This window comes from Nelumbo nucifera, chromosome 4, assembly GCF_055504915.1.
Source record: "Nelumbo nucifera cultivar China Antique chromosome 4, China Antique-T2T, whole genome shotgun sequence".
NCBI lineage: Eukaryota > Viridiplantae > Streptophyta > Magnoliopsida > Proteales > Nelumbonaceae > Nelumbo > Nelumbo nucifera.
The window spans coordinates 3,563,529-3,681,446 of NC_142652.1; the positions used below are offsets into that span (position 1 = coordinate 3,563,529).

Sequence of the window (117,918 nt, forward strand, 5' to 3'; positions counted from 1 at the left end):
AAAACCAGATGGCGCAAAGTTTACATACCTTGTTCCTGGGGGGTAGAGAGTCTTTTATAACCACTTCACGCACTCACTCCTAAGCTTCTGTCAGGTTGGGTATGATTACTTCTGTGCTTCTGCCAGTTCGGGTGTCATCACCTCTGCTGGGGTAGAACCGCCACTGCTCTCTTTGTCGGAACGGTCTCTGTAACTGGAGATGGCGGTGGCAGGTGGCAGCGGCAGGTGGCCATTGAAGTGCGGCTATCAAGCGTCAGATCCCAAGTCAGTCAGGTGTGCCGCCTCTGGATATGGACTCCTTCGGTGTCAGGTACGGTATGGTTTGTTTAGTTCGGCATCCTGGAGGCGAAGTGCGGGTGTGGTGTGCGAGGTTAAATCTCGAGTTCGGATAGAGGTGTGGCCCGAACTGCCATGGGGCAGGCCAGTTCGGTTTGTTGCCCTTTGTGTTCGTAAGGCTCGGGGCCTAAGGGAGAGCTCGGGCTCTTTACGGGGAGTTCGGGCTCCTTGCAGGGAGTTCAGACCGCCGGTTCCTCCTTCCGGAGCTCGCGCCTTGGCGTGCTGTTGTGCCGAGCTGTTGCCTTTGTCACGTGTTGAGTGGTTACGAAGTCAGGCCAAATCTTCCTTCATAAATTGCGCCCCACTCCTCGTGCTAAGGGTCTTGCCCTGGCACGGGGAGTTTGCGAGGTGGCGGGTGGATTTGTCCTGTACTTCGAATTGGTTGACTGATAGCGCGAGGTGCGTGTCATCAGGATTTTTTCAGGTTTTCTCGAGCGCCAAAAAGACGGGAAACGTGCCAATCTGCCTATAAATGCTGACAGTCGTGACTGCGCGCGCCTTATTTCAAAATTCAAAAAGCGCGCCGCTGGGAGACGTGACAGCGGGCATCTTTTCAAATTTAAAAATGTGTCGCTGCCGCCTTTAATGTGAGGAGACGTGCACTGGCGCTCTTTTCAGTTTCGAGAGACGTGTGACCAGTCACGTCTCGGTCTCAGGAGACGTGCGGTCAGCGCGACTGCGGGCTATTGGATTGGCATTGATCTGAGCCGTTGATTCTCGGTTACTGTGGGTATAAATAGTGGGGGACCCCAGTCGCTGTCATTATCTTGCGTTTTTCTTCTTGAGCTCGCGTTCACATTCCCGTAGTCCATTTGCTTTTTCCCGGGTGAGTACTTTCTTGGAATCCTTCTCCTTCCGATGTCTAGCTCGGATAGCTCAAACAGTTCTTCAAGGGGGTCGGACGCAAGTTCTACGAACCGAGTTGCATCCCCCGACAGTCCTAGTGAACTTGAGGTAGAACTCGAGGACGAGTTCGAACCCGTAGGCCGAGTTGCCTCGGGTAGTTTGGCGTCCTCCTCTCATCGAGGTCGGACGTTAGACAAGTTTGGGCCCTCGACCATGACGCCTGAGGGGCTTCACTCCCTTATTACCCAGTTCAACTTGCCTAGGGAGTACGCCTACTTCATACCCTCGGGCAGTTTCCCTTGGGAACACGGTCCTTATGAGATCGTGATATTCCGGGAGCAGCTCGTTGCGGGGTTATGCCTGCCCTTCCACCATCTCATTGTCGAGGTTATGAACCACTTCGGCGTTACTGTCGGCCAGCTTCACCCGAACTCCATTCGTAACTTGGTGGGGACAATCTCCATATTTTTCGAACAGGGCTTGCCTTTAGACCTAGAGATCTTCTCTTCCATTTTAATGCTTAAGAAGCAAGCGGGTCCCCTTCCTAGGCGTAGGCGGGCGTATTACCTGTCTCCTCGCCCGGGTTTTAAGCTTTTACACGAACTTCCCAACAAGGTCCCGGCGTAGAAGCGAGACTACTTCGGGGTGCGAAGTGAATTGGGGTGGCCGTTCCAAACTGGGTGGGGGATGGCCGCCCCTGACGCCGGTGTTACGCTTGATAAGGAGACGGCGAAGGGCCTCCGGCAATGGGCACGACTTGGGCTAAAATGCCATCATTATCTGTCGGAGGCCAAGTTCATTGTGGCTGGTTTGAGTTCGGGTAGGTTCCTTACTCAGAGGTTTGTTTTTTGTTTTGCTCTGTTCTTTCGTTTTTTTCTGATGCCGAGCTCATTTTGCAGGTGTGATGGACTTAGAGAGGACTCGTGGTGGGCACCTGTTTCACGGCATAAAAAGGAGGAAGCGAGTTGTCAAACGAACTCGTGCCGAGCTGCCTTGAGATGCGGAGCCCGAGGTACCAGACTACCCGTCAGTGGATCTGCCCAGGGAGCCCGAGATGGCCCCTCCAGTACATGAAGCAGCAGGGGCCCCTTATGCCGAGGCTACTTACATGGGGGCTCCTACTTACTCTGAGTCTGCTTATACGCGAGCTAGGCCCTCAGGCTCGGGAGCCCAAGGCGAGTTCAGGAGCGTGTTGTCGCCGAACCACGCTCTTCAGAAGAGTAGGGAGGCCATCTATCCTGAGGAGGTCGTGGCATGGACCGAGCTTCCTTTGAACTAGGTAGCTTGTCGTGCTGCCACTCATGCCATGGTGATAAGTCAGATTTCTTGTCGGGCTCTTTGCTTTTATCCTTCTTGTTGTCGTTCTTTTGATAATTTGTTCTTTCCTTTTGGTAGGTGAATTCTTCCATCCATGCCTTGGCGGCCCAAGTGGAAAGGAGCTCGAGGCAGGCGCGAGCTGCCGAAGAGGCATTCCGTGCTGCCGAGGCGACTTCCTGAGCTGCTGAGGCGGCTGCTCGCGCTGCGCAGACGAGGTCTCAGAGAGATGCCGAGGCCATGGGAGTTGTGGTGAAGCATATGGCGGACCTGAGGCTGGATTTGCAACATCAGGTTGAATACCTTCAAGAGGATATTAGGGAGAGGACACAGATCTTTTCTCAAGGCATTGAGGATGCCAAGAAGAAGGTCATCGATGAATACATCGCCTCGCCGTGCTTTGATGACCTGATGGTGGACTCATACAGAAAGGGCTTTAAACTAAGCCGGTGGATGATCCGGAATATGTACCCCGAGCTCGATATTAGTGCGATATCCACTTCGCGCATTACTCAGGAGATGGCCGACGCCGCTGATGGTGAGCCAGATTCTAAGGACGAGGCAGGACCTTCGGGTATCGTTGAAGTGCCTTCTGATGGTGAAGAAGTACCTCCGGGCCTGTGAGCTCGACATGTATTATTATTTTTTTATTTTTTATTTTTTGAAAATGTACACTCCCTTATCTTGGAATGAATGACTTTCTTTTGGTTAAGTGTTGGTTGTTCTTTCTCCCGAACTGACCGTATTTTCCGAACTGACCATATGCCCGATCAGTTTTTTGCCCGAGTTACTGCATTCGCGCAGCCTGTTTTGGTGTTAATACTTAGCCTCTGAGATGCTGATGCCCCTATTAGTTCGTTGTCAACACTTCTCCCGAGCCTTTGGTTGGCACTTTTTTCCTTTGCTTGCCTATGCCGAGGTTTCTTCATTAGCTCGGCATCCTAGCCCTTAGGCTCTGGTAGCGACTTTGTCCACTTCGCTTGGTGGTCAATAGGTAGTATCGCCTTAAGTTGACGATGTTCCACGCTCGGGGTACTTGTTTGCCCTCTAAGGTTTCGAGCTCATATGCCCCCCCGAGCGCTCTCTTTACTTTGTAGGGCCCTTCCCAATTTGGTCCAAGTTTGCCCACGCCGGGTTCGGGTGCCATGATCTTACGGAGAACCAAGTTGCCGACGCGGAAGCTCCGCTTCTTTACTCTGGCGTTGTAGTACCGAGCTACCTTTTGCTGGTAAGCTGCGGTCCGGATGTACGCGAGGTCTCTTACCTCGTCCAGTAGGTCGAGGTTGGTACGTAACTCACCTTCGTTTGTTTGATTGTCGTATGCTTCTAGTCGTAGTGTAGGTATTTCGATCTCCACCGGGATTACCGCTTTGGTGCCGTAGGTGAGGTTAAAGGGGGTCTCTCCCGTGGCAATTTTTTCCGTAGTTCAGTGAGCCCACAGAACACTTGGTAGCTCATCCGCCCACAACCCTTTAGCTCGGTCTAGTCGCGCTTTCAGTCCGCGGAGGATGACTCTGTTCATTACTTCTGTCTGACCGTTTGCTTGCGGGTGTGCGTCCGATGTGAAGTTCTGACGAATTCCCATATCTTGGCACCATTTCTGGAACTTGATATCCTCGAACTGCTTGCCGTTGTCGGAGATCAGTACCCGAGGTAACCCGAAGCGACATACTATGTTCTTCCAAAAGAAGTTCTGTATGTTTCAGGTTGTAACTGTTGCGAGAGGTTCAACTTCTATTCACTTTGTAAAGTAATCTACCGCCACCACTAGGAACTTCCTCCCACCTATTGTTGGTGGGAATGGCCCCAGGAGGTCGATGCCCCATTGCGCAAAGGGCCATGGACTGGTGAGGTACTTGAGGTCAGCGGGAGGCTGATGGTGGATATTGGCATGCTTCTGACACTTGTCACATTTTCTGACGAGCTCAACGGCCTCTGCCTTCATCGTTGGCCAGTAGTACCCTTGTCGAAGTGCCTTTTGAGCGAGGGCCCTGCCTCCCAAGTGTCCGCCGCACAGACCTTCATGAGTGTCACGGAGTACGAGTTCGGCTTCGGTAGGTCGCAAACAATGCAGGTAGGGCAGTGTGTAGGACCGTCGGTACAGCCGTTCGTCTATTATGACGTATTTGGCTGCCTGGCGCTGCACCCTCTTGGCTGCATTGCAGTCCGCAGGGAGGGTTCCATCTAGAAAGAAGCTCGCGAGTGGGTCGATCCAGCTCGACTCTGCTTCAAGGACAAGAGTGACCTCCTCTGCCCTACCGAGAATGCTAGGCCGAGGTATGTTCTCTATGTACACGGTTCTCATGGTGTTGTAACTCGTGCTGGCTAACCGGGACAGGACATCGACCTCAGTGTTCTCTGACATCGGTATTTGCCTGATGAAGTGTGACTGGAAGTTGAGCAGAGCCTCCTTTACTTTTGCCAAGTAGGCGATCATAGTCAGCTCGCGTGCTACGTATTCGCCTGTAACCTGGTTGACCACAAGTTGGGAATCGCTGCAGATAACTATGTGTTTTGCTCTTACTTTTTGCGCTAGGTTCAGTCCGACAATCAGTGCCTCATACTCCGCCTCGTTGTTGGGTGTCGCAAACTCAAAGCGTAGTGCGTATTCCAATTTCGTGTCACCTGGGCCGCGTAGCACTATTCCAGCCCCACTGCCCTGCTGGTTCGAGGAGCCATCTACGTGAAGAATCCAGGGCTCCTCATCCCAATTCGCGTTTGTCCTAACCAGGAGAGATGCCACACTGGTTGCTACTTCACGGGGTTCAGACTCTATCAGCTTGGGAGCTCCGTCCTCACCCGAACTAGGGATCTCGGGCTCAACCGGCCTAGGAACTTCGAGGTTGAACATGCACTCGGCGATAAAATTTGCTAAGGCTTGGGCCTTGTTAGTAGTTCGTGGCTTATACTGGAGGTCGTACTCGCTGAGCTCGATGGCCCACTTCGTCAGCCAACCGGAAACCTCGGGCTTGAGTAAGACTTGCCTGAGAGGTTTGTCAGTCAAGACGATGACAGTGTGAGCCTGGAAATATGGGCGGAGTTTCCGAGCTGCAACTACCAGTGCGTATGCTAGCTTTTCTATTTGTGGGTACCTCGTCTTTGCTCCCTGCAAAATTTTACTAACATAATAGATGGGTCGTTGGACCCAATCTACTTCTTTTATTAGTACCGAACTGACCACCTCGTCGCTTGCCGAGAGGTACAGTTCCAAGACCTCGCCCTCCTCGGGCCGGGTTAAGATCGGCACACTACCGAGGTAGTTTTTTAGCTTGTCGAACGCGAGCTGCCAGTCTCGGGTCCATTCGAACCCTTTGCCTTTGATTGCTTTAAAGAAAGGCAGGCAGCGATCGACCGATTTGGACATGAAGCGGCTCAGAGCGGCTATGCGGCCGTTTAGCCTCTGAACCTCTTTTACTTTTCGAGGTGGTCTCATATCCAGGATGTCCTTTATCTTGTCCGGGTTGGCCTTAATACCTCGTCGGTTGACGATGAACCCTAGGAACTTACCCGAGGTGACACCGAAGACACACTTGTTTGGGTTCAGTTTCATGCTAAATTGACGCAGAATTTGGAAGACAGAATCTAAGTCTTGTATTAATTCCTGTGAAAACTGCGTCTTGACGACCATGTCGTCTACATAATATTCTATTTTCGTGCCAATTAAGGGCCGAAACAGCTTATTCACAAGTCTTTGGAAGGTCGCCCCAGCATTCTTCAATCCGAAGGGCATGACCTTGTAGCAGTATAGGCCGAACTCTGTTATGAAGCTGGTTTTTTCCTCATCGGACTAATCCATCCTGATTTGGTTGTAGCCTGAGTAGGCGTCCAAGAAGCTTAGCAACTCATGTCCCAAGGTTGCGTCCACTAGGCGGTCAATTCTGGGGAGGGGGAAGCAATCTTTCGGGCAAGCTCGGTTCCGGTCGGTGTAGTTGACGCACATGCGCCACTTGCCGTTTGCCTTTTTCACCAGCACTGGGTTGGCTACCTAGCTCGGGTAATGAACTTCCCTTATGAAGTCTGCTACGAGGAGCTTTTCGACCTCCTCGTCGACCGCCCTCCAGCGCTCTAGGGCTAAGTTGCGTTTCTTCTGTCTAATGGGTCTGACTATTGGGTCAGTATTAAGTTTGTGAGTTATAAGGTTGGGGTCAATACTGGGCATATCGGCCAGGACCATGCAAAAATATCTAAATTTTGAAGCAAAAAACTCACCAGTTTGGTTCGTAGAGGTTCCTTGACGGAAGCACCGATCTGTAGCGTGCGAGCCAGGTCCGTAGCCGAAGTCGGGATTGCGACCGTTTCCTTTGTGGGCGAAGCTCGTTCCTCGCCTTGCTTCGTAGGCCGCTCCAGTTCAAGGTCGTCGGCCGCCTTGGTTTTTCCCTTCAAGGCGGCAACATAACACTTGCGGGACTCAAGCTGGTCACCCCGCGCTACTACCCCCACACCGAAGTTTGTAGGGAACTTCATTGCCAAATTGTAGGTGGAGACCACTGCCCGCAAGATATGTGTAATTGGCCACCCTATTATGGCATTGTATGGGGAAGGGGTCGCGACCACCAGGAAATCGTGGTTGAGTCTGACCGCACAAGGCCATGTGTCGACTTCCACAGGTACTGTTATTTTCCCGAGGGGTCTGACTTCCTCTCCGCTAAAGCCCACCAGAGGAGAGTTCGCGGGTTTCAGCTCACTTCTCTGCAACTGTAGCTGGTCAAATGCCGACTTGAAGAGGATGTCTTCCAAACTGCCCGAATCCACAAGTACGCGCCTGACCTCGAAGTCGCTGATCCTTAGTTTTATGACAAGTGTGTCATCGGGGGGGTAGTGGACCCCTTGCGCATCGTCTTTCGTGAAGAAGACTGGTTCTTCCATCTTTGGTCTCTTTGGAGGGTTCTGTTCTTCTCGGGCTGCTTCGCGAACTGACGTTCGGGCCGCTGCCGAGGTACAACCTGCTACCACCGAACCTCCCACTATCACATGGATGGTTCCCCTAACTGGCCTCTCTTCCGGAGGCTGTCGTTGCAACGGTTCGGCTAGCCTGCTGCTGGATTCGGGGGCATCCCTTCCGTGCTCCCCTTGCCAACCTGCCCTATTGTTATTATTATTGTTATGCTGTACAAAATTTCTCAAGTATCCGCGATGGATGAGTTCCTCTATCTCATCCGGGAGATTATTACATTGTTCGGTACTATGACCGTGATCTCTATGGAAACTATAGTACAAGTTTTTATTTCTCCCGTCTGGGTTCCCCTTTAGGCGAGGTGGCCACTTTACGTATGGGGCGTCTTTGATCGTCATCAAGATCTTGGTCCGCCTCGTGTTTAACGGTGTGTAATCCTTCCGAACTGCTAAGGGAGCTCAGAATGGTTGGCTCGGCTTCGGCTCCCGGGCTGGGTTTTTTTTGTCGACTGGGTTGGAGGGCTCACCTTCCCTCTTCCTTTTCTCGATCCCGCTTTTAGTCCTTTGGTTGATCTCTTCCTTTGTTCTCATGAACTTATCTGCGAGCTTGAGGAATTCGGCCACGGTCGCGGGCTGGTTAGCTACCATGTGCCATTTGAACTCCTTGTGTGTTACTCCTCTCTTGGCCTCCGCGAGCTGCACCGCGGGGTCTAATCGTGGTATCTGCAAGCACGCGTCATTGAACCGCTTGATGTAGCCCTGGATGGACTCTCCTTCCCTCTGGACTACTCCGAAGATGCTTTCCTCGGTTCTAGGGCACCGCTTGTTGGTGACAAAGTGTGCGGTGAAGACCTGCACGAACTGGGCCAGGTTTCTGTACCAAGTGCGGGCTACCCCCCTGAAGGTGGTGGTGAAGGCCACGCACATGCACAATTCACTGGCCCTAGCTAGGTGCATTTGGGACTGGAAAGCATCGGCGTGGTCATTGGGGTCGAAGGACCCATCATACTTGTCCAAAGGTGGGAGCTTGAAGTCCCTGAGCATGGGGACTGCCAGGAGTTCCGATGCGAGAGGGGAAGGAACTGAGAGAATCGGGGCAGCTTTTACCTCTTTCGAGCTTGTCTCTTCTTTACCTCTGAGCTCAGGCAGGACACGGGTGGCAGTTCGACAACTTCGTCGGCGCCTTCGTTGCTGAGTGGGCCTGGTGCTAGCGCTGTTGGCCTCTGTGTTGTCGAGCTCGATGGGCCCGGGCTGTTGGTAGTCTGCCGCTAGGATGCTGAATCGATTCTCTGTTAGTGGGAGCTCAGACTTGGAGTGCCGAGATACTGACTTGGTGGGCGAGGTGCCTGACCCGCCGGCGAGCTGCGAGGCGGGGGTGATTTTTCTTTCCCCTCGGCCTGGGGATGAGGCCTGGCTCTTGTGGGGGTTCTGAGGTTGGGAGGCCTCTCCTCGGTGACGACGTCCACCCTGAGGGGAGGGCTTAACTGGCTTTGGAGCAGGGTGCTGAGGTGGGAGCAGTGGTTGGTTCAGAGGCAGTTGGGGGAACTGCTACTGATAGTGATACTGAGAGATATGGTGCAGTACTTGGTGCTGCTGGAGCTGATGTTGCTGGAATTGTTGCATTTGGGCTTGCATTGCCCGCATGCATTGCATCAGGTCGTCCAACTGGTTCTGGCTGGTCGCCAGGGGGACAACAGTTGGTTCAGTAAAGGTTGTTTTGACAGGGAGAGGAAAGGGGACGTTCATGGCAGGAAGGTTTACGGGCGCCACTGTTTGTGGTGCATTCAGGCTGGGGATCCCATCCACCGGAAGGGGGATGGTGAACTGTCCTATGCACACCATGGGGACTTGAAGTTGTTCCCCGGTGGTGTTCATCTCCGTGCCACATCCGGCATTGCTGGAAGAAGCCATGAGTGTTGGGGTTTTTGGAAAAAAAAAGGTTATGAGAATTTTAGAGGGAGGCTTTTAGAAGTGTTCCCACAGACGACGCCAATTGATGGTGCGCAATCCGGTCAGTCCTAGCTATCAACGACCTTGCCTTTGACTGGAGCAACAGGGGGCCTGAAACGGAGAAGAAAGTGGGGAATCTCCGGGGAGGAACCCGGTGAGATTGCTCCGAAACTCAAGTTAGTACTCTCTCAAAGGCAAGATAAAACCAGATGGCACAAAGTTTACATACCTTGTTCTTGGGGGGTAGAGAGCCTTTTATAACCACTTCGCGCACTCAATCCTAAGCTTCTGTCAGGTCGGGTATGATTACTTCTGTGCTTCTGCCAGTTCGGGTGTCATCACCTCTACTGGGGCAGAACCACCACTGCTCTCTTTGTCGGAGCCGTCTTTGTAACTGGAGATGGCGGAAGCAGGTGGCGGCAGCAGGTGACCGTTGAAGTGCAGTTGTCAAGCGTCAGATCCCAAGTCAATCAGGTGCGCCGCCTCTGGATACGGACTCCTTTGGTGTCAGGTACAGTATGGTTTGTTTACTTCGGCGTCCTGGAGGCGAAGTGCTGGAGTGGTGTGCGAGGTTAAGTCTCGAGTTCGGATAGAGGTGTGGCCCGAACTGCCATGGGGCAAGCCAGTTCGGTTTGTTTCCCTTTGTGTTCGTAAGGCTCGGGGCCTAAGGGAGAGCTCGGGCTCTTTACGGGGAGTTCGGGCTCCTTGTAGGGAGTTCAGACCGCTGGTTCCTCCTTCCGGAGCTCGCGCCTTGGCGTGCTGTTGTGCCGAGCTGTTGCCTTTGCCACGTGTTGAGTGGTTACGAGGTCGGGCCAAATCTTCCTTCATCAAAACTGTGAGATGGATATGGGGTGCACTCTGAAAGGAGCAAATCCTGATTCAACCTTTTGTATCTTTTTGTACACTTGTTGCAATCATGTTTTTATCTCAATCAAGAACCTTCATGTTATGAATTAGGGTGGTGTCTAGTAAATGTTTTGCGATGGGTGTTCGGGTCATGGCTGAGTTGACCTTAAGAGATACGTGGCCGCCTAATCATTGCCTGGTCATCTTGGCCCCGGTCAATTCCGGAGTATACATCGACTCTGTGGCCCCAACCGTGCTACATTATTATTGTAGCTTTCATCTTATCTTCTCAGTCATATCAACTATACGTCATGCGGATAAGCACAACTACGGATAGGAGGAGGGAGGAGGACAACTCCACTGGGGAATAGGACTCTATCCTAAGGACCTCGGTGATTAACCTCATCCCGGCAACTCTGGAAGCCCAATCTGACTAATACACGGGCATTCGGCTATAAAAAGGTATTCCCCGCTCAAGGTAAGGGATTTCATGCTCTATCACCCATACTGTTACTCTGTTCGGACCAGCACCCTCATTGCTCGGCCCGACCATCCACTACCTTCTACTAACTTGAGCGTCAGAGTGTCTACTCAAGGATAATTCCTTGGGCCTCTGACTTTCCTCTCTTGATCACAGGTCTTGAAGCGCGGCCTCGCCCTTCCACCTCGACACCACCCCGTTGGCAAAGACTATCTATTTGCTCTCCTCAATTCATGCACCACCTCGAATTGAGCAACATTATATGGACATTCTTAAAAAAATACATTGGATATTTTGTATAAATGATGAGGGATCTCTTTTTGAAAACATTTGACTATCTAAATTCAAGAAAAAAACAAATTTTCAAAGAAATTTCAGTAGATGAGGCAATTATTTAATAAAAAAAGCGGATAAACATTTCTTCTTTCCGAACATCACCTAAATGCATAACAGAGAAGCACTTCGTGTCTTTTGTAGCTTCTATAGTTCCTCACTTCCTCCTCTTAATTTTATCAATAAAATAAAATAAAATAAAGGAAAGGAAATAATAGAATTGGGAAAACATAACATCCAGTTGCACATAGAACATCTCTTGTATATAGCAATTATCAAGTATTTTTATGGTAATCACAGCTCACAGAAAGGTACTCTCTTAAGAAGCCAAACAGGGTACTGCGGGCCCTCTGTATCCCGATATATACTTTTTGTATTTTTATTTGGATCAACAATTCAATGGAAATTAATAAAATGGCTATAGAAGGAATTCATGCATGGTTTGATCTAAATGAAATCAAACACGTGCTCTAGCTCTCCAGTGCTAGAGCAACTAAAGTCTGCTATTAATTTTTTATGACCGATACCAACTAAAGTCTGCTTTTACCTTTATTTTGTTATACAAATTTGATATTCATGACTTCCAATCCATGTCACTGTTTGTGAATTTGTGAGGTAGCAATAAGCACTAACCAATAATATTAGTGCCCGTTTGGCAGGGCTCTCACATAGACTAATAGCATAGCCAGGTAGATCCATATGGAAAATCTGTCAAGCTGTGTTTGGTGAAAAAACTGAGAAGCCCAAAAACGCTATATAGTTGATAGTTCTGTTAAATGTTGCATGATGTGAACTTTTAATTTTGAAGGAGTAAAGTTTAAGAATCTGTCGGCGGCCTTTTATCTTCTCTCAATTGGAGCATTTTCTTCTTTTTGGTTTTTGCATGCTTGAACTCTCAAACCTAAAAGCTTAAAGTTGTGAGGTGATGTCTCTGCTTAGGTTTTTATTCTCTAACTTGCCTCTCACCTCTCTCACGCAAAAACTCAATTAGGTTGAAGCATAAATAAAAACAAACCTATTCATCCATACCTTGTGTTGAAATTTAATTAATTATAATAGCAATGACAAGTATCAAATATTAAACTAATGAACTGTTTAACCTAAAAATTTAAGCTGTTAAGTGAGATTCATAAATAGGTTTTTCTCTAACATAAACAACAATACAATAGAAAAGAAGTCAATTTAGAATTTAGGTAGTGTTCAAAATTGTATTCATTTCATAGATGGATCATTTCAATCCTATCAACAAGATGAAATTGTGTTTGGTTGGCCGTGAATGGTTCCAATCCACAATATCTCATAGACCAGGACCATCCATGCTCTAATTTATTGTCTGACTTTTCTCGTGGATGGTCCCCATCCACAATTTTTCATACCCAAAATACGATCCAATATGTGATTACTGTGTTATTACTCCTTTTTTCGTATATTTTACTAACTTTTAATGCTTCTTTATTAACTTTGTATTATTGTTAATTTTTATGACCCTTGTATTGAATTTTAGTATCTTTTTATGATGTTTTTTAAATATTGTACATTTTTCATTAATTTTATCACCACTTTCTTTTGTAAATTATTTTTAAAATAATAAATTTTCATTTTTATCATAAATATTAATAATTTTCATGCCTTTTTATTAACTTTTAATCGGATTTTAATAATTTTTAATATTCCAAGATAATATTATGATGATTTTTTTAAACATAGAACTATTTCCACTAATTTTTTTGTTAATAAAAATGATTTTTGTTATTTGATATGTTTTATCCTCTAAAAGTTTTAGTAATTGCAAATTGGTGTTTTATTTTAGTCATTGTTATTTTGTATTATTTTTTTGCCTATTTATCTTATGTATAAAATATAAGAATTTTTATTCAAAATCTACTGCCTAGATCATCTCACAAGTTTTATGTGGAATATATAGAATAAATACAAAGGGTGTGGACAAGGTTCAAAGTATCAATACGATACGATATCGGTCATATCGTATCGGTACTTAGAAACGACCGAAACTTTATTTTTTTTTCACATTTTGTTTTTTGGGAAGCTTTTAGCATGTTTTTTATTATTAAAAAAAAATTGGGGGTCCGAAACACCTGGAAACAGGCATTTTGGACCATATCTTTTTCAAAAGATACGATACGATACACTCCGTATCGGGCATATCGTATCGATACTTCGAACCATGGGTGTGGACTAGTCTACACCACATTGTACAAAACTCGCATTTGGGTGTGAACCATTTCAGTCCATACGTTTTGTACATAGTATAAGGCATTTGTAGACAATGGTGTGGTGTGGATTGATCCACACCATACAATTTCTTATCTACGTTAGAGAACACCCCCTTAATTTTCATTATGTAAAAACTTCTGTTTTCTTTTGTCTTAAGCTTTCCTCCACCTTACTATTTTTTCCTACAAAGATCTCTGTGCCAAACATTTCCCATTAGATAACTAACTTTATTTGAAAGATTACAATAATGGCCTTTTATTCAATTCTATCCCGTGAATCAAAATTTCAAAAATAGGTCCATCGGTTCAATGAAATTGATCGATGAGCATATGGATCCATTGGTGGGTTCTTTGAGGAATTAACATGAAATAGGGAAGAGAAGACTTGATGCAAGTTATAACCATCCATCTTCTAAGCCTTGTTCCAACTATATGGGGTTGGCTAGGGGTGTCAATTGGACTGGATTTGGTCTAATCCGATCCAATCCAATGTGAGTCCATTATAAATGGACCAGGTCCAATCTAATCCATGAATGTTTTGGACTAATTTGGACCAGTCCAATTCAATGTCTGGACCGTCCAATCTATTCAAATTCATTTTGATTTGGACTGGTTTCAACCCAAACCCGGTCCATTGACACATATATTCTTATCTTATATCAATGGACCAGATATTAACTTAATCCAATCCAATCCAATATAAATTTGTTATGGACAGACCAGACCCAATCTAATCTAATAAATATTTTGGACCAGATTGGTCCAATCTAATATGTCTTGTAGGTCCATCAAATCCGTCCAAATTGATTTTAAACTGGACGAGGTCCAATGTTAAATTATGGATACTTAAATGGTTTCTTATTACTTTTATCCAAATCTTTTTTGGAGTTATAAATAAAATGAAGTCTTTTGAGGTGTTGAAAAGTCGATGTAAGTTTAAGAGAATGTAAAAGTGATGAGAATTCCAAAAAAACAAAAAGATTGTGGAAGCCATCCACCTGATAGCTCTCCCTTATTGTGATAATTAAATCTCCTAACCATCTTCCTCCCACGGCCCAGACCAGTTTTTCACAGTGTTCCCTTTAGTATTAAATGCACATATAGATGAAGATAAGTAATTCTTCATATATTTTGATGGAGGGGATTGATAAATCCATTGTTTAACTTTATAGCAGTTTCCTACTTTCTTACACTGTCATCATAAGTTGCAATATTATATAGCAGTTGACAAACTTTAGAGCAGTTGTTTCCTTTTTCTTCTTTAACCCAAATGCAAATTTTAATAAATAGAGATAAGGCTTCTCGATGCAAAGGTACTATTTTTTTATTAAGCAATCAACTAGCCATATTTGTATTTTATATATTTTGCTTTGGTGGCTTATCCTCCAGAATCCATTGAACCTATTGACTTTAATTTCCTTGGCTAATAATCTAATGTGCAACCCATGTGCCTTGGACCAGTAAATAAGTAATTGCTCGTATACAGCTGATTGTTTGATTCAGTGGGCGTATCAATCAACTTGCTTTTGCTTATCTAAATCAACAAATTTATAATAAGAACCCCAAAGTTATTCTCATCGTTATCAAGAGCTTACGTACTGACGTGCAGTATAATCCATGTGCGTTGGGCTAGTAAATACTAGGGGTGAGTAAAATAATCGAAAAACCATTTCGATTGAAAAAATCGCACGAAATCGAACTAAAAATTTGGTTAATTAAATCAGTTGGTTTAGTTTTGATTCAGTTTCGGTTAATCAAAATAGAAAACTGATGATTAATCGAATCGATCGGTATATACATATATATTTATATTTTCTATACATTATAAATTAATAAATATATATTTATGATATATAATACATTATTTATTATTTAAAATATAATATTATATATATTTCTAGTATTTTATTATATTTTTTATAATACATATTATAAATAATAAAAAACTAAAAAATCGATGATTAATCAAACTGGTCAATCTGTCAATTGATTGGCTTCGGTTTAATTTTGGTTATCCGTTTTTCAAAAACTGATAACCCTAATTTAATTTCAAAAATTAACCAATTTTTCAATTAATTGAACCATGAATGCCCCTAGTAAATACGTAATTGCTCGTATACAGCTGATTGTCTGAGTCAATGGGCGTATCAACCTACTTGATTTTGGTTATTTAGCTAAATCAAACTTATAGAAAGAACCCCAAGGTGCTCATCGTTATCAAGAGCTTACTGATGTGTGCAATATAATCTATGTGCCTTGGCCATGTAAATAAGTAATTGCTCGTATACAGCTGATTGGTTGATTCAATGGGCGCATCGTTTGCTTGCTTATCTAAAATGAAAAACTTGTAATAACAACCCCAACCCAAGATAATCATCGATCGTTATCAAGAGATTACTAGTTTACTACTCCTTATATAAAGAAAAAAGAAATTAAAAGATGTATTTTATTGTTCCAACTAGTATTCCTTAAAAGCTACAAGGCACCGTCAATGACGCTTGGAGCCGGTGAATTGTGTAGTGGAGGGATAATTAAGCATGTGTTTGATATCATTGCCGTTGCTCCGGAAAATCGCGTTATATCTAGGGCTGTTCATAAGAATGCTCAATCCGATTAATCTGAACCGATTCAATCCGAGTCAACCGGGTTTTCATCAGTACCGGTCGGTTCGGATTGGACAAAATCATAAACCGACCCGAACCAAACCGAATCAATTAGTTTTCTAGTTCGGTAGTTCCTAGTTTCTTACTTAACTAGTTTTCTACTAGAATTAGAACAATCCTATCTTCTAGTTCTTATTTAACTAAATTGTATATATCCTAATTTCTATAGTCTTTTACACTAAATAGGCAACCCATTAGGCAATTACAATTAGAATTAGGTGTCCTTCTAGTTCTAGGCTTTCTATCATTTTTGTACAGGAGCAAAACCGAAACCGACCCAAACCGACCAGGTCGACTTTGCCTATCAGTGGGTCGGTTTCGGTTTCCACCTCATGTAACCCGACCAGGTCGGGTCGGTTGGGAAAACCCCTGTAAACCGACCCAACCCGACCCGTGAACAACCCTATATCAACGTCACGTCGGAAAAAATGGTGCTCTAGGAAATGGGTGTTTGTTTGAAACCGTTTTTTCATAAAAATAGTATTCTAAGCCATGCCTTAGGAATCAAGAAGGCATAACTTGGAGCAATATCGAATTTGGAATTTCTTGGAGATGAAATTCGTTGTTGTCAACAAAAATGTGAGGTGGTAATCATGTAGCACTGGATAATGGATATCGGTATTGAAAATGTTTTCTGGAGCATTAGTACCTGTTCGGGCCATGGCTGAGTTGGCCTTGCGAGATACGTGGCTGCCTAACTATCGCCCTGCCACGTCGGCCTAACCCAGCCACAACGGGTTAGCTCGGCCAAGCTACGCTATTACTGTGGCCCCCATCTTATCCTTCCAGCCACGTCAACTATACGTCATATGGATGAGCACAACTACGGATAAAGAGGAAGCAGGAAGACGACTCCGCGGGGGAATGAGACTCTATCCCGAATACCTCGGCGGGTAACCTCATCCCGACAACCCCGGAAGCCCAATCCGACCAGGACACGAATCTTCGGCTATAAAAAGGTACTCCATGCTTGAGGTAAGGAATCCAACTTCTGAGACCTATACCGCTACTTAGCTCGAACCGGCATCCTTATATTTCGGCCCAACCATCCTACCACCTCCTACTGATTTGAGCGTCAGAATTCTTACCCGGGGATAATTCCACGGGCCTCTAACTTCTGTTTCCTTGATTACGAGTCTTGAAGCGCGGCCTCGTCCTTGTAGCTCGGCCCTGCCCTATCAGGAAAGACTATCTAGTTGCTCTCTTCAATTCATACACCACATCGGATTGAACAACATAAGTACCATAAAAAAATTATTATTATTCCAAGAAACATCAATAACAACAATTCAAAGAAAAAAGACATTATATTTTAAAAAAATGATACTTCCAATTTACACATCAGCAGCATCCTCGTGTGGGGGGTCATTGGATTTGCTCCGATGCGGCCTAAACATATATACATATATATTAATAGTTAATTAAGGTAGACGATATTGGGCCTTTAGTTTTACTAATATCTTGGAAGTTGGAATGCTGGACATGACGAATTGACGATAGAGGAGTGAAGTGACGTCCAGTTACATACGGCCTCCAATTGGGGAAAAAGTAATGCAATTATTAGGGAGCTAAATCATTTTAATATTAGCATAAGTACGATTTCCACGTCAATTACCATTAGATTAGAAATAAAGAAAGCCCTCCTTTGGCTATTTGTAGCTTTATTTTACATGTACCTCGCTCCAACGCCCACTCAACCACTTTTTCTATACTAATTATTTTATATTCAAGTAACAATAAATTATAAATTATAATATTACTATAACCGGTAAGGCAGCAACTCCAGCGATCAACAACTGCATCTATCAGTCTATCTCTTTAATGTGTAAGGAGGGAAGCAACAACGTGTCTGTTAAGAAGACTACCCGACTAGCCGACTAGGGCAGTGAATGGCATGGCAGCAATTATTAAAATTAAAAGGCGTTTTTTCCTTTTAAAAAAATATATATCGCAATAAATACGAAAAGTGCTTCTTTTTTTTTTTTGTCTCATGCGTAGGATTCCTCCCATTATTTCCTGTAGCTAGCTAGGGATCGGGATTATATTATACGCAATTATATATGCATTTTATACAACCGTCAATCGTCATCAACAGCACCTCTGCAGTTCTGGTTACCAATGAATGAAGGGACAAGTCTAATTTTCATCCGAATTAATTCATGGGGTTTTAATTGGGTTGTCGAACCCGGAACTTTTGTTTTTGGCAAATGCTAATACCAAATTGTGAAAAAACAGAACAGAACGCTGTGGCCTGTGGTTTGATTTGGTCAAACCGGGATACACGGGCCCCGTGAACTCGTTGAGAGTCGGCGATTCCCTAACATCATTGAAATTGAATGGGTCCCATTCCATCCCATCCGGCATCCCCAATAAAAAGTCGGCACTTAATACGCTATCACCTATCAGTGGACGGTGAAGTAGAAGGAGAAGGAGTTGAGAAAAGGCCCCTTTGGGCAATGGCATTCATTAATAGGTCGCAGTTTTCAGTTTGGTGAGTGCCATTGATACAGTGCCAACTGCCAAGTGGGGATTGGATGTTTAATCATGATGACTACGTTACTATCATTATATCATCATATATTATTCTTCTCCATTCTCATCAATCTAGATTGAGACATCGACACCTCATACTTTTTCTTTACAGTCAATGAAGGGTAACAACTTCTTGTTGTCTGAATTTACCATTCAGTACCCTACTATACTGTATTGAGTCGTTTATTGGCAAAAAAAGAAAGAAAATATCAAAATATCTCTCCACACTGCACTCTGTAGATGATACCTACGTGTCCATTCCAATCCATCACTTGTCACTCATGAGAGAGAGATCCATCCCAAAAATGAACTCATACGGTAAACAGTACAGGAACGAATACAGCTCTTTTTTGTAAATTTTGGAGACCATTTCAATAGTCAAGACGACGTTTTTGGTTGCGGGAAGTGCGAAGAGACTTCAGATCACCTGTTCACAACAATTCTGTCCACGTTTATTTACATCATACCCCCGTCAATTAGGAATATCTCTTCCTAATATGATTTAGGAGGATGAGATATTCTTTACACGTAGCTGCCATGTTATGTGAGTAGACGTGGACAGAGTTTGTGGGCAGGAGATGCAGAATCGTGGGAAGATGCATTCCAATTTCGTGCCAGTTCAGCAAAAAGTGTCAGTCCGATATTTTTCACACATGGGTCCCACCTGCCTTCCCATCTCATCTCTTCTCTCTGACCAAACCTGCAGACTTTGGTTTGGAGTGCAGACGCCAGACGGACGGCAGACCGCATCTCTCTCTCTCTCTCCCCTTTCCCATGCTTCCCATGTGCTTAGACACTTCACATTTTATTATTATATTATTAATAATATAATAATAGAAGGAATTCTAAGTAAAAAGTGCCCGTATGTCCTCCTCCACCTCCTCCATCCACTCTGCTAACAGAAGGAATTCTCTGTGATACTCTGTTTAGGGGTTTCGCTTGCTCTTCCCTCTTTCTCTCGGCTCTTGCTCTTCAGGCTCAGTGAGCAAAGATTGCTTGCTACTTCTGTGACTACCCTGCTACTGCTAAGGTCTTGTTGCTATTTTTTGGCCATGTATATATGATTTCTGTATTTAGATAGATATAGGATTTACACGTATTCTCAATTTCTGTCTTCTGATTCTTTCAATCCTTTTTTTTTTTTCCTTTCCTTCTACTTGATTCGTTGAGTTTGTCTCAACTCTCTAATATGGAGAAGAACCCTAGATTAACAAATAGTGAGGGCATTCCTTGCGATTTCTGCAACGAACAGATCGCTGTTCTCTACTGCAGAGCTGATTCTGCTAAGCTCTGTTTATTCTGTGACCATCATGTCCACTCTGCCAACGCCTTATCCCGTAAACACCTGCGTTCTCAGATCTGCGACAATTGCAGCTCCGAACCGGCCCCTATCCGCTGTTCCACCGATAATCTCGTGCTATGCCAAGAGTGCGACTGGGACGCACACGGGAACTGCTCTATTTCCGCCTCTCACGAGCGCAATCCGCTTGAGAGCTTCTCCGGTTGCCCTTCGGCGACTGAACTCGCTTCAGTTTGGGGCTTCGATCTTGGAGATAAGAAATCTCTGATGCCTCTCCCGCCATCCCAGCTCTCGCAGGATAATCACATGTTCCCAAGTTGGTCTGCCCTGGATTCCGTTGTCTCTGTCGATTCTTGGGTCTACAAGTATGCTCCTGTGACTTTGCATGATCTGATGTCGCCCAATGAGAATGGCCCTCCCTTGTACCCCAGTGTTCCGAGTGCCGAGATTCCAGCACTGTCCAAACGGCAGAATTCCAACTGTGGGAAGCAAACTCAAGTTATATTCAAGCAGTTAGTGGAACTGCTTAAGCGGGATCTGGTCAGCGGTGATGGAGTTGTGGACGAGCTGGGTCCTGGGACACCCGGTAGGACTACGCAACCAGGCAATATCGAAGCTCTTGATTTGCCTGATGGAGGTGATGTGGTCGCAGACACCAATCAATTGTTGCAGCAGCAAACACCATTTACGTCGTTGCTTATGTTGCCTGCTCGTCTGGATCCAAGAGAGAGCAATCGTCTCATTGAAGACAATATTATGTGGGACTGTAATCCCACCGACCAGGCCGCTCAGGTCTTGCTTCACTCTTCCTAACTCCTCATCTTTTTCCTTTTTATGACTTTTGTTGGTACATCGCTTTCAATTTTTTTTTCTGCTTTGCTTGCTATACTTGTTCGCCTTGTTTGGCTTAACTGCTTTGCTTATTCTAATATTAGTGGCCGTTTCTTCTCCCGTTTTCCCTTCGATGGAGTTGGAAACTCCAAACAAGCATCCCTAGAAAGATAATCCCATTTTCAATGTACCGTCTGTTTAAGGAATATGGTCACAGTTTGCTCTGGCTCTTGATTCATAAATGACTGCGATGTTTATGACGAAACCAAATTTACTTCAGCCATCTATTTTAAAGCCTTCTGTTTCTTGATGTCTGCAAACATGTTTACATGGTTAAAGGGTTCTTGCGTTTTGATTTCACCTTGGAGTGATTATATCCATGTGGCAGTAAGGCCAACATATCCAATTCTCCCTTATCACCCTTAACTGGTTCAAATGTTTGCCTTAGGGAACTTTGCTGCCAACGGTAAGTACTTTTGAGTAGAGTGCTCCCTTGTCACCGTTAGATGCATGCTTAGTCCTACCTCCAAGTGATTGTCTAAGGATTCTTTCTTTATCTGTGACATGGTAGTTATTTCATATGATAATATGAGAACTGTTGACATAGTTGAGACTCCTGTGCATGTTTCATTTCAAAGGACCTATTAGAAAGAAAACATTTTCAAGAAGTAATAACTGGTAAAGGGGAAGAAAAATACCATTCTAAGTGATGTATAGGCAAAGAGCATAATCTTTCTGTCTGACTTGTGGAAGTTTTAGAGTCTACTAATACAAGAGAAGAATTATCTGTTGGTTCATCATTTGAGGAGTTCTGGAGTAACTTGACAATCATTCAGGGTTATTATTGAGAGTATTCAACTAATCCATGACATTTAGTTTTGCCATCACAGTATTTAGAACAAATATTAATATTTTATTGATAAGGTTTCCTTCAGTGCCCACTCTCCCATTCTTGTTTGTTGAGAAAATTTTGTATTACTTTGTAACTAGGACTTTCCATTTCCTTGATTTATTTAGCAACAAAATTCTATGGTTTATTCCCTTTCTAAACAAATTATGTTCAGTTGCTGAAGAGTGCTCTTTTGTCTTTTCTTTCTGCTGATCAACAGTTATCTGTCCTCTTGTAGATTTGGGATTTTAATTTAGGTAAATCGAGGAATCATGAGGAGGCTGGTCCATTAGAAGTCAGATATGGTTCAAGCAATGCCGGTTTTATCATCAAGAGTTATAATGACCTTATCAAGGGAACTAGCTTAACAGCTAAGAAAGTGGTGGATGACATATATGAGATGAACTGGTTTATGACACATGATGATATTTCATCACAAAATGTAAGCCATTCTAACTGCATATTTACTTAACTAGTCTTCATTCAATACCTGTTGATAACAAGGCAGAAGAAATTGGTTGTAAATGAATAGGAGTTTTGCAGGTGTAGCATTTCTAATTTGTATAAGAAGTTAATTTTTTAATATATGTTTTATATAGAAGGGCTGGTCTAGAGATTATGTACTTGTGAAGTTGTCATCTATACAACCTATCTAGGTGCTTTCGTGGAAGAAATTTTGCATGAAACTCCATCACTTTGTTTTCAGTAGTTTCAGTGCTTGACTTCCAGAACAGGTTTAATTTCATTGAAGGGCCTAAAGCCATTAGGTATTTAGAAAAAGTAGGAAAAAGGTTTTCGTGGTCTGGTAGTGAGTGTGCTAATTAATATGTTTTTTTATCAGTATGTGTTAATTAATATTATCTTTCAAGTTTCTTTCTAAAATCTAATGAACTCAAAGATTAAGTACAGTAATTAGCCTGGCATTTGAGGGTAACCCAGGAAAACGTTGATTCTTATCATTGGGGCTGCAATTCAAGGATATTGTTTTATAAAAGCACCATTGTTGCTTACACTTAGCCTCGGAGGCCTGCTAGGTTCAGTTTGACCTGATTTGACTTAAACTTGTGAACATATTTCATCCTTGATACTGATCTATTTGTGCAAAATGTGGGTTGTAAGGATTATTACTTTCCTCTTCAGGTAGGGGTGGACTGATCTCAATTCATGTTGTAACAGTCCTTACCCCTCCTGGTGCTTGTTTTTATATTTCTTTTTAAAATCAGTTTGGCTAAACATTTTAGCTTGCATTTTGCAGAACAACTCAAACAACCTAGCTGCAAGCCAGGGGCCAACGACCTCTGAAAGTAATAATATACCAGTATTGAGGGCATCTTCGAGTTCAACTTTAGCTAAACCTAAAGCCTGTGGCAACAGCAAAGATGCCCATTTCCTCAAACAATCTCTCTTGGTTAGCAGCGAAACTGCAAGAGCAGCAACCAAGGCTGACATGGAGATGGTAGCACAGAACAGAGGAAATGCCATGCTACGTTACAAGGAGAAAAAGAAATCTCGAAGGTAAGATCTTCTGTCATTTCCTTTTCTTTCTTTCTCTATAACGTTTAATTACAACTTAGCATTCTTACATGAATGTACGTTTAGGCGTTTAGCATTGTTTCTTTTGTATGTTTTGAACTCAAATACTGTTCTAAATAATGGCATTAAACCATGAATAGATATGATAAGCACATCCGGTATGAATCAAGGAAGGCAAGGGCTGATGCCCGAAAGCGTGTGAAGGGCCGGTTTGTGAAGGCTAGTGAAGCTCTCAATGCTGAAAGAAACAGCTGAACAGTTTTGAGGATGAGCTATGCTTCGGTCTGTAGATATTTATTGCTCCTAAGGTGGTGACTGGAAAAAAAAAATCAAGCATTATCTATTCCTTTGGCCACTCCAATTTGATGTAGAATCCGTGTGAAAAGTTATGGGCCATAATGAAAGGGGGCATATGTTTGAAGTTTGATGGAAATGAGGCCTAACTAAGGGTTCACAAAATGATCTGCCCTGGTCCTGCCCATGCCCATGTCGGCCTACTTGAAGCTTTTCATGATAGGCCCACTGAGTAATGCAAATTCAGGCCTGGGCCTAGCCCCGCTGGATGGTAGTAAGTAGGTGGGCAAGATTACGGAGCCTATCCATTATATCTGGTAACTTTGTACTCCTAAATAAGTCAAGTACCCTGCCAAGTGCCAATCAAATTTGGATATTTATCTGAAAGCTTGACAAGCATCTCTCTATATTTTTTGAATCTATTAGTAATTTCTCTATTCATTGTATCTCTTAATCTCCTTGTACTACCAAGCCATTCATGGTGGAGTTAAGGGCCACCTGGACCTGGATGTTCTCCAACACATGGTTTCTTGGTTCTGCAGTACGAATCGATTCACTTTGAATTGATTCTTTATTCAGAATCTAATCCCGGTTTCAAGTGAATCACATTACTACATACTAATCTACTTGGAACCATCTCCACATTACTACATAATAATTGGAGGAATTATTTTTTAATCGAGGTTTGGTACTTTGAAGTTTGAACTCACTAGTAAAGTGGCAAATCATAAATTGACTGTTAATCAAACATGTATGAGAAAATTTGAAGTTATGAATTCTTAAGGCTCAGTTTGGAAGGAGTACAAATAGAAATATGTAGAGTGCAAAACTTTGTATTTTGTGTTATTTTATATATATTTGTACTGTACATATTTGTATTTGTATTCCTTTCCAAACTGAGCCTAAAGTATACTATTAATATTCAATTCGAAAAGAGAAAAAAAAAATTAAAGGAAGAAAGAAATGTTAGTTATCATCTGCCCTTTGAAGTTTGAATTGAAGGTCAGTGTTTTGGGATGGTTGTAGACTTGTAGTTACCAAACATGTTATATCGGTCCACTCCTAGAGATTTCGAAGAGAAACCTGTGTCCTTGAACCAGAAGCTTAAATGGAACTACCTGGGCAGGATGACATCTTAGCGCTAGGCTAGATATGCGTAGGAATTTGGATGTCCTGCACTTCTCTCCTGAATTTTGATTCGGTCTGTGACAGGTTTCCCATTTACACTAATTGATCCGATTTAGCGCATCGGCTAAAGGCTTGTACAATGTCTTCATTTCACTCTTTGACTAAAGGCTTGAATGCTTTCTACCATTTGCACTTGTTTAGAATTCACATCGGGTGTTGCATTTTTATTCTTCGACTAATGCTTTCTACCATTTGTTTAGAATTCACATCAGGCTTTAAGGCTTACTACCATTTCACTCTTCGACTAAAGGCTTTAATGCTTTCTACCATTTGCACTTGTTTAGGAAATTGAGAGAGGGGTTCGGAGACCTCCCAAGTCCCAATAAAATGTAAACACGCCAATGTTTGGCAGAAAAAAAATAAAACATCCAACTCATGTTTTGTCCTGGTCAGATATAATTGGAAATGGTCCGTCTCCGAAGCTATGATTGGAGGAAGTCTCCAAGTAAAGCCAATGATAACACTCCGCGCCAGTCATAAAATACATGAGCCTATAACTATTCAACTTCTCACTGTGGATCCCATGATCATGAATTTTATTACTGGTGTGGGCCTGTGGGGGCGTTGTCACTGGTTCCACATCCTTTTACACAACTATCACGTTTAAGATTAGCTAATCTTTACCTTAGCATATTTATGGCTTGGCGTGGGGCATCCATTAATCCATAGCATCCAGCTAAGCTAAATTGTCTTCTCAAACCATTAAGGAATCTTCAAGGATAAAAACAAAAGACCAAATTGGAAAAGAATCACCTACGCAACAATATCTTTAAATTCTGCTTATCTTAATCTTATTAATGGAATATGGTTTCTAAGCTGTTATATTTCAATAAACTAACATCGAATAGACACATCCACGCAGCCAACCTTTTCTATTCTTCTCCAGCTCTCCTCCTAATCTTCTTCTTCACATCTGTAACTTAACGTCATCATACTTGAATTTGCCGCGACTCATTTGCAGATAACACAGTGAGTATTAAGTAGATAAAGAAAGCCAAATAAGAGAAGATGATAGAATCAGAGGCTCTGTGACAGAATTTGTCTACTTGGTCACAGATCGACATCCAACCGGTATGAGTATTTCCATAAGCACCAACATAACCAATAGCTGATGCGGCCACAGATGCCGCCATCACCAATGCCATAATAATCTGCAAAGGAATACGTGGACAACAAATTTTTAAACTCCATCATCCAATCCACAAATTCTAGTTTAAAATGTTTATTTGATTTGTCTCAGTAAAAAAAAAAAAACTAATAAAGAAGAAAGAAATTAGAAGAACTATGAAGACCCACTGCTTACCAGATCATGCAGAAATACATAGAAATAGTTACTCGGGTTTGATCCTTTACGGTACAAGACGTAAACAGTCAACAAGGAAACCAGAGAGGAGACACATGCAATGCCGTTTGCATACACAAAGAATCTGCCGGAGATAAAAAGGAAAAGAGCAGAACAAATTGGTCATGTTTGCTCTGAATTTAAAAGGAAAAAGAACCAAAGAATTAAGTATTAATATGGAAATCTGTTTGATTTTATTTTCTAATGCTCCACTTACTTGAAATCCGGCGAATCACTATATACGGCTCTAATCTGAATGCCGAAGAATTCCGTGGATTGCTTGCTCGTGGCCATCAACCATGTCGCAACCATTGCGGCTGCAACAGCCAAGCTTCTGAACAAAACTTGCCCTGAGATGAAGCATTTTTGTCTTCCATGAATAGGGTCTTGTAGGCGAGCTTTGGTTTCGTAGATGATCTCCATGGAAAAATATTTCTACAGGGTAGGGAGAACTACCGAGTGATGACAGAGAAAATTGAAGGCAACCCAAAGCCAAAGGCTACAAGCGTATGTAGGAAGGGGATCCCTTGATGGTTTTTATATATGGGCTTCAACTTGGGACAGACCAATCCCAACCCAACTTGGATTGGCTTGAACCGTTGAAGATTGTGTTAGGGCTAGGGTTAAAAATGCCATTACGATACAGAGTATATCTCGGGTAACCCGACCCAATCCAAGTATGGTAGTTGGTGTTTTGTAATTGTAGGTTTTATAGGTAAGGTTCCAATTGAACCCAACCCCTCCAACTTGAATTATGATTGGGTTGGGTGACAGGGTGAGGATTGATATATCAGGTTGGACTAGGTTTGACCCCCACCCGAGCCAATCCACCCCAAATTTTGGGCTCAACCCGAGCCAATCCACCTCAAATTTTGGCCTCAAAGCAAGGCAATCCAACTCGATTTGTAATTTTGTATCCCATTTCATAGAAAAGAGATGATTTTTTTTTTTTTTGTCGGTAAACATGGAAAAGAGATGACTTAATGGATGATAGATAGGCTGAGATATTATTTTCATTCATAATTCAAATCCGAAGAGAAAAAGGTTAGTTTGTTTTTAAGGCTCAGTTTGGAAAGTATACAAATATAAGCATGTACAATGCTGATAGCCTGATACACGATTTAAAAATATGAAATACAAGATTTTGGAAAGAATAATATCTATTTATCTATCTATCTATCTCTCTCTTTCTATATATATATACAAAATACAAGGTTTTGCACTTTGTTTATATTTATACTCATTCTAAACTGAGCCTAAGAAACCGTTTGGAAGGACTTAGACAAGGTGTAGCGATACATTCACTCTTATGATTGAGCACCAGAAGTTACTTGGAGCAACTTCCTATTTCAGCTGCGTTTCTAGTGTATGGAACATAGTGATCGTCTTTCTGGATTTCATCAAAAAGTTTGTGGGCATGGGTGGAGCTACATGTTGACCCACTGAAGTTCAGAAAAGGCATGTAACTATATTTATTATTTCAGACTATTTTTTCCATGTTGACCTTGGTAAGATTAAAAGAAAATATAAAAGGGTGGGGTCAATTTAATTTTATTTGGATTATTAGATTAATTGACTTTTTAGGCTAATTGAGTTATGAATTGGGCGGTTGAATACTTTTCAACATTTTGAAATGCCAAAGGAATGAAAGGAATAAAGGTCACTTTCGCCATTACATAGCAACTAAAAGAGAAAAGGAAGAAGGAGAAAAACCCAAAAATGTGCTTTTACTCTCTAAGTAGTGTCATTTTTTTAAGTTATTTTATGACCCAACTAGAAAAAAATTCCATACTACACTACTACTTGTAGAGCCCAGTTCAGAATGTCAAAAGCCATGTCCTGAAAACCCTCCCAAATGGACACTAAGGGTCATAGTTGCCCTTTGAGGCTCGCCTCCCTTAATCGTTAAGTAGTTTTATACTATGCATTATAAAATACTTTTTTATTCTTTATTTTTTGACATTATATTTATAAAATAGGCATTATTAAGTTAAAATATTCATTTTGTGTATTTATATACTAATTTCTTTTTATTATTTTCTTATTTGTTAGGATTTAATTAATACGAACATTGCTAAATACTGCATTGAACCTTCAAAGACTTTAAAGCCTGAATCAATAAATAAGGAAGAATTTAAAATTTTGTCTAATCAACACATTTTCTACTACTATTACTTTTTCTTTTTTTCTTTTCTTATAACAAAAATAAGGATTCAGCCCTTTTTTTAATTTTCTTTTCATTAATATGTTGATTTTCTATACTTTAACATGAACTCTATACTTTTTTTCTTATGAAAATTATGAATAACTATGAAGGAAATATGGTTATGGTACCTAGAGAACTACCCTAAAATCTATGTTTTCTACATAATAAATTCCATTGACTAAGCAACGCCTAGGTGACTAGGCGCCCCTTATTGCCTAACCTTGCCTTGGCGCCTTGAAAACTATGCTAAGGGTCATTTAATAACAGCTGAAACTACTCAACTAAATCACTTATTGCTTTATACTTTTGCAAATAAAATTAATTTAAGAATAAAATATTTGATAACTGCAATCAGTCAACTTTCCAGCAACTTACAACCTCTTCAATAACTTACTAAATTAATAGAAGATGAACCAATATGACTATAACGAGCCTAGATTTCTTGCCCACGACAAGTCTACATACACCTACCCACATAACATGCGGGGTCGACTATAACACCCCACCAGCTACATTGCCGGAACCTTTGCTGTTTTAGATGATAGTAAGGTTGTAACAGAGAAAAATCCCGTCCTAAGTTCCAACCGTGATTGCTGCGCTGTTGTTTCATTGATCAAACTCCCATGTTTAATCAGCCCAAGCCAATTACCATAGCCGTGTTTGGTATCGTTGTTGTTTTCACCTATAAGAGTTAAGTGGAACAATAAATGATGTATGTATTGTAAGAGTCACTAATCACATTACATGTAAGAGTCACTCTACTTAAAAGAATTAGACACAGCCTCTCTTACATACAAAATATGCTTGTTTTAACCATAAATACTAACGGTTATATGCCAATTTGTATTAATCAACCTAAAACGTTTCAACGAGAAACAGCAAGCAATGGGACCAAGTATAATCCATACCTAGCAGTGAAAATTTTCATTTTGTAGCAGGGGTGAATAATGAGAATAACAGAAGTCAATCCACCATTTGTGATATAAAACGCAAAAAAACAAAAAGTAGTAAAGAGATTGACTCATAGTGTTTCCTTTTTTTTTTTCAAAGCAAAAAACCAAAGTAGAAATTATTAATTATTGTCATAAATCATGTTGATGCATTAAGTTCATTAATGCATCAATGATCATTGGAGTAGGTTTTTATTTCAAATCCTTTCTCACAATTCACAAATATGTCATTTTGGTCCTTGAATTTTAAAATAGACAACTTAATACTCAAACTTTCGAAATATATCAATTTAATACATACCGCTAACCAGCCCATTAACTAACTCAGATAATATTATGCCGGCAGAGGCAAAGATTTGTGACTTTTTATTTTATTTTTTTCAATATTTGAATGGTTAATAAAGAGGATTAGATAATACTCATGTTATTTTAAATCCACTTAATGGCTGATTAATGATGGATTGGGACGTATAGGAAGTTTGGATACTGAATTGTAAAATTTTAAAATTCGGCGAATTTTCCTTTTTTTTTTTCACGGAAGGAGCTCTTCTTCTCCATTTTCAGCATAAAGAATCTATCTGTATACATCTCTGCTTTTGTTGCGTTGATGGTCTTGAAGCTCTCAACGGTTAATTTTGGTTTGACCCTGAAGCATAAACTCAATATTTGGCTGCCATTCATTCCGTTCCAAAAGCAGTTATCCACGTACCCTGAGCACCAAAAGTTGATTTCTCTTCTGAAATGCTACAACCGAACCTTGGAAATCTCTCAGATCCATGCCAGCATGATCAAGGTCGGACTAGACCTCATACCTTTTCCTGTAAGCAAGCTTCTTGCCTCTTGCATATTCAACATAGATTATGCTGCGTCCATCTTCAACCAAATCCGCAACCCAAATCCGTTTATGTTTAATACTATGCTAAGAGCTTATTCCATCAGTGAAGATCCAAAGCGTGCCCTTTTGCTCTTCAATTCCATCCGGGCTCAGGCGATCTTGCTCGATCAGTTCTCCTTCATCTCCGCACTGAAAGCATGTGCACGTGGATTAGCCATTCGGACCGGCCAAGGGATTCATGCACTTGTGGTCAGGTGTGGATACGGGTTTCTAATCAATGTAAGAAATACACTCCTGCACCTATATTGTGTCTGTGGGCGGATTGAAGATGCGCACCAGTTGTTTGATGAGTTTCCTGAACAAAGAGATTTGGTTTCTTGGAATGCTTTGATGGGTTACTATCTCCATACATCTCAACCGTCTGTTGTGAGGGACTTGTTCATACAAGTGCATAAGGGTGGCTTCGTTGTCAGCACCACCACAATTGTGTGTGCTTTATCAGCTTGTAGTGATTTGAGAAATTTCTACGGAGCAGAATCTCTCCATGGTCATTGCATCAAGAGAGGCTTTTGTTCGGATCTGAATGTGGCTACCGCTATCATTTCCATGTATGCCAAAACTGGGCACATGGATTCGGGACGGCTCATCTTTGATGAACTCCCTAAGAAAGATGTCGTTGCATGGAACTGCATTATTGACGGGTATGCTAAAAGTGGCCGTTTGGAAGAATCATTGACTCTTCTACGGTTGATGAAAGTTGAGGGAATAGTACCCAACTCAGCTACATTGGCAGGATTGCTCGTCGCTTGTGCCTCCAGGGGATCTCTTGCCATAGGAGAATGCATCTATGAGTACATAACAGAGGAGAAACTAGAGTTGGATGCTGTTCTGGGAACGGCTCTTATAGACATGTTCTCAAAGTGTGGATTCCTACAAATGGCAATTAATATTTTTCACAGGATGGAAACTAAAGATGTGAAAACTTGGACAACTCTTATCGCTGGTTATGGTGTTCATGGGCAAGGAAGAAATGCTGTTCAGCTTTTAAACGAGATGGAGGCGAAGGGGGTAATGCCTAATGAAGTCACCTTCTTGGCAGTGCTAAATGCTTGCAGCCATGGAGGTTTGGTGGTGGAGGGTAAGAAGTGCTTTGAAAGGATGGTTCAAAAATATGGCTTTTCACCCTCTATCGAACACTATGGATGTATGATTGACCTCTTGGGTCGTGCAGGGTTACTAGATGAAGCCTATGAACTAATCAAAAGGTTGACCATTCAGGTGGACTCTATTGCATGGCGTGCATTACTTGCAGCATGTAGGGTCCATGGAAATGTTGAATTGGGAGAAGCTGTTAGGAGAGAGTTGCTTAAATTCAACAATGAACATCCTACGGATTCAATGCTTCTATTGAGTACTTACACTCTTGCCGGGAGGTGGAGCAATGTTGCGAGATTGAGTCAGTCAATTGAAGAAGATAAGGCGAAGAGGAAGGAAGTAGGATGCAGTTCCATTGAGATGGATGTCAATTTTTGAACAGTGAGGAAACATGAAAGGGATTTGGGGAGGAATAAAAGGGATGCCGTTGAACCTTGAAACCAGAGTCTGGATCTGCAGCACTTTTTTCCAGTGCACTGAACCCTGAAACCAGATGGATGTCAATGTCCTTCCATTTGGTATCCTATCAGCCCAAGGAGAGAGTTTTCAGGCCTTGTAAAATCTCCAACATGTGTCTGTTCGTGGACATTTGGAACTTCGAATGGCACATTCTTTCGTCACGTTGGGCCAAATTTTTTCTGATCCGACACGTTTGGGATCCCACATGATTGGGTTTCATAACCCGTTGTACACACCTTGTTTTTAGCTGATTCATAGTGAACCACCACAAGGCTGTTAAAATTTATCAGGTCAACTTTGCAGTTCGGGAGCACACAAGTCATCCATTCAATCTGTAGCTTTTTTATGCTTTTATTGTAGTTTTTTGTTTTTAATTTAATTACTTTTACCAACTCTTGGATCGATTTGGTAGTTTATTGAGTTTTTTCTCATAGTTTTACCTGATTCAGGGTATTTGTAAGGAATCCTGGATGCAAGCTGAATCAGTCAATGAGCATTCTATCATAGCAGAACCCATGGGGTTAGGTTTGCTAGATTCAGCTCCAAATCAGAGGGTAAGGGCGATGGTATGAAAAGTATAATGTGGGAGCATATGGTTTTGTTTCTGTTACTAATTAAAGTATTCTTGTTACTGCCGTAGGTGAAAGTGTGGTGGTTCAGGGTATTTGTAAGGAATCCTGGATGCATGCTGAATCAGTCAATGAGCATTCTATCATAGCAGAATCCATGGGGTTAGGTTTGCTAGATTCAGCTCCAAATCAGAGGATAAGGGCGATGGTATGAAAAGTATGATGTGGGAGCATATGGTTTTGTTTCTGTTACTAATTCAAGTATTCTTGTTACTGCCGTAGGTGAAAGTGTGGTGGTTCAGCACTAGTCTTGAGATGGAGTGGACAGCTATTTTGAAAGCTACTCTTTTCGCTTATGAACAGGGTGGCAGAAATTACAAATTATGTTTGATTCTCATCTGTGACTAAAGCTTTAGTTGATGACACTATAAATATCCCCTGCAAGTATTTGGCTATTGTGGATGATATTAAGTCTGTTTGGTCCTTTTTTTTGTGGCTGTTGGGGGTCCAACAGCATAGGCTATAGGCTGTTGAGAGCGATTTTGGGAATGACACATTACCTTGTGTGTGGGTAAATTAGTAATTGCTCCCTATTTTATTTCAATTTAGATTAGTTGAATGCTTTAGCTGTTCAGCGGACTGTGTAACCAATGGCGAGGTTTCACGCTAGTAATAAATTCATGGGCCCCATATATTTAAATACCGGCGTCAAACAGGTAAAACGTTCAGTTAAACCTTGTTCATTTTATTTTTAACCAAAAAGAAAGACATGTGCATGAATAAGTGAACGTATCCAGCCTAAAAATGCTCTCAACAGCCTATGCTGTTAGCCCCAACAGCCAAAGTTATCTCCTTTTTCTATGGCTAAATTCTGTTATATTTCAATAGGTATTTAAATGTGGCAGCTTAATTAGTTGCTCGGAAAGCGTTTTTTTTTCTTTCCGTTAGGATGTGGTGGCTTGACCACCCTCGTGGTCGGCATTGGATAGTTGTAAATTCTGACTGGTATAGTTAATAAAATATTAAAATGTTTAGTTTATCCATCAAAAAAAAAGTTTTAAACCTCTTTGATCTTAAAACATTCTGGTCCTTATATACTTACTTTTAATAGTATAACTTTTATTTTCTTCATCGCACCGTTTTCTGAGAAAAAAGGTGTTGGGCATGTGGAATTATAAGCACCCTTTTATGAGAAAACGGTGTTTATTTTTTATTTAGAACCTGTGCTGTCACATAGGCTGTTTTCTGAAAACAGCACTAGTTTTGTTTGGTACCAGTGCTAGCAGCAAGGTTTTCAACATGGTCTATATTATCCAACGTCCAAGATGATGTCACATTATTGCACCGCTGGCAGTAATGCACTATTTTCTCAGAAAACATTGAATTTGGTATTGCTTCAGACCACACTTTCTCGATTTCTAAGGTGTGGTTTGGTGTAATGTTTTTTTCTTAAAAAACGATACCAAATAAGAGGGTATTGTTTGAAGCACCGCTTTCTTTAACACTTATGTAATGCAGTTTTGTCATATAGAATTCGTTATAATTTTTTATAGCGAAGAGTTTTATTGCCATTTACCTTTGGCAGATTCTATAGCCTTGATGCCTTATTCAGGAATGCTAATGGAGTACTTATTATCTATATTCATATAATTGGTTCTGGGTCTGGGAAGAGAGGTTTCACGATGGCTGCTAAGCACATCCAAAAAACCAGTACTGAAAGAAGGCAAGTGCATTTTCTGCTTTTGGGCTCTGCTCTTCTTGAGCAGAAACTCCAGAGAAGATGAAACCAATGATGCAACTGCCCACGAATTTGTTGCATTTCTTACAAATTCTAACACGTGTACTTTATCCAATTTTCTTTTAAATAATTTGTTTAATATGAATTTAGTTTTTAAATAACCTTTCATTGTTAAGAGATTATTCTTACTTAAATGATTTTTCATTTCATTTAAAATTTCTTTAATTATGCCTTTTAATTTAAATTAGTTACCTTTTATTGGAGTGGTTCTTCATTTAAAAGTGTATTTTAGACATGTCTATTAAATTAGTGACTTTTCATTTCAAAATTAGCAATCCTTCGTTTAGAATTGTCTTTTGATTTTAAACTTGGTGATAGATGTCTTTCTTTGTTTAGTGCTGCTTTTGCTCATAAGGACCTATATATACCGAAGGACATTTGAGATTTAATACATACAACTATATAAGAATGAATATTCTGCTCTCCTACTTAGAAATTATCAAAGCTGTTGAATCTTCTCTTTGTTATTAGTAATATCCATATGCTTACCATGGGTTCGGATGTAATAGGCTTAGGTAAGTACAATGAGTGAGTACGTAGTGTGACACATGTCTCAGTTAATGTGCCTTTCATCCAAATGTTTTTATTTCGTTAAACATAAATTATCTATTATTTTATTATCTTTGTTAAAATAATTAAAAATAAAAACAATGAAAAAGGAAAACCTAAATGTATTGGGAGTTGGGACTTATTTACGTTTTCTTTTTTCATTGTTTTTTATTTTTATTATTTTAACAAAAATAATAAAATAATAGATAATTTCTATCTAAGGACTTGTATCAGTGAATCCTTCATCGGCGAACTTCTATCTGGAGACTAGTTGACATTGAGTGTTATTCCATGAATCAAGATCCTCCAGAGAGCTCTGAACCAACAGGGCAAACTCCGACAGAAAGCACTCTTCCATCTATCGGATCAAAGGCAGCTAACGGACTCCTATCTCCTTCGTTCAAAAGGCGATTTGGGGCGAGTGCAAAGGATCGATCTGAAGAAAGGGGAGTCCAGGTGGGTGAGTCGAATCTTCCAATCCATCAATTCCTTAAGGCTATCCGCTAACAAGCTCTATTCCATCCCCATTTTAATCTGTCTATCGAAGGGCTAGGGCTGGCCGCTCCCAAGAGGCGTAGAATCTGCAATTGGATTGAATCGTTCTGCTGGAACTCCAACGGAATCAACACCTTCTACCGCTGCTGCTCTATCGAGTGATGGATATGGTCCCCAATGTTCATTTTACACTCTTTCTTCCGTTGAAGGCGTGCCTGGAAGGGCCAACCAACTTGTATTTTTGGCGGAGAATGGTTCTTTCGAAAAGGAATCTGCTTGAGGTAGGAATGAATGGTGCCACGAACCAACGCCGCTAAGAGTGATTATGCCTTAAAGGCTAAAAATTCGTATCTTCTATTCGCAGCTCCAGGCGACGAAGCAGCTATCGGCTAAGGAGCGGGCGCCACTACCGAAACCAGCAGTCGCAAGGTTTTTTGAGCTCTTTGGACCCTTCTAATAAGCAGGATTATTAACTCAGACCTGCAACTACAAGCAACAAAGGACTGAACTATGTTTCTCTTATATGAACATACTTCGCCTCCACATTATTGTTGGCAAAGTAACCATGGGGTGAAAGGATAACAACATTGAAGACCACAGGGATTTTCCCAAGAAATTTCTCTAGGGTACATGGATCAGGTGCCTCAAGAAACCCCAACAGAAGACTTATCATCTTTAATACACGTTCAACAGTGTCACCCCACCCCTTCTCCAGACCAAGCTCCTGGAACTTGTGATCAAACTCTCTGAATATGGCATATCTGGAGCAACTGTGGAGAGATATTCCATTGCCTTCCTCAAAACAGACTGGAGAGTATTGAAGTTCTGGATTCTGTCATTCAGCATCATTGTCTGCAGAAAACCATTAAACATTAATAACGAAAGAGCTAAAAGATTTCTCTAATTTTAAATCTGAAAACTTGTTGGTCAATAGGAGAGATGATCTAGGCTATTATTTCCCCCTGTAATGGTGGACTCGGAGGAAATCAAGAAAACTGATAAAGCAATGGAAGACCTTCAGTGAAACTGATCCAAAGAGATGGTTTAGAAAGATCTGATGAAGAAGCTCAAATATCAGAGTTGCTGAAAAACAATTTAAGTCAATATTCCCTTTTAGCTCTTGCCTTCAACATTTTCTCTCCTGGGTTGCTTCGTCACCGAACCAGAGAGAGAGAGAACCCAATCATAAGAGGAAAATTGAAATGAAACCCTAGATCTTCAAAATTGAAGAATCTAATGTTCGGTTCAAGATTTCTCCAAGGTTTACATACAATAAACCTTCAGTTGAGTAGAGACAACGAAAAAATAAGATTTTTCCCCCTGCAAAAATGAAAAGAGGCCTTCTTCTCTGCTAACGGCGAAAACATATCTTCTTCTCCGGCAATGGCGATCTTCTTCTCTGGCGATGGTAACAAGATCTTTTCTGACGACAATGACAATCGCTTTCCTCTACATTCGGTGTGGCATTGGTGCAATCTCCGACAGAGGACACTGGGATGTATTCCACGAAAGGTTTCGATTGGGTTTCAGGAAGTGTTTAGGGTTTCAGGCAGAGTTTTACATGAGGTCTAGGTGTATTTTCAATATTTTGAAAATGTGAATTCGAGTTATGGAGGGTATTTTTGTAAAATGACATTTTCTGTTAGTCGAGTTAACGGGGAAGGGGGTCTTTGTCTCACAATCATATAAGGGGGTCTTTGTCGCAAAACAAAGTACAGGGGTGTCTTTGTCATAAACCCCATAGTACAGGGGGATCTTTGTAATTTACCCTAAAAAGAAAAAAATCCGTATTTACTCCAAACATAACGCACCTCACACCAACCTCACAATACATTCAGCCATCCATTTGGAATATCATTTCATAGCAACATACAATTACGGAAGATGTTTTTAAGGTTGTATTTGGAATCGATGTAAAAGTTTACATTGATTCGATTTTTTCTGTGTTTGGAAGGAGAGTGTAATCATGATTGACATAAAATCCCACTCCATTTCAGTTTTGCGTATGTTTGGATGGAGTGGAGTTTTACGTCAATAATCAATGTAAAACCTATTAAGTGTAAAATTTTACATCGACTATCGATGTAAATATCACATTGATTTTATCGATAAAAAAACTTTACACTCTTCACCCATTGCGTTTTTCAAAAAGCAATGGTCACTTTTATGGTTTAGTGTACACCAATGACGATTTACACTGATTCCAAATGCAGTCTAATGCACGATTGTGATGGGCTCCTAAGGTTGGTGTGAGACGCACTCTATAGGAGAAAATTCATTTTCTTTTAAAAATTTGAAGAATAATAAAGGATAAAATAGACATTTTAGTCTATATCTATCCATGTTTACCAACAAATCTGGAGTGCATTGGGGAGTGATGGGCTGTAAGCTTGTGAGGTAGGGCAAGGTTCAAAGTATCAACATGTATCAGCCCATATCGGTCAATACGTATTGTATTGGGAGCACCCCGATATGCCCATATAGAGGGTATATCGGAGTTTTGACCGGTTTAGGGGATGGAGGAGCCTTAAACCGGCCCCCTAAACCGGTTTGAAAAAAATTAAAAAAAAAAGGTCCAATACTGCCTGATACACCCCTACCAGTGTATCAAGCATATCGATATTTTGAACCTTGAGGTAGGGATAAGTCAAATAATTGACTCATCTCAAAAAGTTCACAAGCCTAATCAAATTCATAGTAAAATATTATTTTTTAATATTTGTATTTATAAATAAATAGACATTAATTAGCATTAACTTATTCATAATATAAATAAATAAATAAGTAAATTGCATATTTATACCCTATACTTTGGGGCCAGTCTCACTTTAGTATCCAAACTTCAAAACATACCACTACAGTACCTGAACTCCAGAAAATTGTCAGTTTAGTCCAAAATCGTTAAGTAACGTTAAATGGCATGTAAAATGATGAATCATCATCATCAGAAATAAGAAGTAGTAAAAAGATACTTTGACCTAGGATTGGGTATAGGTTCTTCTTATAAGGACCCAAACTTGTTCACCACAAATAGTCTCCGTAGCGAGGAAGAACATTAAATAAACTTACAACAAACTTCTTTTTTCTTTATTAGCAATTTCATGTTTATTCTTTCCCTTCTTTAAATTATTTTCCTGAATTCACATGAGTATTTGTACCATTTGGGGTCTTCGTTAAATTGAATATTTTTCTTTTTAATCCTAGGGCTAGATGCTTTTTGTCTACAAAAATTTGTTATATACTTAATATTGTTTTAAAAATTAGGATTTTAATTCGATTTCAGATTGAATTAATTAATTAAAAGGTTGAAATCATAAAAATAACACCCCCATCAGTTCTAGTCTCAAAATTAAATAAATACGTAGAATTAATACACAAAAATAAAAACAAATAACAAAAGAAAAAGTTGCAAAGAGCTCTATTCAACACAAGACAGGGACGTTTGCGAGGAATTTGCCTTTAAAAATTCTGTTCTCGTTTCCATCAAATGGGCCAAACAACAACCGCTTTCTTATATACTTGTCGAGTTGTTTCTTTCGGGCATCATTTTCTTTTTGGTAACTTATTTATCCGGGTAAATACAGTTACTTAGATAAGTTTTTTCTTGGAAAACACTTATCCGGGTAAGTGCACTTATCGATGTTCTTTTATTTCTCATGTAAATAATACAATTACCATTTTAGCCATAAAAATCCATTATTAAAACGGACATTTTTGTCCCATTCAAGTGTTGGCAACTTTTCCCGGTAGGAAAGTTAATTTACCCACCTAAGAGATGGTCAGGTAAGTGATACACAAGAAAAAAAGCTTTCCCTAATCTCTACATAAATTTGAAAAAAGAACATGGGATTCTTGGTCAATGGGAACCAAAATCCCATTGACCAACTTCCCCCCCTCAAAATCTGAAAAAAGAGCACCCCTCAATCGCATTATCTTGAATTGGGATTTGCTCAATATAGAGCACTCTTCACAATGACCTCTTCGAGCTCGACTCGTGAAAAGTTTGGCTCGGTTCGGTTTCAATCGAGTCGAGCTCACGCCTAACAAAGCTCGGCTCGTAAGGCTCGCGAGCCAAGTTCAAATAGCTACATAATAATAATAATAATAATAATAATAATAATAATAATAATAATAATAATATAAAATTATAGGAGATAACATATAATATTATAATTCTTAATTTTTTAAATATCAAACAAAAAATATTATACATATATATTTTTTATTTTTATAAAACATTTTTTCTCAAATTGACATTGAGCTGAGCCAAGCTCGAACTTACGAGCCTTTGACTCGAGCCGAGCTTGAGCTCAAGGTTCTAGCTCAAACCAAGCTCAAACATCGTACTATTTTGGTGAGCCAAACTCGAATATTTTTATAAGTGCGGGAGATGTACGAAAGATGTACCTAATATCTAACTAGAGCCTAGGACATACTATGAAGTCAGTGTGAGGAGCAAATATGGACTCCTGTTCTCTTCATTCAATGTCCAAACTTCAATGAAAATATGAAGAAAACCCAAACTTTTAACATTTTAAAGAAAATAGTAAAATGATATAAAAATATAAAAAAGGATAGTTTTGACTTTTTCAAAAATTTAAGTCTCATACTTCATCACATCATACAAATAACCGATGGTGTAAAGTGGGTTGTGTCGGGCTGTGGGTAGCCCGCTAAGGCAAGCCGTCACGGGCTGTGCCTTCCTCCCGGGTGGAAATTTTGGGGGTCGGCCCTGCACGGCCCACGGCCCACGGCCCAAGCCTAGGCGGGCCCATGCCATGTTGTATCGTGTTGCGGGCCTGGGCCAGGCCGGACCATAGGGTAGGCCTTGGGCCTGGGCCGAACCGGGCTGCATTGTTTTTTTTTTTTTAATTTTTTTTATTTTGATTTATTTTCTAAGTAAAATCGTAAAACTAAAATATTTAACTTTCCTTTGAACTTTGGGAATTGGGAACTATTTAAAAAATTAAGAAATGAAAAATCTAAGTTATCTAACATATAAATGAAAAAAAAAAACTTAACCAAATTGAAATAAGAATGATGAAATAACAAATTGGAAGAAAAATAGGAATTTTATTTCATTTAAATTTGAATGGTACAAATTACAAATACAATGATTGTATCATTGGATACTTGGATGAGTGAAATATGAAAATGGAATAAATTAATAAAATATAAAAATACAATATGGTTACAATTTGAAAATACAAAATTACGTTGTTAAAAAATTAAAAAAATATATCAAATAAATTAAATGAAATTAAAAAAAATTACAATATTTTGAAAAAATAAAAAATTCTATACAAATAGTCAAATTCATGAATCATCATTCATGGCTTTCATCATCTGCTTCAAGTGAAATATCCGGTATAGTATCATGCCCTCCTTTGTCTTGTAATCTATCTTCTGCATCTAGCCAATCCTTAAAGCAAATGCACATCTCTATGCTTTCATCGTTCATGCAACTTCTTTTGTCATCGAGCATCTTGGTACCTACACTAAAACAAGACTTCAATGGAACTGTAGACACCAAAGGGGTTAGTAAATCACGTGCCATGGAAGTGAGAACTAGATCATTTTTCGAATGTTCACTCCACTAGGCTAAAATATCAAAATTATTTGATCATTCACCTAAATTAGAAAAATTTGTTTGTAAATAAAAATTAAGTTCAATAAATGAACTTGTTGTAGAACTAGCAGATTTCTACCTTCTACTTATTAAATAAAAAAATTTTTCTTATACTATTGGGCTCAAGATCAGAAGTAAAAGAAGATGATGAACAAGCTACAACTTCATATTCATACAAACTGTACATTTCAAATACTAAATTATTAATTTCTTATTTTTTATTTCCTATATCATTATTCATATTTTCACAATATGATTCAAGTAAAATATCTAAACCATCATTCCTAATCCTAGTGTTTAGTATTGTAGCTAAACAATAAATGGGAGAAATGTTCTCCCAATATTTTTTAATTTATTTTCCACTATTTCAACAATACATTGAAATTGTGGATTATTTCTATATTTTGCAAAACAATCACTAATTACCATTAATTGATAAGGTAAATTACAACTAGTTGGATAATAAATTCCAGATAATTCATTAGTTGCATCATAAAAATGTTTTAAAAAATCTCTTATACAAACTGTCATTTCTTAGTCTTCATCAAATATCATATCATTAGGCATTTTTAAATTATAAAAATCAGAAAGAATTTGTTTATGAGATATACAACTTTCTAGCATAGCATAGGTAGAATTCCACCTATGCTTTACATCTAATATAAAATGTTTATATTTTAAACCATAATTTTGACATAAATATTTAAATTCTTACTTTCTTGCCCCTAAACTTTTTATATATATAATACAATTTCTAACTTTTGAAATATGAGTAGAAATAATATTCAAGGCATCTTGAATACATAAATTTAAGATGTGCCATGCACATCTAATATGAAATAATTTACCAATTAAGCATAGTCTTAATTGAGATTTTAAAATATTTATTGCATAATCATTATTGCTGGCATTATCAAAACTAATAGAAAATATTTTCTATTCCATAAGCATGCAAAGTATTTAAAATACTTGCGGCAATAGCCAGGACACTATGTGGCCATTCAAGCTTAGTAAAACTTAAAATTCTTTTATTCAAAAGCCAATTTTCATAATGAAATTGTCGATAACACAAATATAACTAATATTAAATTTGGATGTCCAAACATCCGAAGTAATTGTAACTTTAGAATTAAAATTTGCTAACAAAGAAATTAAATTTTGTTTATATGAATAAAAAAATTTTAAAGCATCAGTTCTTATAGTATTCCTAGAATTATTTTTTATATTGTGGGTTTACAGAACTATGCAACTATTTTTTCTAGTTTTGGATTTTCAACTAATATAAATGGTTGTTTTGCATGTACAATATAATTAGCAAGTTCTTGTACCATTTTTTCTTGTGAATATTTGAAAGTACCAAAACTATTCCCCCCTCCCCCCCCCCCCCAATCTGTGTTTGGGTTGTTTCTCTCCCTTCATCTTCTTCTTTCTTATGTATGAGTAGATGTCTGCTCAAATGACCAGTACCACCCTTACTACAATAACTAAAGTCCTTACATTTTTGGCAAATGGTAATTTTCCCCTTCCCCTCAATATCCTCTACTTTGAAAATTTTCCAAACCGGAGTACTCAATTTAGAAGCCCTCTTTTTTCCCCTAGTATCAGTACCGGAGGTGAAAGTTCCACTTCCGTTAACATCAATCGCATTAGTGCTAACACTATCATGATGCGATTGAAATCATCAACGGTGAACATGTTGGGGAATCGGTTTTCAGAAGAGTCGACTATTTTTTTAATTCTAAAAAAGATAAAAATTAATCTAATTCAACTTACCTGGATAGTAAGTTCAAAATCCCAACTTGATTTCAACGGTTGAAGCCTTTCAACGTCTAAGCCTCCCAAATTGAGATATTTGAGCTAGTTAAGCAAGCCTTCTTCTTGTTGAAAGTTGAAACTTCAATAAAGTTGAGACTTGAAAATTGGAGAATGCAGAATCAGACAATTAGCTAATTAGAATTACTTAGATTGCAAAGAATTGAGAATGTACAAGTATGAGAGAGAGAAAGAGAATAGATTAAGAGAATTGTTGAAATAGTGTGATGAGAATGGTGGAGGATAGGGTTATTTATAGGAATTGAACATAATTCAATGCCCAAAATACCCAAAAAACTAGTTGTTATTTAGTTGTTGGGGGGGTATTTTGGTCATTGTAAAGTTATTTATTTTGGTCATTGTAAAGTTATTTATTTTGGTCATTGTAAGTTTATTTATAACTTTACTCAAAACACCCCCCTAAATTAGTTGTTATATAGCTGTTGGGGGGCATTTATGTCATTTTTTCAACCCTTATGAACAAAATACACAAATACCCCCCTAATATGACTGTTTATAACTCCCCCCCCCCCCAAAAAAAGCTATAACTAGCCGTTGGGCCCCTTTATGAGAGGGAGGGGGGGAACTATTCCAAGCAAACTGTACTCGGCCCACTACGGGCCTCGAACCCCAACCCAACATGGCACAAACCTTCGTGCCAGGCCACACAAGCGGCCCAGCCCGATTTACACCTCTAGTATTGCTAACACCGGCTAATAAATTGATTGGAGATTCCTCAAAATCCCCTTCCCCGACCTCAACTATGATAAGAGTATTATTACCCACAATCATATACAATTATTTTCTAATCAACGAAACTGTTTTCATATAAAAAAAAAGCTGTGATAAAAAATTCCTATTAATCTCCGTTCTGCCCTATCTCCGCCCTACCAAAGCCATAATATGCAATAATTCCCCCCATACTACGTTTCACAAGTTGACATGCCCCGTGAATTGGGAACATCTCCATGAGATGTTCTCGACGTGTGGCTGCGATAAATGTAGACAAGTTTTTCGTGGACGGGAGATCCGGGCTCCTATATAATAGTGTGGTGTAACATCTGTCCCGAACTCTAAATTTTTTAATTTTTTTGAGGGACTAATTTTTTTACAAAAACAATTTTTTTAATTAAACGATAAAAGGATTGCAAACCTTTTTTTATGGTTTAAACAATTGAAGAGTCCCACTACGATAATGATGACAGTATATAGTCGCAAATCGCAATGAATCATTCACTCTCTGCGTTTACCGGTAAACACTACATGAGTTGATTTTCGGTAGTTGTATTCTGATTTATTTGACTGGTTAGATTTTAGACCGTTCTGTCTTTTTGTTGATAATTGACCGTTCTGCTGGTGAGAGTAATACAGGCAAATCTCAGATTTCTTTAACTTCTGGTTCTGGAATCAAATTTCTGTAAGTTTTCTATAAAAAAAGAAAGAAAATTTCTGTGATTCCATGATTTCCATCTCTTTCTCTCTCAGACAAAAAAAAAAAAAAGAGTTCCGTGATTGAATTGGCCTAGGGAAGAAAGAATATTCATATTCGTGCGAAAGCATAAAATCCATCGATATAGCGAAAAAAAAGTGCTTGCTTGCTGACAAATATACCGAACTCCGAAAGTTGAATTTCTTAAACAAGTAAAGGAATCAACTGTGGGGTGGTACTGACTGAGCGACATTTTCGACCCCTCATCTTCTGAATCTCAGCCAAAAAGTAGTACTCTTTGGCTATTCGGCCTGATTTATCATGGTGGCTATCGGAGCAACTCTCTCAACACTCATTTTCTCGCCGGTTTCCCGCCGCCAAATTTCGTCAGCTGCCGGAAAATTTAATAAGAGGCGGATTTCAGCCCGAGGATCAGTCCTATCCTCCGAACAATCTCCAACTGTCCTCTTTGGAAATGGGAGTTTCGAGAAGAAATTTGATACTGAGATACTTCCGAATGCTTTCGACAACGTCGATCTCGAAAGGTTGAGCGTCAAAGATTACCTCGAATGTTCCAAGGATCTAATCAAACCGGACGGCGGACCTCCTCGTTGGTTTTCACCTCTGGAGTGCGCCTCTCGATTAGAGAACTCCCCTCTTCTCCTGTACTTACCCGGTAATGTCTTTTATTTATTTATTTACCAACTCTCCTCCCCCTGCGGTTGTCAGAAAGTTACTTAAACGGCCTTTGTTTCTTCTTTAGTTTGTCGCTCCGTCTTGGAAAAAATAAGATGATTAGCCGTTTCTATTAATAAGTTGTATTGTAGCGATTGTAGCGACTTGTTTTTAAGCCAAATTAGTTGGCTACCGGTTTACTTCATTTCTTGCATTCCTGTTCAACTTCTTGCAACATTTTCTCCTTAGATCTATTAACAGCTCTTATATTGGTTTCTTACTTTCTGTATTTTTTAATTTTAATCGAGAAATTACCAACTAAGAAAAATTTTAAATATTTCGTATTTTCATATTTAAATTTTAGCCCTTGTATTTTGAGAAGTCTGGCTTCTTTTATTCTGATCTATGTCTTTTGTAAGAGAAATCTATCGTTAAGAAAAATTTTAAATATTTCATAATGTTTATTCTATTTACAGTACGAATTTATGCATATCCAGTTTACCCACTGAATTTCTTGATAAATTGTTCCTACATTTTGCATTTTTTTTTACGTTTCTTTTTAATTTTTCAATAATTCTATTGGATTAGCTGATATTCTGCATTATGAAGAAATAATTATTCTTCTCTGAATGTTTAGATTTCAAAATCAGCATATGAATATTCACTTAGACTCGTTTTTGAACTATTACATGAATTTTCCATTTAACTAACCTCTTATTATTTGGTTACTTTTATTTTTCAGATATAGATGGCGTTGGACTTGGACTCATTTTGCATCACCAGAGATTAGGCAGGTAAATACTTGGAAAGGGTTGTAAAAGTTAAGAATTTTATTCAGATTCAAATGTTTGATCATATCCTTATTCATGTGCCCAGTACTGCAGCACATCTATCATCATCAATGGCTGAGAAAGTGTCTTGAGAGCTGCATGTATCTAAACCAATGAATGGTGATAGTGTTGATGGATTAGTGTTGATGTCTGGTTTAGTGGTCTATCTCATATTATATTTATTGTTGTCTGATCTGTGATTTTCTTTGGATGAAGGATATTTGATATATGGTGCTTGCATATCCCTGGGATGGATCGGACACCATTTACAGGTCTGTATGTGTGTGTGTGTGTTAATATTTCCTAAGCACCGATTTAATTATCATTGTATATGTTCAATAATTGAATATGATATTATCCTAACCAAATATTTTCAAAATTTTCATGCATCCAGGTCTGGTCCAACTTGTTGAAAGGACAGTTAAATCAGAAAATTCTCGTTCACCTAATAGACCTATATATCTTGTTGGAGATTCTCTTGGAGCATGCCTTGCACTAGCTGTTGCAGCTCTTAACCGTGATATTGATCTTATTCTAATTTTGGCTAACCCAGGTGAAATTTCATTTCCCTTAAGAATATGCTACAGTAAGTCTAACCATGCTGATAGCTTGCAGTGGTATTTGGATCCTTAGAATCTGTTGAGGCACTATTGTCATTTTTCTTGAAGAAGGTAAAGTTGTATTAATTCAAAAAAGTGTATGGTCCTCTGTATAATGAGATTTTGTACAATATATACACAAAAAAGTGCATGGTCCACTGTCATGGGCATGGTATACATGCTGGATATGGTTTGTATTTATTTAACTCCTTCACGTCAAAAGAATCAACTCTTTTGAGTCTCAGTGATATTTTAATCCCTACACAACATGTCAAAAAGGGAAGCTTATGTTGTTGAAAAATGCTGTGATACCCAAATACCTGTACATGCTTAGTGTATTAGTGTTGGATACAATATGACACAGGATAATGCATGGACACTTATAGGGTATATTTTATGGCATTCACACTTTAATAGATGTAAAATGGTGTACTAACAAATCATAATGTAGCTTTTACCAAAGAAAAAAACAAATCATAGTATAAAAAAATCTGTTTACCTTAGAAGTTTAATTAAAATTTGCAAGACACAGTATAGCTTCAAAGGCTAGATACTAAAAGCGGGATATACACATATTAAATGGGATACCCCTACAAGTATCTATTTCCTAGATAGTAGGAAATGGTGTTGTATATCCACATCCCATATCCATGTCTCTGTTGGTATATTTGGGCATCATAGGGAGAAGGAAGTTGAGGCTATCTAATGCAGGAAGCAATTGGTCAAATATGGAAATTGCTGAAAATTTTATGTACATTTTATTTTTCAACAGTAAAGTTATTTTGGTCATTTTACAAAATGTCAGTTGGATCTGTCTTAATTGTTTAGAAATATTTTCTTACAACAGTGGCAATTTTATAATTTCCATTTTCCTTAGTTCTATTAGGATTAGACACCCCATAGTGTGTATGCACATGTGTTTTTCAGTAAAATATGTGGTGAATGATATTGGAGTGAATTCTTATGTTTATTATTTTCATGGTGAGTGATTTCCATTTGCCACAAACCCTAGAATGATGCTAGGTCTCTATTTAATGATTCCAAGTTTCTCTCTTCTTCCTCTCTTTCTATCTTCTCTGGCATCGTTAGATAGTAGGAGTATTTTAAAATTTTAACCATTTTATATGTTGTCTGTGGGATCTAGTCTTCGGTTTGATTTGTTTTATGTTTTCTAAACCCTATCCCCTACGCCTTCGATTTTTCTTTGAAAAATTCTAATCCTAGACTTGTTTTCTTCATTTCAAAGTTTTTCACTATTTTGGAATAAATCTGCAATTCTTACAGTTAAGACCTGGAGCCACCCTTCCTAACATCACCAATCTTAAATCCTGAAATCGACATCCCTAAACTATTTCTAGCCTATCATTACCCCTTAGACTCATCTATCAGTCATTCGACTCTTGCACTATACAAGTTCTTCATCAATTGGTATTGGAGCATCCACTCCTATATCAGTTGGTATCAAAGCTACAGGTCCTAGATCAATTGGTATCCAAGCAGGTAATCCACATTACTTGGCATAGAGCAGTCAGTCCTACATTACTATGTTATCCTAATACTTCAGAATGTTTTCCATGTCCTACATTAATCGGTACCCAAGCAGGCAATCCTACATTACTTGGCATAGAACAGCCAGTCCTGCATCACTATGCCATCCTAATACTTCAGAATGTTTTCCATGTCCTACATCAATTGGTATCCAGGCAAGCAATCCTACATCACTATGTTATCCTAATACTTCAGAATGTTTTCCATGTCCATACTAAATATTTAAAATTTCTATGGAAATGGTGAATCCCAGCCTTACCTATCCTGCTATACACAGATAATAGAGCTAAGGATCAAATGGGATGTAAGGTAAGGTTTGACATACTTCATTTAACCTGACCAAGCATCCTCATTGACATCCCCACAAAGTGTGTACCAGAATTTGGACAGAGAAAGAAAACAGAAGAAAAGAAGCATAATAGAAGTATATAGTAAGAAGGAAAAGAATGGACGATAGCTATATGAAAAGACATGAACAATATACACATCCCAGAGATGAAGCCCAACAAACAAATAAGCAGTCACATTTAATCCAAGAACCCATGAGTTCCCCCCTTCATGCCTCGTCCTCCACTAATCTTCCAAGGCAACCAAAAATGAGAATGTCCTGACTAAGCAGGGGCATAGAGCACTTCCTTACCACCCATTATCCGTGCTTGTCTTTACAGACTTCATCAGATCTCCTGCCTGCACCTCCCAAACTCCCATCTCTTGATTCTTTCCCATTCCTCAGTCCTTACTTATCTTTGATCTGATAATTATTCCTTTCCCACTTATACCACCTTAAAGTAAAGCAATTGACCCATCCTTTTACTCCAAATCCTGAGAGAAGGCATTAGCAATGTAGATGCAACCAAGGAAGTGTCAAGACTGTTGGAACAGACCAACAGAAGGCAGTTAGTCAGTTTTACAAGAGGAGGCCACATCAGCTCAACTAACCAGCCACTTGTAACAACTGCCACCCAATTGGACTGTCAAGACTGTTGAAACAGACCAACAGAAGGCAGTTAGTCAGTTACAAGAAGAGGCCACATCAGCAGCCACTTGTCACAACTGCCATCCACTTGTAACAGCTGTAACAGTCAAGATTGTAACACTATAAGTAGTAGAGCCAAAAAGTAATAAAGGAGGACTCTTTCAGCATTAACTCTCTCTCTCTCTCTCTCTCTCTCTCCCCCCCCCTCTCCTTCCAAGAATTCAGGAGGTTGGCCCCTCGAAGAGTTAGGCAGGTTCCTAACAATTTGGTATCAGAGCCAGCATGACCAACACAAGAAACACATCAGTAGACACCCGAGTGGATCAAATGGAGGTTGAGATTCATCGAATGTCTTCAGATCTCAAAGAAATGAAGGAAAGCTTCACTGCTCTCCTCCATCGACTAGAGCAGGGGGCAACAAACATTGACAGAGGAAGCCCCGAAGAGCGCAGCAATGAAAACAGTCGCAGAACAAGGGTGACAACGAAAAGCCAAAATCAACTTCCACATATTCTCAGGCGGCGACCCAACCCCCTGGATTCTCAGAGCAGAAAGGTATTTCGATTACCATGAAACACCGGGATAGGATAGGGTAGCTCTGGCTTCTGCACATCTTGAAGGGGAAGCTATCCTCTGGTTTCAATGGTACCGAAGGGGGCACCCCTGTCAAACCTGGGCAGACTTCACGGACGCCATTGGATCATCTGGGTTCGAAGATCTTGATGAAAACTTGGCAAAACTGCGGCAGGTGGAATCAGTAAAAGAATACCAAATGGAGTTTGAAAGGCTGGCCGTGAGAGTCCAAGGATGGACTGAGAAGGCGCTGGTGGGAAGCTTCATCGGCGGCCTAAAGGAAGAATTGCGACTGGAAGTGAAGGCGATGCAGCCCACTTTCGTCATCAATGCGGCAGCACTAGCAAGATTGTATGAGGACAAGTTCAGTCAAGCAAGACAGGTGCAGCAACCATGGGGTCCAGAAGCAAGAAGGGAGCAAGAAAGGACGACAGCACCAAACAAGGAGGAAGGAGTACTGGGCCCAGGCCCACTGGTTCCTTTCAAACGACTGACTTGGGCAGAGATGCAAGCCCGCAGAGACAAAGGTCTCTGTTACAACTGCGAAGAGAAATTTGGGCCGGGCCATCACTGCAAGAAACAACAAGTGTTTCTCCTCCAAGCAGATGCCGAAGAGGAAGACGACATCCCCGGGTGCGGAGAATCTAACCCAGAGTGGGAAATACAATCCAATGGCACGCCTGAAATATCCTTACAAGCCCTTACGGGACTTGCGTCCCCTCCCCTCAAACAATGAGTTGCAGGGCTGATTCTAGGACGCTAAGTGTCAATCCTCATAGACAGTGGCAGCTCCCTTAACTTCATAACTCAAGTCTTGGTGGATAAAATGGGACTTCCGGTGCAACCAACAACGACCTTTACGGTTCATGTGGCCAACGGTAACAGCCTATCTTGCAATAGCATTTGCATGGGCCTACCACTAAAGATTCAGGGTCATCAGTTTGCGGTGGACCTATATCCTCTCCATCTCAGTGGAGCAGACGTGGTGCTAGGCATTCAATGGTTAAGGCAGCTAGGACCCGTGGTCTGTGACTGGGCCCGTCTCACCATGGACTTCACATCAGGAAACTCTACGGTCCATCTACAAGGGCAGAAATGCAAGGGCCCAAGGCCCATCAGTCTTGCAACACTGACAAAGCAAAGAGGAGACTCAGATCAGCCCATATTCATGCACATGGACTCAAATTTTCCTACTTAGATCTGCAATCAATTTCCTACATTAGACCTTGAGGGCAAGGTCGCTCTAAAGGAAGGGGGGATTGTCAAGGCTGTTGGAACAGACCAACAGAAGGCAGTTAGTCAGTTTTACAAGAGGAGGCCACATCAGCTCAACTAACCAGCCACTTGTAATAACCACCATCCACTTGTAACAACTGCCACCCAATTGGACTGTCAAGACTGTTGAAACAGACCAACAGAAGGCAGTTAGTCAGTTACAAGAAGAGGCCACATCAGAAGCCACTTGTCACAACTGCCATCCACTTGTAACAGCTGTAACAGTCAAGATTGTAACACTATAAGTAGTAGAGCCAAAAAGGAATAAAGGAGGACTCTTTCAGCATTAACTCTCTCTCCCTCTCTCTCTCTCTCTCTCCTTCCCAAGAATTCAGGAGGTTGGCCCCTCGAAGAGCCCTGAGTTAGGCAGGTTCCTAATAGGAAGAAGAGGCCAAGCTTCAAAATCTAGCTTGTTATCAATCTTAAATGTCCCATCTGATTGTTCCTCTGCCATTTTGCGAGGTCAATTTGGGAATGGGCTTTGTCCCTATTTGGATGTAGCTGGAATCCCCCATCAGACTTGCAGGGCCTTTTTTCCCCTTCTTTTTTCAGGTGGCGGATAAAAAGGGGAAGGACAATGTAGAGAGGACTAAGGGCTGCAGTATGTTGGACACTTTGGGAAGAAAGAAACTCCAGGATATTCTTAGAAGCTCAGAGAGGAGCCAGCAGATCTGAGGGCTTTCATTCATATTAGGGCGGTACAGTGGCTGAAATCTTTGGAGCTTTTCACAGATTACACTGTGGATGACATGTTGAGGAAGTGGGGTGAAATTGCAAGTTGCACACAGCCCAAGTCAGTTATGAGTGTGGCTTGGACCCCTCCACCTGGTGGATTCCTGAAACTAAACTTTGATGGGTGTAGCAGGGGAAATCCGGGACAATCGGGGATTGGGGGTGTTTTTAGGGATGAAAATGGGGTCATTTCTGCCATGTTCTCAGGCCCAATTGGAGTGGGTGACTCCCTTAGAGCTGAGATCGTTGCAGTTATGGAAGGAGTCCAGAAAGCTAAGGAGTTGAACATCAGGAAACTCTTAATTGAAGGGGATTCAGAGGTGGTGATAGGGTGGCTGATTAAAGATCACAATGGCTTATGGAAGTACAATAATGAGAGGAGAAAATTCAAGTGGCTGGTGCGGGAGATGGAAGTTAAGATACGTTGGGTTAAAAGATCGGCTAACTCCCTAGCTGACGGTTTAGCTAAACAAGGGGCAGAAAGGGACTCACTGTTTTGGGCTAAGCTGTAACTATAGTGTGTTTTCTTTCTTTCTTTTTTTCCTTTTCTTGAGGTTCTTTGTTGCTCTTGGAAGATAAGCGTGTTTGTCTTCCTACTGTAAATATTCTATTGATGAGTTAATGAAAGTGTTATTGATCAAAAAAAAAAATGTTTTCAGTTCAGAAAGAATGTTTCAATGTAGTTTTATTCCATTCCATTTTCTCCCCATCTTTCTTAATGGATGTTGAATTAAATTCAAGTACCAAAACCATAGTTGTCAAGGATGCCTATACATGCATGAGATTAATAACTTAATATTTTCCTAAAATAAACCAAAAGAAAATCTTAATTTCATTGTTTAACAGATGAACCATTGTAATAGTTACACACTATTCATACTTCTTTTAATGTTCTTTGGCAGCTACATCATTCAGCAGGTCACAACTCCAGCTTCTAGTTCCATTCTTGGAAGTCATGCCTGGACAACTCCATGTTAACCTCCCTTATATACTAAGTTTGTTCGCAGGTTTGTCATTCATGTCCCTATCTGTTTATCTTAGGTAGCTCCCGTTCAGATTTTTGTAGGCAGATCTTGTTATCCATTATTTACTTTCCTTTCTCTTGCAATTTTGAATTTAGATGGTCATCATTAAATGATTGGAGCAAATTATAGTCATCATTAATAGACAATACTTAACTAAGGACTGTCATGGCAACAAATTTCACAAAAATAGTGAAGCAAATGCATTATCTGGAAATTATATTTGTAGTGTAGTTCCTTATATAAGTTGAATATCCAGAATTAGCATTCCATGGGCTTCACCTGGGAGTTTTATTTTCAAGGGCTCTGATTGGCTGATTCCCACTATCTTACATAGACTTAGAAAAGTCTAAAGATAACAGTATTATGGCTAGTTGGATTTAATCTATAGGCACATGTATGCAGTTCTCACTCCTGAAATCCTGATTGTTCTCTAACTCAGCATGTACATTTTACTGGCTTTTTTTTTTATGGATAATAGTAAATCTTCATTAATTATAACTGAAAAAGTATGTACAATAATTTACATGTTTGTTAGGATAGAATACTGCCCAGCCCCTATCTTTGATTTTCTATAGCATATTTAGATACAAGCTTCACTTATAGTCCTCCAAAACAGCTGTTCCTAGTTTACCCCTTGTCTTGCAAATGCATCGGCTAAGCTATTTGCATCTATAGGGACCCATTTGACTGATACTTTCAGTTCCCTCACAAGATGTTTATTTCCCTTGAATTGTGCCTGTACTTCTATGTTCCTTAGCTGTTCCTTTTTAGCCACCCTGTCACCACCTTAGAATCTCTTTCCATCTATAATCTTCTTATGGTTAGTCTCTTAATTAACCTTAGTCGTTATAGAATCACCAATATTTCTGCTCTTGTAGAGTCCCTGACATTTTACTCACCGTTTTAGTGTCTTACTGGAAAACCTTGGAATTGAGATCTTTTATGTAATTTTTGTGGGGATAAGTTTGATGATGTGTCATGTTGGTTTTAAAAAAGTATACTTGCTATAGTAAAATGGGATGCATTAAGGGAATGTATTGATCTACAAAAACTAAATTATAGGTGGCAATGAAGATGTTGAAGAGTATAGGAGAAGAAATATTCTGGGGGTAATTTGCAAACTTAACTTGGGGAAAGCTTATGAAAGGGGTGATCAAATTTTCTTTTTCATATCTTACACCTAAGAGGGTATGGAAAAAAATGGTGCAGATGGATTAAGGGATGCATCAGATCAGAATACTTCTATGTATTGGTAAATGATCCCTCTAAGGGAAACCTCAAAAATTAGAAGGATTAGATGAAGTTACAACTGAACTCTACTCAGCTCAACCTTAACCCTAACTTATTTGGGGCCAGCTACATGAGTCCTATCCCACCATTGTATTCTATAAAGAACCATGTTTTCTGTCAAATTGTAAGTCCTTGGATAACTTTTTATGCTGTTAATGTTTCCAGGTATGGTTTAAAATTATCTATTATGCACTTGTTGCAACATTAAGTGATTTTCCCACTCAATATCAGCAATTCTAACACTACTTTTTAGGTAATCCCTTGAGGATGGCTATGGCTAGTGTAGAAAAAGGGGTTCCTCTTCAACAAATGGTTGGAGAACTATCAGAAACTCTTGCTGCACTTCTACCTTCCCTCCATGTAAGAGTCAACTCCTGAAACTAAATACACAAGTGAACTAATAAAAGCTAACCGGCTTTTGGCTTAAGAGAATGGGTTTTTCTGTATATGACAAATGCCTCTGGAAATATTTATCAATTCATCCAACAGAAAACCTCTATAGGCATCTCATCAAGATGAATTGTAAGTTTCTAACCAGGTTCATATGAACATATACCAAAACAGAAGCCTGTTGCAAATTTGAAGAGATCGATGGGCCTTATTTTTGTTCCCCATTTTTTTTTCATTTTCTTAATTAATATGTCATCTGAACTTGCCTGCCCCTCTCAAGGCCCCAGATATCTGGGACCAACATTGGGTAATAGCCTTCTGTAAGAATTCATGTAGAGATAATTGCTTTCTCCTTGATGCTTCTTGACTATTTATCTTTGCTTTAGTTCATGTTTCACTTTTCTTGTGGTTCCACCAATCCTAATAATTATATCAGTAGTTTATTATATTTCAACCTGCATGTAGTTGTTTTTGTATATCGTATTAAGCAATTACATTGTTAAACCCACAGGTATTGGGCGATATTTTACCTATAGAATCACTTCTCTGGAAGCTAGAGATGCTTAGATCAGCATCTTCTTTTGCTAATTCTCGTCTCCATGCTGTTAAAGCACAAACACTGATTCTTGCCAGGTCTTTGCTCTAGCATTTCTGGTTGTCTGTTTTGTATGTTGTATTGGGCAAACTAAATATATGATATATTTTGGAAAAGTTGCTGCTACTGTTGTCATTCTTGTTGTTGTTTTTCTTTTGGGAAGTGCACAATTTGGTAAGCTTTTCCCAAATCAGTAATCATGTGGCAAAGCATTGCTTAACCAAGATATGAACTGTGGTATTGAGACTCATTCTGAAAACTATACTTTTCATTTTGTCTTTTGTGTTCTGAAGGCCAGTGGCCACTTGTAAGCATTCCTCAAAAGACCATAATGATAATCATTTTCTTAGTTTGTTGACATTGCCAACAACATAATGACAGCTGTACCTGAACCATTTTCTTAATTGGTAGCACTAAATTTTGCAACAGAAAAGACTGTAGAAAAGAAAAATAAGGTAACCTAGCCAAAAGGGGAGGGTTCACACAGAAGCAAAGAGAGCATTTATGATTTAAAAAAGGCAACTCTCCCTGAATACAAGAGTTCCTCAAGACTCTGCCCCAGGTTTCAAGGTTTTTCTGATCTTGCTATGTAGTGAACAAGGTTTTATCCATGCATCCAAAGCTTTACCCTCTCTGGTGTCATATAAGATCTTCTACTGTGACACATCCTGACTATTTTTGTTTAGTTAGTGAATACAAACCAAAGAGTATAGTTACAGAGATTCCCAAACCCATAATAAGATCCATCATTCCTGCTTGCCTAATGTGAGGCACTATTTTCTGATTTTGTTTCCACTAACATCTATTAACCATGCATAACATGCGTCTGTTCGGAAAATTTGTTGTCATCAGTTTTTGGCTTCACTTCCTTGCCCGTAATGAATCCTTGCTTATCTCTTCCTCCTATGGTAAGCTTCGCTGATTGGGACCAATCTAGAAAGTTGGTCCCATCAAGTTTTACAACGGTTATCATACCACTAGAAGCATCAACATTACTCGGAAGCATCCAAAAACAGTCTGTACTTCCTTAGACAACTCCATTTCTCTTGGACTAGCTTCTTGACAACCCTACAACACTCCAACAACCAACTGGCACACACTAGACCCACCAAAACAGGTCAATACTTGGTTGAGAGTCAATAGGAGGCCAAAACACCAACTGACAACAATATAGGGAGAGAATAAAATCTCCTCAAAACTAACCAGGATCAAAAAATTGTGAAATCATTTCCCATTACTCCAAAAAAGCAAAACTACCTGAGGGAAACAGGTCTCAAGCAAGAAACAATCTCAGATGCAAAGGGAAAATCCCAAACATCAAACCTGTATTTTTCTGTGATTTTTTATTGAAAAATCTGGGAAAAATCATGGAACTTTCAACGAAGGTGAGAATCATACAAAAATCTCCCAAAAATCAAGTTACACAAAACTGTATCAATTTCAAGGGTTTCTGTCATCACTTGTACAGACTGTTGACTTCATCCAGTGGTGGTCTGGCATCAATAGGTCTTCCTGGGTTTGGGAGTCAGCAGAAGGAACTTATCCAAGGTCCCAGAAGTGCTCTAATACCAAGTTGTAAGATGAGGAAGTGAGGGAGGAAGAAGAAGAGGATTTTGAGAGAAAGGGATTAGTTACTTTTTACACACCACAAGAACCTTTTATATTAAAAGATTAAATTTACATAAAAGCCCTTGAATGAGCGCCCAAATACAAATAAGATAAAATGACTGAAATACCCTTTCCCACAATACATATTCTCAACAATATGAAGTCATGAACTTTGTACCCAGTCCCTGTGATACTCTTCAAGCAGAAACCTGTGGTTAAGGATTTTATAACTCAAGCTTCATGGTTGAGCTCTCAAACTTATATCTTTGTAAAAAATCCTTGGGATCTATTTTAAAATCCTACATTAAATTTCTTTTGGATAGCAAAATTATATTTTTAGAACAAAATATTTATTTAGGATGTGAATATGGGTCAAAGTAATTATTTTTAGTGTTTACATTTATTTTTGTTTCCATCTTGATATTCTTGATTTGTATTTATGTGGTACTTGCTCTATTATCGAAAGCATCTATTTTAATGAACAGGCAATGCATCTTTTTCTTTCGGTAAAGGTTTGTGATTAAAATGTATATTGCTTGATGTAATTTACTATGTAAAGGTTTGTGATTTCTTTTCAAAATAAAATAATCACATTGACATTATTATTTATGTTTTAGTGGAAGGGATCAATTGCTACCAAGTGGGAAGGAGGCTGAAAGGCTTTACCATGCACTGCCAAATTGCAAACTTCGTAATTTCAGTGACAGCAGTCACTCCCTTTTCATGGTAAGGAGAATCATCTCTCTCTCTCAGACACATGCATGCAGACACATTACATTTAATACAATCTCTTTTGGGTTTATTACAAAGTTGTTGCCACCTCATTTAAAAATTTCTCTTATGCCAATATAGGGATCATCTTTATGCACAGTGAAACATTAATCTGATGAAAATATATATTATTCTTCAGTAAAAATTGGTACTAGTAATGAACACAATCATGTTCCATAGGAATTTGTATCAGAGACTATAAGGCCAACTACCACTTCAGAGCAACTGGATTAAGGGCAAAGATTTTTCTGCCTCTGCTTACATGACAATTCTGTCATGGGAATTACATGTGGCCCTACAAATTGCTTTGGATGAAAGATTTCTAGTTTCAGAGGTCTTAAAAAAAGGGGAATATGAAACCATGAGAACCTGAAGGTGGTTAGTGAAAGTTATTAAGCATTTTAGTATTTAAAGCATAAATCATTTTTGCCCTTCTCTTCATATCTCTGAGGCTATTGTCTTGATTACAATACTACATAGATCATGTTAAACATGCACAAGGCATAGATTGCATATTTTGATAAATGTAACAACTGGAGCGAGCCCTTTAATGCTACCTTGGTAATTTCATTGAATTTCTATAGGAGTGGCCTTGAACTCTAACACATTCTCCTATAGTCTTTTGACTCGTTATCACATTATAAAAGTGAATCTTCATATGGAGCTTCAGCATTAGAATCTTGACATGATTGTTTCATTTAGTTATCATCTACCATTTTCCAGTAACCAGATGATGAGATCCAATTAGTCAGGGAACTGTCCATCTTGAAAGCTGAAGTGTTGTAGCTGAAGCAGTAGAAGAGAGGAGAAGACCAAGAGATGCTGTGAATGTCGAACTGAACTAACCCAGTCGACAATACTATTATTTATATTAAAGTACAATACAATGTTACATGAAATGACTGGGGGGGCCCTGATTAGTGATGGGACACCCAGACAACTTAAAAACACTAAACAGACTTAGGCCCATTAACACAGGCCCAGTACATAACAACTTAAACTCAAATACAGGCTAATAAGAACTCTTATCAGCCGAACCATCAATACATACAAAACCTTCAACCTAACACTCCCCCTCAAGCTAAGCATGGATGTCAATCATGTTTAGCTTGCCAAGAAGGTCCATGAACTTTGCTGCAGCCAACCCTTTAGTCAATACATATGCAATTTGCATCTCAGATGGAGTATAAGGAATGCAGAGTTCTCCCGAGACTATTCTCTCTCTAACAAAATGTCGATCAATCTCAATATGTTTTGTCCTGTCATGTTGCACAGGGTTATTTGCAATGTTGATGGCAGCCTTGTTGTCACAATACAGTCTGAGAGGACCCTCAGCTTTAATGCCAAGTTCATTAAGAAGGGTCCTGAGCCATAGGAGTTCAGCAACCCCGTGAGCCATAGCTCGATATTTTGCTTCCGCACTTGATCTAGCAACTACATTCTGCTTCTTACTGCGCCATGTGACCAGGTTCCCTCCCACAAATGTGCAATATCCCGAAGTTGATTTTCTGTCTCCAACAGAACCAGCCCAATCTGCATCAGTATAAGCTTCAATTTCAATTCTATTGCTTTTTCTGAATAGAATTCCCTTCCCTGGGGAAGTCTTAAAGTACATGAGAATCCTTTCAACTGCTTTCATATGAGGGACCTTTGGATAGTGCATGAATTGACTGACAACATGTACAGCATAAGCAATATCTGGCCGAGTAAGAGATAAGTATATCAGCTTCCCTACCAATTTTTGGTATCTCTCTCTATCACAATAGTCCTCCCCTATTGATTCTTGTAGGCCATGATTCTGTTCTATTGGAGTATCTGTTGGCCTACACCCCATCATGCCTGTTTCCTCTAGGAGGTCAAGAACATACTTCCGCTGACATATGTAGATTCCTTTTCTTGACCTAGCAACTTCAATCCCAAGAAAATATCTCAGATGGCCAAAGTCTTTGATCTCAAATTCCGAAGCTAAAAACTCCTTCAGTCTTTTTATCTCTTCCAAGTCATTCCCGGTAATCACCATATCATCCACATAAACAATGAGTGCCGTAAGTTTGCTATCTTGTCTCCTTATGAACAAGGTATGATCTGCACCGCTCTGAGTGTACCCCACTTTCTTCATGGCCCCACAAAGCCTCTCAAACCATGCATGAGGAGACTGTTTCAAACCATATAACGCTTTCCTCAGTTTACACACCTTTCTACCAAAGTCATAGCCTGGTGGAGGTTCCATAAATACCTCTTCATGAAGATCACCATTTAGGAAGGCATTCTTCATATCCAGCTGATGAAGTTCCCATGGAAAATTTGCTGCTAGTGACAATAGAACTCGAATTGTGTTGAGCTTTGCTACTGGGGCAAAGGTTTCTTTGTAGTCAATTCCTTCTTTTTGAGTAAACCCCTTTGCCACAAGTCTGGCCTTGTACCTTTCAATGGACCCGTCCTCTCTGTGCTTTACAGTAAACACCCACTTGCACCCAACATTGCCCTTCCCCTCTGGTAGATCCACTAATTCCCAAGTTCTTGCTTTCATTAGGGCTTTCATTTCTTCATTCATAGCTTCTTTCCACCTTGGATCAGACACTGCCTTTGAGTACCTAGAAGGAACACGTACAGAGGAAAGAGCAGACACAAAGGAGTGATAGGCAGGAGATAAATGTGAGTAAGAAACAAAATCAGCAATGGGGTGCAGGGTGGTACAAGAACGGATAGGCTTATGGAGAGCAATAGGAAGATCCAAATCAGAAGTATGTAAGTCAGAATTACCTTGGATTGCAGAGACAGATTGATCCGAGTCCAATTGGTTGCTGTCATGAGGTCGAGGACCCTTTTTCCTTCTGTTGTATGTGAGTATCTCTTTCAGTTGCCTACTGGAGCCTTCAGGGACATCTGCAGCATCAGGAGAAGTAACCGACACAGTGGGAGCCTCACTAGGTTGACCCGGAATGTCACAACTAGGAGTAGCAGAAGAGGATGGAAGGCCCGAGGCAGATAGAGGAACAAAAAAGGAGGGAGAATGAGAATCCTCTTCCATCCCACTAGTCTCCCCCTGAAGAGGATTCTGAGAAGACTAAAAATAGGGTTGAGACTCAAAAAAGACCACATCTCTGGTGACATACTTTCTCTTGGAGACAAGATCATAACACTTGTACCCCTTCTGTGTAGGAGAGTACCCCAAAAATATTCCCTTCGTAGCCTTAGGATCCAACTTGGTCTTCTTTGGATCCTTCACATGTATGAAACATATACAGCCAAAGACCCGTGGAGGGAGAGGAAAGTCTGGAAGAGTGGGACACAAAACAGAGAAAGGGGTTTTCATACCCAATACCTTAGATGGCATCCGATTTATCAGATATGATGCAGTAAGTACAACTTGAGACCAGTATTGCTTGGGAACTTTGTGTGGAATAGTAAGGCTCGAGCTGTCTCCAATAAATGTCTATTCTTGCGCTCAGCAACCCCATTCTGCTGAGGTGTATTAGCACAGGATGATTGATGTAACATGCCAGCATCTTCCATGAATAAGTTCAAGGATTTTTCAAAATATTCAGCAGCATTATCTGACCGGAACTGCTTAATCTTCTTGTCAAACTGTGTTTCAATCATCTTGCAAAAAGCCATAGTTATCCGTGGTATTTCATCCCGTCCTTTTAATAGATAGATCCATGTGCATCGAGAATAGTGGTCAATAAAACTGATAAACTAACGGAAGCCATCAATGGAAACAATGGGTGAAGGACCCCAAACATCAGAATGAACCAAATCAAATGGAGCTTGAATTTCATTACTGGAAATTGGATAAACAGTTTACATTGTTTTGACATTTGACATACTTCACAAAATAAACTCTGACTTGAAATGCCCTTGAACAATTCGGGAAACAACATTTCTAATGAAGAGAAAGACAAATGACCTAGCCTAGCATGCCACAGATGCAACCTAGCTATTGACTCCACACTCTCCGAACTACTAGAAGCAGATGCTTGTAAGGCTGAACCAGTGTCTGCATCAAAATAGTAGAGGCCTCCATACTCATGACCGCTCTCAATCGTTGTCCTCGTCAATCTGACCTGAAAGACACAATGAGTAGGAAAAAATGTTATACTACAGTTCAAATTTTTGGTAAGTTTTGAAACTGACAAAAGATTTGAGGTAAGACTAGGAACATGTAGAACTGATTTAAGAGAGAGGTCCTTGCTTAGGTCAACCACCCCCTTTCCAGAGATGGTGGAGAAAGACCCATCAGCAACTCTCATCTCATCCTGACCAAACAACAAATGATATGAAGAGAATAAGGAGGACATATGTGTCATGTGGTCAGTTGCACCGGAATCAATAACCCAACAAGTAGAGTCAATAGAGCTAGTTGCACTTAAGGCAGAGACTGTGCTTGATCTGGCAAGAGAGGTGGAAGCAAAAGAATTATTCCTTAGACGGGCTATTGCCCGGCTAAGGACCTCTACCTCACTAGCAGTGAAGCCCAAAGCACCAGCTCCAAAGGAATCAGCAACCTTCCCCATAGGAGAAGAAGACACTGTTGGTATATTCTGTGAGTTGTCACCATTGTTGTTGGTGACAAGATTCCCACTTGCCGCATGACCCTTCTGTTGTTTCTTGTCCTTTCTCAATGCAACTGGCTTCAGGTGAGGATACAGGACCCAACACTTTTCTTTTTACTGTACTTGACCAGGGCTGAATGTTCTCCAAATTGTTCAGTTGGTTGAGTCTGAGAGTCAACTTGCATCTCCTTTCTCCTGACTTCTTCATTCCTCACCAGATAATAAACATGGTGTAACTCGGGCAATTCATCTCTCCCTAGAATTTGTGACCTTGTACCCTCATACACTGGGTCCCGGCCAGCCAAGAACTTAAAGGCTCTGCTCTCTTCAATCTGCTTATCATGTCTCTCCTTGTCCCTGGCAATTTCCCAATCCAATATCAAGTGATGGTCAAGTTCTTCCCAAAGGCCTTCCAGAGTTGCAAAGTATGTTGCAACTGTCATATCCCCTTGCCTTAAGGCCGCAATGTCTTGATTCTTTCTGTAGATTCTAGCATTGTTTTTTTTTGTCCATAGGTCTTAGATACCTTTTCCCAAATTTTGGCTGCTGTAGGAAAGTGATGAACAGTCCTGGCAACCCGAGGAGTCATAGAGGCAAGCAACCAGGACATAACTGTAGCGTTCTCCTTGCGCCACACAACATACTCTACACTGCCAACCTCAGGTTCCTTCTTGTTCCCATCTAAGTAGCCTGTGAGATCACGGGAAGTAATAAAAAGCATTGCAGAAATGGACCATTCCCTGAAGTTGTACTCATCTAGCAGCACACTTGTAATCTACAATCTGTGCAGATTAGGGTTTTCCAGATTTGAAGACCTTGCAGCAGGTCTGTTGTCCCTAGAAGAAACCTCTCCGGAAACTGAGGACATCTTGACTGCAGCCTCTGTGTAGATGTCACTGTTTAAGACTAGCCGAAGTGATCACAGTGCTGAAAGAGAGACTAGTTGCAGAGTTGAAGAAGGTTCTGACAGCTCGCAACACTGTTTCAGACTTGCCGAGACTGTCACAGTTCTGAAGCAGTTCAGTTACAGCAGCAAGTGAGGGGTTCTGGGCTGGTAACCGACCTGAAACTAAGGGCTCTCCACCACTGTGCTATGCAGACTTCACTTGAGCTTTGAGTACTGCAACTGTAAAGAGAGTTCTCCCCCTTATGGCTACTGTTAGGACTGCTGAGATCAGTCCTCAACTAGGTCTGTCCTATACAGACCTCTCTTAGTAGCTGAATAGCTACTATCTACTAGAAACAGTCTAGTAGGACATCAGCGTCTGGGTCTTACTTCCCTTGCGCCCTACAACCAAGGGAAACCCTAGGTTTGAACCTTGTTTTGTTCTCCTACAACCCTAGGGTTTCATGGCAGCAACCCAGAAAAAAAAGAAAAGACCAGGAAGGTGCTTAATGCTCTGATACCATGAAAGCTGAGGTGCTGTAGCTGAAGCAGTAGAAGAGAGGAGAAGACCAAGAAATGCTGTGAATGTCGAACTGAACTAACCCAGTCGACAGTACTATTATTTATATTAAAGTACAGTACAATGTTACATGAAATGATTGGGATGCCCCTGATTAGTGATGGGACACCCAGACAACTTAAAAACACTAAACAGACTTGGGCCCATTAACACAGGCCCAGTACATAACAACTTAAACTCAAATACAGGCTAATAAGAACTCTTATCAGCCGAACCATCAATACATACAAAACCTTCAACCTAACACATCTTTTAGCAAAATACGAAGAAAAAGTTTGTGGTAAATGTTATATCTACCATGTACATTTTCTTCATTTAATATTAACCTTCCAAATCTACCACAAAATTTTTGTAAGTACCTAGAAATAGTCAAAATATTGCCAAACTCTGAAGCCTACTACCTGGGTATTTTCTATGTTAAAGAGAACACTTGAATTTATGGACTTCAGTTGTATAAACTTCGTTTCTTCCTTCTGAATATAGGACTAATATGGATTTGTTAAAATGAAACTTTGATTTTAAGTTTGTTTTTGTCAGTTCTCTCAAGACACCAGCTTTAAGAAGTAGATATATATACAATTAACTTACATGCAACTTTATTACTGATACTCTGAATTTGTCAATATTGAAACAGGAAGATGGTATTGATTTAGTGACTATCATCAAGGGTGCTAGTTTTTATCGTCGTAAAAGACACATTGACTATGTTTCAGACTATGTGCCACCAACTCCTTTTGAGTTCAAACAAGCATATGAATCATACAGGTATATGATATTTCAAGGGAAAAATTAAGTTTACAATGTTTATGTTCTTAAGTATTTGAGTCAAGAGAAATATGAGGTACCTGTCTGGCCTAGCAACTCATTGTGCTAAACAGGCATGGATGTGGGACTTCCACTTGATGGGTTCCACTATAGAGTTCTTCTAGGCCATGGAACCAAAGCTTGAACTGATTATGCAAGTCCTAAAATGGACAAAAAAGGATGCTGATGGAAACAGTGACAGGATCGTTTCAATTGGTCAGAATTCTATATGCTCAGATCAGCAAGATGGAGCAGGATGGACCCATTTTTGGACACATATACCACCCAGTCAATAATAGACTATTGCCTGTACTCTACCAGACAAGTACCTTGAATTTCCCTGTTTCAGGACTTTGTAATGATTGCATGTTGATCTCACTACTGCACAATTTCGGTGAATCCTAGATGGCTTGATATAGCTGTTAGCCCTGTGATGCTCTCAACTTTGGAGAATGGGAAAATTGTAAGGGGTCTTGCAGGGATTCCTTGCAAAGGACCAGTTATCATTGTCGGATATCACATGTTGCTGGGTTGGGAATTGAGTTCGATTATATCCAGGATGCTGATGGAAAGAAACATTCTTGTGCGAGGGATAGCACATCCTTTGTTGTTTGGCAAGGCCTTTGAAGGAATCCTTCCCGATTCGTCAGCAAACGACATATACAGGATTATGGGTGCAGTTCCTGTCTCAGCCACAAACTTCTATAAACTTCTGTCTACAAAATCTCATGTCCTACTGTACCCAGGGGGTATTCGTGAGGCTCTTCATAGGAAGGTAAAAACTTTATTCATTCATCTTTCTGCTTCATTAAGATCGCTGATGTACTATTTTATTTTTTTCTGAACTTAAGGTACAATTCTAAGCAAATAAGATTTCAAAAAATTGAAATTTCTTTATCCTACCGTTTTCCCTTGTTCATTAGGCTAAATTGTATGGGGAAATGTTTCAAAATGAAGGTGTGCATGTGGGTGTATCATTCCTATCGGTTGTTACTGAGAGTACCCAATTCTTCTTGTAACTTAGGCTCAGCTTGGGAAGAGTACAAATACAAATATGTACAGTGCAAAACCTTGTATTTTGTATTTCTAAACCTGTATTTCCACTGATTGATCAAAAAAAGAAAAACCTGTATTTTCACTGTACATATTTGTATTTGTACTCTTCCCAAACTGATCCTTAGTTGCACATTGATAATCATTACACTATGTTTAGCCAAGATTAGTTCTAATACTTGGCTTCTCAAACTTTTCAGGGCGAGGAATACAAGTTATTTTGGCCAGACCAGTCAGAGTTTGTTAGAATGGCTGCTAAATTTGGAGCCAAAATTGTACCTTTTGGTGTTGTTGGAGAAGATGATGTTTGTGAAGTAAGTAATGAAAATTCTAGGTTCCCCTTGTCAGCTGTTAATTATCTGATTTTGTGTATAAGTGAGCCATAGAATTTTCAGAACATTGACTTGCCACACTCTGCAGAAGTCCTTATGTAAGTGGGCCATAGAACGATTTTACCCTACCTCTAATCTTCTAATCCATATCTACCATTTATATACCTAAAACAATAGGGTTTACCACTTGTTCACTAAATACCTAAGATGCTATGTTTTTTTTATCAGTTTTATCTTTCATTGATAACAGAGAGATTAATATACAAGCTAAAGATTGCATAGGAAATTGCAATCTCCAGCAATCAGTTACAGTTCTGCCCAATACAATGAAGATCTATTTGCCCCTTGTTTTGCTAGGATATCCGCCATCTCATTTGCATCCCTTTTAACCCAACCAAACTGAGAGTTGAACTTCCTTGCAAGTGTGTCAATTTCTCTGAAAATAAACTTGAGCTTCCAAGGTGCTGATGTGATGTTTTTGGCCCAAGAGATGACCAATAGAGAGTCTCCTTCAATTTCTAAGTCTGTTGTTCCTATCTGCTCAGCCATCTTTAGACCTTGAAGTAGGGCTAGAGATTCAGCCTGTATCGAGTCACCATAACCTATTGGTCCAAAGTAGAGTGCCACCACCACACCCAGATAATTTCTAAAGACACCCCCTATGCCTGCCCTTCCAGGGTTGTCAAGAGAGCTCCCATCGAAATTCAGTTTTAGTTTGTTCCGTGCTGGTGGCTTCCATTCCATCCTTACAAGAACTTTGGGTACATCTGTTTGTGCTATTTCAGCCCAATTCCTTAGTATCTCATTCGTGGAGTAGTTTCTAAAAATTTCCATGGTCTTCACCCAATGTGCAGTTCTGATTTTTATGGCTTCAATAACTTCCTCCATTGTTTTACTTTTTCCTGAAAAGATTCTCAGGTTTCTTTCCTCCCAAATAGTTCATACTGTAGCTGCTCTCACTGCCTTCCATATACATTTTCCCCTTTTCTTCCGTTGATACAGGAAAGAGGGGCTGAATAGATTTACCACATCCTGTGGGGGAGCCCATCTACATCCAAAGAGAGAACAAACAACATTCCAAATACTAGAAGAAAAAGAGCAGGATAATAGTAAGTGGGTTAGAGTTTCACCACGTCCCAAACAAAGGGCACACACATGAGGAGAGAGGCAATTGTTTGGCCTCCTTTTCTGTAGCACATCACAAGTGTTTACCTTCCCTAGGAACACTTCCCAACAAAAAGCTTGTACTTTTGGAGGGATCGGTTTAGTCCAAATTTCTCTAACTGGGAAGTTCACCCCCATAGGGTTAATATGAGTGAGAAAACCAAAGAAAGAAGCACAGGAAAATAAACCATCAGAAGTTGGGGACCACACTCTACAATCAGCTATAGATTGGTCCAAGTAGACCCTCTCAAGTGTTGAAATCAACAGCACTAGAGACTCACACTCATTTTCCCTCAACCCTCTTCTAAAGCCAAAATCCCAAGAGATCCCTGATTCTGAAAGCACACCAAACCTAGCAACAAGTTTGTTTTTATAGTTTGATAAAGAGTAGAGGTCTGGGAAATTGAACATAAGAGGCACATCCCCAACCCAAAGGTCTTCCCAAAATAAAACATTGTTTCCACAACCAACATCAAACCTGATAAATTGAAGAAAAGTTGGATATACCTCAAAGATTGCCTTCCAAGGAGAGGATGGAGCTGCATTGGGGGCTAATTTTGCATCCCAGCCACTATCTGCATCACCATGTAAGCTTTTAATGACCCTGTGCCACAACCTTTCTTCCTCACAAGGGAATCTCCATAGCCATTTCCCTAGGAGGGCCTTGTTTCTCTTTATTAGGTTCCCTATACCTAATCCACTCTGGTCCTTAGGTAACAAACTTTGCTCCCATTTCACTAAATGATCTTTCTTTTCTTCACCTGGCTCCCACAAAAAGTCCCTCATAATCTTCTCCAATTCCCTAGCTATTTTCACCGGGATCTTAAAGGTGGAAAGGAAGTAAGTGGGAAGGTTTGCAAGGGTTGATTTTATCAAGGTGATTCTTCCCCCCAAGGAAATATAATTTCTCTTCCACATTGCCAACTTCTTCATGAATCTCTCTACCACCGGTTTCTAGAAGCTTTCAGCTTTCGGATTCCCACCCAAGGGCATTCCTAAGTATTCCAGAGGCCAATTTTTCATTTCAGAACCTAGCAGATTTTCCATGGCTTGGATATCCCCCCCTTCAATGTTGATTCCGGCTACACAGCTTTTTCCCCAATTGACATTCAATTTGGAGACCTGCTGAAATTCATCCACCAATCTTTTCAGATTCCTTAAACTGACTTCATCACAGCTTTCACAGAAAATAATTATGTCATCAGCAAATTGCAAATGAGACACCACCACTTCTAATCTACCCATTCTCCAACCTTTAAACTGGTTTTCTTGATCAGCTTTGGTGATTTGTCTACTCAAAACCTTAGCCACAAAGGTGAATAAGAATGGAGATAAGGGGTCACCCTGTCTTAGTCCTCTTTTAGCCTGGAAGAAATCCTTTGCTACCCCATTCATCAGAATAGAAAATGTGCTGAGCTAATACATTCTTTAATCCACATCCTCCATCTTTCACCTAGCCCCATCTTTTCCATTAAATTCAACAGGAAGGACCAATCCACCATATCATAAGCTTTTTCAAGGTCCAATTTACAAATCAAACCTTTGTCACCTTGTTTTCTCTTAGCTGCCACACACTCATTTGCCACTAAAATATGATCCGCAATTTGTCTCCCCTCTACAAAAGCTCCTTGGTTCTGAGAGATAATATAGGGTAGTACAGTCTTCAACCTACCAGCCAAGACTTTAGCAATACCTAAGATGCTATTGTCAAGTTTAACTTGAAAGGAAAATAATTTAAATACAATTAACCTACATATGATGGGAAATAAATTCATTATCATTTTTAAATGTTCTTAAATAACATAAATAAATTATTTTCTAGCAAGGGCCTTGAAAAAATCCCCCTTGACAAAACTACTTAGAAATAAAGAATGTCAAAGTAGAGAATTAATCCTCAATTGAATTGATTTGAATTGCATGAATCATATAAATCGTAAGATTCATAAATCAAATCATAGGATATTATTTTTACATAAAAGGATTCAGACATAAGATTCAAATCAAAACCCATGGAATTCATGGTTCAAAGTGTGAATTGTATCAGAAATCAGATTTTGACAACATTGTGCCAGGTTCCATTATTTATTTATTTATTTTTATGATTGTCTTTTGTGATTAAAAATCTTTAAGTTTTGACAGTGCAAATTTTATATTTGTTGGTTATGTTCTTGTTTAGCATGTCCTTAAAGCTTTTAAAGAAGCTTTGAACCTTTCCAATAACAATGATTTGGTTTTCAAACTTCAAAGGGAAAACAAAGCTTGTATGAGTCACAGAAAATCCAAACAGGTTACAAATTGTAGAAAAACTGGACAAGTTGTATAGGTCAAATCAGTTTTCAATCATTAACAATCCAATAATCAACGCAAACCAGATTGATGGCTGGGTTCTGGCTTTCTGGGTCAAGTTGCCAGTTTGGTCCTGGTTTTACCATTGTTTCATCCTCCCCATGTAAAATGGTAGGAGGTACTTAGGAAGTGATATTTGGATTCTTCATTGTCAAAACCCAACAGCTTCCAACTTCTGGTGGTCCAGTTTTTCCAAGCCTACTTTGTTTACTTTTTCTATTGAACTTCCTTATTTCACTATTCTTGGTGAAAGAAGTAAGAAAAAGGCATAAACAGTATGGCAATTTAGACGAGTGAAACAAAGTGAGTTATTTAATGAAAAAATATGGGTATCACATAAGATGGTTTAAGAAGGAAAAAAAGTGGTTTAGAGCCATTAATTATACAAGAAGAGCTAAGAAAATTGGAATAGATATTAAAATACCAAATACTCAGTTGTCAGACACTGTTCAAACTATGCAATATGGAGCCAATCAGAATTTGAGATCTCTCATTAATGAGAAAAATAAATGGTTAGTAATGATCATATTTATTTGTTTTTTTGTCCTCGAAACACATACACTTCTGTCAGACTGTCAGGTCCTTCGTACAACTTTTTGAGTATACATACTCCTTGCTCTTGTAATTGTATCTCATTTCTTGACTCTTCATGCAACTTACATACAAAACTTATTATTTTATCACCGCAAGACAATAGAGGTATAAAATGGGCCAGGCCAACCATGGCTAACATTAATAATATGTATATAATATGTGCATGTGTGTGTGTGTATTTTCCTCAATAAAAAAAATTCAGACCAGCACAGGCCCAGGTCCATGCTGGCCCCCCTCCCCACTCTGGCATGCTGCACGAGAAAAGTGGACCATGCTAGCCCAACATGGCCCACATTTCCCAGAATTTTTTTTTTCATTCCTCTTGCAAATTTATAATTGTATATTAGAAAGTGGTACTTAAAAAAGTATCCAAAGGTAGCCCAAAGTGAACAAAAAGATCCTTCTTGGAAGTACATATCAGATGGTTAAGGGCCACATATGTTTATCTGAAATATGATTTTGCTGTAAGATAATCAATATCGTTGTTGATGGATGTTGAGCAAAAGAAGAAGAAGAAGAGAAGAGACTGCAGACTTAAGGCCTCAAAAGAACTGCTTCATGCGAGTGAAGCATTTGTATTTATACTATACTGGCCGTACAATACAAGAGGTCTACAAAATTACAAAAATACCCCTGTGGGCACTAAACCTGTGTACAGTATATACAATACATCTGTCAACACTCCCCCTCAAGTTGGGGCAATGATATCAATCATGCCCAACTTGTCACAGAGATCTTGGTGTTTGGAATGGTTTAGCCCTTTTGTAAAGATGTCTACTAGTTGGTCTTCAGAGCTGATGTATGGAGTGCATACTTCGCCTGTGATGATTTTCTCTCTGATAAAGTGCTTGTCAACTTCAATGTGCTTTGTTCTAACATGTAGTACCGGGTTAGCAGTGATACTTATAGCTGCCTTGTTGTCACAGAGTAGAGTCATGGGTTTGTCCACTGGAAAACCCAATTCTCTCAATAGATTCTTTATCCACATACCTTCGGCTACTCCGTGTGCCATTGCACGGTACTCAGCTTCAGCACTGGACCTAGCTACCACGGTTTGCTTCTTACTCCTCCAAGTAACAAGGTTCCCTCCTACAAAGGTGCAGTAACCACTAGTAGAACTTCTATCACTTTGAGATCCAGCCCAATCCGCATCTGTGTAAATTTCAACTCTCAAATGTCCATGTTTCTGGAATAATAAGCCCGCACCCGGGAACTTCTTAAGATACCGCAGTATTCTCTCCGCTGCTTCAAGATGAGTGGACCTAGGTGCATGCATGAACTGGCTGAGGACACCAATAGCATATGCTATGTCTAGACGAGTCATAGAGAGGTACAACAATCTCCCTACAAGCCTCTGAAATTGCTTCACATCCTTAAGAGGTTCACCTTGGCTGTCACTTAACTTATGGTTGGGGTCAATGGGAAAGTCAGTTGGCTTAACCCCAATCTTTCCAGTGTCCTTAAGCAAGTCTAGGACATATTTCCTTTGGGAGATGAAGATACCCTTTTCTGATCGGGTAACCTCAATTCCAAGGAAGTATTTGGCAGGTCCTAGATCTTTCACTTCAAACTGAGTGGCAAGGAAGCCCTTCAAACTTTGAATTTCATCCTTCCAGTCACTAGTAACAATTATGTCATCCACATATACTATTAGGGCAGCCATTTTACATTCTCCCCTTTTTACAAACAGTGTGTGATCTGACTGACATTGCTTGTATCCCCTCTGCTGAACTGCAGTATGAAATCTGCTGAACCAAGCTCTTGGTGATTGCTTCAGCCCATATAAAGACTTCTTTAACTTGCACACTTTCTATTCATTTCCTTGAGCCAGAAAACCGGGGGGTTGAACCATATAAACTTCTTCTTCAAGGTCACCATTCAAGAAGGCATTCTTGATGTCGAGCTGATGTAGATCCCAATTCAGATTGGCAGCAAGAGAGAAAAGTACTCTAATAGAGTTCATTTTGGAAATAGGGGCAAAGGTTTCTGCATAATCAACTCCATATACTTGAGTAAAACCCTTTGCCACTAAACGAGCTTTATACCTCTCCACGGTTCCATCAGCCCATGCTTAACAGTGAACACCCATTTACATCCAACTGGATCCTTTCCCTTAGGGAGATCAACAAGTTCCCATGTGCCATTCTTGTGAAGAGCATCAATTTCTTCCTTCATGGCATTTGTCCATTCTGGTACTGAGAGAGCTTCTGCCACATTCTTGGGAATAGGGATACTGTCAATGGAGGTAAGGAAGGCACGAAATGAAGGTGAGATGTTCTCATAGGAAACAAAGTTGGAAATGGGGTGTTTAGTGGTGCACAACCTAACACCTTTCCTGTGGGCAATAGGAAGGTCAAGATCATTAGCAACAGGGAGGTTAGGACCATCATTGGGAGTCAAGTTACCTGAGTGAGTATGATCTTCCCCCGAGGAGTTTGATGGCACTTGAGGTACAACTTCTGGATTCTCCACAGCTCTTGAACTCGGTTGGCCTTTACGACGATGAGAAAAAACACGGAAAGGTGGAGGATCAGGAAGAGAAGGGGGAGAAGGATTAGGAAGAGGAGGAAGCTAAACCAGTTTCTCCTCATGCCTACACTCCCCCTGAGGAGAAACAGGAAAGAAGGGCTCATCTTCAAAGAAGGTAACATCCATGGAGACATAGAATCTCTGAGAAACAAGATCAAAGCAATGATACCCTTTCTGAGAGAATGAGTAGCCAAGAAATATGCACGGGATAGCACGAGAGTCCAATTTCCCCCGGGTGGGAGATAGGTTTTGGACAAAGCACCGACAACCAACGAGAGGGCATTCGGTTAATGAGGTATGTAGAACAAAGAATAGCCTCAAGCCAAAATCGTTTGGGAACATTCATATGAAGTAGTAAACCCCGTGCCACTTCAAGAAGGTGTCGGTTCTTCCGTTCAGCCACACCATTTTGTTGTTGCGTGCGGGCACAAGAGCTCCGATGAAGTGAGCCATGTGAAGCAAAGAACTCCGTGAGGTCACTATGAAAAAACTCTTTTGCATTGTCTGACTGAAATATTTGTATCTCGGTCTGAAATTGGGTGAAGATCATCCGCTGAAAATCTTGGATAATTTTTGGTACTTCCTCACGGGTTCGCATTGGGTATACCCAAGTGTATCTGGAATAATCGTCAATGAAAGTAATGAAATACTTGTAGCCACTCTCAGAAGGTAAAGTAACAGGGCCCCACACATCAGAATGCACAATGTAAAAAGGAAACTCAGATTTACTATTTTTTTTAAGGAAACGAGTTCTACAATGCTTGCTTAACTGACACGTTTGACAAGAGAAATCAGAAACAGACACTGACTTACACAGTTCTGGAAAAACAACTTTCAAGGACTCAAAAGACAAATGACCCAGGCGACAATGCCACAAATACATTTTACTCTTTCTGAACTGACTCATAGACTCTGTAACATGAAGGCCAGCCGTATTCTCCAGCATATAGAGTCCACCAACGATATGTCCCCTACCAATCGTCCTCCCCGAGGCCAGATCCTGAATCACACAATAGGAAGGGAAAAAAGTCACAAAACAATTTAGGGAATTTGTAACACTACTGATTGAGAACAAATTCATAGGGAATTTTGGAACATGAAGAACATCAAAAAGAGAAAGGCCGAGGGGAAGAGAGAGAGTTCCTTGACCAGCTATGGAAGTGTATGATCCATCAGCTAGTCTCACTTTATCTCTTCCAGAGAGAGGGTGATAAGTTTGAAAGTAAGAGGACATACCAGTCATGTGTTTTGACGCTTCAGAATCAATGATCCATGGAGAGTCAAGGTTGTGAGAAGCAACATGGAAAGCTGTGGCAGGATTATCTGATGTGGATGCAAAGGAGGTGGTGGGAGGAGCATCCACCTGGCGAATTGCTCTACCATAAAGCTCCAAATGGTCACGGAAGGAGTTTACAATATCCTCCCTTGGGTCAGATCCAGAGTAGCTATGTTGGCCATGTGGTGTTTGAGTCACAGTAGAAGTGGAGGGCTGATTCTCCCAAGTAACCATGTTGGCCATGTGGTGTTTCTTGGTACCTTGTTGCCCGGGTCTTCTAATTACATCTGAGCCTTGCTTCTTAGGTAGATCCTGAGCCCACTTTGGTTTCCCATAGAGATCCCAACAAGTATCTTTGGTGTGTCGGGGCTTCTGACAATTAGTGCACCACAATTTTTCCTTATCTTCTTCTTTCTTCTGGAGATCCCCTCTCTTGGAAGAAGGTCCACCACTAGTAGAGGTACCCCCCTTTGCCGTCAACACAATTGCATCCCCTCCGGTGCTGTTCATCAAGTTTCTCCTGCTCTCTTCAGACTGGACAAGAGCATAGACCTTCTGAATTGAAGATCCTTAGAACTTAGAATTTGTACTCTGATGGATTCATAGATAGGATTGAGACCATGTAAAAAAGCAAACACTCTTTGTTGTGAGACAAGTTTCTTATACAATTTTGCATCTTCATCACACTTCCAATCAATATTTTGGTAATGGTCCAATTCCTTCCAAACAGTGGTCAAGTCAGAGTAATAAACTGATAAACTTCTCTCCCCCTGTTGACAAGTAGATGAGGCTGCTTGCAGTTGATAAATCTTGGCATAGTGTCGAAGTTCAGAATATGTGGATTTTGCATGTTCCCAAATCTCATTTGCAGTTTCAGCCCACATGAAGTTCTTCCTTATTTGCGGTTGCATGGAGATCAAAAGCCATGACATAACCATACTATTCTCTTGATCCCATCTATCATGTTCTGCATTTCCAGAAGGTGGTTCTTTGATTCTTCCATTTATGTAGCCTATTTTTCCCCTTGCAGTTATGTATAACTTGATCCCTCTTGACCACTCTAGGTAATTTAACCCATCAAGAGGAACAACAGCCATAGGGAAGGATAGGTCACTGCTCCCACTCATTCCATTCAGCATTGTGGAGATTCTGGATGTAGCTGAATCTTCACTATTCATGATTCTAGGTTTAGAAATACACAAAACCAAAGGCACACTGCCTTACAGAGCTGCTACAGTCCACAACTAGGCACTTGCTGATTTTCGGTTTCACAGAGAACCAAGCACAAACACTGCAGCTGCAGTACTAGATTGTATGACCTACACTTTGTAGGAGTCCACAGAACAATATACGAACACTGCACTTGCAGTGTAACCAGGTCTGAATGACCTACAGTTTTACAACTTTCATGAAGCTCTCTTAGTAGGAACAGCAATACAAGTGGTGGTTCACCACACCTAATCGGCTGATATCCACTTTCCAGGGCAGCCGAACAGTCACTTAGGGTTTAGGGTTCATCAACAGTCCCTTAGAGAGCTGAATAGAGCAACACACAATCGGAGGAGGGGAAAAAAACAGTCGAACAGTCCCTACTCAGATTTTAGGACATTAACAGTCCATCGAAATAGTGCAAGAAGAGAACCATAAACAGAGAAACTTCAGTTCAGTACCTAGGTCACCTGAACTGTGAATAGGTAGTACACTCATGGGCTCAATCTTCTCTGCAGGCCAGAACCCTTCTTCGTGCATCTGAGATGGTTTTCTACAGTCTTCTTAGCCAAGCAACTCCAGTCACCAGCACCTGGGCTGGAGGATAAAGAAGAAAAAACTTGTAGCAGAACCCTTTTCTGCGCTAGGAAGTTGAACAGTCAGCCTTCTTGTAGCAGAACCCTACTCGGCAATGGAGACTAACTGCAGCACTAGAGAATGCTTCCTCTTCCTTGTCTTCGAGCATCAGGACTATAGCTTCTATGCAGCAGTGGAGAGAGACCTCATCTGGTTGTTTTCCAGGCCTGGTCGGTTCCGCTCTGATACCATGTTGAGCAAAAGAAGAAGAAGAAGAAAGGAAGAAGGAGAAGAGAAGAGGCTGCAGACTTAAGGCCTCAAAAGAACTGCTTCATGCGAGTGAAGCATTTGTATTTATACTATACTGACCGTACAATACAAGAGGTCTACAAAATTACAAAAATACCCCTGTGGGCACTAAACCTGTGTACAGTACATACAATACATCTGTCAACAATGGACTGAAAGAACATCATGGAACCAATAAAGAATCCTGTAGCATGTCCCCTGTGGACTTGGATAAATTCAGGAAATGTTGTGACATATAGATACTTTCATCTTGTCGGTTTCTTATCAAAAAAGGTATTATGTTCAATCCCAATTACCTCAACTATTCATCGTGACTCAACTCAATTCAGCCAAATCCCAACTATTTAGGGTGGACTACACAAACCATGTACTGTCAGTGTTTTCTATTAAGAGCCATGTAAATTGATTCAGGATTCATGTTCATTGGGTTTGGTTGAATTGATGCTCATTTTGACTAAGATATTGATCATTTATGTTAATATGAAACTTGATTTTTATCTTCTAATAAGGGGGAAAAGAGATGCTATGCTTTTCTATTTTTATGATTTTGCTACCAGGTAATATACATGGCTAACTTCCTGTGATTTGTTTGCATTTAAAATAATTTGGTTTATCCATATTTGGACTTTTAAAGTAAATGTTCATAATTGTCAGGTATTTATCGACTATGATGATCTCATGAAGATCCCTTACTTTAAGGCCCAAATAGAAGAACTAAATAAGCATGCTGTGAGGTTGAGGTATTTTTTCATAGTCTAATGAGTTTTTTTCCCTTGCATGTACTCTACTTTACTGGCATAAGTAGATCTTTATGATGCATCCTTTAATGGGTTTTCCAGTATTATCTATTCGTGGTTTTCATTCATTCCATGGGTGCCTGCAAAAACCTGGGAAAAAAATAAAAGCATCTAGAATTGGCTTCCTGAGCTCCAACTGAATTATGGGTTTCATGATATTACTATTGATAAATAGCAGTTTATCATAATTGACGAGTATAACAAAGTAGCTGACAAGGCCATGGTGCTTTATAACATTGCTTGCCTTGTCCAATCTTCACTACTAGATTCATGGCATTAATGCTGATACTTTATACTGCAATCTTTTTTTGTCAATCTTTATACTGCAATCTATTACTGAGCACGAGAAAATAACTTTTTTAGAATAATTAGGTAAATTCCTCGAAGTAGGCTATACATATTCACATTGATAAATCAGTGGATAAATAGCTAGAAAGAATTGGTCCAATCAATGATTGCAAGAATTAACAAGACTAATAACTTGTTTTGAGAGGTGAGGTGATGAATTAACCTGAAGCTTCCTCCTTGTGAAGTGCAACTTTTTTTGTTTTGATAAATAAAGGAAGAATGAAGTGCAACCTTCCACCCATACATTCAGGATATCCTAATCAATAGGAATCCAAGTGGCATGGAGAATTGTTGTAGATGTTAAGTTACAGGATTAGAGATTGAGAAATCTGATCAACCCAGCAGTTTGACACTCTGTTCTTGGCCACAATTTTTGAACCTAAAGTGTTTAATTACTTTACCATTAATGAATTGGCTCCATTGGGGCACTGCCCAACAGAAAAACCAAAGAGCATGTGCTTTGAGATAGCAATGGCCAAAGTACAGATAACATACAGGTTGGTGACAACTGACGAGTTGTTATTTTTGGTCTTTGGGCTATCATTGGATTCGGTTATTAACTTTCTGCTCTTTTTTAAATTAAATTTTAGGAGTGGTTTAAATTTGGTATATTTTGTTTAATTGTGTCCCGAGTGCTCTAAAATATCTTAGATCAAAATACAAAAATTAATTAGTATATTAGCTTTAAGTCGAAGCAGGAATTCAGAGTTGCATCTTCATTTTGTGAGAGTACTGAGTCATTTTGAGTAACTGTTCTTGCCATGCAGTCCTAATTTTGGTTTTTAACAAAGCTTTCATATTATATGTAGATTAAATCCAACTACAGTCCAAGTACCTTCTGAGTTGGTAGTTTGCTTTTAGTAGTAAGAATATCTTTAGTAGTGCCCCCTTTGTTGTGGCATGTCTATGAGCTGAATTTTCAGGATAGCAGTGAAAACATGAAAATGACAACATTTTAAAACGTTTGTTCTGAACATAATTATTACACCCCTTTGCTGTAAAATGTCCTCGAAAAAAAAAAGACGGTTCCAAATGTAATTCTCTTTCTTGGAAATGGGTAAAATTCAGAAAATATTTTTGCAATGCTTTTAGTACATCTATAACAGATTAATAATCCGTGTAGTGAACTCAACAATAGTGTGATGATAATCCTTATAAGAATTCATTTTTAATCTTAAAGGTGTCCTATTATAGGTTTTATAAATGACTTACTTTCCTTTATTTTAACAAATTTATGAAAAATTATTACACCCCTTTGTTGTGGCATGTCTATGAGCTGAATTTTCAGGATAGCAGTGAAAACATGAAAATGACAACATTTTAAAACGTTTGTTCTGAACATAATTATTACACCCCTTTGCTGTAAAATGTCCTCGAAAAAAAAAAAGACGGTTTCAAATGTAATTCTCTTTCTTGGAAATGGGTAAAATTCAGAAAATATTTTTGCAATGCTTTTAGTACATCTATAACAGATTAATAATCCTTGTAGTGAACTCAACAATAGTGTGATGACAATCCTTATAAGAATTCATTTTTAATCTTAAAGGTGTCCTATTATAGGTTTTATAAATGACTTACTTTCCTTTATTTTAACAAATTTATGAAAAATTGTTACACCCCTTTGTTGTGGCATGTCTATGAGCTGAATTTTCAGGATAGCAGTGAAAACATGAAAATGACAACATTTTAAAACGTTTGTTCTGAACATAATTATTACACCCCTTTGCTGTAAAATGTCCTTGAAAAAAAAAAGACGGTTCCAAATGTAATTCTCTTTCTTGGAAATGGGTAAAATTCAGAAAATATTTTTGCAATGCTTTTAGTACATCTATAACAGATTAATAATCCTTGTAGTGAACTCAACAATAGTGTGATGATAATCCTTATAAGAATTCATTTTTAATCTTAAAGGTGTCCTGTTATAGGTTTTATAAATGACTTACTTTCCTTTATTTTAACAAATTTATGAAAAATTAAATTATTTTGCTAGGGGAAATATGAAAGATTTCAAGAATCATTTTTCCCTTCACATCACAAACATTTCAAATGCCATTGATAAATTAAACATTAAGGACTAAAATTTCAGAATATTGTGAAAGCTAGAGACACGCACATTAAATAAATTATGCTCTTAAGTGGTAAGACCACCTTTCTTTTTCATTAATTGATTAATGCTTTCATTTTTTTGGAACTTGGTACAATATTGGCACTGGAAGGTGCAGCATTGCTTCTTTGTGTCTATTAATCTTGTCATTATTGATAAAAATGAGTTTTCAACCACCAGTATGGACTAGTCAGCAACACCAATAACATGATTATAGTATCTAGTACTCTCTTTGCTTGTCTCAGATTGTAGGGAGATTCTATGTTACACTCTTATCAATGCAGTGATCCTCTATTTCTGATTATTTTGATCTGAGAAGCTTATTGCCACTTATTTTGTTAATAGGACTGATGTTAGGGGAGAGGTTGCAAACCAAGACATTCATCTACCAATAGTTTATCCCAAACTACCAGGGCGTTTTTACTACTTGTTTGGAAAGCCAATTGAAACAGAAGGTATGCACCCATTATCTGAATGAGTATCAAACACCTTTTATCCTATCTTCTGCAAATTCAAGTGGATATGATTGTTTAAATTGGATTCAAGGGAAAAATATATAACAATAATAAGTTGATTGGTCTACCTAGGCCAATTAATTTGCTGAGCTGAGAAAACCGTGCTGATTAGCAGGTCAGGCCAGTAAATTAATATTAAACAACGTACGGTTTTCTCTAAACTGGGCTACTCAGCAAATACCCCTTAAATGGTCATTATTGTCCCAGGCAGAGAGGATCTTGCCCCACCTGTTCCCCTAATAACACATAACATTAGCTGAATGGCTGTCATATTTTAATGAACACCTTAAATAAAAAAGGATGAGGAAAATAACTAGAACTGTATTTTGTAGGGACAATTTTGCCCATCTTATTTGTAGTATACTAATTGGTTCTCCTAGATTTTGTCTTGCCATTTTTCCTCTAGATAAAAAGCAGAGTAAATTTTATTACTATCCCCTAACTTTTATAAGGTGAAAGAGCTGTCATTCCTTATTTGCATTGTTTTGTGTTTGAAGGGAGAAAACTGGAACTAAGAGACAGGGAGCGAGCTCACGAATTGTATCTAGATGTAAAATATGAAGTTGAAAGATGCATTTCTTATTTGAAGGAGAAGAGAGAGAAAGATCCATACAGGAATCTGTTATCCAGGCTATTGTACCAAGCTACCCATGGCTGTACATCTGAGGTTCCCACATTTGAGCTATGACTAGTGAATTTCATTTTTCATCTTCTTCACCTCGGGCATATTCTGAGATTCGCCCTCATTTTTTGCTACCATAAACGTAGTTAAGAATGAGTTTTACATGCACTATTATAATTTTATCAATCTATGACGTGGTAAATTGGGTTTAGGGCTCGAAATGGCACCAAGAATTCCTCTCGCTGTCCCTGTACTGTATTAAAGGGGCAAATTTGAGCCCAAAAATACTTTGATGCTTAGCTCGAATGACCCGTTCTTTTTAATTAAGATTTAATGGCTAATATTAAAATATTGAATAAGTGGACACTCCGGACTCTTCTACTTGGTGGATGGCTGATTGGTCACATTATCCCTCCAGTCACAGCAATATGGTAGGTTATGTAGAGAAAATCCTAATTTGTTGCTTTTAGTTGGAGCCTGGACCTGGAGGGTCAAATCATTCTAATGCGTTAATGCAAAGGGGCATTCTGGTTAATTTGTTAGAGAAAGAGTATTCATAATTTGGCAAGTGATGAGGTGTAAACATACCGGAGGGCCTGAATACCTGGATCTCAGGAATTAACATCCATTGTCAACCAGCTTAACTTTTGTTTTATTTTTATTTTTATTTTTAGGATCATTTATTAAAAATCTCAATGGATTTACCAAAACTTACCTATAGTTTGCGTTTTATTAAAACACCCTCACAGCTTGCAACTGGTTTATTTACCTTTCATAAGATGGAAGTGGAAAATGATGGTTTTAATCTTAGTGTCTGTTTGAACAAATTTAATCTACAAAAATATATAAATGGAAAGGTCATTCTTGCCCCTAATAAAACAAGGACAAGAACCCTTTTGGTTCAATTTTATTCTCTATTTGAAGAAGTAAAACACGTTGCAAACTAAGAAGCCAGGGATGCCATTGTTCTCCTGTCCTCTTCATTCTATTATTGAAACCAAACATTGTTTAACAAATCTGAAAAATCACATTGGTTCATTTTAAAAGCTTAATATGAAATGCTAGGATTACTTTCCGAATAAAATACCATAAGCCTAGCCCTTGAACATTTTCCACTCAGTGTAAATGGTCAAATTACACTAAATGATTCTTTACAAAAAGTCAATTAAGTAAATCAGTTGCAAATTATAGGGGGTGTTTTAGTAAATAAACCTTTTTAAATTAGGTTGAGGGTAACAGGATAGAGTAATTTTATCAAGGTATGATTAAAAGATGCAGGCTAGCTGTGATTCTGTGAAAATAAATACAATAAGAGTAAGTTAGAGATAGGCTCCATACTTCAGGATGGTTACACTACACTATATTTTGAAGTGTGACATTGAAGTACCCTGAATTTTTAAAAAATATATACTCAAGTCCATCTCTGTTAATCGATGTTACCGTGGGTGGTAAAATTACCTAACTGCCATTTACTGCGATGAACTATCAGATATGTTGACACAGATTGGGAGGGTCTCCGCTCCGATTTGTTACCTTCAACTAGGGATTCAATTGCTGCAATGGTCGAGGAGTTGCTATTGCAGGTTGTCACCTCTCTCCAATGTGGATTCCATAACCAGGTTCATCTTTGAATTCTCCATATCTGTACTCATAAGACCGCTATCTCGTTTCTCCACTGTTGGACCGTGGCTGAACCAATCTGGCTACCGTCAGGCCTAGACTGCTGTGGTGGTCCACCGTAGTTTTCATAACTAGGTTCATCTGTGAATTCTCCACATTGATATTCATAAGAACATGGTGGCAACCTCCATTGGTCGTCTGTAAAGTTCATATACAATAAAAGGTACAAACATCCATGAAATATAAGTTCATAACTTTTAAGCATTAAATAAAATAATAATCGATCAACTAATAATTATAAATATTTTACATTTCATTGTTTCAAGATGTAAAATTCTTAAAGTATTTAAATGACCAAATTAGAAGAAAGGAAACTTATGAGGAATCACCCATATAATTGATATTATTAGATTTATGATCAGCCAATAGTTTAAAAGAAAATAAACAACTTAATTGATTTGATCTATACAAAAAAAATAAATTAATTAGAAAAAGAAATGAAAATAATAACAAACTTGATATATTAAATTTAAAATAATAAAAAGAAAAATCCCACTTGATTTATTCAAGAGAAATTAAGAACTTGACTGGCCTTTTTTTTGCATTAAACCCTCTTGTAACACCAAGAAAAACTAATAAAACTTGATTTGCCCTATTGGTTTTTCATTTTTGTTCTTTTTATTTGGCCCATAATTATTGAAATGCTTTTTTACATATATTTTAAACTATAAAAATACATAAAATATATATTTTTTTATTTACTTTTAAATAATCATTGTTACTTGAGGCTTATACCTTTTTTTCGCCTCACACCTTGTAGCTTAAGGCTTACACTTCATTCTAACTAAATGTGAGACTTAAGCCCTGAGGCAAAATCTATGCACCTCACCTAGGGATGAATTAGAACCAAGTCAAGCTGAGCCAAAATATTTGGCTATTCAAACTCAGCTCAGCAAAAATATATAAAGCTGAAATTCAGGCTCAAGCTTGGCTCAAACTAGACGTGAGCTTGAATTCTACTTGACTTAGGGCTATGTTTGGTATGAAGGAAAAGGTAGGGAAAGGAAGGGAAAGGCAGGGAAACCAATACAAGATTTGTAAAAGTCTCCTACCTTTCCTTTCCCTACATTTTCCTTCAAACCAAACATACCCTAAGTTCATATGTTTGACCTCAGCTCAGCTTAAGCTCAATAGTGAACCAAGTTTAAAAATTAAAAATATATATAACATAAGCTAAATTAGGCTCATGAGCTTCACAAGCCAAGCTTCAATAGACTCAAACACAGCTCATTTAACAAACGAGCATATATATTAGACTCAAGCTCAACTCAAAGCTCAATTTAAACCAAACCAAATCGAACATTTCACAAGCCAAGCTTTAAAACAATGATCAGTCCAAATATTAATCTTGCCATTGATTTCCCATTTAGGGGGGTTTGAAATGCAGCGACTTATGGCTTTCTGAGGTGGGCTACACAGCCAATACTCTAAGGTTTGGTAAAAATTCCAAAAACCATATTGGCCGCATCAACCTCTTTAAGTATCTTATCCAGAGCTTCGAAGCAACTGAACCGGCTTAAACTGAATCTTCAGCACAGCCCTCCCGAACGGGCATTCAGTCATCTGCTTCAGCCTCTTTGTATATCCAGAGCGCTTTAAAGCAGCTGAACCAGCTTAGCTGAATCTTCAACTCAATCTTCCCAAGTTATGATATATGTATACAGACATTAGCAGTTTAGCACATTACAATTTACAATTAGATACCGACTTCAAGGACAGTCCGCAGCCGTAGCTCTTGGCTACAAACAAATTGACAACTTCCAGGAGGTTGACAGTGCAAAGTCTATAATCCCGGAGAGCATCACCGACCCCAAACCCAAGTTCTGATAAAAATTTTTATCAAGGCAGTTAACATTGAGGTAAATGGTGTTGATGGAAACTACAGATAAAATAAACAAATTATTGAAGCTGTTTATCTGTACAGGTGAAAAATGGGATTCATGCCCCATCGGAGATGAAATGACTAAAGAACTTAAAGTGGTGTTTTGTTGGTATGTACATAGCTAGCAGCCTAGCACCCCAGCTCCGAGAAGATGGATGAGATCAGTCACTGATATCGAAGTACTTTGGGTTCTCTGGAAAGTGATGTTCCACATGCAACTGCACCGTAAAGCAACAACTTCCTTTTAGATAAACTAGTGAAAAAAGTTTTTTTTTCTAAAAAGAGAGAGAGAGAGAAAGGAAATTGGAAAGGTCAAGGATGTCAAGTCATGCATCTAGAAGCAAGAGTTGTAAAATTCAGCACCGAGAGAAAGGTAACTCGACCACTTAAAAAGCATAATATAAATGGGTCTGCAGGAAGCAACGTCAAAACGAGCTAAAATATAAAACCAGCCAATTACAAGTCTTTAACTCAAACCTGGATAGAAATCTTGGATCGACTAGCACTGTAGCACAAACCTCAGGACTCATTAGCACTAGAACTTCTCTTTATTGCTACCCTCTCGAGACAATCATCTCGTGGCTCTTCCATACACTTGATTCAGAAGATGGACTACAAACTGTAAGTAAGATATCCGCATTCGCAAGAACTACTATTACAAAACTATGTTCCAAGTAGAGAAATAAATTCAGAGAAGGCTACATCGTACTGGAGCTTTGATACACCACTAGAGTTCTTTGAGGTGGAGAGATCAGATATTTAATTTCCAAGGCGTCTTAAGCAGTTCCTAGGGTCCACAACACTTTAATAACACTCGGAGATAAGTGGTAATAGCGAGACTCTTGAATCCACATATCCACTGGAACTACCCAGCTAACGTACCAACTGGCCACCACTCGGTTTTTTAAAAGAATATTGTCAATTATCGCCCACCATGAGTCCAACCTATGATGCCTAAAATTCAGGGGCCTCTACTGCCAGCCTCAAGAACCTGTGGACCACCACAATCAAATGAAAACATTTTCATTCAAATGACTTTTTTCCTTTTTATTTTGGTTATATTCTTCTTTTTCTAAAGAATGACAAAATTTTAACTTAACCCCTAATAGATGTTCTAAAGAGACCCAATTATTGTTTACTTCCTAATAGATGTTCTTTGTAAAGCTGATGGGGAATCCGGTTACCACCTCATGGTCTCTTGTAAAGTTACTAAAACTGTATAGGAGTGGGCACTTTACCGCTTTGGGTGTTCTTGGAATCCATCCCGAGAGTGTCCAAAGTTTGTTCTCCCCTTTGTTTTTCAGATGGCTTAAGAAGCGAGGGAAGATGATGTGGAGGAGTATTAGGGCAGCCGTGTGTTGGTCAGTGTGGGAGGAAAGAAATTCACAACTTTTTTCAGATAAGGAAAGAACTCTGGACCTATTAGACCTAATACTTTTAAGGGCTGCCCACTGGCTAAAATCTATGGAACTGTTTTCAGACTTTCCTATGGCTGACCTATTAAGAAACTGGAAAGAGATAGCAACCTCTACTCGGTGTAAGAGGACTCTTAGTCCCTCATGGTCCCCTCCTCCCTCTAGATTTATAAAATTGAATTTTGATGGCAGTAGTTTAAGGAATCCAGGGCCCTCTGGGATTGGGAAGTATTCAGGAATGAGGAAGGGATTGTTATTGCTTTGTTCTCAGGCCCTATTGGAGAAGGAGACTCACTTAGGGCTGAGATCCTTGCAGCTCTGGATGGAATTCAAAGAGCAAAGGAACTAAATATCAGTCGTTTGATCCTGGAATGTGATTCAAAGGTGGTGATTAGTTGGTTGAAGAAAGAGGACAGTGGTTTGTGGAGCTATAACAATGAAAAGAAAAAATTCTTATGGCTGTGTAGGGACATTGAGATATAGTACAGCTGGGTGAAGAGGACCACTAATTCATTTGTAGATGGGTTGGCCAAGCAAGGGGTGAATAGGGAGTCTATCTTTTGGGCTAATTTTAATCTCCTTTCATTGTATTTTGTTGATTGGGAGCTAAGACATTTTATCTCCCCCTTATTGTATCTAAAGCTTTACAAATCTTCACTTAATTAATAAAGTTTCTGTTATTGATCAAAAAAAAAAAACCTACCCCTAGATATCTTAGAAGAGTTAAAAACTTCCGTCTATGAACATCTAGATGAAAAGGATATGAATTACTCTGCTACTCTGCTAGAGAGTGAACAAATGCAATTTCATAGCTTTTTTTTTTTTGTCTTGAATCTCCAAAAGTGTTGGGGAAGCTCCAACGTACTAGCCTTTTAACTCCTGAAGGATACTATGTTAGTAGCATGACAATCTTCACAATATTTTGCAAGGCCTGCCTAGAAATAAAGCTGGTCATATGCATATGGATCTCACATTATACTCCCTATTCCATCATGGTTAAAAGGTAGTCCTTATCCATGACCGTATAATATAAGGAAGAACTGAAAAGGTGCTACTTTGTGATGGCCTTTACACGTATTTACTCCAATTAGAAATTTCTTTAAGTAATTTCCTAGCACTCAGAGTTTTTCTAGAAAAAGTGAAAGCTAAGATTTAATGCTGTGTTTGATTTGAGAGAAAAGGTAGGGCCAAATTGGCCTTTCTCTTCCTTTTCTTTCAAACCAAACACAGCCTAACAGGCCAAATTGGTCAATTAAAGTTTATTTTGAATATCATGAAGTTCTGCTTTAATAGGGCTTCTTGAATCCTTTTCATTTCTTGTTCTCGTTTAAGGAGAACAAGATTAACAATCCTCCAATCAAAACATTGGTTCTCCCATCATCCCCTTCATCAAGGAACCCAAAAACATCCACCCCTTCTGCCACCTCTTGTACTCCCTTCTAGTTAAACCTTGTACCTAAAAGCTCTAACCATTAATTCTAGGACATCATCATTCTTCCCTGATCTGAATATTCTTGAACTTGAACTTTAGTGTTTATTTTCCAGAATCTGAAGATTAATTTTCGCCTCCAAGAATAGAAACTATACCTAGAACCATTGCTTGGTGTACTGGTTAAACCCCAGGCTGACAAACCTGAGAAAGCAGTCTGGATCTCAGAGCAGCCACTTCATGCTAAAAATGTAGGAGGGTAGGCCCAAATCCAGTCCACCCCTCCCAAGACCCAGGCTAGCCAGGACCAGCATTGGTTGAATGGCCTAGAAATTCTTGACTACACCCCCATGTTCTCCCCAACCTTAAACCCGTATTCAGAATGCACTCTATCCTTGATATTTATTCCATGATCACTCTCTGCATGACTGAAACTACTTGTTAAAAACATTTTATGTGATCCTTCCATTTGGATCCGAACCATAAATGACAATATGGCATTCATTAAAGCCAGAGTCTTCACATTAAAGCCAAATTCCCAAAGACTATAAATTTATATTCTTAAACCACAGTATTTATATTGAAACTCAAATTTCAAGCCATAAATACTACAAATAACCAAGGACAGCCCATTTACCTTGAGAACAAATCCTGATTGTTTTGAATCAAATATAACATAAAATGGAAAACAAAGTCTACTCGTGTTAAATCCAAAAATAAATCCCCAAGGGCCATAAGATATATTCTTAAAATCTATAACATCTATATTTAAATTCAAATTCTCAAACAATAAAACTATGAATAACTAATAACAGCCTATTTACCTCAAGAACAGATCTCCATTGCTTTGAATCAAATATAACATAAAATGGAAAGAGAAAAACTCACAAGCCAATATCCAAAGGTATGGTGTAAAACAATTATATATTTGGTTAAATATTTTGTAAGGTGAATGGAAAGAGAAAAACCCCAAGCCAAAAGTGGAACAGAAAATCCACAGAAATATATATATATATATATATATACACGTGTGTGTGTGGTTAAAAATGCTCAAGAAGCACAATACCTTGCCCTCATCAGCATCAGAATGGCGTTGAGGGAACACAACTCTCAAATCATTGTAGAGGTAAAAGCGTCGTTCCCCTTCAATGTCAAATGCATTTGTTTCGGGAGCAGATAAAGGATCAGATTTGCATCTTTGGAATGATCTTGAACATTTCTTGGGAGAAGGGCATAGAAAACGGAGATGAAGAGCATAACGTAGAACACCAGCACCAGATGTATTCTCATTGACCCTTGAAGAATTATGTACAGATTTCCTGTCAGTTTCATGGCATGTATCCACTAGGGAGTTATCCTCCCCATGTTTCTTCTCACTGCTATTAAATTTTTCACTTTCTGGGCTAGCAACAAGATTGAAACCATTTGGCCGCTCAAGACAGTCCCCAGGTGAAAAGAACAGGGGACTTGTATCTCCCTTATTCTGGGATGGATTCGGTAGGTCATACTGCTCAGCATCATTTGTATATACACAACCCACAAATTTAGAACCTTCATTCCCAATAACTTCAGCATTCTGGCTTGTAGGTTTCATTGTATGTACAATGTTAACTCCATTTGAACTGGCAAACTCCCTGCTAATCTGTACAGGATGACTTCTCTCTGGGACTGTAGTAGCCTTGGGCTCATTTTTCATGTCAATATCTCTATTTCCTTCTTTCCCCGAGATTGAAGGTGAAACAGGAGTAGCAAGAGTTACTTTTTGGCGCAAGAATGTCTGATTCCAATTAACCAGTAATACATCAATAAGTAGTAACTAATAAAATATATGCAAGAGAACCACCAAAAAGGGGAAAAAGATATTATTAAGAACAACTATACATGATACATATGATAAGTCTTCTTGCAATATTAATTATACCAAAAATCAAAATAAAACACCAGAAACAGGAAGAATTTTTTGCACAAGTTACCAACCTAAAAATAAATTGATAATTAAGTACATTTCTAGTCCAACAAACCTTGGTTCCTGCTGGCATATCACTCAAATCATAATTGCAAAAGAAAGTATGTAGAGGTGTCTTTTCTGGATTGCTGAGAACCTGAAATAAGCAATTTAGAATGTCAGTAGATGAAAGCTATTTCTTAATTCAGATCTACTAGAAAGTCCCATAAAGGAAAAACAAGATTCTTTTGTGTTTGATGAAGCAAGCAAAAACCCCATTTTTCAATCTGATATTTATTAGGCAATTACCCTATCAGCATTGAACTTATTCAAAAACACAATAAGAATAGACACATGAGAGAAGAAATACATGTTTACCGAGTTAAATGAATAATTTCAGAGAATTTTCAAGCCCTTCTCTAAATCTTAGAGGTGCAATGGCGCAACCCAAGAATGAAAGGATTGTATCTTGAATAACACTGAAAATCCTCACAGCAACCTTCAGTTGCTACATTGGCAGTGGAATTTCATTTTACTGGTGCAAATTGAAAGCTTACTTTTTCTTTTGGGCTTTAATTTGTTTTGTTCATTTGCAATGCAAACAAAGTGATGTAAAGCCTGAAGTAAAATACACCAGAATTTACACTCTTATAAATTCATACTAGTGTAAATGAATTTCATTTTACTGGTGCAAATTGAAAGCTTACTTTTTCTTTTGGGCTTTAATTTGTTTTGTTCATTTGCAATGCAAACAAAGTGATGTAAAGCCTGAAGTAAAATACACCAGAATTTACACTCTTATAAATTCATACTAGTGTAAATGAATTTGCACTGAAAACAAATGGAGCCTAAATGTTTTACAGTAAAAGCATTCTAACCAGAATTCATGTGACACATGAATATAGGGAGCACATATGTTAACCATTCGCTATTTAGTATGCAGGTCTAAATGATTTTAACACAAAATGAATCGTTTAAACACCCAAAGAAAGACTTGTGTCTAGGTTATAGAAGCTCAAGGAAAAAGATAAATACTGTGATCTATCAGCAAGCCTACAAAACCTATATAGGTTATGAAAGTGAAGAAATAAACATCTAGCAGATGCTCTTAGTAGAAAAGTGGTGTAATGTGAAGGAAAAAAAATGAGACTCTTACTGCCAATCTAGGACCTTCTAGGCAAAGTATACAAATAGCCTTATGAATTACCACACAAGAAAAAGGAATGAGATAAAAACAACAAAGATCTATCAGCATATGATTGTGAACTCTACAAACTGTTGTCTGGATCACTGATCAAATAAAGTGAAAACCAAGTATAAACACCACTTATGAATTACCACACAAGAAAAAGGAATGAGATAAAAACAAAAAAGATCTATCAGCATATGATTGTGAACTCTACAAACTGTTGTCTGGATCACTGATCAAATAAAGTGAAAACCAAGTATAAACACCACTTTGACAGTTCAATTGGAAAGTCAAAGGTACTGTAACAAGTAAGAAGACTCAAAGTAGTGCCCATAATCAATAATATCTGATGGCACATTGGCACTTCCCAGTAAACCATGGATGGAGAATCTTATATAAAAAATAAACAGAAAAATTAGACAATAGGTAAAAAAAAAAGTTAAATTTAGACACTAAAGCTGAAAACAAGGGTGGTGTACCACTGGCACTTAGAAGCTAGCATGGCTATGTGTGTTCTGGTTAAACCCATAACCTGTTATTTCTCAACCATGGCTGAACTAAAATGGAGGAAGTCCCAGCACCACTCCAGCATGTTGGCTAGGAGGTTATAGAAACATATAGCAAGAGATCTTAAATGACAATAAGTACAGGTAGTAGCAGACACATCAGCTTGACAATGGCACTTATACAACATAATGTAAATGATACGCTGATCAAAAAAACATAATGTAAGTGATACAAAATTCAATATATTCTTTCATAGGAATCCAGATCAAAGAGCTATTGAACCTAACTTACATGATGAACAACCAAATTTGAGGGCTAAGAAACCTAGTACCAGTTGTATGCGCCCTTTCATAGGGATACGCAGGCGGCTCTTGACAGCTCGTGAATCATCAATGCTAAGGCTCCTCTTCATTTTAGGGCCTCTGCATTTGTTAGGTGGAAAATGTCCTGCAAGATCTATTGTTGCATAGTACAGTAAGTAACTATCTCCATCCACACTAGTTACCGCAAATGGGAGTTTCTGTGATGGAGGTGAGAAGTTTCCCCCAGTAACATTCATAACAGCTAGAAAACCATCAATTCTCTGCAGAAGGGGGGATGCAAGTATAGAGTAACATGAGGTCTCCATAAAATAGAAAGCGAAAATATCAGGTTAAAAATCAGTTATAATACAAACTCTTAAGTTGCAAGTATAGATATTAACCTGACTGACTTTGCCAGATGACAATCGACCAGACAATAAGGATTCTTCAAATGAACCAACCAAAGACCTCCTGACTGGAAGTCCACCCAAGCTCCTTACCAACTTGATGCATTGAGGTGTTGGGGCTGAATCAGGACCCCAATGCTGATTCATACCTGTTGTACCTTCACATGAAAATGGATCAAAATCTTTCTGCAAAATATCACGGTCTTGAAATGACTTGCTCATCATTCTAAACTCATCTTCTTCCTTTGCAAACAAAATGCCAGGGCCAGATCCATCAAATGACTTTTTGATATTCTTTAAGGTCAAATAGTTACTTTGCATCTCCATCCTCCCATCATTTTCTACTCCTGCAGTTTTCATTCTTTCAGAAAATTTTGGACCAAGAGGAGACAAAGAAAGAGGAGGCGAGATTGCACTCCTCGGAGCTATAGGTATTGCCCCAGTTCGAATTCTTATGTTACTTGCTTCCCCATTGGGATCAAGTCCAGGTGATGATAAGCAATGGCTTTGAGAGAGGGGTTCATTGCTCTCAAGCAAAGGACCATCTGTGAAAAGTGTAGAGCTTGTTCTAATACCACTACCTAGCATATTCTTCCATTTTGAACAACTAGATACAGACCAAACTGGGGTACTCTGATAATCAGTGTGGCTAATATTAGCTTTCTTATGATCTTGTACCCCCAAAACACTATATGTGCCTCTAGGGGCAGGAGAAACATTGCCCCCATCAATGTCTAGAGGATCACCATCAAATTGATTTGGACAAAGCATGCCATTCAAAGGAGATAACAATCGTTTCCTCACTAGCGACCCATGTGATTCTGTTTCATTACCAATTGAGGTACCAGCAGAAGGAAGCTGATCTGGTGAACTTCCTTCAAATCCATTACGAGAAGAATTCGGACTACCAGATTCAAACCCCACAATCCTTGAGACAGGAATATGAATATTCCGTCCAATTTTAGGACCGAACCAACCAATTCTTTCCTTTGCACCAACCATAAACGTATGAGCATTGGATGCACCATCAATGGTGCTTTTATGCTTAAAAATCCCATCTGGGCCTTTTGGCAGCTCCAGGGAGGTCTTCCTCTGGAAATCTCCAAGAGAAGAGCAAGAGAAATCCACCGAAACCTTATTAACTGTGCTTCCTCCATGCATTCCATCAAGATCACAACTACTCAGACTAGTAAACCGAGGTGAATGTTGCACAAACGTGCTTAGGGATGCGGAAACTTCATCAGCAATTTTGCTGGAAGAAACTTGAGGTAAGCCCATAACTAGGATTTTCAACCAGTTTGCCAGTGACAACTATTTAATCCTCTCAAGATCTAATGCGTCTATCTTTAAAACAACTTTCCTATTCTCGTTGATTATCCATTCTAGCCCTCCTCTTAACAAATATTGGATGAAGAGCGAATCCCAGCCCCATCAACGCCACATAACAAGATCAATCAACATCTTCCCTATTACTCTGCCACAATTTGAATCAAAATAAGTAAATCCTACCAAATCCCAAACCTACTGTAAGAGTTGCCCGCTATCTGCTATCCGCTATCTATCTACTAAAGGTGACATGATTTCAATTACCATTCCTTTATAAAACCGTGGGAAGAAACCCGAGCAGAGAGTTAAAATCCAAAAGGAACTGCAAGAACAGAGCTTCTGGCCTCCATACCAGCAAGCACTGATGCACGGCTGATTCATGGTTGCACGAGAAACCAAATAACAAGCCTGAAATGATATTTGCAGAATAAAAAGTAAATCAATAAATTGCAAGGCCTCTAAGTTACAGATATGAAGAAACATAAGACATAGTTTCATATTTCATCATTTTTTTGTACAACTAAGGCATTCGTAAGATATGAAGAGCTAATTTACCAATATGAACCACTATTCATATTCAATGATTAAAAGCACAAAAAATGCAACCGAACTTTTAAAATGAAAATTATTAGTTGATATAGCTATTCACATTTTTATTAGAAATCTTTACGAAAAATATTATAAGAAATGCAATTAATACATGTGAAAAATTAAAGAAAAAAAAAAAAAAACAAACCGAATGTTCAGCTCTGATGCATTAATAAAGATCATCGAGAGAACGAAAAATATTTTATAATTCTTAGCTGTTTATCTCCAGTTCTTTCGTTTCAGAAAAATGGAAACAGAAAAGATAAACTATTCAAAGCCTGAGTTAAAAAGACATAATACAGCCCAACCAGCAACCGATCTGAAAAAGATTATAAATCAACATTTCAGCATCAAATGCAACATAGAACGGGAAGGGAAAAAATCAGAACGCAAACCGATTCCTTGTAACGATCAACGAATACAGAGAACACCCAAAAGAAGGACACACTCACCAAAAAGCCCAACCTTATTTTCTCATCTACCTCGAAACCACACCAAAACCGCAATAGCCTAACCGCGACCTACCCAAACATCCATAAACTCAGAAAGGCGACTCGGCAAATATCAAAAATGCGAAATCTAAATTCTTAAGTCCACCAAACTCCTCTTCTCCAAAAATTAATTAATAAAGGGAAAAAAAAGGTGAATGAAACACATGAATGAAGAGAAGGAGAAGAAAGAAAGAGAAAATAAAATAAAAAATGATAAAAAAGGAATTGGATGTAGAATAATCCGATTACAAGAACAAGACGCACGCACCAGTGAAGCTTGCGATCAGGGAATCCGATCTATAAATCATGTTCGATCATCATCAGTGTGAAATTTATGTAAACGTAAATTTTATTAGATTAAAGAGGAAAAATAAAAAAGAAGGACCGGTCAAGGAACCCTTAAAAGTGAAGGTAAAATTTCTTCTTTTTTCTTCTTGGCCTGCTTCTGGTCGTCTCTGATGTTGTATTTGCGGTGGTTCCTCGCAGTCCCATCTCTCTAATGTTTGCTCTCATCCCTGTTTTTATATCATTGTAACCCCCCACCCCCACCCCCACCGTGCCACCTCCTCCTCCTTCCTTTTTTAAGTCCTTAACCTGAATTTTCTGCCTGTTTTTAAATGCCATTTTATGCTCTCTTTGCAATTTTTCCTTCTCTTTCTTCCCCCCTCTCCGTAGCCTCCTGCCGTATGACTTATGAGTACGTACTCATAGACAACCATTTCTTTTTTTATTTCCCCAATGGAAGAAAAATGAAAATTCGACTTGAAATAAATAAAATAAATGTGCAAGTTGCGGCTTCTCTAGTCTCGCCCCTTCCGTCGCTGAGATGTCTCACTTCTGTTCTGCGCGAAAAAGACCTAAAACTCCTTCTATAACACTGTATCTGAGAGAACGGCAACTCGCTGCACATCGGGAATATCTCCCCAACAATTAACTTGCATGTATTAGATATATTCCCGATGTACGCTTGGATGCCCGTATTTTAAGAGGTTTTACACCGACCTAACAGCCGCATCCGATTGTGTGTTGAGAGCATCTTCCACTGTGTATTTGGAATATTATAAGGGTCCCATATTATAAGTACAGGAAATGGTCCTGACGTGCGACTGATACATGCTCTTAAGTCCGTGTGAGGAGCACTAATAGAGTCAATAGACTTTGTTGGCATCATAATCGGAACGGATCAGTTCTTCACACTTAGGCGCCTCAGATGCACATCTACCGTGCATTAGGAATATCCCCCGTGAATAATAACTTATAAATACGGGAGATATTTCCAATGCATGGTAGGATGTGCAAGTGAGATGCCCTATGTGAGAAATAGATCTAATCTCATCATCATGATCAAGGAATTGTTATTATCAGATAATGAAAATTGGCTTCAGTCGGTGCAAGTCAATGTTAATACCGTTCAAATATCCTCTTCCAAACTTGTATTGGGAATATCTCTCATAAAAAAAAATACATAAATACGGAGATATTCCCAATGTATGGTCTTGCACTGACTGAAGCTGAATTCAATCTGTAAAATTGATGACCACATATCCCCATCCAATGGTGAAACAATCAGCAACTTGGCACATACTTTCTGAATTAAACTTGTTTCTTTTTGGGGGGAAAATCTATAATGCGGAGAAAACATGATATTGGCTATCACATTTATGGTACCAGTTGATCAGAAATTTTTAAGATATTTTCTCATAGTCAGAAAATGGACGTCAGATTCGTGGAGTGCCATCCTGAAAATTAATTGTGAACTTGGTGGTGTTGAAATAAAAAGAAGACAATACAGGAAAAGTTTTAACCACTCCCAACATTATGCCTTTCCAATATCATATTTGGATTCAAGGTATAAGATTATTATTATTATCATTATTATTATTATTATTATTATTATTATTATTATTATTATTGAAAACAAAATTGATTAAGGCATCGTATCTAATTTTTAATATGGGTCAGTTATAATTATCCCTTGAATTTTTAAGGAGTAGGTTGAATTTGGCATTCCTTATTTTAAGGACTTATCACCTTTTTTATGTTGAAATGCCCCCATGGATATTGAATTTTTAATTGTAAAAAGAAGATAAACCCTTAAAATAAGGAATGCCAAATACAGTCTAAAATACCTTAATTTTTACTTAAGTTTGGTCTATTCCAACTCCTCCAAAGATCAAAAATTTCCTTTGGTGAATTATCTCCAATGCTCTTGGAGTTCATCAGATTCATGTGGTGAGGAGAAAGAATCAGTAATTCATGTTTTGCTCAAATATAGTTTTGCTAGAGCTACTTGGCTTGCTAGTAATTTGATCATTAGAACTGGGGAGATAGTTCATGAATCTCTTGTTAATCTGATCTCTGGTCTCCTAATCCAAGATCATCGAGTGGCCTGGCCCCCATATTGGCTTTAGGCATTCTTGCTAACTGGCTCTCTAATCTCCTAATCCAGGATCATGGAGTGGCTTGGCCCCTAGATTGGCTTTAGGCATTCTTGCTAATTGGCTCTTTGATCTCCTAATAGAGGTGTAAAGTGGGTCGTGTCGTCCTCCCTAGTGGAATTTTAGGGGGTCGGCCCCGCACAGCCCACGGCCCAGGCCCAATCGGGCCCGTGCCGTGCTGTACCGACACGCGGGTCTGAGCCAAGCCAGGCTGCAGGCCATGCCGTAGGCTTGGGTGGTGTCAAGATGGGCCACAGGGGTGGGCCTTGGGCCTGGACCGAACTAGGATAGACTCACTGAATGGATTATTCCCAAATCAAATGTCATATTAGGGATTCAGGATCATTGGATTAGGATTTAAGAATCAGGATAGGAAATGAATAATAAATTAATAACAAATTTATGATTACCCAGTAACCCAAAGAATAAATAAATAAAAGTATAAAACAATTCAAATAGGAATTTAAAAATTTTATTTCATTTAAATTTGAATGAATAATGACACAAATTACAAAGCATACAATTATACAAATATTGAAATTATGAAATATACAATGGTTGGATACTTCATAAACTTCATACTTGGATAGTTGGATGAATGAAATATGAAAATGGAATAAATTAATAAAGTATAAAAAATGCAACATAGAATTATAGACTATATAAACTATATAGTTACAAATTGAAAATACAAAATTACATTAATAGCAAATAAATTAAATAAAATTAAAATAAAATTTATAATAATTTGACAAAAATAAAAAATTGTGGGTTATTTGTTAAAATTTACAATTTAAACAAAATTTACATATACGTTATGATGAAAGCATTCACACACACTTTCATCATCTCCTTCAAGTGAAAAACTAAATATCCGGTGTATGCAGTACTGTAGTAGGTTGTAGTATCATGCCCTCCTTTGTCTTGTAATCTATATTCTGCATCATGATTCATAGCTACATCTAGCCAATCCTGATAGGCTGGTACAGTGGTAGTGTCATAGTGTGGTACCTGCAGGTCCTGCACTAAAACAACTAAACAAGACTCCAATGGAACTATAGCCTGTAGACATCGGAGGGGTTAGTAGATCACAGATCACATGCCATGGCGGGATTGACGACAATAAATGTTCTCCAAGTTTCTGACTTCTCCCAATATTTTTAAAATTTATTTTCCATTATTTCAAAAATTCATTTAAATTGTGGGTTATTTCTTCTTCCTTCTCATGTGTGAGAAAATGTCTCGTCAAATGGCCAGTACTACCCTTGCTACAATAGCTAAAGTCTTTTCTACATTTTTGGCAAACTGCTCTTTTCCCCTTCCCCTCAACATCCTCTATTTTAAATATTCTCCAAATCAGGCTACTAAACTTGGGGTTTTGGGAAGAGCTAGCCATTTTTTTCAAATTCTAAAAAAAAATAAAATTAATTTAATTGGACTTACCCTGTAATCCCTGATTACCAGTTTGGAATCCCAACTTGATTTCAACGGTTAAAGCCTTTCAACGTGACAACATCCAAGACTTCACGCCTCCCAAATTGCTAACTTGGAGAATCAAACAATTAGCCAATCAGACTATGAGACTATCAGAGTTCACTTAGATGGCAGAGAATGTATGAGAAACTGAAAGATACTGAAAGAGGAAAGACTGAAGAGATTAAGAGAATAACTTAATAGGAGAGTTGTTGAATGTTGATTGTTGAATTGGTGTGATGAGAATGGTGGAGGATAGGGCTATTTATAGGAATTGAACATAATTCAATTGCCCAAAATACCCAAAAAACTATCTGTTATTTAGTTGTTGGGAGGGGTATTTTGGTTATTGCAAAGTTACTTATAACTTTACCCAAAGTTCCCCATAAACTAGCTGTTATATAGCTATTGGGGGCATTTATGTCATTTTTTCAACCCCCCATAAGCAAAACACACAAATACCCCCCTAATATGATTGCTTCCAAAAAGCTGAAACTAGCCGTTAGGCCCCTTTGGGGGGGGGTGGGCGTGTCGGCATGCAGGCTGCAGGCTGCAGGTGGCATGGCACGGCATGGGCTTCGAACCCCCAGCCTAGCATGGCACGAACCTCCATGCCGGGTGGAGCCGGTCAAAAATCAAGCCAGGCCACGGCCGGCCCGACCCGATTTACACCTCTATCTCCTAATGTAGGATCATGGAGTGGCCTGGCCCCCATATTGGCTTTAGGCATTCTTGGTTTCTTGTTAGGAAACTTGGAAGGCTCAAAATGCTTAAGATTCCTTTCAAAGGTAAGATCGACTATTTTCACTCAATATGACTTATATCCACTAGCCTCCCATGAGTAGGAGCGAAATTGGTCCCCTTCTCCCTTGGGTTGGTTAAAGGTGAACGTAGACGCTAGCTTTTCCCCAAATAATAACTATGCAGCATTTGCCTATATTTTAAGGGATTCATCTGACTATATCCTAACTGGGAGGGTATCAAAATGCCTATGTGCTTTGATGAAAATGGTAGAAGCTTTGTCTCTATGGTTGGGGTGTAAGAAGCCTCTTCTTTTGGCTTGGCAAAGGTGATTTTTAACTGAGACTCGAAGGAGGCAATTTTTGATATTTATGCTTCTCTTGCCTCTTCTTCATCGACTTCCTTTTCCCCGCTTGATATAGGGGTTGTTTGATAAGTCTTTTTAGGAAGATCTTTTGGTAGATCTGATAGTCAAAAGATGCATTGAGCTTTTGCATGAATATCTGAGGAGCCCGAAACTAGTTTGGCTACCTGGCACAATACGGAAACAAACCACATTGACAAAAGCTTCAAAGAAAAGAATAGAAGTCGAATTATCAGGAAGAATTCTTCATTGAATAATTAAAAGAAAATTCAATATCAAAAAATTGTCTTAGCCTTTCTCTAGCTACTCTTTATATAGGCTTACACCCTTATGACTCCTATAAAAAAGTTTCATAATCTATGACAACACTCCATAATAGAATCCCACTAAAACTTTTCAAAAAGAAAGTCCTAATTGAACAGAAATTTGGAAATCATGATCTAATGCTAACTTGGTAATTTTGAACCAGAATAGAAGTCCTATGTTGACACTAGCTTGGTAATTCAAACTAAGATAGAAATTCCGTGCTAGCGCTAACTTGGTAAATTCGAACTAAGATAGAAGTTTCATGCTGGCGCTAACTCGGTAATTGATTACTCGGTTGGATTAGTAATGTCATCCAAGCTTCTTATGTTTCTTGGAGTAGTCCCAACTTGCATAGAACTTATTTGACTCCTCCTATACTGCACCATCTTCCCCCTATATGTGCTAAGATAGGTCTTCAAAAACCAATTTTGTAAATATTTACTTAGTTGGTCTGAATCCTGTACTGCATCACTACCACACATCTTTCCGTGTCTTTTCGTGCAAGAATAAAGTGAGAAGGATGCAAAAAGCTCCATTTTGAGCTTCCCGAAATCAGCCAAAAATGGGATTCGCACATCTTTTCAACGCACCAGCTTTTGGCGGCTAGATCTGTTATGAACCAAACAAAAAACAACCATAGTGCGGTCTGCCCGACTTGTAAATAATTGAAGGACCACACGGAAAGATGCACTAAATGGGGCCATAATCTAGAAGGACATTAAGCTTTTTGTATCCTCGTTAGAGATTTTTCATTTTTATATCATGTTCGTAGAGTATGTAACTCCTCGACCGATTGTTTGGCCAAGCGTGCTTTGCAGAAGTTAAACATTGACTCCTCTGCTCTTGTATTCTCTTTTGGTGGTGATAACAAAAGCTTTCTCTAATTACCAAAAAACTCACTTTGCAACAAATACTCCCTCTATTAGAGTTTTGGATAGTTAATTTCAAAAAAGACTTTCGTTCACTTGTTTAAATTTTTTTAAATCCTCAAACTACCATTTTTTATTTATTTAAATTATTTATGAATCAATTAGGTTTCGGGATATAATACTGAAATCCTCTAGATTGCCTAATAGACCCTTATAGATTTCTGGTTGGAATCAATATTTAGATGAAATGGTAGTGATTTTTTATAGATATAAATTCAAGGTTTCATTTGCTTTTTTCTTGATTTATTGAAAAAAGGAGTGGACAATTATAAATTACCATAGAGATCTTATGACCAACAATGATTTGGTTTTCACAAAATTTCTCCTTAAAAAAGTGTATGTTGATTCCAATTATACGGTTGTAAATATTGTACGTGTTTGGTTGTGTGGGGTGTTTATTGCTTTAAACAATTATGTGAAAATGATATGATGCTACTCAATTCAAGGTGGTGCACAAATTGAGGGGAGCAATCAGATGATCCTTTCTAACTAGGCAGTGCCGAGCTTACAGACGGTGTTGCGCTATGTAACCTGTGATCAAGAGAAGAGGTCAAAGGCCCAAGGAGCTGTCCCAGGGTAGAAACTTCGACGCTCAAGTTAGTGAGAGGGCAGTGAATGGTCAGGCCGAGTAATGAGGTTGTTAGTCCGAGCAAGATAACAATGTGAGTGCTAGAGGTCCGAATCCCTTACCTTGAGCATGGAGCACCTTTTTATAGTCGGGATTTCGTCTCCTGGTCGAATTAGGCTTCCGGGGAGATCGGGATGGAGCTCTTTGCCGAGGTTACCGGGGTAGAGTCCTACTCCTCGACGGAGTTGTCTTCCTACCCCCTTATCTGTGGTTGAGCTTATTCGTGTGGCGTATGGATGACGTGGTTAGAGGGATGAGATGGGGGCCACGATAATAACATATCTCGGCTGGGCTGAGCCGACGTGGCCGAGCTATGCCGACGTGGCTGGGCAATGACTGGGTGGCCACGTGTCTCTCAAGGCCAACTCAGCCATGGCCCCAACACCACTCCCCCAGTTCCAAAATCAAGGGGCGAGGTTCTCTTAGTTCGTTGCTCGGCTGAGGAACTTCCGGGCTATTGACTGGTTCCTTCACGGTCCCCACAGTATTGGTCGTTGTCGAGGAATCCTCCAATCTTCGGCTGCAGGACTTAAACAAGAACCGAAATTTCGGTTCCCAAACCACTCCCCCAATTTTGCTGTTGAGGAGGGGGAATGCTCAGCGGATTGTTGTGCAACCGTGTAGCCTTGTCTAGCGTCGGGGCTCGGCTCCGATCGGTGTTGAGCACATTGGTTGGGCCGGCGTTCTTGGACGGCCCACCGAGGATTCTCGTCGGTGGTTGGACCGGTACTGAGGGTTGAACCGACGCAATTAATGGTCGTAATCATTGCATGTTGGGGCCGTCGCTTTGGTTTTTGATGCTTCGCACATGCGTCATTGGTCGTGTCGATTGGTCTTCCAAGGCGTTATCAGAGGTGCTTCATCTATACCATTGATCTCTCCTCGATCCGTGCTCCTGGTGGCTATAAAAGAAAGGGGGGTCCCCTTTCCCCTTTGTGCCATTTGCGAGGAAGGTAGCTTGCATTGCTTGGCGGAGTGTGGTGCGATTGCTTAGCGGTTTTCCATTCATCGGCTTGGTATGTCTTCCTCATCCCGCCAATCCTCTTCCTCTTTTGGGTCCTCTAGTAGTGGTTCTGGTTCTAGCTCTTCCCATGGCTCCAACTATGAGCCGAAGCTGAGGGGTTTTGTGGCTGCCAAAGTTAAGGAGGCTGAGGCTGGCCCTTCTAGGACGGAGGCGGAATTTCCCCTACGGGCAGGTCGACGGTTTGGCACCACGCCCTATGTCTTAACGCTTGGGGATATGGCTTGGATCCAAGCTATGTACGTCATCCCCACGGAGTTCAAAATGAGGTGTCCACAGCCTGGAAAAATGGCCACCGATGCTCAACCTAGCGAGATATGTGTGTATGGGCATAGCTTGGAGGCGGGGCTGAGGTTCCCATTGAGCGAGGGGGTCACCGAGGTACTGGGCTGGTATAGGGTGTTGCCGGTGTAATTGATGCCGAACTCACTTAGTTCCATGCTCCACTTGACTAGGCGACTAGATACTTTTAGCTTCTATAGTATCTGCTTAAGGGGCTAGTCGGTAAGTACTAGGATGCTGTGATGAGAGCTAAGGCTAACTTCTCTAGGTTGGAGTACCGGGTCTTTGTGTCGTTGAGGACTTTGCTAGTGTAGTTGATCGACTTCTGTACCCGATCTTCTTCCTTAATTAGTACCGAGCTGATGACCTCATCCCCAGCCGAGAGGTAGAGCAATAGCTCGTCCCCTGGGTTCGGCTTGGTTATGATGGGCGACGAGCTCAGGTACTGCTTCAACTTCTGGAAAGACTGTTCACATTCTTCGGTCCAGTAGAAATCTTTTGGCCGCTTTAAGGGCTTTGAAGAAAGGGAGACAACGATCCACAAATTTGGACATAAATCTGCTAAGGGTGGCTATTCTTCCGGTGAGTCACTGCACCACTTTATGGGTCCAAGGAGATGGCATTTCAAGGATGGCCTTTATCTTCTTCGGATTCTTTTCGATCCCTCTTTGTGTCACCATGAACCCCAAGAACTTGCCGGAGCCGACCCCAAAAGCGCACTTGGTTGGGTTTAGCTTCATCTTGTATTTTCTGAGGGTGTCGAAGACTTTGCGAAGGTTGGCCAAGCGATGCTCGGCTTTCTTGCTCTTTACGAGCATATTGTCGACATATGCCTCTACATTCCGGCCGAACTGTTCTTTGAATACCTCATTCACCAGCCGTTGATAAGTGGCGTCGGGGTTCTTGAGGCCGAAGGGCATTACTCTGTAGCAGTATATGCCGTGGTCATTGATAAAAGATGTCCGCTCCTAGTCATCCGGGTGCATCCGGATTTGGTTGTAACCTAAGAAGGCATCCATGAAGCTCAATAGATCATGTCCTGCCATTGCGTCGACAAGTTGGTCGATTCTTGGCAGGGGAAGCTGTCTTTGGGGCAGGCCTTATTTAGGTCAGTGAAGTCGATGCAAATCCTCCTCTTTCCATTGGCCTTCTTCACCATTACTACATTGGCCAACCAATTGGGGTACTTGACTTCCCAAACAAAGCCAGTGTCGAACAATTTTTGTACTTCGTCGATGATCACTTGCCACCGCTCTATGGTGAAGTTCCACTTTTTTTTGCTTCATAGGTCGGTAGTGTGAGTCAACATTCAGCCGATGTGTGATAACTTCAGGGTCGATCCCGAGCATGTCCGTTGCCGACCAAGCGAACACATCATTGTTGTTCCTCAGTAGTTGCACAAGTTCTTCTCGGAGGTGGTCGTCTAGTAGGGAGCCGACTTGGACTGTCTTTTTGGGATCTTCTTCGAAGAGGGGGACCTAGATGAGGTCTTCCACAGGTTGGTCGCGCTCTTCCTTTACTTCGTCGTGTAAGTTATAGGCCTCCAGCATTAGTGTCTCGGCGGTTGGACGTGGTCCTCGGCAAGAGAGCTGATAGTAGTGTCGCGCTGTTTTTCTGGTCTTTGTGTGCCACTCCTATGTTGTACTTAGTCAAAAATTTCATGGTGAGGTGGTATGTCGAGATTGTGGTCTGTAGGGCGTTGAGGGTTGGCCTACCAAGGATCACGTTGTAAGAAGAGGGGCAACGTACCATGATGAAGTCTACCATGGCCGTTGCAGTGACGTTGTCATCCCCAATCAAGAGGGGAAGAGTTATTCTCCTAGTGGGCAGGAGGGGCTCTCCTAAGAATCCCATCAAGGGAGTGTTGACCGATGTGAGCCGCTCTCTGTCGATGCCGAGCTTTTCAAATGCAACTTCAAACATTACGTTAGTAGAGCTCCCTGTGTCGACTTGGATCTGCCGCACCTCAAAGTTAGCCACCTCGGCCTTGATGGCCAAGGCGTTGTCGTGCGGTGTCTGGACCCCTCAGAGGTCCTCATCGATGAAGGTGATAGATGGGTTGCGCTTCTTCCTGTGGCCCCAGTCGTCGATCTCACACAATTGAGCATATTTCTTTCGACCTGAGCTACTCTCCCCTCCGGTGGCGGTTCCTCCTGATATGACATGGATACTGTCGGTTGCGGGGCCTCGGGGCGGCGGTTGTTGATCTTCATCCGTTCTCCGCTCTTCTTGGGTTGGCTTCTCATCTTCGTCTTTGAGTTGCGCCTGAGCCTCTTTAGCGTTTATATACTTTTGCGTGTGGCTCATTAGCGCGGCTAGCATCTGAGGAGGATTTTTGGAGATGGAGAAGTTGAACGGAGAAGGGCGGAGCTCGTGCTGTATGGCCGTAACTATGACTGATTGGTTCAAGTCCCTGACCTGGAGTGCTTCCTTGTTGAACCTCGCCAAGTAATCTTTGAGGGTCTCCGCCTTCCTCTGTTGGATTTGCAAGAGGTTGGCCGAAGTGTTCCAATGCTTCTGCCTAGCGGTGAACTGTACCAGAAATTGGGTCTAGTGTTGGTTCCATGACGTTATGGAGCGCGACAACAGGGAGGAGTACTACGCCAAAGTTGGACCTTGTGGGGTGGCTACAAGGGCTTTGCACATCAGCCCTTTCGACATGCCATGCAACATCATCTGAGCTTTGAGTGCTGTAACATGGTCGAAAGGGTTGGTGTTCTCATCGTATTTGTCGAACTGGGGGGCTCGCCATCCAGCGGGGGGCATCTCGTCCATGATTTCTTGGGCGAAGGGCGGCTCCTTGACGGAATGCGCGGCAGCCTGCGTTGGCTGGTTCATGGTGGGCGTCATGTTCTTGTGGGTCTGAGTGCGTTCTAGTTCTTCTAAACATTGCTAGAGCTCTTTGATCTCGACGTCTCTGTCGTCTGAGGCCGTAGTGTGGGTGGCCTTCTCCTTCTTAGGTCGTGTAGGGTGGTCCTTCACTGAGCATGACTCAGCAAAGGAGACCACGAAGCGTGGCATCCTCTTGTCGAGCCTTTCTCTGGCGGGGATCCGAGCTGATTGGCGTGTTTGGCTGTGGTGATCCTGCTCACGGGAGCTGGTGGTAGAGGCAGGCCTTCGGGTTGTGTCCTACTTCTCTCGCTCGGACCGTGCTCCCCTCACATCCGACCGACGTACTTTGGGGTCCTCGGTTTGAGGATCGTCCTTCGTGCGCGTTGGGGCGTGAGGGGGGACGGCCCAGTTGGGCGGCACGACAGACCCCAACACCTGCATGAACTCAAAGATCTTGTCGACCTTCTCTTGCATAGCTCGGAATTGCGTTGGGTCCATTGCAGTCGGGGGCTGCGGGGCTTCCTGATGCGAGGAGTTGTGATGTCAGGGCTCCCGAGATGAGGGACGACTTGCTGATTGTTCGGACTGATTTTCAAGCATCTTGATCGGTTTTGAGGTTGTGCGGCGAAGGATTTTTTCGGGAAGGCTTTTTGTGCGTTCCCATTGATGGCACCAATCTGATGCTGCTCAATCCGAGGTGGTGCACGAATTGAGGGGAGCAACCAGATGATCCTTGCTGACTGGGTGGTGCCGAGCTTACAAGGATGGTGCCGCGCTATGTAACCTGTGATCAAGAGAAGAGGTTAGAGGCTCGAGGAGCTGTCCCCAGGTAGACACTCCGACGCTCAAGTCAGTGAGAAGGCGGTGAATGGTCGAGTCGAACAATGAGGTTGCTGGTCTGAGCAAGATAACAATGTGAGTGGTAGAGGTCTGAATCCCTTACCTTGAGCATGGAACACCTTTTTATAGTCGGGGTTTCATCTCCTAGTTGGATTAGGCTTCCGGGGAGATCGGGATGGAGCTCTCCGCCAAGGTTACTGGGGTAGAGCCCTACTCCTTGGTAGAGTTGTCTTCCCACCCTTTATCTGCGATCGAGCTATGCCGACATGGATGGGCGATAATTGGACGGCCATTGTCTCTCATGGCTAGCTCAGCCATGGCCCCAACATTTATTACTTTAAACATAACAACGCCTGCTAATGCCGTAACATTTTTTCAATAAACGTCCATTGGGACGACTATGCGAGGACAAAAGTTTTTTTTTATGACTGAATCCGGTCTCACAATCCATGTTATCTCTCGGTTAAAAAAACAAAAAAAAAGATAAAAAATCCACATGTTATTTATTTATGTTTTCTTATTTATTGGGAGAGAGATATATATGTATTTTAAGCTGTGCGTTTATTTAGGAAAAAAAAAAACAATGTACATTGTAGTGCTGTACATTGCCAATTGAGAGTGTGATCAAGGTGGTAGGCGATGCCACATGTCGAGCATTTGGCAGCTACGGATAAACGTGTCAAGTGTACCGGGGTTGGAGAAGAAATGGAGACTCTGGGCCTGCGATAAGGTCCATAAGGAGTCACATGAGATAGATGAGATGAGATTCTCTCATTCTCTGTCTGTGTCTGCGTCGCTCTCCAGTCTCCCCCAATTGCGTCGTTTCTTGGTCTTGGGAATTCATTCGGAATAATAATTCTCCTGCCCATGTTATGTGGTTGCCGCCGAGCAAACCGAGTCCATTTTCCGGGGAGGGGAACAATAGGTTCGTTTTTTTTCTATTAACACCCCCATTATTCGTTTCAGAAAAAAAGTGTGCTATCTAAGCATTATTCTCTGCTTTTTTGTTTGCGTTAATAAACTGATAAAAGATAAAAAGAAACAAGTTGTGTATTGGGTTTGGGGCTGGACGCTGGAGTAGGACACAGCAGTTTTTCTTTTTCATCCAACCCAAAACAATACAGTTGTAGTGGCCTAGTGGGTGAGAGTGACCGTGACCGACCCATAGAGTAGCTGGCTGTTTATTATTTGCAGTAAGCAGAGGCGCATGCGCATTCCTATCCGATAAATATTGGGAGCTATGAGCGGTGATCTTAGGATCTCCAGACTCCAATCCACCTGTTGCCGCTAAATCTAGCATCGAAGGCAGCGAGGTAATTTTCAAAGTGATTAGATCGAGGGCTCTACGTGTAAGAAATCTAAAGGCGTCATAGTTCCCGAAATATGGTCTTAAGGGTGAAGATTCCGATAATTAGATTGGTTGAGGGTTTGAGAAGGCTGATGTCACAAAGAGCAAGAGCAAATATAGTGAATTAATACACATAAGAGAGGTAGGTATCAGGGGCCGTGATTGTGGCAATTAGTAGAGTGCACCCCATTGCTTAGCATTACCCTGCCATTAATGCATGGGAAGAGCTCGACCGAGATCGTAATATTCACAATTAATACCGCTATATTAATAACAGGCTAAAATAATGATTATGCCCTTGATTGAAGCCAAAATGACGAGAATGGCATTCAAACATTCCACATGTCGTCCGCTGGTGGAGCGGTCGATTATACCCGTATCACCACCCTCAAATTGCACTACACGTCACGTGTCTCCCTGTAGTTTTCGATTCCGATAAGCTTAAGGCTTATGTTTATCGTATCGTATAATCGTGCTCAGCCTAACTTAAGTTGCGCAGGGGAAACTAGAGAGTATAGTATAGAGAGAGGCGAATGAATGAGGAGGGAAGAGGTATCACAGCCTATCAGGATTCAGTAATACATACATTATACACCACCGAATTTTGTTTGGCCTTTGATTTGAATTCAGTGTTTAATAAAATGGAGATAATCATTTCATTTTCAATGAGGTAAGGCAAGAAAAGATGTTAGAAACAAGGTTCAAATCCAATTGTGCTACTGCACAAATTAAAGGTTGTTTTAAGTCAGTCCGCCACCGTCGTCGTCTCGTCACACATGGGCCATGGCGAAGACAAGGATGTAACAAAAATCAATACCTTTGTTCTATTATTTTCAAAGCACCTACCACCAATGAGGCCATGACCTACCTATCTTAAACTTAAATTAAAAATGAGCCGTCAATCAAATATCAATGCGCATGGCATTTGTGTTGCCTTTCCCTAAACAAGGGATGACGATGGAAATTGAAACCAAACATATAAAAAAAAAAGGGAAAGAAAGAAAAACCAGCCGGCGCTGGTGTCTGGTGGAGCCTGTCAAACAGAATGCTTTATTAACAGCCGCGTGTTTCTGACCCAAACGCCAGGCGCACTTACTTCAACGTTAGCCCTTTTCAGTTTTTAAATAAGCTTACTTTCAGTTCTTTCTGTTCAACATTCAATGCAGCCAATTGCAATTTTATGTTTGAGGTGAATTATATATATTACGAGTAAACACCATTTTGGATTAACCGATGGACATATGTCACTCATTAACATATATTTTGACAAAATTTAGGGAAGTTTTCACTGAAACTCAAAATTTTAATTCTATCGCACATATATAATAATTCAAAATTTCGAACACCCTCACTTAAACACTAATATCCCTGGGGTACTCACGGTTCGGTTGGGGCTCATTTTGTAACCGAATCGATATTATCGGTTTTTGGAAAACTGGTAATGAAACCGAATTGAAATTTATCGGTTGATCGATTTAATTAATCGTTGGTTTAATTCGTCAGTTTTTTAAATTTTAATAATATTTATTATAAAAATATATATAATTATATATAAAATATTATATTTTAAATAATAAATAATATATCATATATTATAAATATATATAATGTATATTTATTAATTTATAATATATAAAATATATAAAATATATAGAAATATATGTATTCTGGTCGGTTTGGTTAATTATCAGTTTTTTGTATTAGTTAACCAAAACTGAACTGCTACTATCAGTTTTTTTAAAAACACTGAACCGAAAACGAACCGATCGATTCGGTTAACCAATTTTTCAGTTCAGTTTCGATCAATTTTTTTTGGTGGATTCGCTTTTTCAGTTTTTTTGCTCACCCCTTAATATCCCCCCTCTTTGTATGTGAAATTAAAATTTATTAGGTGGAGATAAATGAAGTCCCAAAATATATATAAGGTTAAGAGTGAGTTAGATGTTAAATGGGTGTAGGCCCATATATTTTATGACTGTTGTTGAGTGTTATCATCGGTGTAGGCCCATCGGTTTTACAGTTTGCAGTGATACTTAGCACCCCCAACTTTTATTTGTGACAAAGCCCTTCAAATACCAATACTTTGCTTCCTTTCCATTAACCCTAATTGATGAAGAAGTTAATTTTCTTTAATCTTTGTATGGACGAACGGCCAATGTTTGCAAATGATGAAAATGGAATCATATTCTCTCATTCTTGCCCATTATAAGGGAGAAGAAGAAGAAAGAAAGAAACATAAGTGAAGGGTTTATTATATAAGTATATAAGAGAAGAGGCAAAATGGTTTCACAAATTAAGGAAAGAATATTTTTTTTTTATTTTTTTATTTTTGGTAATAAAGTAAAGAATAGTTTGCAGATTTAGAACTTAGAAGTAACAAGCATATAACACTTACATGAGAATCTTTTTCAAAGTAACTATTAGAATGCTAATGGAGGGGGGTAAAAATGCTGGAATATGAAAGTTTAGGGGGTCTTTTATCACAAATGAAAGTTCAAGAGTCTAAGTGTCACTATTTCTAATTTAAACCAATGTTTGTAAAACCGGATGGTTGGACTAGAAAAACCAAGAACTAGTCACCTGACAGGCTCTGTTTTACTCGGTCTGGAAAAACCAATAACTAGTCACATGAAGGTTCTGTTATACCTTATAAACCGTCTTTTGGCCAAAACTGTTGTTTTGGTCAGAAAACCGCTGACCCGGACAGTTAAATTGCCCAATGATTTTTGATCATTTTTAATTATTTTTATTTTTTTATCAGAACAGGCCATCCGATTAATTTGAATGGTCAGACTGTTAAACCCGGGAACCGAACCCCTGAACGGCTTGGTTCGATTTTAAAAACGATGATCTGAACACTCCAATGAAATGTTCTGTAACAAACAAACCACCCCCTAATGGCAGCAAACAAATCAAGTTGAGTCAGATATAAGGCAAATCCAAATCTGACTCATTTATTTTTTCAGATTCAAATTGAAATCTTATCCGTCAAACTTCTATCAGATTAAAATGGAATTTAGATTGTTGAATAACATTAGTAAATTAAATTAAAATTATAAAAGATACCAAATATTATTAATAAAATGAACTAAAAATTACATAAACATAAATCCATAAAATATCACGAATAAAATATGTTGAAAATAAAAAACATAGACCAATGATTGTTTTGCAAAATTACAACATTTAAACCCATTTTACTAATAGATAGAATGTAAATTTAAGTATGTATGTAAGGGTGTTCATTATACTTTCCAGACTGCCAAATTGAGCTTAACCAGACTAAAATTGCTTGTTTGGTCTGGTATGGACTTAGAAATGGTCTGATTTGGTCTGTTTTGATTTCTATATTAAAATGGTTTGATTTGGTTTGAGATCTTCTCCAAATTAGACAGTGAATGCACCTAATGCAAATACAGATAAAAGGGTAAAAAGATGAAAACACATCTACACTTTTTTAGATATTCTAACTCATTGGTTATATTTAATGATTAATATGCTAGGACACTATGCATTAACATTATATCATAGTATTAAAATATTGGAAAAATCTATGATGGGGAAAGATATGGTATGGAAAGAGTTTTGACCAATCAAAATCCACCCATGAGTTTTGATAAATAACACCTTATTTGGTACCACGTTTATGATTCCAATTTATTGGTAAGTTGTTTTTCGGATATTGTATCTTTTCTATATCATAGTCGAACCCATAAAATATTATGATTTCACATTTTATGGTTTAGACATGCACGACAAGTAGTATTACCATTATATACCAAAGCTTAAGAATATGCATTTATATTGAATCATATCAAATACCCTTTATCCATATCAAATTTGAATTTGGATAAATGGATGACATTTACAACTCTACCCACTATTAGTGTGAATGCAAATGTTATCTGTTTATCCAAATTCAAACTTGACCCAAGGTTCAAAGTATCGATATGATACACCCCGTATTGAGTGTATTGTATCATATTTTTGGGTCCTTGATGCACTTATTTTTAAGTGTTTTTGAGAACCCATTTTTTTATTAAATAATATATAATTGAAATTTAAAAACTATAAAAAAATAAAAAGCATATGGTTTAATTGAAGTATTGATACACCTTTGTCGATACACAAAGGTGTATAATGGTTTGGAGCACAACTTGATCCACCCCTATCCAATTCATTTTATTTGATTTAAATGTAGATGGTTATATATAATTTAAAACTTAGGGTCTGTTTGGTTTGCAAATAGGATCGGAATCGAAATTACCTATTTCTGATGTCTATTTGGTTCCGTTGGAAATTGGAATCAAATTCCAATTGCTGTTGTTTGCTTCATTTGAATTTGAAATCGGAATCAACTGAAAATTTTCAATTTTGCATTAGTTTATTTATTTTTTATTATTACTTTATTAATATTTTATGAATATATATTTTATTATTTTTTTAGGATTTAATAACTAATATCTTAGTACTTATCATTATTAATAAAACATTATCATTTTATTATTACTTTAATTTTATTGTATTAATATTTTATTTACTTTATTATTATATTTAATAATTAATATATTTGTTTATTATTATTAATTTATTCATATATTATTATTATTATTATCTTATTATGAATTTAATAATATTTTATTGATATTAGGGTTTGAGGTGGTTTTATTATGAATTCTTTAATTCTTGACAAACTTTGGAATGGGAACCCTATTTCTTAGAGGGGCCTGGAATTGCCATTCCCCCAAGAATGAAAATCAAAATTCTATTCCTATCATTGGAATCAAAATGGTTCCAGGCCCCTATTCCAGAAATCCAAATGGACCCTTATATTCTATTTTATAATAAATTTTGGTTTGATGTTCTAATTTTGCTAAAAAGTCATTGTTTTTAAGTTTCATAAAAGTTGTTTTCAATATAATTTGTTCATGGATTGGTTTAGATTGGGTATCAAACCGGTGAATTTTGATAGTTTTCAATGGTTATTTTAGTAAGTTGCACAAAGCCTTAGAGCAGCTCCTGCCCATTTGCGTGCCTTTTGGGCACAACTCCAGTGGCCTCAAATCCCACGCATTTAGAACTTCGGAGCCTCTCCGTCTCCAATTGACGAAAAAGATGGATTAATTAGTTATTAGGTCACAAATGTACACTTGTTCATAGGAAAAACAACACACACTCACAGAGGGATAGGAGTAATGTCTCAGTCATTGTCTATCTGTAAGTGTGGTAGCCACTCGTTCGGCTAACCGGTCAAACTTGGCCTGTTGGCTATTCATCTGTATATTGACAGACATATAGTACACAGCTCAATTGTTAAAAGTACATGGCTTAGCTAATAAGGCCACGTGGCTTATTCTCGATCAGTATTCTTTACTTTGCCTCAAGTGATATTTTGATCCCTAAATTTTAAAATGTGATAATCTAATACCTGATGCCATCATGTGATACTATTAAATAATTAAAAATGTCAAAATTATCCTTATTTATAATTTTTGAATCATTTTACCCTTTTTCTTTAAACAAATAAAAAAAAGGTTGTCTTCAATCCTGGGTTGGAAGACCGACGAAGGAGGATCTTTGATCTCCATTGCTGAGCGCACAGAGGGGATTAACCATAACCCTTTCGATTTACCAGTAGCTTTATCAATGACGACGTTGTAGTCTTCGAGCTCGCCATACTGAGAGAAAAATTCCCAAAGCTTCTCCGATCTCCATGACGTTGTACTCTTCGAGTCTCTAGCATCAATCTCAACTACGCTGACATTGTCCCAAATACCTTCCAATAGCTAGATTTGTTCTCCAAGTCTCCATTCTCCAATGTTGGCACTAGTCGTCACCCTTATATATCGTTAAGTATTTATTCTAATTTCGTTTTTTTGCTGCAAATTCTAATTTTGTTATTGTTTTGTATTTGAGCGTTCATTTATTAATTCTTACTCTCTTTCTATTTGAAGAATCTAGTCAATTATCAACGAACGCTATAACAAAACTTCAATTAACACGGTGAACTACTACTAGGAGGGTAACCAAGTTTATCTCCATCTGGATGTCTCTGTTGATTTCAGAAGAGCTCTGATGACATGGGCATCATGGGTTGATAGGCATCTAAATCCACACCAGACCCAAGTTTTCTTTCAAAATTCAGCACATTCTTAATGAGGGCGGATTTGGCCCTCCAATGACATTGTGACGCATGGCATTTTAGAATAGCTAGATGACACTTAGATACCACCTAAGTGATGATTTTGAGTCCCAGATCGCAACTCGTCTTTACCCCGACCTGGCGACCTACCTTTACCGCAGACCTAGCGACTTGCCTTTTCCGCAGACCTAGAGACTTGCCTTCACCGTCGACCTGGCAACCTGCCTTTACACCAACCTAGCGACCTCGACCACAACTTAGATTGGCTTGCAGCATCTCGTCTAGGGTTAGCCTGTAGCACCTCGTCACCGGCCGAAGTGACCTCGAAGCAAGGAGCGACATCCATCGAGGGCTTGCCGACCTGACTGGAGACCAGGTGGTGACTTGCGAGATGTGCTCACGACAAATTCGGCATGCATATCCCGACGCTCTCAGGTTTCTTAGAAGTTGGCCCACATGTCGAATGTTCCAGAGGATGGTCAACGTGCATGGCGGTTACCTCTGAGGATCTCAGACCGGTTAGGCACGACTTCTCGAAAATCTCGGATGCGGTGCGTGAGGCCCAAACCAAACAATGCCTATATAAAGGCACCAACCCCAATGACACAAGAGAGAGGCGAGTAAGCACATTCTAGCTCTAAAGAGGCGAGTAAGCACCAACCCTAGGTCCTCTAACGTTGATTCCTTGCAGGCTTCTTTGAAGAGCTACTTAGCTCAGCAATCAACCCAGCTTGGCACCCAATTTACCCGCAGCTCGGCATCCAAGTTCTCATCCAGCAAAAATCCTCCACTTTGACCTCTGAGTCATCGGCCATTTGGAAGTAGTCCGAACAACTAGGTGCTGCCAAAAAACCCTTCATCAATTGGCACCATCCGTGGGATACGCTACAAGAAGCTAAGTTCTCACCTCTAAAAAGCTAAGTCCTTATCTTCCAGAAAGCTAAGATCTCACCTTTTAGAAATTAAAGTTTTCACTTTCTAATTTCCATTTTTTATGAACTCAAAGGCACTTTTGAGTAGCATCAACACTCAGAACGAATACCAATTACTGGGGGGCAAAAACATCTGTGATGAACCTGGAGAACTCCCCTATGACAATTAGACAAGTTCAGGCTTTGATGAAGGGTTTTATGGCGGCACCTTGTTGTTCGGACTACTTCCAAGTGGCCGATGACTCAGAGGCCGAAGTGGAGGATTTTTGCTGATAAGGACTTGGATGTCGAGCTGGGTTGATTGGTGAGCTAGGTAGCTCTTTAGAGAAACCTGCAAGGAATCAATTTTAGAGGACCTAACCCGGCGAGGTTGCTCCGATGATTAAGTTAGTACTCTCGTAATTGATTGCGAACTAAAAAATCATAAAGTATGAGAGCTAGAATGTGTTTACTCACCTCTCTCTTGTGTCATTGGGGTTGGTGCCTTTATATAGGCATTGTTTGGTTTGGGCCTCACGCACCGCATCCGAGATTTCCGAGAGGTCGTGCCTAACCGGTTTGAGATCATCGGAGGTAACCGCCATGCACGTTGACCATCCTCCGGAATATTCGATACGTGGGCCAACTTCTGAGAAACCTGGGAGCGTCGGGATATGCATGCCGAATTTATCGGTGAGCACATCTCGCAGGTCACTGCCTGGTCCCCAGTCAGGTTGGCAAGCCCTCGAGGGATGTCGCTCCTCGCGTCGAGGTCACTTCGGCTAGTGACGAGGTGCTACAGGCTAACCCTGGACGAGGTGTTGCAAGCTGGCCTAAGTTGTGGTTAAGGTCGCTAGGTCGGCGTAAAGGCAGGTTACCAGGTCAACGGTGAAGGCAGGTCACCAGGTTGGCGGTAAAGGCAGGTCGCCAGGTCGAGGTAAAGACGAGCCACGATCTAGGACTCCAAATCATCACTTAGGTGGTGTCTAGGTATCATCTAGCTATTCTGAAATGCCATGTGTCACAATGTCATTGGAGGACCAAATCCACCCTCATCAATTCCCATTTCAGGTTAGCTCACTACTTTATGAAAACAAATTTGTTATTTTTTTTTGTCTTGTGTTTTAGTTGCTTAGTAAAATGAATTTACTTAACAAGGGAGGTCAATGAAATTCTGGGGGGCATTGTAAGGAAGCTACTCAACCCCTCAACAATATTTCAATAACAGACTGACTACCCAAAAAAGAATATAATTGCAGAAGAGGTTATAAGGCAAGTGAAGACTCCTGTAACTTTCTTGAATGTAACTAGTTTGTCAGGAGACAGGATATATGCTCATCCATCTGAAAGTATGGAAGAAAGCCAGGGGAGGATCCTTCTTCAAGTATTCAAGACTACAGCAATTGGTGCCTCCCGAGCATCTTGACTACATCGATCATGGAGGTGCAGAAGAAATTGATCACCAACCCAGCGACTCGAACCGTGCCAACACCAGAACTGGACGACATAAGTTGGGTGAGAGCGTGCTTAGCGTGTGGTTTGTGACTTTCAATGAAGAGAGATGTGAACCCTTCCGAACTTATATAAACTTTCGCGACGGTGGGTCGACCTGAGGTAGAGCAGTGAAACAGATACTAGGGGGTGGAGGCAGCAAGCGATTCAACATAAGGGTCAATACCGCAAGAAGATGGTGGCTCCATACACAAGATGGTGATGGAGAGGCGATCATCTCGATCGATTAGTCGCTTTGCGAACTCAACCGTTGAGATTGGAATTCACCTTCTCTGGCGCTGGCAACATGCATTCATCTTCTCCGGTGCAAGTAACAACCGTTGAGATTGTCCAAAACATGGCTTGTTGTTGGGTTTCACGTGGTTTCATCGAGCAGCCTGAAGCTAAGCTTCGCATTGCATTGCCACACCTTTTCTCTTTAGTCTTCACCGACAACAAGCGTTCATCTGGTTTCCCTTCATGTGGTCTCATCGAGTAGCTTGAAGCATGAAGCTTCGCATTGCATTGCCACACCTTTTCTCTTTAGTCTTCACCGCCAACAAGCATTTGTCTGCTTTCCCTTCACGTGGTCTCATCAAGCAGCCTGAAGCGTGAAGCTTTGCATCGCATTGCCACACCTTTTCTCTTTAGTCTTCAATCATTTATAACAATGATGGGTAATTATATCATTTTATGCATTGATTGACGGTCTATTAACGGCAGGTATCGAATGTCACGTTTCAAAAATTCAGGTATTGGATTATTGCATTTTAAAATTGAGGATCAAATTGTCACTTAAAACAAAGTAGATTTCCCCATTTATTATTATTTAGGCTCAATTTTAAAAGACTACAAATATAAATATATATAATATAAATACATATAAAATATAAGGTTTTACTCTGTTCCTACTTCCTACTAAACCGGTGAGATATGGTGTGAGGTCAGTGTGAAAGAACGAATCACGATTCTGGATATAATCCATAATCCATACCAACCAATCAATGCAGCATCTCGAGTCTGGATATAATATTTGATTTTTTTTTGTATGTTTGGAAATATAACCACGTGTCCCATTCCTCTCTTCTTCAACCATAAAATTGATCTCGTTGAATGTCGGACTCGGTTGTTCCTTTCTATGAGTTTTACATGTATCTGCCGTCTTTCTTTGCATCTTCCTCCTCTTACTGTTTTTTCTCTTTATAAATGCAAGTTTAATAAGCATACATCTTTCACCGGGAGCGGATTGTTTATCAACTCATTATGGTAATATTTTGGAAAATCATATTTATTGGTTTTTCATTTGTCTTGTTTGGTTAAGCAAATGTTTACTATTAGCTATTAAACTGAAAAAAAAAACTTTAAAAAAAATTAACAATAGTCAATAGTTCACTCGGGTGTTTTTCTTTAAAAAAAAAAAAAAAAACTAAAAAGAACCAAAATAATTTTATACATAAACGGTATTCACGTGGGTTTGAGGGAATGGGTTTGGGCCTTGAGTAGATGGGTTACCCCACCGTCTTCGTCTTGTAGCCCCATGAAAAAAGAAGACCCTTTCGTGCAAGGCACTTTTTTTAACCTGATCGAGTCGAGTGTGGCACTGGCACATTCATTGGTATATTATGTTCGTACTCTGATTGTCCATGTCCATGCCCTAAATGCTATATTTTCAAGAACGCGTCTGCCTCACTGAAATACCGACAGTGAGATTCATTGAATTTAGCATTTTAAATATTATTTTAAAACAAAAATAAATAAAAGAGTTATTTTCTGAAACACCTCTCCAATTCTTTTAACTTTACTCACTTTTTTTTATACCTCTACAGACCCCTTCTCAGATATTTCTCATTTGAATAAAAAACAACAGTTCTTGCAAGATCATAATGATGTCCCTCTACTCAACTCCATCTCTATTATTTGAATAAAAATTCTAAAAATAGATCCATCCATTCAGTTAAATAGAATTTTAGTGAATTGTGATATAAGTGAACATAAATCAGGTAATAAAATAGGGGAAAATAAACCAAGGGTGCTTTTTATCATATATGAAAATTAGTTAATAAGGTAAACTAGTTTGCAAATGTCACATACAAACCAATTTTGCTATGATTAATGGAGTTGACTTGATAAAAGATATGTGAATTGGATCAGATATATCTATTTGTATGTATGTATGAATGATATTCTATTCAATTATAAACACAGATCAAATATGGGTCACCTTACGGCATCACATTCAATTTTGAATTCAAATATCATTTGCAACCTTGATGGAGTGGGTTCTTCAAAGGTATGAAACAGAAAGGATACAAGTTTTAAGAGATTGTTAAAAATGTGAGAGGAAGTTTTAGATAATAATCCTAAATTTAAGAAAAAAAAATGTAAAAACCCTAGCCTCTAAATAAATATCTTTGGAAAATAGTTCTGATATGGTACGGTACCTAACTAACAAATTGATAACCAATCAACGGATACTTTCTTTTAAATTGACATGAGGTTTTAATGGTTAAAGTGTTTTAGGTATGGCATCTTGTTGGTATCATATTAGTAAAGCACATGGATAGTTGGGAGATTCCTGCACATGACACATTACCATTTACCATTGCTCTTTGGTAAAATCGTATTTAGGCAAATAAACAATCAGGGAACTGAGTGTAAAGCTACCAAACAGTCAGTCTATTCCAAACAATCAAAGTTTTTTTTTTTTTTTTTTATAGATGATCCACAAAGGTGGATGCTAGTAGGGCTATTTACGGGTTGGGTTGGGTTGGTTTATTGGTGTTTTTTCAACTGACCCAATCTGGTCGGTTTACCTAGAAATGAAATCGAGATCCAGTACTAAGTAAAACCGACTTGATCGGTTTGAGTCGGTTTTGTGAATGCTTCTCTCGGTGTGAATGGTAAAGGATTCAAGTCTAAGAAAGCAAAGGCTTGATGCCTGAAAATTAAAAATGATTTGATTGATTAAAACTGATATTTTATATATAATATGTATATTTCTGAAATAAAGCTGAAATATATATTAAAACTGAAATACATCATATATATATATATATATATAATATATGAAATATTTTATATATAATATATATATCTAAGTCGGTTCGGTTTCGGTTTTTACACATGAAAACCGAAATCGAACCAAACCATCAGTTTATATTTTTTTGTAACCCGAAACCGACTGGTACTGAAGAAAAATCGGCCAACTTGAATTGAATCGGACGATTTAATTGATTTGGGTCTTGTTATGAACAGCCCTAGATGCTAGATGCGGTCAGTTGGTGACTTGGCGTCCCTCCAAAATAAAATGGCACAAGATCAAATCCATGGACCACAGATTCACAGTTGTATGAGATTGATCATTCCGGGCCTGGTCCATAATATAATATATATTAATTTTTATAATATAATGATATATAATAAATTATGTATATCTTATGTTATACTATACATATACAAATTTATTTTATTGTATATTAAATGTTTTATAATGACTAATGAGATGCCATAGGCTTGGAATTAAGTCCGGATAGGCTCGGGCCTGGACTTATATTTTATACCCAGGATCTGGACCTGAACTCACATCAGCACCATACAAGAGAGTACTTATAATTCTCTACAGTTCATTCCAATCGTGTATTAAGAATATCTTTCGATGATAAATACGGGCTGGAGATGATGAGACATCATCGACAGATGCTCCCAAGTCCCAATACATACGATTGGAATGTGATGTGGGGCGGCCCCATATCGCTGACTGACGAACTCGCCTGAGCCTAACCCCTTATCATAGGTGTTAAGCCCAGCCGGCCCAACCCATGATCTCCCCCAGC

The 117,918-nt window shown here is 39.5% G+C and overlaps 5 protein-coding genes, 2 long non-coding RNA genes and 1 pseudogene across 18 annotated transcripts; 4 read left to right on the top strand and 4 right to left on the bottom strand.

The window, feature by feature from the left end:
* Positions 1–18,952: 18,952 nt before the first annotated feature.
* On the top strand, positions 18,953–23,721 carry LOC104591810 (zinc finger protein CONSTANS-LIKE 14). Its single transcript, XM_010250850.3, has 4 exons — positions 18,953–20,520; positions 21,687–21,890; positions 22,704–22,963; positions 23,122–23,721. Exons 1-4 carry the CDS (start codon positions 19,618–19,620, stop codon positions 23,234–23,236), a joined length of 1,482 nt encoding a protein of 493 aa, XP_010249152.1. The 5' UTR covers positions 18,953–19,617; the 3' UTR covers positions 23,237–23,721.
* A 1,471-nt stretch (positions 23,722–25,192) lies between these two features.
* Positions 25,193–26,290, bottom strand: LOC104592009 (CASP-like protein 1F1). Its single transcript, XM_010251153.3, has 3 exons — positions 26,023–26,290; positions 25,767–25,890; positions 25,193–25,614 (listed from the first exon to the last, which is right to left on the bottom strand). Exons 1-3 carry the CDS (start codon positions 26,226–26,228, stop codon positions 25,393–25,395), a joined length of 552 nt encoding a protein of 183 aa, XP_010249455.2. The 5' UTR covers positions 26,229–26,290; the 3' UTR covers positions 25,193–25,392.
* A 3,005-nt stretch (positions 26,291–29,295) lies between these two features.
* LOC104591809 (Pentatricopeptide repeat (PPR) superfamily protein) lies at positions 29,296–32,684 on the top strand. Of its 3 annotated transcripts, none has more exons than XR_016085254.1 (3): positions 29,296–31,744; positions 31,860–31,964; positions 32,051–32,684. XR_016085254.1 is itself a non-coding variant. In XM_088902725.1 (1 exon), the coding sequence occupies exon 1, from the start codon at positions 29,569–29,571 to the stop codon at positions 31,327–31,329; it is 1,761 nt and encodes a 586-aa protein (XP_088758851.1). In that variant the 5' UTR covers positions 29,296–29,568; the 3' UTR covers positions 31,330–31,830. The 3 variants fall into 3 exon arrangements, 1 of the variants encoding a protein (XP_088758851.1); XR_016085255.1 differs by having other exon boundaries at positions 29,296–31,700; XM_088902725.1 differs by lacking the exons at positions 31,860–31,964; positions 32,051–32,684 and having other exon boundaries at positions 29,296–31,830.
* Positions 32,685–34,553: 1,869 nt separating this feature from the next.
* Positions 34,554–35,277, top strand: LOC148791970 (uncharacterized). The gene is made up of 2 exons (XR_016085392.1): positions 34,554–35,102; positions 35,186–35,277. It is a non-coding gene; the product is annotated as an uncharacterized LOC148791970 (long non-coding RNA).
* On the bottom strand, positions 35,277–36,756 carry LOC104591808 (uncharacterized). The gene is made up of 2 exons (XR_734319.3): positions 35,837–36,756; positions 35,277–35,673 (listed from the first exon to the last, which is right to left on the bottom strand). It is a non-coding gene; the product is annotated as an uncharacterized LOC104591808 (long non-coding RNA).
* A 6,692-nt stretch (positions 36,757–43,448) lies between these two features.
* Positions 43,449–79,399, top strand: LOC104591807 (phytyl ester synthase 1, chloroplastic-like). The gene is made up of 14 exons (XM_010250845.3): positions 43,449–44,367; positions 45,109–45,160; positions 45,413–45,468; positions 45,591–45,749; positions 51,802–51,906; positions 53,468–53,574; positions 54,116–54,237; positions 56,425–56,533; positions 63,235–63,365; positions 63,810–64,179; positions 64,658–64,771; positions 75,447–75,532; positions 78,387–78,496; positions 79,054–79,399. Exons 1-14 carry the CDS (start codon positions 44,013–44,015, stop codon positions 79,242–79,244), a joined length of 2,067 nt encoding a protein of 688 aa, XP_010249147.1. The 5' UTR covers positions 43,449–44,012; the 3' UTR covers positions 79,245–79,399.
* Positions 79,400–82,682: 3,283 nt separating this feature from the next.
* LOC104591805 (uncharacterized) lies at positions 82,683–92,903 on the bottom strand. 10 transcript variants are annotated; one of them, XM_010250842.3, is made up of 8 exons: positions 92,608–92,903; positions 91,525–91,668; positions 89,929–91,408; positions 89,557–89,808; positions 87,606–87,686; positions 86,651–87,361; positions 83,218–83,334; positions 82,683–82,958 (listed from the first exon to the last, which is right to left on the bottom strand). In XM_010250842.3, the coding sequence occupies exons 3-7, from the start codon at positions 91,210–91,212 to the stop codon at positions 83,260–83,262; spliced, it is 2,403 nt and encodes an 800-aa protein (XP_010249144.1). In that variant the 5' UTR covers positions 91,213–91,408; positions 91,525–91,668; positions 92,608–92,903; the 3' UTR covers positions 82,683–82,958; positions 83,218–83,259. The 10 variants fall into 10 exon arrangements, with proteins under 10 accessions (XP_010249144.1, XP_088742434.1, XP_088742427.1 ...); XM_088886308.1 differs by having other exon boundaries at positions 83,218–83,731; XM_088886301.1 differs by having other exon boundaries at positions 92,589–92,895.
* Positions 92,904–113,887: 20,984 nt separating this feature from the next.
* Positions 113,888–114,369, bottom strand: LOC104591804 (UDP-glycosyltransferase 71K2-like; annotated as a pseudogene).
* Positions 114,370–117,918: the final 3,549 nt, after the last annotated feature.

Bases quoted from the DNA above. Each gene is read 5' to 3' on its own strand.
- LOC104591807 (XM_010250845.3), top strand. From the start codon at position 44,013: ATGGTGGCTATCGGAGCAACTCTCTCAACACTCATTTTCTCGCCGGTT. The intron at 44,368-45,108 runs GTAATGTCTTTT...TTTATTTTTCAG, and splicing joins TCTTCTCCTGTACTTACCCG to ATATAGATGGCGTTGGACTT. The intron at 53,575-54,115 runs GTAAGAGTCAAC...TTAAACCCACAG, and splicing joins CACTTCTACCTTCCCTCCAT to GTATTGGGCGATATTTTACC.
- LOC104591805 (XM_010250842.3), bottom strand. From the start codon at position 91,212: ATGGGCTTACCTCAAGTTTCTTCCAGCAAAATTGCTGATGAAGTTTCC. The intron at 87,687-89,556 runs GTACTAGGTTTC...TGCTTATTTCAG, and splicing joins TGAAAGGGCGCATACAACTG to GTTCTCAGCAATCCAGAAAA. The intron at 87,362-87,605 runs GTTTGTTGGACT...AATTGGAATCAG, and splicing joins ATATGCCAGCAGGAACCAAG to ACATTCTTGCGCCAAAAAGT.
- LOC104591810 (XM_010250850.3), top strand. From the start codon at position 19,618: ATGGAGAAGAACCCTAGATTAACAAATAGTGAGGGCATTCCTTGCGAT. The intron at 20,521-21,686 runs GTCTTGCTTCAC...GTCCTCTTGTAG, and splicing joins CCACCGACCAGGCCGCTCAG to ATTTGGGATTTTAATTTAGG. The intron at 22,964-23,121 runs GTAAGATCTTCT...AACCATGAATAG, and splicing joins GAGAAAAAGAAATCTCGAAG to ATATGATAAGCACATCCGGT.
- LOC104592009 (XM_010251153.3), bottom strand. From the start codon at position 26,228: ATGGAGATCATCTACGAAACCAAAGCTCGCCTACAAGACCCTATTCAT. The intron at 25,891-26,022 runs GTAAGTGGAGCA...TATCTCCGGCAG, and splicing joins AGTGATTCGCCGGATTTCAA to ATTCTTTGTGTATGCAAACG. The intron at 25,615-25,766 runs GTAAGCAGTGGG...ATTCCTTTGCAG, and splicing joins ATGTATTTCTGCATGATCTG to ATTATTATGGCATTGGTGAT.
- LOC104591809 (XM_088902725.1), top strand. From the start codon at position 29,569: ATGGTCTTGAAGCTCTCAACGGTTAATTTTGGTTTGACCCTGAAGCAT.